Source organism: Agelaius tricolor, unplaced genomic scaffold, assembly GCF_023055355.1.
Source record: "Agelaius tricolor isolate 1412-34295 unplaced genomic scaffold, bAgeTri1.0.p SCAF_8, whole genome shotgun sequence".
NCBI classification, from domain to species: Eukaryota; Metazoa; Chordata; class Aves; order Passeriformes; family Icteridae; genus Agelaius; species Agelaius tricolor.
Window position 1 is genome coordinate 37,737,327 of NW_027269268.1, and position 124,141 is coordinate 37,861,467.

At 39.9% G+C, this 124,141-nt stretch overlaps 4 protein-coding genes across 19 annotated transcripts; 2 read left to right on the forward strand and 2 right to left on the reverse strand.

Annotated features, from left to right (window-relative positions):
• Nucleotides 1-44,899: 44,899 nt before the first annotated feature.
• On the reverse strand, nt 44,900-58,252 carry SPATA18 (spermatogenesis associated 18). The gene is made up of 11 exons (XM_071432721.1): nt 57,837-58,252; nt 55,804-55,909; nt 55,613-55,692; nt 54,083-54,201; nt 52,127-52,249; nt 50,244-50,460; nt 49,202-49,363; nt 48,654-48,829; nt 46,885-47,008; nt 46,454-46,519; nt 44,900-45,622 (listed from the first exon to the last, which is right to left on the reverse strand). The coding sequence occupies exons 1-11, from the start codon at nt 57,921-57,923 to the stop codon at nt 45,521-45,523; spliced, it is 1,362 nt and encodes a 453-aa protein (XP_071288822.1). The 5' UTR covers nt 57,924-58,252; the 3' UTR covers nt 44,900-45,520.
• Nucleotides 58,160-65,569, forward strand: SGCB (sarcoglycan beta). The gene is made up of 6 exons (XM_071432393.1): nt 58,160-58,299; nt 59,814-60,023; nt 60,832-61,017; nt 61,130-61,321; nt 61,792-61,923; nt 62,741-65,569. Exons 1-6 carry the CDS (start codon nt 58,276-58,278, stop codon nt 62,942-62,944), a joined length of 948 nt encoding a protein of 315 aa, XP_071288494.1. The 5' UTR covers nt 58,160-58,275; the 3' UTR covers nt 62,945-65,569.
• Nucleotides 65,570-65,696: 127 nt separating this feature from the next.
• Nucleotides 65,697-74,069, forward strand: LRRC66 (leucine rich repeat containing 66). Its single transcript, XM_071432411.1, has 5 exons — nt 65,697-66,534; nt 68,929-69,098; nt 69,610-69,940; nt 71,326-73,064; nt 73,338-74,069. Exons 1-5 carry the CDS (start codon nt 66,039-66,041, stop codon nt 74,067-74,069), a joined length of 3,468 nt encoding a protein of 1,155 aa, XP_071288512.1. The 5' UTR covers nt 65,697-66,038.
• A 3,476-nt stretch (nt 74,070-77,545) lies between these two features.
• On the reverse strand, nt 77,546-118,351 carry DCUN1D4 (defective in cullin neddylation 1 domain containing 4). 16 transcript variants are annotated; one of them, XM_071432394.1, is made up of 12 exons: nt 118,200-118,351; nt 108,772-108,842; nt 107,789-107,828; nt 101,939-101,968; nt 100,536-100,650; nt 91,126-91,220; nt 88,767-88,837; nt 87,957-88,048; nt 86,976-87,084; nt 82,530-82,634; nt 81,977-82,079; nt 77,546-81,866 (listed from the first exon to the last, which is right to left on the reverse strand). In XM_071432394.1, exons 1-12 carry the CDS (start codon nt 118,222-118,224, stop codon nt 81,811-81,813), a joined length of 912 nt encoding a protein of 303 aa, XP_071288495.1. In that variant the 5' UTR covers nt 118,225-118,351; the 3' UTR covers nt 77,546-81,810. The 16 variants fall into 16 exon arrangements, with proteins under 16 accessions (XP_071288495.1, XP_071288502.1, XP_071288504.1 ...); XM_071432401.1 differs by having other exon boundaries at nt 108,776-108,842; nt 118,200-118,269; XM_071432403.1 differs by lacking the exon at nt 118,200-118,351 and adding an exon at nt 118,035-118,179 and having other exon boundaries at nt 108,776-108,842.
• Nucleotides 118,352-124,141: the final 5,790 nt, after the last annotated feature.

The window sequence follows — 124,141 nt, forward strand, 5'->3', positions numbered from 1 at the left end:
AGGAAGCTGTTGTATTTATTCACACTCAGATATGCATTAGTGCTGTTGACTGTCTTTTGTCTGCCTGGAGAGTTCACTTTGGTAATTCCAATATAAAATATTGCAGCCCTTTAACTGTAAGCTCTCCTGCTGCCAGAGGTCAACTCTCATCAAGCTGGTAAGTATTGGGAGAGTCAGAGCAAGCTGCCCACCCTTTCCATCTCAGCAAATGGTGGGGGTGGCTCAAAGCAGAGAAAGGCAGGAGGGCAGGTGATTTCTTATGACAACAGAAATCCATATTTCCTTTGCCTTTCTCACACAAGAATAAGCTTTTTTTTTTTTTTACTTTTATCATTCAAAATTTAAGAGTTTAGGTCCAAAACTGTTCCTCAGCTTTTGTTAGAGAAGTTTCTGGAGACAGATACAGATGTTGCGGATCAATCTTTCCCTGTGCCAAAATAAAGTTGTAATGATGAAAACCAACTTAATGTCAGGTTTTTGAGGGCTAAAAGGGATTAAAGAGGGTAAGAAAGACCTCAGGATTAATTTACAGAAAAATGTGGTACCTGCAAGCAGCAGCTAAGACAGGTGTAAGGAACTAAAACAGTCAAACAACTGTAACAATTGCATAGTGACAACTTCTTACAGCTTATGAAAACCTAGAGGGAGAAAGTCTGGAAGGGAAGGCTGCAGATGGCTGCTGATATGCCTGCTAAGTCTTTTACTGGCAGTGGTCTAAAGCCAAGGAAAAGGGTAACAAGAGACCATGTCCATTGTTACCATGTGTACGGAAAGCTGAGCTGTAGCTAGACAGCTCTGGTCAGCTGAGACAAAGTGTTCCTCATAGACCTTCTGATATTTTTCAGCCATATATTCTCAGAGAGCTTGTCTTTAGTGCTTCAGGCTCCTTTACCCCTGGAGAGTTTCAACCATCTGTAACTAAGTTTGTCAATGGAGAATTTGCTGTAGGTAAAATAAAGGAGGAAAATGCTTGGAGAAAAGTAGAAATGCCCTCACTGGAGAGCTTACTTTCACTGGAAAAGTCATCCATTTCCTCTAATGCTCACGAGTCATTTACTGGACCAGATTATTTTTAGTTTGGGTGGTTGTTAAAGACAGGATTATAAATAAATGTATGCCTGGGTGCTCTTCCAACCACTTTTCCTTGACACTGTGAATTGATGTTGCAGGCATCATTACATGGTTTGTACTCTAAGGGCTGGGAGGGCTCTGTTAATAAAAGTATGCTTTATACACAGCCTTTATGTTAGTCTTTTTAGACTCAGTTATGATTGACCTTAAGCTAGGCAAATCTCTGGAAAACATCCAAAAATATCCATTGCCTTCTCAGCTGAAACAGGAATCTTCTGTAAATTAGGTCTCTAAGAAGGAAGGAAAATACCAGGGGAATAGGGTATGTCATTCTATAGTTACCCAGGCATATCAAGCCTGTCTCAGTAAATAATAGTAGACATCAGCTGATAGTCTAGTATGAAGGGGGCATTAAAATATTAAAGCTAGTAATCCACCCATTTAGAAAGGAAAGGTAAGCAGCACTTAACAGCACTAAAGATTGTGCTACAATTTATGATTCAGGATTTTTAACCATTTCAAAACAGGCTTACTGAAGGTTTTCAGTGTGTTATTTTAGACTGGTGCTCAGAAAAATAAGGGTATGAATGCTCTACTGAGAGCAAAAATAATAGCAATGATGGTTATCATCAGGTTAGCACAAATATTCATAAATTTATAGTTAACTTTAATTTCTAATCTCTTGGCTTTTCACTAATTCTTGTTGTTGATGTTTTAGTTCATACTTTTTTACTAATAAATAGTGTCATTGTGGCAAATAAAATAAAGATGAAAGAAGATTCTAGAGGTCATCTAAGACATTGATATATTTTTTAAGAGAATTGACTGATATTTTAGATTGGGGAGAGCACAATCAATCAAATAGTTGACTGATTTAATCAAATTGATTGACATACCTTATTGTTTAACATTTTTCAGGAAAGATCATTGCAAAGTTTAGACTAATAAGCTATTTTACAGTCATGTTTTCATTCCTATAAATAAGATTACAACTGCAATTAATGGAAATATTTTAAGAGTGCTCTCAAATCTGCATCTCTGTAATGGTTGATTATGCCCGAAGCACTCAATTCATGGTAATGCTTTCATGTACCACCTTCGATACTTCATGGACCACAAGCCCATGAACGACACACCATAGTTCTAGTCTAATCCATGCTCCTGAAAGAAGGCAAAACCAACAGTATGTGCACCCTTTACCAACTTGGTGCAAACATCCTGTTTGTAAATTGATGATTTCAAGTAATATTAGTGTTTACGCATAAATATTCTTGCTAAACCATTCAGGAGGCCAAAATCTCTCTTCCTGTAGGGCAAGATCAGCACTTACATCTACAACTCATCTGGGTATCTCTTGCTAGGTTTCCCAATAACTTACAAACAGCACCCAGAGGCACCATTCTTTCTTCCTGTGACAATCATTAGCCTGCTCTTAAGACCGATACCCATAGCATTGGTAGAGCTGCAAGTATCTGAACAATTATTACTTTTATTGGTTATATTAGCTCTCTGGATAGAACAGTAACACAAAAAACATGCATTTAATGAAATTATCCAAGTTATACATCTCAGGTTTTAGAAATGCAGCATTAAGATTCTAAACTTGAGAAACGTTTTACATGGGACACATGCTGATTGCCATGGAATTCTAGCCTTCAGAACCTGAGTTTTTATACAGCAGAAAAAGGGTTTTTTTCCAGATCTGCAGCACTTAAAGGCAATCAGTTTTGTTCAAGCTGACTCTTAAAATATTCTTAGGTTGATAATTCTTTTAAAATAAACCAAGGTGTGATCGAAGGGGACTGCAGTGGAAATTTTAATGGAATCTTAACTAAGATGTCTGTTACAAAATTATTGACAGCATAGTGAGGAATACAAGGCAGCACAACAGCCTCTCAGTGGCAACTAAGAGCAAAGTCACGGATTTAAAAAATCTGATGGAACACTGTTATCTCGTGGCAGTTTAAAAAGAGTGCAGATTCTGAGCTTGTTTTTGTTGCACAGCCTTCTTTCATTTGATGAGGTTCATTTTAATAATCAATTAATTTTCTTCAAATTACCTAGAACTAAGCCTAAGAAGGTCTGGATTGTTCACATCAAGAAAAAGGAAGATTGCCATCACATATCCTACTAGTTATCCCAGAAATGTTACCGCAACTTGTATTGGAAACAATGCCTTAATATTTTGGTTCTGCAGATTGTCACAGGCTCCTGCAGCAACCCAGACAAAAGCTCTTACTGGGCACAGATAAGAAGTCATAGGAAATTTAACAAAATTTTAATAAATCTCATGCTATGTGAAGACTGCATCTTCGCAAACTGCTGAGCAAACATTTCTCTTAATTAAACCAATAATCGTGACTAGTAAAATTCATATAAATGCTTTAATCATGAAAAACCAGCTCAGACATTCAGATTTTCTAACAATAGGTAGACATTATTGTTGGAAGTATTTCTAATTTCAGATAATTCTTAAAATTTCAGAGAATTCTTTGTCAGGAGAAAATCTGTAAGTCTCAGTTAAGATCTCAACAGAGAAGTTTGTGACCAAATATATACCTGAATACCTGTTGCTGAGAGAAACCTTAGGGCTGTATAGTGGCCCACACCACAGTCTGAAATACGTGTGTGTGAGCCTGAAAAATCAGCTTTAGGTCCATAATTGGGACAGAAGTGTATATGGATTCATACATGGATGTGCTCATGGGCAACAACTACCAGGAGCTCCTGATCCTTACTGAGTTCAGACACAGAAAAGGCTCAGCTTCTCTTAAATCCTTCTCTGTCCCCGGTGCACACCAGCCAAAGACCAATCAGCAGGCCACTTTGGAAAAAAAAATAGTTTCCTTCCCCCTGAAGAGCCTTAGCAAGCTGAGGGACTGACTGATACCTTTTACTACATTTATTGAAGGACTCGGCACCTGATAACAACTAATAAGACAGGACAAGAGTCAGCAGCTGCCACTGAAATATCCAGGGTGACGTGAGTGCTTTGAATGCATCACAAGAGCAAAGCATGCTTTGACACAATACAAATGCAGGTAAATTCAACTGTAAACAGAGAGAAAAAAAAAAACCAAGCAAACAAGTCCAAAACACCCCTGAAGAGCTCCTTTACATACTCAGAACAGCATGGAAAGAGGGAGAAGCAGAATAAACAGAGAATAAACAGGGTCAGACTCTCAGTTGTGCTGAGCAGAGAGATGGAAGACCATGAAGATGGAAAACTTCAAGCCAACCAATTCTGTAATGTAATGCCACTTGAAAACTTAAAGGATTAATACATTATTACAGATATACTATTCCTGCAGATTTAGGGTCTTCAGTTCTAAACATTTGTAGTCCTCCCTTGCCACAAAAGAACAGATAGGAAAAACAATTGTGACAGACTAGAAGAAGCATCTAAGTGTTAGTTAGATATTTATTGTGGTAAGAAGAAAGCCCCTGCTCTTACTTACTTTCTAGTCAGGCAAACTATTTGCCTGGAGTTAGAGGTGTGTTGGACAGACAGAAAGGAGATGAGATAAATAAGATTTACATTTCTTTTTTTAGGTTTTTGGCCCGACCAGGATTGTTTGCTGACAACCAAATCCCCTTTGGTAGAATGAGGTGGTTACCATTAAGGATTTAGTCACAGCAGGGAGATGGGAGGAGGGAGAGTTATGTAGTTTATCATTTGATGTAGCTGTCTGGCAGGATGACCTCACTTTTCACTGTCAAGAATAGCTTTAAGAATTTGTATTTAATGTTCTCTACTAATGATGAAGCCGGTTAAGTTCCAAATTAGGGTTAATTAGACAGACTGCAGCTCATCTTATACATGACATTTGATCAGGACTTCAAGACTGAAAGCAGTTGGTTAATATTTACTATTTCCTCTTCATTTAAACACAGGATTAATTTCTTGTCTGTGCAGTGAAGCTGTTGAGGCTGTCTGTAAATTAAATTCATCAATCTAAAAGAAGCAGCAGCAACTGAACAACTACATCAAACTCAAATATAGCTGACGAAATTAAATAATAGGTGGATTGCTGTTGAACATAACAGTAGTACCCACCAATTTAAGCTTGTGGGGAAGGATTCAGGACATCTAAATAACAATTATGACAGGATAGATTTTAGTTACTTTTGTCAGCATCCTAAATGACAGTCTGGTCTCTCTAAAAATCCCTGCACAATTGTGGAGGTGACTAAATCCATTAGCTGTCTTACTTGGAGATATTTGCCTCTTGCCTACTTGCCTTATCAGTCCAAGGCAGACAGACCCCTGAGCAGCACTTCATTGTGGCCTGGTGATCAGGGCAGCTAGGATGGGAGACAGATTTAATTCACTTTTGAGTTAGCTGAAGGGAGAAACCTGTGCTGTGACCAGTGGAACAGTACACTAGAGACAACAACAGCCTCACCACCACATGGACTGGCTCCCATCAGGACAGACAGGTGCCATATTTTACAGTTCCCTACACAGGGCTCTGACTCAGGAGGAGTCTCAAACCCAGGTGTTGCCAGGGGAGCAGAAGGCAGGAATCTCTGCAGATCCACACAGATGTGATATGTCTGTGTGATGGCTTCCCCACAGCCAAGAGGAGGGGGCTGTGTGGTGTCTGTCCCCTCTTCAGTCCTAACAGCTAAAGCTAATGAAGTAGTGCAAATGTTAAGGACTAAAGCCAGGAAGATCAGATTCCTTCTATTCCCTCTTCTAATTTTCTAAGGAAGATATAAAATAAACAGTATCCTTTTTATTGTTATTTTAGCCTCACTGGCACTGAGTGGTCTGCAGGCAGTGAGGAAGAAGAGCTGAGAGAGGGGTGAGATAAAGTCTATAGATAGAAAAAGCTGTTCCTTGCCTGCAATGTTCCCCTATCACTCATCTCTGTTTATTGGCCTGACACTTTTCTACATGTCTGACCAGCTAGAGAGCCAGGACTACATGTGAACATTTGAATGAAGCCCTTGAGAAAGTAGATAGAGAGGAAGGAACATAATCTGAATGTCTCATGTTGCCTTACTTTTAAACCTTGAATCTTGAGCAGGATGGCAGAATAGGCCAGCTTCCTTCAAGTAAGTGAAGTTAGGAAGTCAAGATATGAAAAAGAAATAAAAGATGCAGAAAGAAAATCAAAGATGCAGAAAGAGGAGTAGAAAAATCAGATTCCTGTCCCCAGATAGATGAAGAGGGAAAAAACCTATTCAACAATGATATGTCTTTCCCACAGTGATGTGACACCATTAAGTCACAACAGCATCAGGTGAAAAGAACACTGCCATGGACGATGGTAACCACAGCAGCCATCTGAAAGCATGGCACTGGAAACACTCAGAAATGTTCCAACAGTGACTTCAGCCCACTAAGAGCATCAGGAATTGTCAACAAGGACATGTTGTCAGATCCTGCTACTCGTCCAAAATGTGTAAGGTCACTACACGTGCAATTGCTATTTCTGAAGACAAACAGTAGAGCAGTCAATAGTAGAGTAGAGTTTGGTAGAGAATATGCAAGAGATTGAATAATAATTAGGAAAACCTACCCTGCCTAGAACAAGAGCAATGGGCTATTAAAACTCAAGAATTTGTTCACAGACATATCCTAAAGACAGATAAGGCATCAGGTAACTTAAAGCATTTGAAATAGGTAGCTAAACTGGCTGGAGCTTGGGAGCATGTGTGCGTGCATGCACTTTGCTTTCTTTTTAAACAAACTCTTCAAATGAAGGAAAAACAAGTTACAAAGACAAACAGAAGAAAATCACATGAAGGACACCTCATGTGAGACACAGGTGATTGTTCTGCAAGCAATTTTTTCTTGCCTATGGCAAGGAAAGGTAGTGAATAAGAATGAGATTTTGTATGTCCATATTAGTAATATTAGTACAATCAAGATAAAATAATTTATAAAACTTGGGTGTTGCAGTGTGATGCCATTTCCTGTTTCACCTATCCCAACCCCTCAGGTGTGCCAACCTTTCCTTTCCCCTTTGCCCTCCTGCTAAGAGCTGTCCATCAATCTTAACATTCCAGCAAGGGCGTGGTGTGGTTGGCAGAAGTTCAAAAGATGCCCCCCAGGTCCGGGCTCATTGGCCTGTCCAAGTGTCTGTATCCCTTGAGCCTTCCCCTCCTCACACCTGGTTGGCCCTCACCTGTCCCTTCCCCTCCCCGTCCCCGGGGCTTAAAAGGAGACGAGACCATGCGGTCTGGATTCTGCTGGGAGCTGATTCAGAGGTCTACCATCCTGCAATAAACTCTGGATTAAGACTCTATGATAGAATCCTCTCCTTCCTCTTCACCGTCACCTGAACCTTTTCCACCAGAGGTAAATTGAGTTCCTACTATGCCTAGATTTGTTCCAAGTGCCCAGCTGCAGCACCCAGCTGGCCAAGGATATCTCTGAGGTGAAACACCACAGCTGCTGCCTTTGGTCCAGCAGCAAGGGTCAGATGGGGCCAGGCACGTCCCACCTGGAAATATTGGGATTAATATTCCATACTTGGGAAAGCATCCATTGTACACCTGATGACAGCCCAAAAGAGAGTGTGAATGACAAGGAAGTGAGAGGCCTGGCAGATGTGCTAGACTACCAAGACTGCTTTTGTTTAAATTACAAGCAAGAACAAAAATATAGACACTAAAAGTAAAGTCACCACAGACAGTGCAGAAGTTCATACTTGAGGTTAATGACATTGAAGTGTGGTCAAAACAAGCCTCACAAGACATGTGAAAAAATAGTCACACTCTCAAAAGATGCTGAAGGTTTTCTACTCCATTATTATTCCTAAATTAATGAAGCCAGGTTAATTCAGAAGCTAAGTGAGTTGCCACCAGGACATCACGTGCTTTTATATGTCTTGTTTCCCAGCATTTTGCTACATGACCATTTGGACAGAGAGATTTCATGTAGTCTCCAAGAACCTAAGTCAGACTCGTAATATGCCTAGAGTCAGAATCATCAACACTTTATGATAGTTTTGGTTTTGTCTTTTTAAAATAGGGGTTCCTATGTGTACAATGCACTTACAGAGTCCAAAATACTAAATTAAATATTATAAAATACTATTAATTAAACATTAATACTGTATTCAATATTAAATACTAGTTACTCGTACAATACTAGTTGGATTCATCCATGAAGGCATCAGTATTTGTTGGGGCTGTAAACATTGCAACCTAAACAAGCCATCTGAATTCTTACTCCTTTCCATTTTTGCAACAAGCCTTGCAATGAGGTAGCTGAGTAAAAGTGGTGTGTCAGATATGAAAGCCAAGGTAAGCTGTTTTAATAAAGCTGACACTACATGGAGGTTATCTTCCTTCTTGACTGTATTATAACTCGTGACATGATTGCTGTCATTGCACTAATTTAACAGCAGCTTCTGCCTTTCAGAAAACTGAGGCTTCTTCTTCTCTAAGTCGAGGTCTTATCTGATTTTTCTTGCATGTTTAAGCCATTTAAGAAGTATGAATCTCTTTGGTCAATTAGAGCTTTTCACATCAAACGGAAAAAACACAATCCCTTCTGCCAAGAACCTACTCTAGCTGCTGCCACTCACTGTAGTCACTTGTCTCCAATTGAAGGGGATTTTATAGAGAGACATAATCTGTAAGAACATTCTCATGGCTCTTCAACTGTAGGAGCACTCATTTCCTCTTAGGGATTGCCTGGCTGGGCTTCATACTTGTCACCTGAAACAACACTACCATCATCTCAAGAAATATACCACACCTGAAGGACTTTATCATGCACAGATCTGGCAAAATATCCAGATGCCATTGACTTGGAGGTGTTACTGTTGTTAACATAAAACACAAGCTGACCATATGACCATGGAGTAACTCGAGTTGGAAGGACCCACAGGAGGTCTCTGGCCCAGCCTCCTACTCAGGCAGAGCCAGATGCGAGTTTAGAGCAGACAGCTCAGGGTCTGGTCCTGTTGGGCTTTCTAAACTCCAGTGATAGAGCCTAACCACTCCAATCCTTTACAGCTCCCATGTGATGTCCTGTATCCATCCAGCTAACCTCCCCACAGGCACTGTGGTCTGCAGATGGCTCCCTCTGAAACCCCTCTCCTCCAGGCTGAGCAGGCTCTTATCTGCCCGACTCTTCTCACAGGGCAAGTGCCCCCACATGACCAGGACAGTGGTTTTCCCCTGAACTTATCCCAGCTTACTAACACTTTTTGCTGTATTGGCTGAGGAGCTGAAAGGAGAAACAAACCCAGATGTAGTACCCAGATTTGGTCAATCAAGTGCTGAACAGGGGGAATGATCACCTTCCTGGATTAGGCTATGCTCCTGTTAATGCAGCCCAGGATGCTGATGCCCCTCTCTGCTGTGACAGCACACTACTGCTCACACCCCAGCTTGCTCCTCAGCCAGCCAACACTCAGCTTTTAAAATGTCAAAATTTTAGTCCTTCCCAGGGTTTTGGGGCTCTTTTTTGCCATTAAATTTATTATGTCTCAGCCTTTGCTTGACTTGAATATCTAAACATCTCAAAAAACAAATCAACAACAAAATTTAAGCAAACAAAAAACCTCAAACAGCAAAACCTCCTATTAATTATCCCATTAGGTCACTCAATGTTGTCATTATACTGCAAGAGTTCTAACATCATTATATTGCAAAGATTCTGTACTGCTAGAGCTTGGTACCTCCTTGATGTTTCTCATAGGCAGCTCCTCTAGGCACTGACTCTTCCTTCTCACAGTAGCCAACAGACTCCAGTTCCCCTCAACCAAACAATCCGCTCTTTTATAACCCTCTTGTTATTATTATTGGCTACAGCTGTGGCCTGTTAAAATCAGGCCTGCTCCTAATCTTTAATAATTAACCCAGCTGCAACTCTTTAGGGGGTAAGATAACTTTCTATACTACCTTTATTTTCTTAAATTGTATCCCCCTACAACTCAGTAGTGCTGTTTGCATAAGAATAAGTTTTATATGTAACCTTTTTTCTGAAAAAAATAACCATTTATGTAAAAATTCCAATGACTGTAGATTCAAACAGAGGATGGACTTCAGTGGAAATTCTCCTGCTTCAGGCAGACATCCAGCTGCCCCTAGTATGAAGTGTTCTAGTACAAAGTGCTTCTGCACCTTCAGCCAAGGGAAACCAAAGCTGATCCAATATTCATTGCCTTGAGAACTAATAAGCAAGAGCCCAGTATCTCCTTGATTTCATACCCCAAGAGGCTACACATTCAGAGTGGCACAGTACTTTTTATTTTGCCTTTTTTCCATGTTAAATGTACCATATTGTATACAGCCACCAGTACCTCTCAACATCTTGTCTTAGAGAGCTACCAGCTGGTTTGTAGCATTTCAGCTGTGGGGACAGTTTATCCATAACCCTAAGCTGAGGGGGAGCCTTGGTGATCCATCCCTTACACACTGAGATACCTTGCTTTTTGTATAGCCACAAATATGTCACTCCAGAGAAAAATCTTACATACAATTCCTTCTCTGTACTTTGTATTAAAAAGGGGTACTAAGGTCCCCTATTTGTCACCCTTCTAGTGGGAAGAAGCCTGTGACCTGGTTCAGGCATGACCCCTCAGTGCTGTTATGTATAAGTCACAGCTGAATAGCTTCTCCCCATACTATCCTTACTTAGGGGTGACAGGTATGTCATAGAAGACCCTAGATAACTGAAATAATTTTGTAGCGTGAAAACCTCTTGCTCCTGGAGTGTCTCACAGGATGCTGAGGTCTGTCATGAAAGTACACTTGAACCAGTGAAGTTTCCAGCAGGATCTGGGCCTCTGCATCTTAATGGCAGTGGGGACTGTGTTGGAAAACAGTCAGCCTGTGACCGTGTTCACAGGAGTCTTAGGTTGAGGGAAGAGACGAGGATTTGACTCCATGTTTCAGAAGGCTTGATTTATTATATTATGATATATATTACATTAAAACTATACTAAAAGAATAGAAGAAAGGATTTCATCAGAAGACTAGCTAAGAATAGAATAGCAAAGAATGATAACAAAGGTTTGTGGCTCAGACAGAGAGTCCGAGCCAGCTGGGCTGTGATTGGCCATTAATTAGAAACAACTAACATGGGCCAATCAAAGATCCACCTGTTGCATTCCACAGCAGCAGATAATCAATGTTTACATTTTGTTCCTGAGGCCTCTCAGCTTCTCAGGAGGAAAAATCCTAAGGAAAGGATTTTTCAGAAAAGATGTCTGCGACAGTCAGCTCACTCCAGGGAACTCTTCCTACTATGGAACAGAAGTGCATGGTCCTTGATCAATGGTGCTATTCCACAGATAAGAGTGTTATGATTCCTCATGCAGGGCAAACACATGGTAAGACTTAACCAGCTACATCTGAAACCCAGATACATTTGCAGGTTGGCTAGATATCATCAATACAAGCAGGCTTTCAAATAACCTTAATCAATTATTAAATATCATTAAATAAGTAATTCACAAGGCACTGGACAGAAGGAGCAGGCAGAAAGGAGTATCCTAATGCTCAGGAGGCCCTTTGTCATTTTTGGTCTCAAGATACTGATCCAGCAGTATGAGATTCTGGCTCACTATATTTAGATAGGGTTGGATTGGTTACATAGGGCCACGACTAGGGTTGGAAGCTTCCAGAAATAATTTTCAAGTACAAAGGATATGTGCATTTAATCAGTTCTTCCACATCTGTTTCATAACATTGCATCATTTTTCTGCGTGGCTCCACAGTTTTATTTCTCCTGTTTGTAGCAATTGATCAACCAAGACACTGTCAGGTAAATAACTTTGTTTTCTTCTTGCCATACACCATTTTAGTGCTTTGTTTTGACTCCTGTGACTAAGCAAATTAATATTATGATTCTGCTTTGCCCCAGGAAAGTAACCAAGACCTGTAATTCCAGCTTTTGATGAGATTTGTACAAGATGTTTGCAGGAGTCTCCTAGAGAACGCCTGCAGAACTCCTATCAGACTTAAGTCTGATACAGTTAGTTATGTTAGTTAAGTTAGTCATGTTTCAGTTTATCATTCCATATGCTCAAAATGAAAATGCCTCTCATTTGTTTACAAAGGCTGCATCCTTTGATGAGAACCAGCAGCTCTTCACAGATACCAGAGCCATGCTCTAGCAGAAGCCACAGACAGGCGGGAATGGAATGGGACTGAGCAGAAACTTCCCTTTTCCAAAGGAGGGAAAGCCAGGCAGACAGCCTGAAGAGAACCAGTCCCCAGGGAAGCAGAGCTCACTTACAGATGCTTGCAGCATAAGAAATATTACCTTGTCTTTTGCAAAGCCAAGAATAATCCCAGAATCTAACAAAGGAAGATATAACAAAAGCCACGCTGTCAGAAGATCAACTATTTTACAGAATATAATCACTTCAGTATTATCAAGCAGTAACAAGTAGCTGGGAAGTCTGTTTCAGATTAAATTTGCATGTCATGCTTATTAACTTCATTAGTCACAAAATCTCCCTTGGATCTGCATGCAGTTTGACAGCCCATCTGAATGTCATTGGCTGAACAGTCAGAGCCTTTCAAGACCCTGACAGATTATGACCACCCCTTCTTTCTGCCAGTGTCTGCTAACATTAAAGAGACAAAACACAAGATAAATTTTGGCTTGCCAGCAAAGCCCCATGAGACATTTCCTGTCATCTCAAAGTATGGCCCTCAGGGAGCAGAAGCAGCACAGTAGTTACAGAGAAGCATTAAAGCAGGTCCAGTACATAGTCCAGCTGGATATCTCCACTCCAATCTTTCATGCTAGGTATGCTTCAAACCCTCCTCTCCTCTTTCTTCCATCTTTATCACATTCTCTCTCCCCCACATCCCCAAAATTAACAGATCTAAGCATAATACCTCTGCAGGTCTGCAATGTGAAGTGCAACATACTGCTTGGGATAGAGCATCAAAAGTGTTCTTGTACACTTTTAGGTTACTTATCTGAGGGTTGCTAAAGAACACCTACGAATAAAACAACCCAATGGCATTTCAGTCAGATGGAAATTTAAAAAGCAACAAACAAGCCTGGCTCATATATTGCATAATTCAACTTCAGAATTTGTGGCCAAGCAATCAGCAAGATTCAAGAAGCTGGATATTTATATGAAAAGCCAGAACTTCCTTTAGTTACTTATTTACTTAGAGACATTAAATATTTTACACTATTACATTCTTCATTTCAAGATTTAAGCTAAATATAAAATCCAAAATGGGATTAAATAATGCACATCAGCACTTCAAACAGCTTTCAGTAAATCATTTGTATTGGCTTGATCCAGGGATGAAATATTGAATATTATGGACTTTTGGTATCATTAGTTCAAACTTCAGGAATTGCCCTGATTTTCTGTACATCAAAACATATTAACAATGTGGAAGGTAGAGGTATTCATTATTACAATTTTACATATATGAAAATAATCTACCAAAGAGAAAGAACTTACAGCTTCATGCAGGACATAGCATGAAAGATTTTGTTATCAAACCTCTACTCTAACCATTTCCTAAAAACAGTTCAGAACCACAGTGCTGTGATGCACTTTCATACAGAAATTGGCTGACACAATGAAGGGTCTGTTTTCAGTGTGGTTTATGCTCAGTGTGTGCTGAAGTCAGACTGCTGCAGCTGCCCCTAAACAGGACTACATTTCAATGTGCTTTGCTACCTACAGAATAAGCTATCTATCTTATTTCTTAAGCCCTCTCATTACTTTTTCTTCTTGTTACCTTCTAATATCAAATTAAAATACAGCTTCATTATTAACTGTTCCATGTTATGACAGCATTTCTGCCTACCTTGTCCTTTCAAAGGGGACAATATTCAGAAAATGCACTGTGAATGTGTTTCAAGCATCACTCCTCTTAAGGCTTTCCAAAGTTACCTGCAAGACATCATGTGAATCTTTCCTATCTTCACATTGGAAGAGCAGCAGCAAAACTTTGTGGCAGCCCAACAGAGTAGTGTTCAGATTTTTTCAGCTCAATAAAACACAGTTTACTTGGTCAACCCTGCCCTAAGCAACTCATCCAAAGTACTTGATTCTTGTCTCTCTGATGAGATGAATCTGGATCTCAGTTCAGCAGGTCACTCTACACCAGCACGGGGTTATAACTGTGGCACAATGTAACGGGCACATCTGCTATTCAGGATCAAATGGTGTCCAGGTGTAGTTAGAGGTGACTGTGGAACAGCTGCTAGCCAAAATAAATCTGTAGAGGTTTATTTCTCCAAAGAGTTATGCAGATTTCATCCACTAGAGTTGCAGTTCAAAGTTCAAAACCTCCGGTGTGTGAGAAATTACAAACCCTACTTAAAGAATAATGCTGAGTGCTACTAGATAAACCATAACTTCTTGCCTAGCAGCATCTAGAAATATTCCTGCTGCCAGTTGTCTGCAACACTAAGGCTGAGAACTTAAAGGAGCAATACATCCTAAAGAACATGATGATCACAGCATGCTATTGTCCTTGACAATAGTAAGGAAAAACACACAGCTCTTAAAAAGGAGTGAGGAGAGTGGTAGATGTACCAGTGCCTTGAAAACAGCTTTAAAAATGGATGACAGCTGGCAAACTCCAAGTTGGTTTGTGGTTCAGCGATCATAAATCTTTTTTTTTCTTCACCTTTTACAACTTCTAAAGAGCCACAGCTGGCTTCTGAAGCCTTCAAATTGATCCAGTCCCTGAGAATTAAAGCCATTCAAAGTTAAGGTGTATGGACTCAAAGCTTTGATTTCATCTGGCTCAGATCAGGTGTCTTAGTACAGGTTTAATTTGTATGTGCGTTCCTAAGGGAAATAAGGCCCTCTATAGTCTTATTTCACTGAAAACTGCATGCCAGATGCTATGGAAATCCAAATGATCTGTGCCAAAAAATAGGAAAGGAGAATGGAAGAGTAATAATAATAATTATTATTATAACAGGAGTTTCAATAGTATCCTGGAAATTTCTTCTCTTTGGTGATTTAAAAAAATTAGGTATGCACACTCAGTTTCATAATAATAATTAGTTACTTTTTGCTGATTTAAAATTTTCTTCAATGGCTAAAGTTTGGCAAGGGCCCAAGCCAGACAGCTATACATGACACATAAGCTTCCAGGACACCATCATGAGGATCAAAGAACCTTGGTCGGATTTTGTCAGCTGGCTCCATATTTCCATTTTGACTTGTAACTGACACTGTATATAGTGCAGAAGTACTCCCAGGTCCCTGAACAAGTCACACCATCCAGTTCATGGTCTAAGGGCTCACAAATCCTGAGCAAACAATCAGTCAAACTATCAGGCCACCTTGCCTTGTGTGAGAACACTGAGAGGCAGAGAAGTCTCCCCTTCCCCTGTTGGAGACATGAGGAGTGGGACTGAGTGCACCCCAGCAAGTTTGCTGATGACACCAAGCTGTGTGGTGTGGTGTGGTCACCATGCTGGGGGGAAAGGGGCCATGCAGAGGAACCTTGACAGGCTTAAGAGGTGAGCTGGTGCAAACCTCATGAACAACACCACGTACAAAGTCCTACAACCGGGTCAGGGCAAACACAAATACAGACTGTGAGTGGAATGGATTGAGATCACTCCAGAGGAGAAAGATTTGTGGATGTTCATGGACAAGAAGCTTGACATGACCCAGCAATGTGCACTTAAAGTCCACAAAGCCGGGGCTGCATCCAAAGCAGCATGGCCAGCAGGCCAAGAGAGGTTCTCCCTCTGCTATGGTGAGACCTCATCTTGAAGAGTGAACCCATCTTTGGGGCCCCCAGCATAAGAAGGACATAAACCTGCTGGAGTGTGTCCAGGGGAGGACCACAAAATTATCAGAGGACTGGAGCACTGCTCCCATGAAGACAGGATGAGAGAGCTGGGGCTGTTCAGCCTGAAGAAGAGACTACAAGGAGACCCTTCCAGTGCCTAAAGGGGACCTATAAGGAAGCCAGAGAGAGACACTTTACAAGTTGTGCTGATAAAACAACAGGGGATGGCTTTAAACCAAAAGCAAATATGTCTAGGTAGGATTTAAGAAGAATTTCTTTACTGTGGGAGTGGTGAGGCATGGGCACAGGTTTCCCAGAGAAGCTGTGGATGCCCCATTCCTGTAAATGTTTATGGCCAGCTTGAACAGGGCTCTTGAGCAACCTGGTCTAGTGGAAGGTGCCCCTGACCTTGGAAGGGGGGTTGGAACTAGATGACCTTTAAGGTCAAAAAGGGGGAAAAAAGTGAATGGTCACTGCAATAGTTAAGTGCAGTGATCCCTCTCTTGCAGCACAAGAGAGAAAGCCAGTATCAATTCTTCCACATCACTGATCTGATGTGGATGGATGGATGCAGGACAGGATGACCCCACCTCTTTGCCTTTTGATTCTACCACCTCTACAAGCACTGGAGAGATGAAGAGGTCAGAGCTTCACAGCATGTCATCCCTTGCACTTCTTAATTCTCTACTCACCAGCAACACCCTTAGTAATTAATCTGTTTAGCTTTTCTCCAAGCACTTCCTACAGCACAGGAAAATAATAGCTGAACTCTCATAACTCCTCAGATACTTAAATTCATGACCAAATCTGGGAGTGCCCTTCTGTCCCACAACAGGAAGCCATCAGGTCCTCACCTTTTAGGCCACTCAGCTGCTCTCCACTTCGGGCTAATCACTCATTTCGTCTCTTAAAAATTAGTTTAAGCACCATACTTAGTCATAATAAGGCAACCCTCTTCTCGCATATCCATGCTCACCTGCATACCTATCCCACAGTTTCTCAATCCAGAACTCTCTTTTCCTCCAGGAAGTGGAGGCCCCAGACAAACACACATAACAACCTTATCCTGCAAAGTATCCTTTCCCTTGTTCCCTTCCTAGCAGCTGCCTTCTGTAGCCCCATTTTTACGTTAATCAGATCATTCTGGTGCATGACTGTGGTGGACTAAGGGAGTCCCTAAGATGCTCAGCTGCTTGCTGAATCAAAATCCCCATCCTTGCAATGCTGCTAGCTGCTAGAAAAATTCAAGTGAAGGTGGCTAGTTGACAACAGACATTTGGATGTGGGATATGTCCTTCATTCATTGGTTCTCTCAAGCTGAAAACCAAGTGTAGGGACTTTGTCTCAGAACTGCCACAGCTGTCTCCCATCATTATATTTCTTTCCCATAATTTCAGAAAACAAATGTTTTCAAAAATTATCAGTGCAAGGGTGACTATGCCTGTTTAGGAGCAGTAGTTCACTAGTTTACCTCAGCAGTGACAGGTGAATGAGGGACAACTGTGATGCTCATGCTGAAGGTAAAGGACTGCCATAGTGACTATGGCACACCAAGTAAAACCATCCATGTCTGGAACGCCAAATAGGAAAAATCCCGGTAGTGTGGTGGCCATTACCTTTAAAAGAGAAAACAAGAGGTTGTTTTGTAGTTTATGAGGAGTCTTGTAGCATAAGGAATGAGATTTCTGGTTTTTTGGAAATTAAAAACATCTTTTAAGTTTTCCTCCATAACTGGAATGAAGACCCTGAATTTGTTAATTTCTTGCATAAAGGAAGTGCTGTTTCAGAAAGTATAAAAAAATTTTTCACCGACCTTTTTGAAATCACAGTGATCCAGGATTCACTTTGAGTCCCTAGGATCTTTCTCAGTCCCCTGGGAGATTCCCCCAGGCTGCCTCTTCTGGTGTGGTGAGCTCAAAAACCCATTTTTGTTCTGGAGATTTCTGCCTCTCTTTGGAGAGCTGAGGTCACCTCTGCAGACCCATACTCTCCTATGAGTCTCATTAATTGCTCAAAGAATCAACATCCTGCTACACATTTATTTGAGTTCTAGCACTATAGTTAAGAAAACCTGTTAAGGAGTTATGAGCTGTAACTATACGAATTCTTCTCTCTGCAGCACACGAGGTTATAAATAGAATAGGAAACATATAAGAGTTTCATGTCTTACCCAAGTCCTTTAGCTGGCTAAATTCCATGTCCACAGAACATGTTTCTTCTTTAGTCTTTGACTCTTTCAGTGTGCAGCTGACATTTTGGCTCTTGTACTCTTTGTTCACATTGCCTGACAAGCTCCAAATTGGCCAGAGCAAACTTGATCATATTTTGCTTAAAAAGCTTCCTGTCCATGGCAGCCAGGATGCTGATCACTTCATCAGTTCATCTTGGTGAGCCAGAGGTGTCACAACTGCACTTCTCATCTAGCCAACTGTTCCTTCACAAATAAATGGTTTTATTGTGCCTGGAAGTATTTTATCTGGTCTTTCTGGGGAACCTCCAAAACCCAAAGCTCCTTCAGTCCTGTGAAGGTTTATTCTTCAATACTAGCCTTAACTACTTTTGCAAAGTTTCAAATAATTCACACGCTATTTCCATCCCTTAGATCTTCATTGGTTGCTGCAAGCACTCCCAATTTTTGTCCCACCTCATCTGAACAGGAATATCCCAGAAATATCCAGGTTCAATTTCCTTCTCAAATGTCTCCTCTTCCTCCACCAGTTTATTTAGCTGCCCCTTTCTCCTGGTTCCCTTGCTCATGGTCCCATTGGGCAGGTGTTCTGGGCGGCTGCTTTAGCTCAGTTGGTCAGAGCATGGTGCTAATATCACCCAGGAATTGATCCCAAAATGGGCCATTCACTTAAGAGCTGGACTCGAGGATCCCTGTGGGTCCCCTTCCAACTCAGAATATTCTGTGATTTTGTGAAAACCATCTTCAGACACAGCAATCTCCTGTCAATCACAGCAAGCCTCCAGTGCTTCCCACCTCTTGGCCAAAAAGATGGGAGATGCTGCATCGCACTGGGGCCTGTCCATTCTTTTGCTACCATCCCCAGGACACCTGTGTTCATGCGCCCTTTCAGGGAGACAAAGACACCTCTTGGAGTGAGACTTCCCATCAACAGGGCTGTGCCAGGAAGGACATGCACACATCTGAACATTCTGCCTACCATACTTGCAGGTGTCACCAAGTGAGGGAAGAACAAAAGAGCTCTGCATCCAAAGGGTTAGGGGCCAGCTCTCAGCTATTCTGAATCCCAAACCTCCTGGTTCATTCCCCAGTCTCTCAGAGGCTGCCTGCTTCCCACACAAACTACCCATTTGCCCTTGGAGATGGGAATATGCTGCCCGTGCAGAGGCTGAACACAGGTGAGTTGAACACCTGCAGTCCATAGGCAATAAGTGCATAACACACCTAAACACACCTAGGGAACTCACCCAGAGAACAGATACATGTTTTAAACCACAAAACACCTAATGATGGCTGCTGCAAACACCTCTTTATGTTGCTAAATGAAAGCAGCCACAAGGGCTCTGCATAGAGGCTGCTGGCAAGGCATGAGTCCAGGCAGTCATTCCACACTTCCCAACACTATGGGGAGCACCTGCCTCAGAGACTGGGAAGCAAATCAGTATTGAGTGTCAGCCCTTGCACCAGCACCACTGGTAAAGTGTTTGTCCTGTACACTGGAGCCAGGGCTCAAGGCATGGAGTCCTTGGCTGGAGTCACACTTCTTCACCAAAGCTAGATTAGATGCAAATTTAAACACTGAGGTGATGTCTATACAGCTGGGCACATATGCTCACAGCAAGCTCACTTATCTCTGCTGGCCAAAAGAAATAAGGTACAGCCTGTCCCAGGGGTAGATCCTTTTAGACAGACCTCTCCCACACTGGTGGGGCCTCCTGGAACCCCTCTGAGTCTGTCAGCCTTCAAGGACATCCATATGAGACGTGTCTGAGGCAGATAAGCCCGAGAAGGACAGCCTATGTGGTGATCTGGCCTTTAAAGGCAATGGGGACCAAAAGGTGATGGCACAGTGAGCCAGCCCTGAGGTGTTCTGTGGAATTCACAGCATGACACAATTAGCACCAGTCCCCTGGAGCTCACCACAGGATTCATCAAGTCTCTGTCATCACAACATGTACATTTGTGGCTGTGACAGCCCACCGCACAAAGGCAAAAGCAAAGAAAAAAAAAATCACTGCCAGGATCCCCTCTCAGCTTCCACATCCAGCAGTTTCTTCATTACCCAGATCCATCATTGCCAAGGGATATCCTTGGGAGATAACATCCAGAAAGGCAGACAACATTGCAGATGTTTCCTCATCCATCTGCTAAAGGTAAACCCATCTGTTGGAACAGCTTAGGACCAGTGAACTCAGGGAGCAAGGTGCCCAGCTTGCCCAGATGGCTGCTTGGCAAAGACACGGGAATTGTCAGCTCAGTAACTGGCAATCCCACTGCGCCCACAAGCTGCTGAGTGTGCTGACCCCATGCCAGGCTTCTCTGCAGACACACCTGAGGCTCCCATTCCCATTTTCCTTCCAGGCAGCAGCCATCCTGACTCCCTTCTGCAGCAGGAGGGCTGTCCTGGGTATTGCAGATATTCCATCTGCTCCTCTGCCCCACTCCCCAGGCACGTGCAGGGGGAAATGGCCAGCTTGTTGCTCTCCTCCATCCATTCTGACCTGATAGCACCCAGATGGGCTTACAGGCAGACACAGGCAGTATCTGTGTGCAGCCTGAGACCCATGCACAGACTACAAGTGCTGTGTGTTCAAGCAAAAGGGTTCATTCTGGGAAAGGATGCTAGCACAAGCTTGAGAACAAAAGCTGGGCTGAGCACTGTGACCTGGGTTTGCCTCTATCCTGCTTGGATAACTGAAGGGCAGGACTCCAGTGGTCCCTCTAAAAATGTTGCGCCTCTTTCCTTCAGGTTTAGGATATCCCAGTATTGACTCAGATAAACCACTCATTGTGCCAGGTCTCCCTCTGACAACATCAGTCTCGAGGAGCACATCATCCACAAAACTCTTGCCATGTATCATGCTGCCACACCAGCAAGGGGCATGACAGGGCTGACAAGCTGGCCACACTGTCATGCCAACACACAGCAGTGGCAGCCTGGGACGTGCTCAGGAAGGTGAGCTAAACACCAAACACCAGACATGGCCTCTAAGATTCCTGCCCCGGTGCTCTCACCAGCACTGGGACACTGGCAAAACTGCACCTCATGGGAAAACAGGCACAACTGAGGGCTGAGCTAAAATAATACTTGATTTAAGCCCAAGTTTGTATAAAGTCTCCACATGCATTTTTTTAAATTATAAAATATACCTTTTTCTGCAACCTTTTCTGCAAGTTTTAATTTTTCCTTAAAAAAAAAAGCCTTGAAATAGTTTTTCCAATATTCATTTTGACCAGAAGATGAGCTGGCATAAGTTACTCAGAAGGAACATGTTTTAGGAAAGGGAAGATACGAAAATAAAAAGGCATAGATAAAAGCTTCATGATCTCATTTGGACCCTCTTATGTGAGTTACTGCCCTGGAAAGCAGAAAGTCTTTGCTACTGAATGTAGGTGGAAAACATAATTTGCCAAAAAATCCTATTGAAAGATGAAATAAAATTCCTTAAGCTAAAAGAACTCAGATGTTGGAGAATTTATATGTATTACTTATTTTGGCAAAAATTATATAGCTGACTAAAGCTTTCAAACAAATACTGAAGAAAACAGTGAACGTCTTTATAATACTCCCTTTCATGAACAAAAGGGGATTTGTTCCCATTTGGATCCCCAAATAAAGCATTTGCCATTGTTTAGCAAGCACTTTTTCAGCTGCTTTTGAACAGCTAGGCATATCCAAGGCATTTATCCCAGAATCACACAACCACAGGATAAACTGAGTTGGAAGGTACCCTCAAGATTCATTAAGTCCAACTCCTAGTCCTGCACAGGACACCCTCAAGAGTCACACCACGTGTCTGAGAGCAAAATCTCCTTGAACTCTGTCAGGCTTGGTGCTGTGACCTCTTCCCTGGGGACCCTGTCAAATTATGCTTGTCGAAGTTTGCCTCTGAAACATCTCCCCCCTCCAAAAGTCTCATCATGAGAGCTGCAATTTGCTCTACAAGTCCTCCTGGAACAAGCAGAGTTTACCTTGGTTGTAAGCTCCCATAATCTATTCCCTGCCATGAGATACTGGAGGTTGCCCCAGCACACACAGAGAAAAGCATTGTAGGCTCTAGTCCTTGGGAACAGGAGGTTAAATCCATTGCCAGAGCAGCCAAATCAGGGAGCAGCACAGGTCTTTGATGGACATCAGAGTCTAAGTGGGGCCTGTTCAGATGGCTAAGACCACTCATGAGATGAAACCAATATCCTATTTTTTCCAAAGTGATTTAACCATAACAGAATATAAATAGGAGTATCTGCTCCTCTCAATCTCAGACATTCTACAGACGATAAAACTTGTCAGACTTCAGTTGTTTTATTTCAGTCACATATGACTCTCAATTTATCTCACAGCCTGAATAATTTCTGATGACTATAACAGGCCTTATGGTAAAGACAAAAAAAAAAAAAAGGAAAAGGACAAAATTTTGAATTCCAGTTAGGAAAATACTATATTCTCATTTAATTTCAGATTTTAAGACTGGTGAAGGAATTTTTCTTTCCATACTGTGATGATCATTTAAAATAATCAATCCAACAAACAACGAGAAATCAAAATACTATTGAGGGGGAATCTCTCTTGCTTGGTGAGCCACTGTGACATTTCAGTGATATCATTAATTTACCTCATTCTCTATACTGCATGCAACATGAGCATGACAAATATCAGCCTCATCAAAATTTTAAACAGCAAAGAATCCCAGCATTGCCTACATCATACTGTACTGTCCATAATGAAACCTAAGCTACAGATTGCTGAATTTTTCTGGGTAAAGATTTTCCTATTTAATCTCTTCTTTCATCACAGAGGTCATTTATGTCTTCATGGTGTCTCCTCTGCAAGACTGGAAAATAATTAACTCCTATTCTGATCACTGCATTTTCTTCACACTCTGTGAATGGAGATTCCTGAGGGCTGCCCATAAGCTGATGTGTCTGCTCACAGTGCAGGCTCTCCTGAAGTGAGCAGGGAATTTCTGGCCATGCTCATCTTCTGCACAGAATACTTCCATAATGATGTCCTGTCTCCTTCAGCCAGAGTCTCACACCTCATTTTCAGATGTTCACCCTTCCAACCCAAGACCAAACCCTCTGTGGAGAGACCACACAGACAGAAACAGCAGAATTTCCTCCACTGACCATGCCAGGCACAGCTGGTAGACCCAACCTTGGCTTCTAACCTCCAGCTGGGGATGTGATTAAAGCCAGATGCCCTTCCAAGCACGTTGTCTACCTTGAACTGCACTAACCTGCTTCCTGTCCACTTTCCTCTGCCCTCTTTCCAGACAGCAGCAGCAGCCTCCCAGGGGCTTTCTCAGGAGGGATTTGCTGGTTAGGCACAGCTCACACAGATCTCTCAGCTACACAAGGCTGAAAACCCTATTGTTTCCTCCAGATCTTCATGATGGAGAACAGAGTACCGCCTGGGAGCCAATAAGGTATTTCTGGGTTTCATCTTTCCAGCAATTCACTTTCAGTCAGGGGTTGTGGTAGTGAAGAATACCGTATTTTGCTTTCTCTTCTTGATATTTATTTAAGAGAGTTTTGTATTATCCAAAAAATCAGTGATCTGATTCTTGAGAGGCAGTGACCTCTCATGGCACTTGTGTTGCCTGCCACCATAGAAAATGTAGCCACTGAAGTCTGCGGTGAGTTTTACTTTCAAACATGTTTCAGTCTAAAAGTATAGGTAATAACTGCTTCCGGAGTCCTCTGGCATCCATGTGGCCATCCATGAATTGCTTCTTGCACCTGGAACATGTGAAAATCTGATTTCAAAAGTTACTGCTCATGTATGGACTAGGTTGCTGGTAACAAACTAGCCAGTGGATTGCTTCCAGTCCACCCTTCAGCTAAAAATAAAAAATGTCTAGAAGAAAAATTTCCTCTACTTGCTGTAGATTGCTAAGTAGATGTGCTGAAGTATTATGACTTTCTCTCCAAGACTCACCTGAGATCAGGTGAAGTATATGTAGAGCCTTGAGAATGACACCAAAGCGTAAAATAGCTTATTATTCTTTAATTTGTTGTAGGACCTTTGAAGGCCACCTAACTACATCACTCCCTCTTATTCTGAGACAGCTCTCCCCAGGTGAGATAGTCTCACAGCCCTTAGGTGTTAAGCAGAGACATAAACAATGTAGAATTAGAAGAAGAGACAGGAAATTTCTGAGTGTGAAGTTTACTTATCTTTATAAAAAATGCCTTACATAAGCCAGATCTATGCCCAGAGCTGCATCTCAGTTCGTAGTAAGCCCTTAGGAAAGCATATCTGCAGCTAATGGGAAACAAATGTCTATTTTGGCAGGGCCTGCAGCTAATGTCAGTTTTTTTCTCCCTTTGCTAAATAAATAAAAAAATCATCACAATGAAACCGGCTGACTGAAATACTTTGGTTTTCTCTTAACCATTTGAGTGCTTCTCTGATACACAACATATGTGACAGACCATATCTCTGTGGTTCATGAAGAGGAAAAAAATCCTGAAGAAATCATGTTCATTTTCATGAAAACCTTTAATATCCTCAGGAAGGAAGTTCAGAGTTGAAAACATAGATATGCTTCGTGGCTTGATAGCTCTCAGTAAGGACTGTTTTAATTAGAATGTAATTTCTAGACTTTGTTTTGCTGGAGTCTGGCCAAAAACAGAACAAGAGCACCACATAATCTTTAAACTGTTTTCTAAAGAAAACAAAGACCTAGAGAGGGCAGAATTATTAGCTGTGGCTAATACCTCAAAGCAAATTAACATAAAGTACAGTTATTGTTCGTTTCTGGGGCAAGAGCAGTACTGTCAACACAAGCATAGAAACCACCAGAAAACAATTCATCATCAGGATTATGGTCACTAACTCATAGAAACCATACCAAACCACAACCCAGAACAAAAGTCAGAGTCTGACTTTAGCTCAGTAACAACGTGAATTGAGGGTCACCAAACAGCCTGTAGGATGCTGGCTCATACCATGGTTGAGAAATCAGTAATATGGAAATACCAGGGCTGGTAGGAAATTCTGTGAATTTTAGCTTTCTTGGGCCTGAAGGATATGATTTCCCAAAGCTTTATCTCTTCTGGAACAGCAGATCCCAAAGGCTGCAAGGGTTTTCAGAAGAATCACTCCTCTGCCATGCTCCTTTTCTTTAAGCAGCTGCTGGAAGCACGGTTACAGACTGGTCTTGGTTTCATCAAGCCATTGCAGTCTTCCACTCTTCGCCAGGCAGGCAGTTGAGGAGGCTCACATCCTCAGCCCAGGTGCAGCACGTTGCCCTTGGGCTTCCTAAATCTCATGAGATTTCCACGCACCCACTTCTTGAGCCTGTCCAAGATAACTCAGCCAGAACCACAAAATGACACTGGGAGAAAGCCACCAGAGTGTTTTCTGGGATAGGTATTACAAAATGTGCCTTGTGACTGTATGAAAATAAACAGTCATCTGTTTTTTGACTACTTTCATGTTAAAGCCAATAGGCCTCTTTGGCCCTTTAAAAATAAGGGGATTTCGCTAGAGAAAGCAGTAAGGCAAGTAGGCATTTCTCTCAGATTTGAGGAGAAATTCAAACCACTGGCATGACCTAACTTCTGAGGAACAGACTTTTCAAGAAACAAAAGAGGCCAAGAGCTTTTAAACTGATCTTGCTAACATGAGTCTTGCTGGAGTAACTGATAGGCAGCCATTTCTCTACCTTCAATACAAGGAGTAGTCTTCCACAAAATAACAGCCCACAGCCAGCAATGGCCAAATGAATCTTCTTGTAATAATCTCTCTGTCCGCCCAGAAATTGTCTTTGCTCCAATCTTCCATCTTTTTTCTTCAGCCCAAATGCTTTTGTGCATCAGAGTTTCCTGGCTCCACTGACTGAGGCTTTGTTTAGCCTTTACTGCAAGGTCTAAGACCCTGGTCTTCAGGCTCACTGGGTGACACTGAGCTGAAGCAACTCACTGCCCCTGAGTCTCTGCTGATCTCCCTGCTTTTCTCTTCACTCATTCACAAATTTCACCTCAGATTGCCAGTCTGCTGGGCTTCTCTGCACGTGTGCCAGGAAAGACCTGCCAATAAAATGATTGTTGTAAGAGGCATTAGATCCACAAAAAAACCTAATGTTAAGAGTTCAGTCAAAATTCACCACCTGGGTAGTGAATTGGACCCACCAGACAACTTTGATACAACAGGAATTTCACAACCTTTTTGTGGCCTGTACAGGTTCAGGAAGTACAGTTCAGATTGCTTCAGTACAAATAAGAAAAACAACTGTTTAGGAAGACCATTTGCTAAGAAGCTTATTTCTCTCAATTATCCAGCCACATGGATTGTTGGGAAGATGAACAAAAAGGTGTCTCTATCTTGAAGATGACAACTCTGAAAGACATAAAACAATGAAGAATATTCTAGTCTAGAAGCTCCCTGCATGTGTTTGGATTCAGTGTGGTTCAGTATAGCATGGGGTGGATCTTAAATTAATGCCTTCAACACAGCTTGAAGATACCTTTTGTTTAGGAATTGTCCTTATCTCAGAAATTATCAGTCATAGAGCATCAGTCCAAAATAGAGGGAAGAGGCTCTAGAAACAGCCACCTCATCATTTGGTAATTGCAAAGGACAAAGTCATCTTACAAGCCATTAAAGATTGTTCAGAGACTTTGGCCATCACTTAGCAAAAGAAAAAGGCATCAGAGACCATCTAGATCTGGCCACAGTGGAGTTACCAAAGCCACCATGAAGGAATATCATATTCCACACACACACCAATGTTACCCTTGGGTGCAAGAGTGGACCCAATTATTTTTCTGTGCTGGATATTAAGCAAGCAATGACAAATGGGCTCAGAAGATGGGGGAAAGTCTACAGCACAGGATCTGAGTCAACACAAAAGACTGTGGTTGCAACAGCTTGTAGAACACAGATGATCCTGGAATAGCTGGCAGACCTCTCTAACCATCTTGGCGAAATCTAAATTCCAACATGTTGCATGCTAAAAAAAAACCCAAACCAACAGAGAAGCAAAATCAGCAAGGATGGAATTTCCATCAGAAAAGCAAAATAAGACATAGAAAACCAGTCAAATTTCCAGCTTTACAGATGTGCAGAGTTCTGTAGGATTTTGCCATGACAGAAAGTACATTTGGAGCTTCCACAGGATCCTGGAAAAACTCCTCCTACCTAGTGGAAACAGAAGAATATCTCTCTGGTCACCTGAATGCAATGAAAATTTTCTGGAATTTCAAGAATCCCTCATGACCCCTTTTGTCTTGGTTTTCCTGTATCTCAAAATTCCTCCTACTGGACAGAGCTGTTACTGCACACGGTTTGGGGACAGCATTATGACACAAGCAGACAAAAAATATCCCATGAAATAATGCTGATCTGGTACATTATAACTTAAGACCTCACAGATAAAAAATTACTTTATCCATTAATATAAATTATCCTTTGCACAGCTCTCTGGTGTTTTCTAGCAATCACAGCTACTTCAGAAACAAAGTTTCAAACACACAAATTGGGTAATAGAGACCCTGTCAGCAGCCAAAATTCTCATTAAGAGATGCTGTGCCTATCCCAGGGTCTTCTGTGCGTTCTCCCTTGGACTGTGCATATGCTTTGCATTAAATATGACATAGTGATTTAGAAAATCTCACTATTTCTTTTTCCTCTAATAATTTTGCCTCAGAAACCTACTAATGTGCCCATAATCCAATGGGAAGTCACTGGAATTCAAATCAGAGTCTTAACTTCCCGTAATAGTGTTTCTCAGGGATTTAGTTCCAACCAACATCCCTGTACAGCTGGCTTGCAATGGATTTCCAAAGTGGTAACACCAGCACCTCTTCTGGCTCAGCAAGGACCAAGATCTGATCACCCCAAATGATTTCATTTCCTGGAACCTGATAGAGTATGATAGGAAATAACAGTCATTGTAGGAGCTCATGCTCTCCAGTCACCATCTTCCTGGGCTTCTATGAGTCTTCCTGAAGTACCTGGTGAGTGAGTGATTCCAGATGTTCTGCAGACTTCAAGGCAGCATAACCCCAGCATGGAGCGGGTACCAGTGGGAGCACAAGGCAAAATCGCACCCAGCCATGACTGACAGGATTGCTGAGTCACCCCCTGAGTAGCACTTCTGGCTACACCAGACCACATGTTCTGCTGACATTAGCCAAGTTTTTCAGTGTCAACCCAGATTTCTCTCAAACACTGCCCTTGGGCTGGTACCTCTCCTTCCATGTCCAAGTGCAAACAGGTAGAGAGGGGACAGAACTTTTGCTCAGAGAAGAATAATACTGGGAAGGAATAGGTGGTTAAATTTTCTGACTAAGCAAGCAACTCTATTCTTCTCAAAACAAGACATGGGAACTTTTTTATGGAGAAGAGCAGATGATTAAAAAACTGCATGCCTCGTCATTCTTTTAATCTGGAAAGTTTTATGGAAAAGGCAAAATCACTTTTTTCATGTTGTTAAAACCAAAAGGTCTTTGTTCTTTTATTCCCCTATCAAAGATAAGATAGAATATATCAAAAGATCTTTCCATCTTGTCTTCTGTCTCCCACCTCTTTCCCTGCCTCTGTGTCTGTGGCCTTGTGGAATCCTGCTAATCCAGCCTTTTGCATGGAGGTGAAGAGATCATTCATAACTGTGCACTTAGAGCAGCACTCAGAAATTTTCCAGCAACCCATCCACTACAGTCCTCTGAAAAAGATGTATTAAATAATCTCTCCATGTTAGTATTACAATATTTATGCCTCATTCCAGCTATCTCCTTATTTCCTGTGGACATCATGTTGATTTTTTCATGCTGTCAGCCAGCCTCCTCTGACTGTGTTTTCAGTAAAAAAACTGAAAGGGAGATTTAGCCAACTACTCCCCAGATGTGCAGTGGCTCCAGCTCTATGGCATCTGTGTAAACATCAGAAATAAACTTCTAATTTAGAGTTTAAATATGGAGAGATTTCCTTTTACCTCACATTCAGCCCCCTTGCATTGAAATATTTTAAAGGCATCTCTGGCATTTTTTGTTATGAAAGCATTTTTCATGCTATTCATCGAGGAAGTATGTCTCCTGAAAACCATCCACAATTGGGAGACATAAAGTCATAGGACAACCAGTCACAGTGTCAAGGCTGTGATGTTCCCACCAGGGAACACACAAAGGAAGAGCAGAGCTCTGAGCTGTGCAGGTGTTAGACAGGAATGCCAAGTTTTGGTTGAGCTGTGGAGGTGTCACTGCTGTCACATAAATGAGGATGCTATAAGAGTGTTTGTCCTAGGGTATTTAAATAAGATCAAGTTAAGCATGCTATTTAACTAATGGTACTAGTATACATACTTACGTATAGGAAGAAAAACAAATAGAAAAAAAATATCAGCAACTTGCTGCTTATCAACATAGTGATTAATTCCCTGGAATCAGTGATCTATTTGAAAATCCTATAGGAATCAAAGCAATATTCATATTTAGCAAAATACTACTGAAATAGCCTAGAGGAAGGGCACCAGTGGAGCATAGCTGCTGTGAGAAGTGCATCATCTGGAAAGCTCCTTTTCAAATGAGACAGGTTCTGTTCATTACCCTAATGACATTTTTTTCTTCTACTCAGCTTGTACAAAACACACCACTGTAGCTGGGTCCACAACTTGCTGGGGGATAGAAGAAAGGCTGGATGAGGGCAGAGTAGCCTGGTTCACACTGACACCATCATTTTCTTAATTGTAGCTTACTGCAGTGGTGGATTTTGACCTGCAGGACTCTGAAAGGGAAGGGCCCTCTGTTATCTTCCAAATCACTCACTTTTGACTAGTGAGTGCTGGCAAAGGGGGCTTTGGCTGGGGGCTGCACTGGTTTTCCTGCTGGTTCAGTGCTTGACTTCTCAAACATGGAAATATTTTAAATATATTTTAATATAAGAACTGGAGCAGTTTCTCATTAAAACCCACTTAAATTACCCTCTTCAATGATGAGTTTAATCCTTGAATTATTAATACCCACCAATGAAAGACAGGAGATTGATATTATATCCCTGAGTTAGTAATGGTGCTGGAAGAAGAAAACACTAACAGACAACAGACAGACAAAGGGCTGTAGAATTAGCTTGTGTGGCTGGTTTTTCAGTTCAGCAACAGCTGATTTCAATCACTTCTAAACAAACTTCTGAAGTGTTTTGTTCAACTGGCTAATGCCTCTATAAATATCTTCTGTTTAACTATGGACAAATTAACTCCCAGCTTGAAAAGCTAACTAAGATTTGTTGAGGGTTTCCTTCATCTGTCTATGACAAATACTTATCAATAAGAGACAAACCATTGCTTTGGAGCTCAAGAGAGCTCAGTTGAATCCTGCCATGTGTTCTGTGTAGCTACAGAATACAGAACCACTGTGTTCTATTTATCTTTGTAACTCTGGAAAACTCCTTCAGCCTTACAATTAAACTTCCTGCCTTGTTAGGGATTACTTTCTGAGTCAAATATCAAAACCCAAAAGCACCCCAAACATCAACGCCATGAGGGAAGTCTTTTGGACTTTACTCTGGAGTGGAGCCTAAGATCCCAGGCAATGCATGGTCTCCTTGGCCAGAACATGTCTTTGGCCAGCAGACTGTCCCATAGAAGGAGCCGCTGACCATCTGCATCCTATCAAAACCCATTGGAAATGGCACAAGGTAATGTCCTTCTGAGTTAACCTCAGCTTTGTGGAGCTGTCCAGAGAGCTGCTGGGCTAAAGCACAGGTTTCTGGGAGCATTGGACACTATTTGTCCCTTAGATGTTTTCTGTCTATCTGTGTGCCCATCCCACGTGTGACCCCAGCACCAGGTGAGCTGTGGACAGGAGTTTCCCCTCAAAGCACCCAACAGGCAAGCCAAAGAAGACAGGGAGCCAGGACTCAGCTGGCTAGTGCAGGGCAGGGCTCAGTGGTAAACAGCAATGGCCAGGGATCTCTCACTTTTCACAGCCTCAAACCTGCTGCTTGTATCATCCTCGGAAGAAGATTCCCACTGGGAAAGGGAAGATGGTATAACACAGGCAATATCCTCCTGCAACCCCTTTACATTCACCTTGGGCCCCTCTTTCCTCTCCTGTGCCAACAGGCATGAGAACTGGGTTTTCTGACTCAAACACACATTTCTTGCCATGTTTTGTTGTGGGCATTTAAAACTAAGAAGGGCATTTAAAACTATTTTCATAAAAACTGATCTGACTGTGAGAGTCATTACATGTTATATTTGAGTGAAAGCCATGTCTTCCTTTGGTAAACAAAAACCTCCTTAAATATCCTGATGGGAACTAGTCTCAGGAAGCTGGTGCATTGTACATACCAGCCAAGGCAGAGAGAGCCTGAACAAGCCCAGCTCTGCAAAAATTACTTCTTTCAAATTTTCCACTAGGAGCTGTGGGTGTGCCATAAAACATGGCTCCTGACAAAGGAATTCATCATTCAAAAAAAAAACCCCAAACACCACTGGGGCTTAGGTATGAGACAAAATGAAAGCATTTACATTTCTGTCTTTCATAAATTCAAAATACATAATATTTTGAAAGCGACATAGCAAAATTTAAAGGAATTGTTGAAATCTCGATTTATGCAACTCTTAAACCCAGCTTTGGAACATCTGCTTGTCAATGACTGTATCATTATGAGCAGATGCTGTCTTCAAAGACTCAGACAACACAAGGGGAGGAGATATTTATTTTTTTCTCTCTCCTGTGCATGTGTATGTACACCCATATACAACAATCCAGAGAAATTGCACTTGAAGAAAAATATGGAGCTACACCACAGCACCCTGGCATAATGAACATATATATGTCTACATTCATCCATTACACATTACTACTATGGCATAGATCTGCAATTTTATCACCATGCAATTCCCCTTGATTATACTGACAGCTTTAATTAGTTCCAAAGAATTTGGCTTCCATTATATCCTGCAGCTGAAAAAGCTTGGCAAGAAATAATTTAGCAGTAAACTTCAATTTTCCCCTACCTTAAAAAAATTTTAAAAGAAAAGAAAGATGGAAAAGGAAACTTTTGGTATAATATCCAGGTGTAAAAATAATGGCATAGCGGTAGTGAAACCATTTTGCTGTTATCTGCTGGCAATCAGACAGGTAGCAAAAATACAGTCTGTGTATGTATCACTGTTTTCTTCTTTTTAAAGACATTTAAGACAATCCTACTAGCAAGATAATAAAGAAAAAATATACCTGAACCTCCTTCTTTGCAAGCAGGAAATTGTTATATACTTGAAAGCCCCTGTGCACATCTATTACTAGAATTTGCTAATATTATCATTATCACAGAGTTATCTGGGGAATGCAGTGATTACCAAGCAGCAAGGAACACATCTGGAATATGTCTACACAAAGGGTCCAAAAAACACATACCTTGATGCTCTGTGTTCAGAAGAAAACCTTCTGTGTTACTGTTCATTCACCAACCTTTTATGAAGGGCACAGTCAGAGGGTTCACATATGAGGTCCTCACCAGGCTGTGATTTCTGGATGACATCTAGCACCCCAGTGGTATTGACATCACCACAAGTAATCAGGGGCCATGGAAAAGACTGCCAGCACCACCTGCAAGAAAACTGGGTTTGGAGTTTGATATTGTGACTCAGATTTGGTACAACGGGAATGTAGAAGACTATTTACACAAGCAGGAAAAAAACTACCCTGACAGGATCTCAAAATCACCTACAAATGAGACAAAGAAATGATTGCTGTTGCTGGCAAGGGGCAAACTGACTCACACTTCATTCATGTGGCTGCACTCTCTTCTGCAGGATCTGGGTTTCCCATGAGAAATAACTGAGTAAGGGAACAGCTAAATACAGTTCAGGAGGTTCTGGTTTTACCAATTTGTGTTGGAACACTGGATGCTGAGAATTTTAAACTTTCTGTTCTGAAAGGCACAGACCCACAAGAGAATACTATATTTGACCTAAGGCCATAGAGAAGGCTTCTAAAATTGAATGATACAACTAGGATTGTGAGTGTGTAGTTTGATTAGAAGTGTGTAATATCACATGGTGGAAAACTTAGAGTTTAAAGTTTTAGAACATAATATTATATGTGAAACAAGATAGAAGTTTTAAGGCAGTAGCTAGTCCTTCTTTTTCACCTTCTTCATGAGTTTGTGGTGTTTTGTAATTAAACAGAAAAGTCCACATTGCAAGATACAAGAGATTAGTTATTGAGTTAAAAGTGAAAATAATTTAGGTGTCATTTCTTAATTAGATAGTTTAGCCTTAAAAGACCTTGTAGAGAAAAATATTTAGCCATTTTGTAACTTCTTAGTAGAATACTGCAGAACTCACAACTTGTAAGACTGTGATATAGATAAGAAAAAATAAACATCTGAGTCTGAACACAAAATACCATCCCTACTGCTTTCAATCCCAACCTTAACAGAAGCAGAAAAAAGACCCAAAAACCAACAAATTTGATCTTGTGAATTACTATGCCTCTGTCCTTCATGAATGAACTTGCTCTCTCCAAATGACATAGGTCTGCTTTTTTCAATGTAACCTGATTTAATATCATTACTGTGGTTTCCACTATGTTGCCACAAAACAAGGCATTCAATTTTAGAAAAAAAGCCACTTCCTCAACTGTACACAGAACTTGAATACTCACCATTAATACAAGTGCACAGGCAAAATTTTTTTATCCTTGAAAGGCAATCTAAATATTGACTCAATTATTTTCTGTATGAAAGTACCTGGAACGCACCTTTTTGTTTCCCCTTTACAGAATGAAAGTCAGTGGGGTCTTCTCCGAAGCCAGGTGCATTCACATGTGAAATATTCCCCTCTGCACCCATTTTTATGGATAGCCTACCAAGTGTCACTTTTTCAGCATCCCTGGAGAATGGCTTTTCTCTTCAAATAAGTTTTTCATCTACAGGCTTTTTCCACTACATGAGTCTGCACGATAGAAAATTTGGTGTTCAGATGTAAAATTGTCTTCTGCTGTCCAAACTGCTCTGGCCTATAGAGCAACAGGAAGACACCACAAGTCAGGTTGCAAATCAGTCCCTAGTGACACACTTCAAATGTTGACCAAATTTATGCATAATCCAGGATTACAGTTTTAATAATCATTTCCTAGAAAAGTGTTCACATTTTATTCCAATCCAGTGCAACAGGCATTATTAAACCCCTTAAAAGCCTTTCTATTAATGGAGTAACACTATTGCTTCTGTCTGAGTCAACTTTTCTGTCCACAGTGAAAAGCAGTCTTGCTAAAAAGCCATCCAGAGGGTTCTAATGGTTTCATCTTCTATATAAAGAGGTTAAAAACACTCTACCAAATTCTGATACCAAAAATACTTTAAAGGTGGGTTTATAAAACGTCAACACATCGATATTTTTAGAAAATGAAAAGGTAAGTATCTAAAGGAATTTGATTTATACTGACTGCATGGGCTGCTCTCATGCCAAAACTGGATAGTACCCACAAAAAAGTAATAAAAAGATCCTACATAATTTTAAAGCAAGATAATGTTTTGTCTATAGTCATCCACCCTTTCAAAAGCAAGTTAAACTGCAATGCATTGTGCTGAGAGACATTAAACTTGGAAAACCTATCAAATGGCTACAACATATTTTAAAAAAATAATCAGCAATAGTGTCTGCAGAGAGCAGTGAAAAATAATTACATCAAACCAAATACATGGCCCATGCAGTTAATACATCTGTATGTGTGCTGGCTTTGTACAAAGTAAAGAGCACAAACAAAAAAAAAAAGAATAAAGCAAACAACAAAAACAAAACCCACCAAAAAATCTCAGTTAAACAGACCCTGAATCAAATTACAGATTTGAACACAGAGTGTCCATGAAAAATCCAAACAGTCTAATCAATGCAGATGAAGTAAAATTTCACTGTTTACTCAGTGAAAGTCACTAGAAGAAACAACAAACCAAAATTAATTTGGTATCAGTTTTGTATCCACCCAAATCACTCTATGGCTATCAAACGTGACCATGTAAGATTTGGTGTAACTCTATGTCTTGGTCCTGTTACAACTTTCTGTGGGAGATGCTTTCCTGCATCGTGTGGCAGACAGACCTCAAATAACACTGAATCCCAAGAGCTCAACTTGATGTGTTCTGCACTATGGTAAAGGACACAAGTATGTTTATTTGACTAGAAATAAAAATCTATTAGTCTGCTGGAGCTCGGGCTTGCTTTGAAAGAATCATTTCCTTCCAAATCACTGGGTGACAACAAAGAGGGGATGTCAAAAACCCCATGTCAATAGTCCCTTTGGACAGGAACTGTGCTTGAAGGAATCTCAGCCTATGGGCTGAAATCTCTCCTCTAGGCATATTGCAAAAGGTAATTTGGGACTTTTAGGCAAAAGCAATTGTCATCACCCTAAAATCATTAAGGCAATACAGCAAGAGTTAAACTGTGGCTTCAGCATAGAATAGTTGATCTATCTTGAAAAGCAAAAGGTTTAAGGAAACCAGGTGGACCATATTGTACACACTGTGGCCAGTGCAGGCTGTCTGCTACCAGATAAGATTTTCAGTCACGCAATAGTTCAACAGAGAAACTGGAAACACTGAAATCTAAATTAGACAGGAAAGCTCACAATCTAGAGCTGCCTGATGTCTCTTCAGCTTCAGACAAACTTAAGGTCTCTGTTAGGAGGGGAAGGTTAAACAGACTGACACCTCCTGAATGACGATTTTACCATTCCTCCATCTTGGCCCAGTCCTAGAGATTTCCTTCCCCTTCTTCCTTGTTTTGGGCAGAATGCTTTCTGCTTGCAGCACCTCACCATCTGGTCCAGCCCAAAGGTACATCCCTGCTTTATCAGTTCAGCACCTCTTTTCACAATTTCACTTGAAAATACACAAGATAAGGAAAAATTACTTCCAGATGTCAGGAACTGAACATGAACTTATACAGACAGAGGTGATATTATGTGATGAGAACACTGTGGGATGATTAGAAATAGGAAAAAGTCTTCTTTTAGAGGTCTGTCAAAACATTTTAAGTATTTATTGTCTCTGCAGAATTCCCCATTCTAACTATGCCGTCCAGAATTCATCTAAACAAAGACTTGGGAACATTTCAGAAATATGGTCTATGTATTGAAGAAAACACCTAAAAAGATGATAAAGACAAATCTCCCTTAAATCCAGCTTGGTCCTAGGATTTGTCCTATCCAGCTCCAAGGGAGTGCCTTCCACACCCACAGCTTCCCTAACAGAACTGGGTGCACCCCACCATGAGATATCAACTCAGCATTCCCCACTGTGGGGACAAAAGTGAAGAGATACCCTTTGAGTTGCAGCTACAAACTCCAAGTTACACAAGTGGGGCATTTTCTAGATGCAAGGCATGTTTTCTCGGCTCCTCACCACTACAAATTTCTGTACAATGGGAACAAACAAATACACCCCTTGTTCCAAAATCCAAGTGTGGTACATGCACATGATTGAATGCTTGCTGCCATAGTAATGGTTTATGACTTACTACATTTAGCCTGGTTCTTTGTAGCTGCATAATATATATTATTTTGCTTCACAAGAGACTAAGTCTGGTTTTGATTAGGCTTGTAGAGAGCTGTCAGAAAGTCAGACTCAAGCAAATAAGCCCCTGTAGGTTCTCTTGGAAAAGCCTATAAAATGTCTGCTGTTCATTTAAATTAGGCTCAGAAAGAAACACAAACCTGAAGGCTGCCAGTGTTTATACATTTGTTTAAGATTTTTTTTCCTTGTGAGGCAGAGGAGGCTGGGAGAGGAGTTATTCTGGGAATAAGCCTAGTCAGAGAGCAGCCATGGGCCCAGACCCTCATTCCTGTACACAAAGCAAAGGAAAAACAGGCTTATGCAGGCACCCTGAGCTGTAGCATAAATCCCTCCTATGAATTTAAGCCCAGCAGTGGAGGAGCAGCACAACTACTTTGCAGACATTTCTGAAACCACTAGGTTGTGGCAGTAGTTAAAGAGAGTTTTGAGAATACTTTCCTGTACACGGCTTGCTTAATCACATTTTTTCTACACATCTCTGAGATTTAGTTAACCAAATCTGCCTGGGCCACAACCCAGATGGCAAAGCAAGATTTCCCTCCACATCTAGCTCAGACTGCCATGGGGCTGCTGCTCCCAGAATGTGGTGCCTGTCCTACATTTAAATGCCCCTACACACAGTAACATTGCTTGGAATGGATATGTTAACCAGCTCCTTTACCTTGTAGTGTACTTTTATTTTCTTAAGTGCTCCCTGGTTTCTATTTCCATGCTTTAGCTGCCAGGGGTGAGGGCTGCAGTGCCAGCTGAGATGATGACATTGCTCTGTCGCCTTCAGCTCTCACTCTGAGCTGTCTGAAACTCTCCTTACAGTTGGGATTACTTTGGAGGCATCGCTTGAGAGCCTGTCTCTGCTGCTTCTGAGCCAAGCAGGCTGACTGCTCCCTGCCCTTCTCCCCTTCATGCATGCACATGTGGATCCTCAGCTCTCCCACACCCCTGACTCACACATTCTCCATATGAAGATAATAGGCTCAAAACTTCATTTCTTTGCTCTGTCTCATCTGGGTCCCACAGCCTCCAGCACGTCCCTTCCCCATGTGCAGATCCATGGCTGTCCTCCAGAGCCTTCCTCCAGGCGCCTGCCTGCCCAGCACCATCCCTCAGGTTTTGGGGTCACATCTCCTACTGCTGGGTTGCCATAAATCCAGCATTGCCTCCCACAGTCTCTGGTTGCATGTTTTTTCTGGGGGATTCACCTGACCACTGTACTCATGTGCACACACTGGTTTTGTCTGCAGCTCCTGCTTGGCACTTTCTCAACATGCTTTTGACTTCCCAAGCTGGGACAGAGGACAGGAACAACCTCTGAGGTCTCTGAGGGGGCAGAGCCTCCCCCAGGACCTCCACCAGCTGCTAGTCCTGACCTCTGCCACTCTAGGGGGCAGAGAGCACAGACTTCCTCAGGATTTTGATGACTATTAATTATATAACAGTTTGAGAAATAAGTAAATCTAAACAGAACTTGGAGGTCCTACACACCTGTCTTTGACCACTCTAGATCAGCAGTGAAGCCCCCAGCAGGGAAATTAGTATCCTGGACCCCAGCAGGAGATAATTCCTCTTTCTTTTTTCTGTCTGGCCATCCACTCAAATGCTTACAGAGGTGTTCTAGCTGCTGCATCTAAGCTACCAGAACAAGGTCCCTTGCCGCCCACTGCAGGGTCCTGGGGACAGTTTGGGAGTCTCTCAGTACTGAAACTTTCTACTAATTGTTCTTATAGTTGTTAGCAGGAAGGTGAGAAGGCACTGGTTGGCTCAGCAGGGCAAGTGAGAGGCGCTGCCCTCCATTCACTCCAAACCTCTCCTTCCCACCATATCAGGGTCAGGCTGCATTTGGCTGAACACACACATACTAATTGTAGAAAGCAATTAATAGGCACAAAGCATTATCTGTATCTTATCTAGTGTCAGCATGTGATTAATTGTTCCCAAAGACTGAGGCTTCTCCGACTTTCATTTTAATTAGGAGGAACAGTTGCCAAAAGCAATTTCTCTGAGGCAACTTTCACCATTTGTTGAAGTATTCATTTATCTGATATTATTCCAAGGCCATGTTAAAAAATAAAAAAAAAAAAAGCCAAACCCAAAACAACAACAGCAACAAAAACCACCCTATAAGAACAGCCCATCTATTCAAATTCTGAGAAGTCTCCTAGACAGCAGCTACGGGGGAAGAGCTGACCTTATGAAAAATCTCCTGTCCTTGACCCAGCCGAATCTCTCAAGCAGCTTTGCTCCCTGTGTGCACTGCATGCTTTAGGGAGATATGGAGGAAGCTACTTTTAAGCCTATTCAAAAATAAGGGAAACATGTACAATTACCTTCAAGAACACTTAAAGGTCCACATATTTTAGGGGTGACTTAGGAAGGCTCTTAATGTAAGAGACTTTTTGCTCATATTCCCTCTAATCCTTCCTCCCTGTCTTTATTACACATAGGAATTTCTGCATGTAAACATTCATCCAGATGCCTGGGTTGTTTTTATTTATATGAGATGATGGAGCTGTTCTAACTGCACAATACTTGGGCACAGAGAGTGATTCATGCTGTGCAACAGGAGCGTGGATGGGTCCACAGCTGACTCATGGGACTAGGGGAGCACATTGCACCAAGCACTGATATGGTCAGACTGCATCTGCTTTGCAGACACATCACCTGTGAAATCCAGCCCTGCTGCACAAAAGGTAAGAAACTGTTCCTGACCCAAAGATTTTAGTCTGAAAGCTGCATAGTAGATGAACTGTGAAGGAAGAGCCATGGGAACAATAACCACCTCCTGTGGGTGCACAGAGATTTAGATACATGAACAGGGTATTTCAATGACAGAGGCACCTGTATATGTTGACTGCTTGCCTGTTACTGGTTGCATGATTCAGACAAGAAGCAATGGCACGAAATAGCCTAGGGAAAGTACCACTCAACCAAGAGAACAGACTTCAAAACTCTGGATGACCCAGGACTTACAGATAAAGAGCACAAATCCAGAATCATGGCAGAAAATATTTTTAGAAGGGTCATTTTTTCTCTGACAAGTGTTATACATATATTTTGGAGATGCCTATGAAGGCCCTCATCAAATCTAAGGGGTAGGTAAATAAAACTAAGAAAAAAAAATCATGTCTCAAGAAATGAGAGCCATGTCATCAATAAATCAAAAGGCAAGTTTAGATGACTTATAAAATATTTCAATGTTATTTAAAGCTCTTGCTGCAAACCATCAGGTATATAGTTTCTATTCTTTTCATGAGGAATTTCTAGTATTTCATTCTGTTAATATTGACAGAGACCTGTCCATTGAATGGTCTCCAATATTTCAAGAAGTTTATAGTGATACTCTTCACATTTATTTCTTGTCTTGGCAAAGTGGACAGAAATAGAGTTAAGTAAGATATTTTCCTTTGCATCATCAAGCTCCAGGTAACTACTTTGAAACTTTGTAAGGCTGGTTACTAAAATCTGTTCAGGCTGCTTAATGCATAGAATCACCCTGCAGTAAGTTTTAGCAATAGAGGAACACACCATGATGCACTATGACATTCACATTGTCATGGTACGTGTGCAAATGGATGCCCAAAGTTCAGCATTTCTAAAACAACCGTGCCATTCATATGAAAAGCATTTAGACATCAAGAGTCCACCAAAAAATGTGTGGATGAATTAAGTTCTAGGGGGAAAAAGACTCATAAATTTGAAACAACTGAGGATAATAAAGCTTCTTAACTGATCACAGATAATGAGCCACTTCCCACAGACACACTACAATGGTACAATGACAATGATAAGTGTATGATACAAAGTTGTTGTCAGGCCTTATCCTGAATACTGGGCACCATTTCTAGTCATCTGTACTCAAGAAAGAGGAACTGAAACAGAAATAAACCCAGAACCACCCAAAAAGGATAATCAAGGCAATGAAAAACCTCTCTTCAGAGGAGATGGAAAGATTTGGTGGTTTTAGTTGAGAGGAGAAAAGATTATTGCTCTCAACAGTAGGGCAAATACCAAAGGCAGAGAACGAGGACTTCTGAAGATAATGACACTGGCAGAAAAGCAAAGAGGTATAGCCTTTTTGGCTATAGGAAATGAATACATTTGGGCTGGATACAGAAGAAAACTTGCAAGTATTAGAGAAATTACATTCTGGACCAACATTGCAATTAAAGATAGAGCATGGTGCTAAACAAACTTTCTTTTAAAATAGTGATTAATAAGTTGAAGAACATAATTACCCAAACCAATTACTGTGACAGCAGCCTTCCCTCCAGCTGTGTCCTGAGGGTTCAGCAGGTGCAATTGACTGTCTTTGATTAGAAAATGAACAGAGGTGCAGCTAAAAGCAGGGACTACCTTCCTGATTCAAAGGTTTGGCAGACTTTGTTCTTCAAAGATGTTCAAAAACATCTATTTCAGTCATAGACAAAGGAAATAGTGAAGCAACTTGCCAGTCAGCCATCTCAACAGAAAAATCACACACAAGATAACAATTTTGCAAGCTGCCATTTTCTTGAACTAGATAGAAATTTTAAAAGAACTAGAGTAATTTTCTTGAACTAGAAGTATTTTAAAAGAACAAATGTTGTGAGAAGTTAATTTTCAATCTGAATTTCAGTTTGGGATTTGTTTTTATATATGTTCTTTGAGAAGATTGGTCAGAATACAACCAGATAAATACCATTCAGTTTGGAAAGACTCATTAAGTAATTTTGAAAAATTGACCCCTCAACAGGAAAAAACCTAAACTCAAACAGTTTCTCCAATGATGTATTGATAGTGATGTTCATCTTACAACACATACGTCAAGATTTTCATATTCTTATCAGGCAGCAAACTTCAATAGTTCAATCAGCAAGCTAATTTGACATCATAATTCTCCATTTGACATCTGTTGATACTGCTTCAATCTGTGACTATTATGTATTTACTGGCAAACCGCATTATGGCAATAGCTTTTAAAACTGCAGCTGAAATTAAAACCTGATTTTTCTGTTCTTAAGGCAATAGTGCCATCTAGTGGGAAATATTCAGCTTTGCGTCTTATGCTGGGCAAAGGAGCCCAGAAAGCCTTTCTTAGACAAAAAATTCCTCAAGAAAAAGAGATGTATTTTTTTTTCCCTAAGTTGGTTCCCTCCGGTTAATACATAAACTTTCATCTAAAATGCTCACTAGCCCTTTCTAGTCATTCTGGCAAGGTTTCATAAGGTTTTTGCTCTGCTCCAAGGTGTTCTACAAACCACAGCCCCTGTCTGGGTAGGTGTCTAGGGAGCCTACCAGGAGGGTAGGAGGCAGAGCACCCAGCCCAACTGCAAGTAGTGCTACTCTGCATTGTGCAGCAAGACCAGCCTCGCCAACCAAGTCCATGCTGTGAGTCCTCAGCTCTGCTGCATGTGTTACACACCCACGCACAATGGCCAGCCACATCTTAACCCTGCTTCTTCTGGCAACCTTTTCAGACTCTTTTATCTGATTTTGTGCCTCCTCTCCTTTTAATGGCTTTTTCCCTCAGTTTCTGCAGAGTCAAACAAAAACATCTCACATTGCAGAGAGCACCTGACACCTTTTTACATTTAAAATGCTGTCTGTCCTGCAGAGTGTAAACAATGAGGATGCATCTGGTTTTTCCACAAGCAGTGGGTCTTCTTTATTTCCTTTTTAATAATGGAGGTTATGCTTGCCCTTTTCCAGTTTATGTGAACTTCATGGGACTGCCATGACTTCTCAAACACAATGGATAGTGGCTCAGTCATTTCCTTGGCTAGTTCCTGTGGATATTACTCACCAGATGTCAGGGACTTGTGCACCTTTGGGTTCCTGAGGTGTTCTCAAACTCATTCTCCTACAGAAGACAGTTCTCTGTGGAATCTCATCCTGCTAAGATCTTTAGCTCAGATGCTTTTACAGAGGGTTTTGACCTCAGACCATGGCAGACAGTATACTGAGGGGGGACACCTAATCAGGTCACAGTGGGAACCATAGGTTCTTGTGAGTAGTATGTAATAGAACCTCCTATATTTGGTCATTTCCAGTTTCCCTTCTCTGTTGCTTCAGGACATTTTTCTTATAAGGTCATATTCTGAGTTCACCTTCCTGATTGGACCTGTGCCCCTATACCTGGCTGCATTTGCCCCATCCAAAGGTTTTTTGGAATCTAGCCTCTGTACCCTGTGCCACCGTTGTTATTTTCATTATTAAAGTTTTTCTTTTCTGGGCTATTCCATCATTCCCGTTCCTCTTTATTAGCCAGCTCCTCCCACCTATGCCAAGTAGGGGGATCACAGTGGGCTTCTAAGCCCGTAGTTCTTCATTCTCCAAATCCTTGATTTCACCTTCTACAACTTTGGCAATGTGGCTGGAGCACTTGCTGGTGGAGACTGAGGCAAAAAAGTCATTGAATACCTCAGTCTTCCCCATGTCCTGGGTAACTAGGTCTCCTGTATTCTTCCTGAGAGGACCCACATTTTTTCCTAGTCTTTCTTTAATTGCTGATGCACCTGAAGGCATTTTTTTTAGCTATGATGCCCTTGGCAAATTTACTTTTGCTGGTGCTTTTGCTTTCCTAAACAGATCCTTGGCTTTTGGGACAATTTCTCTGTGTTTATACCAGGCTACCTTTTCCTGTTTCTACCCTCTGTAAGCTACCTGTTTAAGTTTGTCCAGGAGCTCTTGTTCATCCATGCAGGTAATCCTGGTGTTCTTCCCTGATTTCATCTATTTAGAAATACATTGCTTTTCACCCTGGAGTGACATGGAGCCCATGTCATTGTAGCCCAAAAGAGCTACAATATCATGTAGCTCCCTTGGGCTCCTCTACCTTCCAGGGCTCTATCCCACAGCACTCTATCAAGGAGATCTTGAAGAGACCAAAGTCTGCTTTCCTGAAGCACTGGGTAGCAAGCTTGCTTCTCACTCTTCTCATTGACTCAAGGATCTCAAACTACACCACTTCGTGGTCACTGCAGCTCAGGCTGCCCTTGAGCTTCACATTCCCCACCAGCTGCTCCTTGTTGGTGAGAATGAGGTCCAGCATACACCTCCCCTCATTGGTTCCTCCGTCATTTAGAGAAGGAAGTTACCATCAGTGCACTTCTGAAACCTCCTGAACTGCCTGAGCCCTGCTGTGTTGTCCCTTCAATAGGTATTAGGGTGGTTGAAGTCCCTCATGAGGATCAGGGCTTGCAAACATGAGGCTGCTCCTACCTGTCTGTAGTGGGCCTCATTGACTCAGTCTTTCTGGCCAAGTGGTCTGTAGCAGTTCCCTGCTAATAATGACACCTGTTCCTGCCCTCCCTTTAATCCTTACCCAGTCAGCTCCTCATCCCTGCCCAGGCCAAGCTCCATGCACTCCAGCTGGTTGACAGAGAGGGCAACACCATTCATCTCCCATGCCTTTCCTTCATAAAGTGCCTTTGCCCTTCCATTCCAGCCCTCCAGACACAGGAACCATCCCACCACTTCTCAGGATGCTAATATGGTCCATAGCCCTGCAGGCTTGCACACGTCTCTAGTTTCTCCTGTTTACTTCCCATCCTACCCGCTTTTTTTAGAATAGAGGATTTAAGCTGGGCCCCTGGTGAAGCTCTCTGCCTGCAGTGGCTGGAATTCCTTGGTGCTATTCCTTCAGGTGTTCTCCATTGATCTGCACACCCTCTCCAGGCTCTGGTCATCTCTTTCTGACTCAGAGAGCCAACTGGTATGAGTGGGATGGCATGTCATCCCACATCTTATCACCGTTAAATTTCTTCAGGTCTCTCTAATTTTTACACTTAAAGTGCAAAAAATGCCTACAGTAAGAGATAACTGGACTCACAACAATTACTGATCTATCAACACAGTATGAAAGCCCATTAAGTGTGACACTGAAGAGGCCTCAAATATTTCAAGCCTACAAATACTCAGTGGCACACTTTCAAAATACTTCTAGTATCGAACTACAAATTTTTATTATAATAATTTCTAAGTTAGAATGTATTCAAACAAGGACTATTACTGCCTTGCTAAAGAACACGTGAGCATTCATCCATAAATGTCAATAAAACCTGGGGGATTGCTGGAGTATCGGCAGTTTATGACTGCTCTGTGCAATTTCTGCATTGCAGTTAGAAAATTCAGTTTATCACAGGGATATATTAAAAGGCTGCTGTCTGAGACTGCCACATCCTATGATTATTGCTATTTTCTAAAATTATAAATAAGAACCAATTAATTACATTGTTTTCAAGTAACAGCTAGCCTCAACATTCTGCAACATTCACCATTATATTAAACATCCTATCAAGATAAACTGCATCATTTGGAATCTGGGGGAAGCAAACATTCTAGATGCAATAATTCTATCTCCACCTGCAAGATTACATCATGGGTTCCTGACCACTTTGCAAATTTTGCCAAATGATCCTGTACTGCATAGACTTTTTTTAAAATCAGAAGTGTTTCTAAAATTATAAATAAGCCTTCTATAATACTAAAAAACACACTGAACACAAACTCAATTTGGAGTGACAACCGCCATTCATTGAGAGATTTGAGGTATTTCCAAAGAGAAACGGCACCAGCAAAGTTGTTGAATCCAGTTGTGTTGCACTGCAGGAGGATGTCCAGTTAGCAGCGTCCTGTGGAAGAAAAAGGTACATTTCAGTGCAACTATATTTTCTAAATCTCTAAATTGGCTTGGCTTCAAGATAGGCACACACTTATACTGCCTGAAATCCCTCACTTCACTGTCACAACTTAGCCATCTCTTTGGAATTTGAAAGGCAGGAAGACAGCAGATGTACAGTAGCAAACTGTCTCTTGTGTAAGGAAGGAAGCAAGTTTTACTTACTACAGCACTGGCCACAGTGAAGGCAACCAGCAGAGAGAAACCATGACAATGGTCCAAGTAGAGTGAAAAAACAAGTTTTCCTCCAAGTAAAAAATCTCAGCCTTTTTCCCCCCATAAAAAAAAAAAAAAAGGCTATCCAATTTAAGACTTCAGCAAGTATTTTAGAATCAGAGACGTTCAACATGTAATTTTGTTCTTTTGTTCAATCGTTCAAGGGCTTAATGTGAAAACCATGAGTCACTAGGAACCAATATGCCCACTTACTTTTGACCCTCACTGTTGAAAGACTGCGGCTTCGAGGCACCTGCAAGACAAAGAGAAAAGGAAAATCAGGTGTGCTAAAGAACTGTAACAAAAAAAGCCACCTGAGCACCCATCAACATTCAGAAAATCTGCACATCCTGAACATCTGCACATCTATCAGTGCAGCTCTACTGTTACTAAGTCAAGTTCAACAACTTTCTACATTTTTTTTCGCAGCCTGCACACACACAAAAAAGGGAGCCCTACCCAAAGCCTCTCACATTTTCAATATTCACATTTTAAGTTGAGGGTGCCTATGTCCCTTTAATAAGATGGGCTAAAAACTAGAAAAATATACACATTTTTAACAGAAATAATTAAAAATGTTTTGTAACCATACAATATGCAGAATTCTGCTAAAGTTTCACATATCTTATTTGTACCACCTTCCCTTCCTGCTCACCCTACATTTATTTTTGGCCCCTTTGATGCATTTCATAAATTAGGAGTAAATTTAGGTTACTAAGTCCAGGAGGCAGGAACTACGTGTTGCATATGTACTCCAAAATGACTGAAACACTTCCAGATGTTGCTATTATTTATTCAGAAGGGCACTAAAGCAACAGGAGTAGGGGCAAAGCATTCCAAGATACACATTTGATACTTCTGAGAATTTAACTATGATCTACTTCTCATACAGTATCTCTACAGATCATTATACCAGGCAATAACTATCTATCAGTTCAGCTTCACCTCATTCAAGACTATCAAGCAAAGGCACTTATTCCCAGTGTTAAAATGTACATGTGGCACATCAGCATTTTTAACAGGTTGCCTACATTCCTAGTTAAAATACTTGATGCTGCACTACAAACATTTAGCTGAGGCTTACTTGACCACACAGCAGAGGACGGCCACAGCTGCAGCTTCTGCTTCTAATTCTGCATCTGCGAGGACACTACAAGAGAAAAGTAGTCTCTTGTAAGTAAACTTCTCCTGAGAGAGAAGGTTTAATAAAGACACACTTTGCAAGCCATGACAGACTTGCCATGCTGGAGACAAGGTTTGAGGACAGAGCAGAAACACAGTAAGCTTTCTCCTTAGAACAGGTTCTGACAACAACCATATATCTGCATAATTAATACATGAAGGAAAATGGAACTATTCATCCTATATACAGGATGAGGCACTAAAACCTAAATGATATTTGATATACTACTCCACCCATATAGGGGACAGTTAAAAACTTAACTTTTTACATTTTAAAAACAGTGTTGAAATCCACTGACTTCCCTTAACGTATTTCTTTAACAAAATACGTACCATAACCATTTTTTTAGTGACTACTTCTCCCTTCACAATAACAGTACCGTCTTCTATCAGAGGAGGCCAGACGTGATAGGCCACAAAGGGAGCTGCGAAATCTGAGTCAAAGCTACGATAGTACCTGTTGAAACAAACAGTACAAGAAATGTCTGCATATAAGTGCCAAAGGATAAATACGTTCCAAATCATCAATGTTGATAAAAAGTAGCTACAGCTCTAATATCTTTCCACATCACAAAAATATGTATTCTTTATGTGATCCTGTAAAAGAAATGGACTTGGAAGACAGACTTAGCAGAACATACTGTTTACTTATCCTGACAGACATTCTAATAAAGCCATCTCACACTTCAGAAGGCCACTAGACCTTAATTTTTGCTTAAGCCCAACACAAGCCAGGGCCCCTGTGTCCACTGACAGATTAAACCTTCTGAGCAGCAATTCAGCAGACACAGTCATCCCTTCTTCCTGGAATATCTTGCTAGAACAAGCCCCCTATAAGGACAAATAACACATCTGGCTTTATGGATTCAAACTCACAACAAATACCAAATAACAGAAATTGTATTAAAAGCAATGCATCTATACTTAAGTAATCTATTACAATAGTAAATTATTTAAAACAATGTCATAACCAGAGGCACAAAGCAAGGCATAGGGTACAACAATGTTTGGCTGGCTGTTTGTAGAATGCTACACATGTAATAAACAGATATATTTTAATTTCTACAACTTTAATTTGCTCCATCTCTGTGTACCACATACAAATGCTACACATGTAAGCATATACATATGCCACATTTATCTAACTAGATAGACAGATGTACGTGTCTCCCACAGCAGCACAGAAAAACATATTAAATGTGGTTTCTTAAGGCCATACACACCAAGTAGGTGGAGAAAGCATCTCAAGACTATATCACAGTGTTTTTGCTTCCTAATTTAGCCAATAGCTTTGAGTGTCAAAAGCTAACTCTCCTATATTTGTATAGGATCATTGAGTAGTCCTGTATGATTTTGCACTCCCCTGTTGAGAGTCTACTTTCATCTTCTCTGTTTCTCTCCTTGACTTCTCAAGCTCTTCATGACCTCCTTAGTGATGTAAGGTGCTTTGCTTTTTAGAGCAATTTTTATGACCTATCAATTCCAATTATTTTCTAGACAGCATGGAAGCACCCTACAGCTCTCTGCTAAAGAAGTAGCTTGACTCTATAGAAAAAAGAAAAATTATTAACAAAATTCTCAATTTTAAGAGGCAGTTTTGATTTTGCCCAGCTCTAAACCAGAAGAGATGGGAGCATATTAATACTCGTATGTTGTACAGCAACCACAACCTGGAGGTTGCAGCAAACATGTTGATGACCCTGGTAATGACACCAGCTGCAAGATCTCAGTAAATATGACTTTTACAGAACAGGCCAGTAAGGAGGAATGAAGATGCAAACATTTTTTAAAAGGCAGATAGAGACTAAGCAGGGAAAGCTGATGATCATATTCTTCTTAAATGATAAATTAAATTTGCTCTTGAGACTGGAGTTTATCCAGAAAATTGCTCTTCTGTTCACTAAAAAAAAATTGTTGGCGCTTATGTACATGCTAGTATTTACACACTATCCTAAACCTTAAAGACATACCAAATTCACTACAGGCCAGGGGGTTTTGCCCTAAATTAATGTTTAGCGATCTTGAACTGCTATATTAATTAGGAAACAAGTAGACTACAAAACCTTTAATGGTAAGTCTGACTGAATACAAAAATTTCTTACATGTTCCTATTGAAGCATTCTCCATCAACACCATAGGCAATATCAAGAGGAGGAATAAGTGTCTGCATTGAATAAGCCAAACAGCACAACTCTCGAATCAAAGCGCTGATCACAACGAAATCCAATTCTCCTGGACATGGAAGCTTTGGGTTCCTGTTCATGCAGCAAACTACTTCCTGAAAATAAACATACACGAGTAATTTGCACTCACTAACCATTTTTTTCACAAGCAACTACAGAAATCCCCCCTAAATATGCCTCTCAGCTTTCTACATTTAAAAATCAGTATAAGAAGCTCATAGTAATGTTGCCCTGGACTATTCCAGAAAACAACAATTTCAGAAAGAATGTGCTGCTATGAACAAACCAAGGAAGCTATTACTGAGTCATACACATACTAATCCTAGCAATATTGTTCCAGAAAATAAACTGCTACAAGACAAAGTCCATACAGTAACTCTCTTCTCCTTCAGGTTACAGTGCATTTCTAATTTACATATTCTGAATTTACTAGCTCCTGAAAGAGATCACCACTGCCTTCGACTTACATGGACACTGCAACAAACGTCATAGAGATCCTTGTGGCAAGCTATATAATCCAGGACAGCAACTTCAAGTGACGTAGGTCCCCCTCTGTAACATATACTCAAAGTGTCTTTTACATTTATTTTCACCTTCCAGAAGGCCATCTTTGCCGCACGGAAAGATTCCTGCAATAGTAAAGAACATCTAGTTAAACACAGGAGACTCAGTTTAATATTTTATCAGTTATCTGAGAAAATTAATTTAACCCACTATCATCAAAACAAGGAGGAATATAATACATTGCTGTAAAGGAGATTAACTCATGAGGAAGGAATTCTCTGATTGAGTGTAATTTATTTGCAGAAGATAAGATTGAAAAGCTTCATTTGCTGGGAAAAGAGGTTGAATTGGAGAGTGTAAACTGAACGATGGTTGAAAGAAAAAATCTTCAGTAAGTAAAATGTGCTTGGGATCACACACATTAAGAGATGCTGCATCTCTAATACAGGTATGTGTTACACCATTTTTATAGAAAAGAAGATTCAATACAGAAAAAATGAAGACTTTCTTCAAACTGAGTTCATGGTAAATGTGGGGTATCTAGATGGTTTCAAGGGACCCAATTAAACTAAAAAAGCACATAGCTACAAGCATAAGGAAAGCATGATACAGAAAGATTTTTAGCTTTTTAGTGTTGTAGTATTTAATGCACCATTCCCAAAAGAATTTTTCTAACTAAGGCAATGTTGATCACTGCAGATACTATGTACTTTTCAGACCAAATCACTTGACCAATTTCAGATTAAATTTCACTCTTTTAGTACCCATACAATAAATCATTGACCCTGTTCCAATCTTGGGACAGGTCAGGTAGGACACTACATTGAGAGTTCAATGTAGAAGTGTGAGGCGAAGAAAGAAAAATCAAAATAAAAAAGGGAAGAAAGCTTTTCTTCTCTGCACTTGACAGAAATGCTAATTTACCCACAATTTAAACCACTGCAGACATAGTATTTTACAACACACCTCCAGCCTGTAAAATAAGAAATAATATTTCTTTCTCACCACACATGCAATGTATATTATCCTCTGCACCGTCTCCAAGTTACAGACGTATCGCCTCAAAATGCACTCTGCCTCCAAGCGTTCTTTAGCGTAAATGAAGTTATAGCGAGCTATAAGGCAGGCGCGGTGTGAAGCGCTGCCCCGCCTGAGCCGGGGAGGTGAACAGGGCCTTGGGCAAAGGGCACGGCACTTGGGAGGACAGGGCGTCACGCAGGGTCTCGCGCAGGGTCTCACGCAGGGCCTCACACAGGGCCTCACGCAGGGCCTCAAACGGCACGGCAGAGGAGAGATACAGGGCCTCACACAGGGCCTGGCACAGGGCCTGATACAGGGCCTGACACAGGGCCTGACACCGCACAGCGGAGGAGAGCAGGCCCTCAGACGGCATGGTAGAGGAGAGCAGGCCCTTGGACGGCAGGGTAGGCACGGTGGAGAGCAGGCCCTCAGACGGCATGGTGGAGAGCAGGCCCTTGGACGGCAGGGTAGGCATGGTGGAGAGCAGACCCTCAGACGGCATGGTGGAGAGCAGGCCCTTGGACGGCAGGGTAGGCACGCTGGAGAGCAGGCCCTTGGACGGCAGGGTAGGCACGCTGGAGAGCAGGCCCTTGGACGGCAGGGTAGGCACGCTGGAGAGCAGGCCCTTGGACGGCAGGGTAGGCACGCTGGAGAGCAGGCCCTCACAGGACATGGAGAGCAGGCCCTCGGAAGACATGGAGAGCAGGCCCTCACAGGGCATGGAGAGCAGGCCCTTGGACGGCATGGAGAGCAGGCCCTCACAGGGCATGGAGAGCAGGCCCTCGGAAGACATGGAGAGCAGGCCCTTGGACGGCATGGAGAGCAGGCCCTCACAGGGCATGGAGAGCAGGCCCTTGGACGGCATGGAGAGCAGGCCCTCACAGGGCATGGAGAGCAGGCCCTTGGACGGCATGGAGAGCAGGCCCTCGGACGGCATGGAGAGCAGGCCCTCGGACGGCATGGAGAGCAGGCCCTCACAGGGCATGGAGAGCAGGCCCTCGGACCGCATGGAGAGCAGGCCCTTGGACCGCATGGAGAGCAGGCCCTCGGAAGGCATGGAGAGCAGGCCCTTGGACGGCATGGAGAGCAGGCCCTCACAGGGCACGGTGGAGGAGAAATACAGGATCTCGGAAGGCATGGTGGAGGAGAGATACAGGCCCTCAGACGGCACGGTGGAGAGACACACCTCCGGCGGCATGGTGGAGGAGTGCAGCGCCTAAGCCTACAACACACATGCAAAGAAGCTTCATGTCACTTTACCATCCTCAGATGCTTTTCCCTATGGCAGACTTCTTCATCAATTTAATTTTTACAAGGGTAAGGTGAGTTTTGAGCCAAAGTAATTAAAGAAGCTACAGCTGGTTAGTCTAATATGAAGGCATTTTCATAACATGTTTTATGGCCTAAAGCATAAATGGTAAAAGAAAAGTAACATGTAAAGCATATAAGGCAAAGCACTTTGTTCCTAGGAAACACACTTTTAACTAATAATATTTTGGAGATTTGTTCCTCTTTCAGTACCACTGAAGAGTACTGCTGAAGTCAAACAAGTAAAAATTGAATACTACAACTACAGAGCAGAACTCTATAAAAGAGGACTCATCAATAAAAGAACTATTTCATACAGCTGCTCTCCATGTATTTTGTAAAGGTGCATTATTTGCTGTTTTGTCTGAAACCTAACATAATTGCTTTAAAATAAAATATTTGGGCACTAGAACAAATAACCTAAAGAGTTTATGTTCCTTCATAACAAAGTAAAAAACCTTGGCTTTTGTTTATATTTCAATTTAAATGAGGAAGAAATTCATGCTACCTAACATGACTGATTTCTATGATTCAGTGACTTCTCTGAGTAAGGTCTCTACCTGCTCTGGATAACAGACTTTTTGCAATCCAGCATAGCAATCTCATCCCGCAAGTTCTCAATCTTCTGCTCGTACTCATCCAGTTGCTCTAGCCTCCTTAAGTTGCACCGGGAAGCTTTCAGACTTAATCACACAGAACAGTCAGTCACAAGATGTCCTTCTATCAATGTAAACTATCTATCAATTAATCCTCATCATCAAACAAAAGGAGAAAAAAAAATAGGAAAATAATTGACCAAGCTCCTTATGCTTGCTGAATAATTTCAGCATGCTTTCCTTATGCTGAAATACAGGAAAAATCCAGAGTTTAAAAACAAATGAAACAAAGCAGACCCTTGATCTTACTTTAAATTGTGTACATGTATTGTGGCAGGAAAGTGGATATAGCACTGTGTGCTATAGGAACAATCACTGGTTAACATTTGACGTCCTTATACTAGCTCAGATGATCAGGTCTAAAAGAAACTAATTTCTTTCTCACATTTAAGACGCTAACTAAACCATCTCAGTTTTCTGTCCTATAGATTAAGAACCTATGTATTGTCTTCTATCAGGTTCTTGGGCTCTTTTTCTTTGCAGAAATATATTAGTCAGTCAAAAGATATCACAGATGTTAGTCAAGTAATACCAAAAGCTAACAATTCCTCTCCTGCTGTCCCCAAAAGAGGGAGTGATTCTTAAAGATTGGCAGACAACCAGTGAAACAAGTTTATCTTCTGTCCTTTACTCTTAGTTAATATTAAAAACTATCCCAAAATCTCTGCTTTCTGTCCAAATACCAGTATTACTGTTGTTTTTCTCTTACCAAAAGTGGAAGGCAAAAAGAAAATATGTTTTCTATTTATTTTGAAGGTATTCACTCTGTCCTTCCTTTTCCTTACTGGAGGACCCTGGTGAGATTTTTTTGAGACTCTGAATCAACAAAAGCTCTAACACTTATCAATTGATAGGATTCTTGTTCCACCTTTTTAAGGAACAAGCTGACTGAGATGACCACAGGTAATAAGGCCAGCAACATCTGCTAAGAGGAAAGACTGCCCACTTCCATCCTAAGTCAGCTCCTTCAGGAAGGACTTCTAGCAGAACAGTAGTAAAAGAGGGCTAAAGAATTCTACTACAAAGGACAATTGGGAAAGAAAAGCAGATTTGGGAAGATGAGCTCTAGAAATAGGCATGGGGGAAATCCAAACTGATATTCTTCGAATCACTTAGTAAGGGCAGGAAATTATATCACTTAAGGTACTGACCCAAGACTTACGGAACATTCATTGTTCTCATGGTAATAGGATGCATGAGAATGGGTCTGCCACTTCGAGCTACCTCTTAAATGGCCGTGGAACTGGTAATTACTGCACAAACTTGTATCTGAAGCAATTTATTAACTTTTATATTATAATGCTCCATAAAATATGTTTTATGCAACTAGACAAAAACTTTTCAGGCCTAGTCACTCATCTGGAAATCCAACTCTCTTCCTCCATCTTATGACAATGGCTTTTATCTTCTTGGATATTTATGTATCAAAAACATTGTATAATTAATTGTGACATGTTGTAGGTCCTTCAATAAATGTTACACTGTAGCTACTCAATTGTTTTTTTTATTTAGGGTTTGCTTAGCATGCAACATTTCATAGACTATAACTCCCCAAGGGATTGTCATGGACTATACAAAACCTTTTTATGTAGAATACTGGCATGTTTTTCAACATCTCTGTCAAAAGCAAAACCTACCAAGTCAATTTATGAATGTGGGTGTGACTGTATCATTTGTACCCTACTTTGGATAGATACACACTTTGGATATATATGTGCACGATACAGAGCTCAGATGCATTTTGAAACTCTGGTTTTAGGCCAGAAATAAAACATTTTACAAATCTCCATCAATATTTAGACATCAAGGGAAAAAAAAAACCAAAAAGCAAACAGAGGGAACTGCAGTTAATCTCCCTACTCTCGTTCCATCTGGTTGATCTGCACACGAGTTTCACTTAGTTTGTCTTCCAGGTCTCGCAGTTCACACCTTGGTTTGCAGGACAAATCTCTCAGCTGTAGCTCTCCTTCAGCTGAATCCTACCAGGAAATGAAGTCACACTGCTTGAATGTTCTACCTTATAAATTCCCCCAGTAAAGTACTAGAGCATAATGGGCAGATGTATTTCTAAATATTTCAGCAATGACCATTCCTAAAGAAACTGAGAACAAAAGCTATTGCATTCTCTCTAAGACATAAGCAATACCTTTCAGGCACACCAAAGAAAGACTCAGTTATAGAAAGTAAAATATTCACTTATTTTATACCTCATGGTAGAAATTATGGAAGGTCAGCATATGCAGATTTACTGCCTGAATCATCAGAACAAAGCATTTTGCAGATGTGTTGCATAGTTGGTTTTTTTCAGTTAGTCAACTCCTGATTGACTAAATCACCAACTCAAGTAAACATTTTGGGAATTCATGTGTACAAAACAACAGAAAAAGTTATTAGAACACAGAAGCAAGTATCATTCCAGAAAGCACACTACTATACATGCAGCTGCCTTTAGCAACCCATAGAATGGCCAGCTAGTACTGGAATTAAATTAGTAACTGTGCAACAGGCTTTTCTTTAAATTTTGAATGTCACATGCAATTACAAATCTGCAACTGGTATTCCTGGAGTACTGTCATTTAATAACTTTGTTGTTTTATATTTTGGGAGGGTTTCGGCATACCACCACTCCTGCTTTATAATAGACTCTAACTCTTAAGGGATATCACTTTTTATTTGTCCTATTTTAATTGTGAAATATTTTGACAGAGCAGGTGTAAAACTGAGAAAGCAAAGAACATGGAGACATCACTGTCAAATCTCAGGATCTTGAAGATCTTCCCCTAGCCTGAATTAGCAAAGTCTCTTATTTTCATTCAAACCAGAAAGCCACAACAGATCTGTCTTTTCTGTTAATATCAAACTGTTAGTATTACAACCCCTTCAGTAAATACCAAATACATATGAACTCCAAATATCATGGCAGGAGCATAGTGGTATCATGACACACATGAACACTTTTTTTTTTAAACACTCTAGGAAATAATATAATGTTAAGATATCCTTAGAGTTTTTTCCTTAAAAAAAAAAAAGGAGCTCACAGATTAATGCATGGAGTTTATGCACACCTTCAGCTTACACATGTATTTTCACAGTGCTCTTTTTTCTAAAAGAGATATGGCATAAATACTGCTATTATGTCTCTGAAATGTAAATGTAAATGGCAAATCTGTACCTAGAAAAGGAAAGCACTATAATAACACAGACTTCTTATACAAAGCAAATTCATCCATAATAGCATAGTTGTCTCCATAGGTGTCTCCACAAGCAACTAAGGACATATTTCATTAAGTAAAATCTGAGGGAGGCTAATATTAACAGAAAGTCATTAAAGTGCTTCTGCAGGTATAAATTCACCTAGTTCTATTCCCTTAAAATAAGTTTCTTACACACCTGAGTGAGGTTGTCACTTCCTGAAGCAGTACAGCATATACTTGGCAGGAGACAGCCTTTTAGTTTTGCTGCACAATCATCTACGAAAACACATACATTAAGAAATAGTAAGAACACGTACAGAGAAAGCCAGAGTTGGAAAAAATGGCACATGTGAAATGTGTAAGTAATTAGACAAGGCATCAATTTACCTCCTTGAGATGTTTCATTGAGAATTGAGAAGAGCTGCTTTTGAATTGCATTGTTCAGTTCTAATATTTCACAGCATCGGCTCAGATTTTCATCAGCAGAATTCCCCTGTAAATTAATGTGCATTTTTACATCTGTGTGGGCTTTCTTACTTAAAGTTACTCCTGTTACAATCATGTCACAAACCCCCCCATAATTACATCTTCCCAACCTTTTCTTACTGGATCCATTAGAATACTCATTTTTGAATACTCATTTCTAATACGCAAATGAGCAAAACATCAAGACTTCTATGACCCAATTCATTCACTACTTGAGAAAGCATACTCCTTTTCCATCATAAAGAGGATGCAACCACAAGTTGAGTTAAAATCTTTCAACAGTTATTAAAATAATAATCTAGCAGATTGTTGGATTTTTAAAAATAGCCCAAAATCTGGTTTTCCATATTAGCTGAAATAATAGATATAAGGCTCTTATCTTGCTTTGTCAGCAGTCACATGAAGCCTCCATGCAATTTAACCTCATATTTAAGAGTTACAAACTGAAACATATACTACTGAAGGAGCAAAACCCAGCATTATGCCTAGGAAACAGCAAAACTACATCACTTTCATTAAGTGCAATTTTGAAAAGGAGTTGATTAGGTTAATCTGTTCAGGGTACTACTGCACCTTCCAGAAGAATACACACTTTGTACCCACTTTCCTTATCTTTACCTATAACTTGTGTATCACCTTCCACATAGATCACCCTCTAGGTCTTCAGGGAAGTTTTTACAAGCTTCCGAAACAGCTGAAATTCCCACCCATGCCCCCATCAGCTTGTGTTTTGATTGCTGCAACATGCTTTCCTCAGGCCTTGGGGAGTGCAGTAAACCTGCTCACCTCCACAAGACCACAGCTGCAAAGTGCATTTTTCCAGCTCATTACAGCAACATAACACAGTATTTCCATCTGGCAGCTCCTCTTTTTCTGCAACAGCAGCCCGAAACTGTTCATCTTCATTTCCCAAGACCATAAAGACTATTCCTAACCAACTTTTGATGGAGAGGTCAGCTCCCACTGCCGCTCAGCCCTCCTAAGTTCTACCTCCAACAACCATTTGCAAGATTTTGAAATACATGACACTGTTCCTCCTCTGGCCTCCTCTGTGGTAGCTTTACCAGCTACTCCCAAACTCCTTAAAACTGTCCTCTGCCATGAATCTTGCAGACAGTTACTCTGGCTATGTAACTGTAACTCCTATTCAACCATGAAGTAAAAGAAAAAAAAAATTATTTCCCCTGAAAACACTGCATTTCTTTTCTCATCAACCACAGCACACACAGTAGGTGGTTACAAGCTCGTGACCAACTATCTGCATCCCGGAGGTACAGAAACCTGGGGATGCCGGACGGAAAATTCTATCAAGATTTTTTTTTCCACTGAGCAAAGTCACAGCTGTGAAGTCTCATCTTTCCCTAATTTTACACTTTCTCTACTGCTTCCACTGTTTCACCTCCTCACCTCACTCCTGCATGGACTCCATCTCACCCACCGGCAGCCCTCTGCTCATAACGGCCGCTCCTCCCGCACCGCCCGCCGTTTCTGAAGCCGTTTGGCGGCCGTGCCGCGCGCTGCCTTCTAACAGCCTTTCTCCCGAACGTTTCCCCACCCAAAAGAGCTGGGATGCTGGATAACCCCTTCCTTCTCACTTCCAGCAGCCTTTTTCCTCACGTTTTCCTGACTGTTCCTGGGCCCCAACCCATTCCTTCTGAGCATGTCCCCAACCGTAGTCCTTTCACCGGCCGTTTTTCAACGCTCTCCTCTCTTCTAAGCACAGCCGGTACCGATCAAATCTCACTTTAAACCTCCAACCCTTCTTTTCAGGGAACCTTGTCACGGACAAAAAGCCAAATAACCGAAGCTGTGTGAACTTAACAGGGTGTTAAAACTGCGCTAACTGGAGGCGCGTTCCGGGCAGTGTCCCAGACCGCCCGTGGAACGCCGAGCGAGGGCGGCTGCCTCTGGCCCCGAGGAGTGGCAGGACTCACCTCGTAGTTCTGCTGCCAGCTCTCCAGCTTCTCTTGCAGCTCCCGGGCGCTTCCCGCGCCCACCAGGCTCTTTAAGTCTTTGGCCATGGCTAGATGTCAGCTCGCTCTGCTGTCCCTTCGGCAGTATTCTTCGGGCGGCGCAGGTGTAATGGAGATGGTAATGCCAGCCCGGGCCCCTTCCCTGGGCTTGGCCGCGTCCGAGGGCTTCCACAGCCGCGGTGGTGTCTCAACGGCTGGCGCGGCGATGGCGGTGCCACGGTACTGGGGGGCTGCGAGGCGCCTCGCGGGGCGCGTGGACGGTTCGCGGCCGCCAGGTGACGCTGCCGGGTAACGACGGTGCGCGCGAGCCGCGGGGACCCGGCGCGCGGAGCGGCACCAGGGGGCGCTCGCGGGCCCCGCGCAGCGGCGCCGGCGGCGGTGGCGGCGGCGGTGGGGAAAGATGGCGGCGGCCGCCCCCGAGCAGGTCCGTCCGCAGCGGGACGCGGGCACGGCGCGGCGCGGCGCCGTCCCCGCCGGGGCCAGGGGGGAGCGGGGCCGCGGGGAGCAGGCGGTCCGGCCGGGGGTGCTGCTCGCGGAGGGGAAGCGCGCGCGGGAGCGCCATTTTCGCCGCGGTGGGCGAGGCTGGTGTGGTGCCGGAGCGCTCCGGCTGGGGAGGGGAGAGACGGCGCTCGGGCGGCCCTTCCCGCCTTGTGCCCGGACAGTGTTCGGACGGGACGGACTCGGGGAGAGACGGCCCGAGCCTGCTGTCCGGGCGGGGCGGCCCGGAGCGGCGCCGTCCTGCCCGGAGGCGTGGGTGTGTGACTGACAAATACTTCGTGCTCTGTGTGAGGCGCCTGGCATTGGAGCGGTGCGGGGACGCCGCCGCCGCGCCTGTCGGGGCGTTTGGCGCTGCCGAGGGGGCGGGAGGCAGCCGTGGGTGCCTGCGGGGCTCCGCAGCTCGTGTGGGCTCTGCAGGGTCACAGGGGGTCCAGAACATCTCCGAGGCAGCGAAGCCTCCACAAACTCGTCCAGGTCAAGCACCTTTCTCAACACCATCTCTTAATAGTTCTTCAACAGCAGAAGAAAATACGGTGTTGTTACTCATTACATCAGTGTAGATATGTGCAAGTGTAGTTACTTAAGGTGTAGCTTTAGGATATGTGCAAGTGTAGTTACTTAAGGTGTAGCTTTAGGGTTCATTTCAAGTGAACAAACTTAATTCCATCCAAAAGATCAAACTCCTTCTTTGAAGATGTGAATCCCTAAGTAACAAACTGTTCCCTTCAAGGGAAGCGGAACAAAATTTTGGACAGCTACGAAAATACATCAAAGGTTTATTTTTACTATGAATACGTACAAGAGTTTCCTCTACTACTTTGTTATATTGACAGGATATCCCTTACAATCTCATAACTTAGATTATTACATGAAAGATACTCTCGCCAAGTTCCCCATGCCAGGTTTGAAGTCTCACAGTATCTTTCCAATGCTGCGTGCAAGCAACAGGAGTTGAACGCAAACCCTGTGCTGTCAAACTAATTTAAAAACTGTATCCACCACACTCTTTTTGAATAGTCACTGGGAGTCTATCTCATATGAGCATGGAGGGAACTAAAATCCTGTGTATTGGCAGATGACCTGCCAATTATGTCCCATATCATCCCTGAGAGGTAAAAACTTAATTAATTTCTTGGTAGCTGGTTTTAGTTTTTTAACTGTAACAATATAATTCATCATTCTATCTGCCATGATAAAAATGAGATATAAAGCCATATATTGTCTGAAAGTATCTGGATTTTAAATTTAGTCATTGTGCTAGCAGAGGTTGCTGTGGTTCTAAGTGTACATTCTGACAGCCAGCTGCCAGACTTAAATCTAATACTGAACATAATATCCAATATATCCCACTAGTCAATTTACATTTTTTGCATACATATGTGTGTGCCACTGTAGCTAATTTGCATGCCTTTTAAAGCTGACCCATGCCTTGTGTTACAGCAAAGCTCTAACGGCCCGGTGAAGAAGTCTATGCGAGAGAAGGCTGTGGAACGCAGGAATGTTAATAAGGAGCACAACAGTAACTTCAAAGCAGGATACATCCCAATTGATGAAGACCGTCTCCATAAGACAGGGTTACGTGGCAGGAAAGGCAACTTGGCCATATGTGTGATTGTTGTTCTTTTTATTTTGGCTATCATCAATCTGATTGTGAGTATAATAGCAATAGTGTAAGCAACATTAGGTCGTATTTCATTTTGACAGTTCAGTAAAAAAAAATGTTTCCAGTATGGCTGAGGATTTAAAACATACTGAAGGAGATTCTCATTTTTCTTCTTTCTTTTTAGTTCTTTTTTAGTCTGAGCAAGGTTAGATGGAAGAATGGTGTAAGTTCAGGCATGAGTATTTTTGTAATAATGGTCACCTCATGAGAAGTGTTATTAGTACATATGCATTCAGGATATATGGCATATAAAACATGGTTATATTTTATCTTACAGAGCTGTATGTGAGCATTCAGAATTAACAAGCCACTATAATTTAAAGCTTCATTGTTCTAATCATCACATTTTTATTGCTTGGTCAATGAGAAGTAACAAATTATTTTTCATAATTGCACATCCATCTGGGAGGATGCATTCTTGCAGTTCAATATATTATATACCAAGCTGAACTGTTCAGGAAATTTATTTAATTAATTATTACCCTTAAACAGAAAAAAGATATAAGTATGGATGTGTTTTAATATTTCATATATGTATAAATCATTTCAGTTAAGTTTTTTCAAGTAAGTCTACAGTTAAGTTGTTTCAAGTAAGTCTAAAAATAATTTAAAATGCTTTTCATAATTAAATGTATTATGATGTTTTCAGTAGGAACAAACTAAAGTCAACTCACACTTAAAGCTCACTTTAACACTGGCATTAATAATTGTTCAAATAAAACATCTAATTAATACAATTGTGGTAGGAAGATCTGAACAATCAGCATAATCCTTTAAAATGTGTTTCTCTTTCAGATTACCCTGGTTATCTGGGCAGTGATAAGAATTGGCCCCAATGGTTGTGACAGTATGGAATTCCATGAGAGTGGCTTGCTGCGGTTCAAGCAGGTGTCTGACATGGGCGTCATCCATCCCTTATATAAAAGCACTGTGGGAGGGAGACGGAACGAAGACTTGGTGATCACTGGGAATAATCAGCCTGTAAGTTATACCATGAATTGAAAGTGTGTGAGCAGCACTAGAGAATTACACTCACATTGCTAATAAATGTTACATTTGAAACATCATTAAGTTCATGCCTTTGTTTCTGAAGATTGTATTTCAGCAAGGAACAACCAAGCTTAGTGTGGAAAAAGACAAAACTTCTATCACCAGCGATATTGGCATGGAATTTGTTGACCCACGAACACAAAATACTTTGTTCAGCACTGACTATGAAACTCATGAGTTTCATCTACCAAATGGAGTTAAAATCTTGAATGTGCAAAAGGCCTCTACAGAGAGGGTATGTTTCTTATTTTTTGTAAGTAATGAGAATAAAGCCCATTGCTAGTTTCTGTAAGAGTAGAGTAGAGTTAGTGGTTTATAGGGGGTTGAGTGTGCCTTTGGAAGCACTGAGCAATCCTGTTGCAGAAAAAACACACACAACTATAAATACATAGGAGGAACAGATTCAGTGAAAACAGAGGGGTAAATTTACATAATCTGTCTTAACAGGAAGCCTATATTTGGTACAAGTGTTAGCTGTGTATCCCATAAAAGATTAATTTTACATACCTTCCAAAATTCAGTGATCCTGTTTTGAAATTGACTGTGGAAAATAACAAATATGCAGAAGCTAGTGGGCAGAAGGGAAATTCAAGTTTTTTATTAAATTGCACAGCACTGCTTTCAAGGTAATTAAAGTTACTCAGACAAACACAAGTGGCACGTTTTCACTAATCCATAATACAGGTTTTTTGGTTGTGTTCTTAGATTACCAGCAATGCAACCAGTGATCTAAACATAAAGGTTGATGGTCGTGCCATTGTCCGGGGAAATGAAGGTGTTTTCATCACAGGCAAGACAATTGAGTTTCGAATGGGTGGAAACATGGAACTTAAAGCAGTAAGTACTTCAAATCGAAGCAATTTTTTTTAACAGCTTAGTTTCAAATTTAGGCTGATAGTAAACTGATGTAGCTTTATATAGCTTCAAACTTTATATAAATTACTCATGCATAAAAGTCAGTATATTTAGTAGGATTTAAATAGATGATTTATTACTTTGCTGTTAAGTAGTGGTTGAGTAGGTTCAGGTAACATTGATTTACTACTATTAAGACACCTACTATGCAGTTAAAGCTAAGCTATTGACATGAATACCAAAGGGAGTTAATCTCCTCTGGAAGCTTAACCAGGGTTGACAACCTTTGCCAGACGAGCAGAGCATATAGTTTGGAGCATTACCTTCTGTGCTGCTGCTGTAAGACTCACTAGCATTCCTTTAAGATTTTTGGAGATTAAGATGGCAGTATATATGGAACAATAGAAAAGAAGGATAAAAATAGAGGTATATGCACTTTCAAGTGTGAAGGAATTTCATGTATGAATTCAATTGCCTGTTTCATGTCCATATTTTACATTTACTGCAATTGCTAATAAGAATGTAAGATGAAAAGTCACCCTAATGCTGTCCTTCTCTGTATCGATCCACCACTGGAGTAGCAAAGTACATTGCTCACTAGAAATCCATAGGCATCACTATAATTTTCATTAAAAAATTAAACATTTGTATACATACCTTTTTTATTATTGTTGATTCTACAGCCATCCTAGAGATGTTATTTATCCATTAAACCGGCTTGTCCTTCTCAAAAACAATCTGCCTTATTTACATGAGAAGTTGTAATTCTCCAATTTATTTTTTCCCCTCTCCTTAATAGGAAAACAGCATCATCCTGAACGGAAGTGTGATGGTCAGCCCAACACGGCTGCCGAGCTCTTCTTACGGGGATCAGTTCAACAACGGCAACTGGCTGCGCTTCAAGCTGTGCATGTGCGCTGACGGGACGCTCTTCAAGGTCCAGGTCACCGGGCACAACATGGGCTGCCAGACCTCTGCCAACCCCTGTGGAGCCACGCACTGAAACAGCTGCTCCTGGGACAGGCCTCCTTGGTGTTTACATAGAGCTGTAGGAAGTAATTGCATGCCTTCCAGGGTTTCTTTTTTTACAGCAGTTTATACTAACATTTCTTACACAGTATTTTTAAGGAAAGGCTGTTACGGTCAGCAACGTTAGGTCATCATGCTGTTAGCTGCAATAGTGGCATTCAATCTGTAAGCTTTCAGTGTACATGCACACTGAAGTACCTTCTTGAATTGGGATCAGTAGAATATATGTAAATATATCTTGGCAACAACTCTACTGCCTACAGTTGTCTCTAGAGGAGGTTTTTGTCCGACATCCCAAGACCTTGAAGACTGCTGAGAACACAACTGCAGTCTCAAGTACTTCAACAGGAATGTCAACTTCTTGTTGGAAATAGATTTTCCTAGGATGGCTGAAATGGCAGACTTTTCTTTCTTTTTGATATATTGATTTACCCCAAACCTAGGTGGCTTATCAGATGTGTAACAAGAGGGGTAGTGGCAGATTCACTTTAAAATATTGCATTATTTCTGCCATGTATTCGTTCTCACGTTGTTAAAAATTATGCTATCATAAATACTATTTGCAAAGTAATACTGAGTATGGAAATTTAACTTGAATTTTGAAGTAGTCTTGTGGTTATTGAAGTGTTGCTTGAACTTCCATTCTATCTGTGCAGTTAATGCATTCTGCAGTTGCTTAATTTATATGAAGTACTTATAAAACGTGTTTATAGTAAAAGTACATTTTAAAAAATGTACTTACAACTTGCTTACTACCCAAAAATAGTGTTTTCCTGGGTGTTCTAATGTGAATAGTGTCTGAGTCCATTAATCAATAGGTAATAATCTGAGTGTAACTGTTGCAGCAGTGTCTGAGATAGATCTCTCCTTCCTCATAAATGTCAGTACTGATGCATTACTGAGAAAATCAAAACATTAAATTCTGAAGTTAAACTGCAGGTCTGTAATAATAAATGTGGTGGTAGGACATCAGGGTAAATACATGTGTATCACAATTTGTCAGCAGTGAAACTATGGTGAACTGGGGCCTATTAGAGTCTTCCAACTGCTTTGGCAGCAGTGAGGTGTTTTGTGCTAAAAATAGACCAGCTATTTATAAGATTCTCTCTTTCCTCACCCCATGTATTCCTTCAGTTTAAAACAGCTTTGTTTTGCATTAGCGTCAAGTAACCTTAATATTGGAGGTCTCAAAATGACTTTGTAACAGCTTTTTGACAAGTTTTTTGATAAGCACACACTTCTTTACCTAAAAATTATGGGAGTTTTACACATTTACTTCAGAATTGATTATTTGTTACAGGAAGATAAACTATCTACCCGTGTTTTACAGTGCTCAAAGTACATAGGATTGCATAAATCACAAATTGGCTCCTGCTGTAACAAGAAATTAATATCCAAGGTCCCAGTTTCTGAATTTACTGGCAGGCAGTAAGCACTCATGCAGAATGTGTATGGTTGGAAGTGATTTTTGGAGGGGTATTCATCAGTCAGGCATTATGGCACATGGGGGAGGTCAGAGGAGTCATATTTCCCTCACTGCTCAAAGGCAAAGCCAGATTTTGATGCTCAGTAGTTGTTGCATTTTTGGGGCTGGACAGCAATAGAGCTGTTCTGACAAAATTGGAATAAGCAGAATATAATGCAGCAAAAACTACTGAGTTCTCACATTAAGATTGTGGGGAAGTACTAACATTTTGTGTACTTCCTTCATGGACCTCATAGTTTTATCAGTGTTAATAGTTACTAAACACTTTAACACACATTTTGCTGCTTTACACCCACCTGTGCTGCTAAGCAGTGCCTCAATTAGTATCTGTTAGAGTTAAGAGGAGGAAATGAACTAACGTTTTTAGAATTCTCACTCTCATGCTAATGGAAGTTGGTCACTTTATGTATACAAATGCAAACACATATTAAAAATATAAAGAGCGGTATCCTCAAAGCTGAAGTACATGTTGAAAATAACAGATACTACCTTGGTCAAGTAGGTTAAACACATATTAAAGCTCTTCTCTGATTAATATTGACATGCCTATATGCTAGTATTGGATTCTTGTAATTTTCAAGAGTTCTTTTTAAAATACTGTGTGCAATGTACTGTGTGCTGAAAGATTTGTCACAAAGGTACTCTTAAATCATGATCTGCAGAATTGTTTTTGAAGTGTGGATTTTTTTGGTCAAAATGTAGCAAAACCAATCATAAAAATACCAAATGAAATAAATTATCAAATTTGCTAGCCACTATGTATTGTTAATATATTTTATATTTATATTACACAGTTTGAGAAATGTTGGTACCACACATGCCTCTGTTGAGCATTTACTTGTTTATCTTCTAACTGCCTAAGGTACATTTTTCTATATGTATTTAAAACATTGAGTGGAACACTGTTTATTTCAGTCCCACGGATGCACTTAAGATTCTGCATGTATAAAGTGTATTCTACATGCCTCTGTAAAATGCCATACTGGGTATGCTGAAACAACTTGCATGTGAAGAGCTCTCACCATCTCTAAGTCTGGTGGTTGTTCCAATGGGTGAAAGGCAGTAGAATTTCAAATGCTTGTTTTGAAATAAAACAATAAATTCTGAGATGCAGCTGTAGTCCAGAAGTGTTATTTGTAAGAACATGGTTTTTCATTAAAATACATTGTTGTGTTCTTGATATGACAGCTGGAAGTATAAAAATTGTTCCACACCTGTTTGTCATAGGTTGTATGTGGTGGACTTTGCTCAGTGTAATTGTGTGCAATACCTGAAGCAGAGTTCAAAAGTCTCCACTGTTGTTAGATCTCAAGCTCCCAAGAAGTTGTGTTTCTCGATCAAAAGGCTGGAAAAGGAAAAAAAAGGTTCTAATTGTTTTTGGGATAGATGGGGGGAGGAGGGAGGTTACCAGTTTATGAATGCTCTTTTTGAAAATAAGACTCCAAAACTGAATATTCAAGGCCGAATGTTGGTAATGCTGTGCTTATTCAGTGTTGATTTCTTTTAAATGTCAAACTCTTTATGCTTTCTATCCGTGTTGTGCTGAATTTAACCATAATTGTACATTTTACATATAGATACTATGGATCACTATCACTTGCATGTCATAGCTGTGGTCCTTTACTTTAATCTTCCTGGATCAGTGGGAGCCAAGTCCCAGCGGATCCTTCCTGCTACACATCGCCATTCAGAGTGCCGGTGGGATGGGCAGTTCTTGCTCAATTGCTCTTTTACCAGAATATCTACTATTCCAGAAGATACATCACAAACAGCAGAAACAGCTGATTTGAGTTACAATTATATTAAAACTTTTGTGTGCTCTGATGGAAGAAATGAAGAGTGGATGCTAAAACACCTGAACCTCAGTAACAACCTGATTTCTGAACTCACCTTAACTACTTGTACAAATTTACCCAATTTAGAAACTCTAAACCTCAGTGGTAATGCCATCCACACCCTCACACTGGAAATGCCTGCACCTGCACACGGATCTAAAAAGTACAGCATTGTTGATCGTCTCCTGCCTGCTTTGAAAGTATTGTCAGTTGAAAGAAACAATCTTAATACAGTTCCAAGAGGTAAGCATTTCAAAAATCTTTAAGGACTTGATTCCCAAGGGGTAAGTTGGCTTTGGATATAATTCATACATCTTACTGAATCCAAATTGTGACTTTCTCATTGTATTATACTTAAGGTGGGGGAAAGTTCCACTGGCAAATACAGAGGTGGAAGTAAATCGGTTGTTTGTTTACTTTAAGTTTTTTATTGCAGTGTTAGCAACTGTACTGCATTAACAGCAGTCAAATATAACCAGTTTTGTTCTTAGGGAGCCCAAGCAGTATTCTTACTTGTTGTATAGAAAGGGGGAGTATGAATCTTTAGAAAACTACCAGCCTCCACATCCCAGTCCTGGACTTAAACGCCAAAAAAATTACAGATCATTAATTTCATACTACCCTTCAGAAGGAAATCAACACTCTTAAATAAAACTTACTGTAGTTTGGGTATTTCAGAGACAGGAAAATATATTTTGTTCATTGCTAACAATTTTGCTCAGTGCCATTTAATACTCAATCACAGCGACATCTTGGTGTAACAGGAGAGGGCTGCAAGTCTTCAAGAGACTTTGAGAAGGGCTTTGCTGGTCACTGAACTATGCTGGGCAGCTTAGCCTTATCCAGGGATGAGTCACAGTGACCAAACAGTTTAAATGAAGCAGAAGCTACCAGATGAGCAACCCTGTCCTATACAATATGTTGAATTTATTGATGTCTGATAACACCATCAGATTCATGAGTTTGAAAATACAGGAGGACAAGTGATGACAAACAAAAATGCCACTTATCCCACAAAGTCACACAAAGATAATATATTTGCCCCTACACATGGATCATGAAAGTTCCATTTTTCTCCTTTTATGCTATTAAATAATTCTCTGGCACACAGGAAACCCGTTTCATTTAATGATTTTGTAGTGTCTGTATAGACAAGGTATCTGAATAGACAGTATAGAAAAGCTTACATTTTAAAATATATCTATTAAGATTTGATTTCTTTTGATACAGATAAAAATGATTTCATTGGATTTAGATAAATATGACTGGCCATTATAGGATGTCTCAGAAGGTCAGACAGATCAATCCTCTTCTATAAGAGACTCTCAGGTTTTTAAGTTCAAATTGCTGTGCATGATACCACCATACTTCAAGTTATACTTAAATCCTATATTCATTTAAATACATGTTCAGAACCTTATTCTTGTCCAGAAGACTACACTAAAATTCTGAGGTTTAAGCTCTGGAAAGAAAACACAATATGCAGTTCTATACCAGAAGTTTCCCACAGAAAAACCCTTCCCTCACCTTCCCCCACCCACCCCAGGAGTAAGGCTGCTGACCACTGCTGCCATACCAGTGCATATTTTTGGCACAAACGTAAATTCAGGGAAGTAGCACAGTACAATTCCTCATGTACACTGATGAATTTATGAAGTGTCAGAACTACTGTATGCCTTTCCTAGCACCCACCTCTAGTTTTATACCAGGAATGAGTCATTCTCTCTGCTTTTCACAATAAACCCAACGATCAATTACTCAGCAAACAGAACTGCTGTCTGAGAAAAGAGGTTACTGGTAAACAAGGTGACACCAAGGGCAAAATTGTTAAGAACTAGTAGCTTTTCAACAATGCTGTATGATCAAGAATCACTTCAGAGTGGTACTGTGGTGTTGAGCACTCAGCATCAGTGGGCATGCTGAGTGTTCAAGTGCCTGCCTTTCCACTGGACCCTGCACATTGGAGCTTCAGGGGCTGCCTTCACAGCACCTCAAAACAATTAGGTGTCTCCAGCAAACAAAAGTGTTCTTTATGCAAGGTGGATGTCATTGTAGCTAGGATACACTGAAGAATATACTGTCATGCTTCGTAATTCACAGGCAGATAGGCATAGGCAACAACATGGTTTTGTTTTCATTTGGTTTTACATCCTAGGAATACAGTTCAAGTAATTCCACATAAGAAAAACTCCCAAGAAACTGCACATCCAAATGGATAGGAGATACAGTATCACCTTTTGCATCTCTTTTACTTGCAATTAGCATATTTGGCTCTTGTCAACTCAATATATTCTATTCTATATCCTACCTCCAGTTCTCCAGAGAAGCTTGCTCAAAGTACAGAGATCAAAGTCAGAATAATTTTGATAGCACAAAGAAATGCTAGTGGCTTTTATGAAAGTGTCAGCTTTTAAGAATTTATTGACTGTGAATGTTTTAATGTGCCAGCTGTTGATGCTATGCAGCTTTTAGAATGGGACAACCCCTGATTAGGAAAGGCATAACAAAAAGGCTGCAGCCACTCATTGCAATAGTGAGGAATGGAAGGAATCTTGTGGCAAAGAATTTTATAAAGACACTTGATGCAATTGAGAAAGCAAAAATATGAAATATAAAATAGGGGTTTTTTCTTCCTAGGGCTAGGCCTCCTGCAGTCTTTACAAACTGTCCATATGTCATCCAATGCCATACAACAGATTGATCCAAAGGATTTTCAAAACTGCTCACAGCTGAAAGACATTGACCTGCGAAACAACAAGATAACTAAAATTCATCCAGATGCCTTCAGAGATCTCAACAAATTACAGGTTTTAAAGCAATACAGCTGTTTCAATATTTTATGGTAATCATTAAAGAGATTATTTACCAACTATTCAGCATGATTATATGGTTCTGATTATAATACTAGTGTAGAATTTAAAAACTAGAGAAAATGGTGAAAATAATATTTTATATATTTCCTTTTTATATGTAGGAAAACACACATGCTGAAATGTAATAGATATAACCATAAATTCACAATTTCTTTATGCCACAAACCAATCCATAACAATACATGTCCCTTTCTACCCCCACTCCTTCCATGGCAAGAGCTCTGCAGCTCCCTATTCACACAGGTAAGTCTACAATGGCAGAAATCTAAACACCACCATTTAAACTTTTCATCTACATTAAAAAAGCTTAAAACAACATTACTGAAATTCTAAGCAGGTTCACAGAAATCAGAATTGCTTGTACACTGAATCACTGTTGTAAGATGTTGCAATAAGAATTCCACTGTAAGCCTTATCAAATTAATTCTGTGTTGTTTCCATATAGGTCGTGGATCTCCGTGAAAATGCTCTGACAATCCCTCTACCACAGATACTAGTCAGTTTGAACTTTTTTCAATTTGAAGTGTATTTCTCAAAGAATGCCTGGATATTTAACTGCAGGCTAAATGCTTTTAAAGAGTTCTTTCATTTTGTCTTTGACTCCACAAGGCAGAAATGGAGCCTTTCCTACAATAAGTCTGCCAACAACCCCCAGAAACCTCTGCTGTATCTTTCAAGTTTCCATTTAAACTGCAGGCACAATGTTGTGCTCAGAAGGGCTACAATCCTAACAGGGAACACATCAGTGCTGACCTGTAACTTGGACAACATAAGGGGTATGTAAATCAGGCACTCCATTCAAATGTTACTAAAATCCAAATGAATGCAGAATGATCAAATAAATCTGGTTTTAAAAGTGTCTTTCTAAAGAGACTGTTTAAAAATAACTGAATAACAATTTAACATGCAAAAATATTTCATTAGAAAGTAGCATTCTGCTTAGAATATTTGAAAGTTAGGTTTCCTGAGTCTTCATCTCCTTCCTTACATTGAAGGAGGAAGTGATGCTAAATTCCATACAAGTTTCAGTAAGGCATGCATTGCAAATGTATTGGTTCATTTTGGACTGAAACAAAGGACTGAACAGCAAGGTGGCACTTCTGAGGCATGCAGAAAACCAAGAAGGATGCAATAGTTTTCAGTATTCAGTTACAGCAAAATGAATTGAAGGTTTATTTGCAGGGAAGAAGATCTCTAGTTCTTCTAAATAAGTACAGCCACTGTAGCACACCCTTCACTTACATTTAAAATTAATAAAGAACATTGAGGGTATAAGCAACAAAATCTAAAGAGCCAAGACTTACTATGCAGATGGAAAACTAAGACCAAACTCAGAGCAGAAGGTGTATTTGCCATGTGCCATAAGACAAAATGGTTTCACTCTAATGGACTAATAGCGTTTGGAGGTGATAAGGCTTTCCCCTGGGAATACTTCATCCCCAGTGAAAATATGCAGGACCTACCAGAAATGCCACCTGCTCTGTTTACAAGAAAAGTCACAGAAACCTGGATTAAATCAACACATTGGATTGCAGCAAAACTCAGCTGGGAACAAAAGCTGATCCAAAGACAAAGCCAAAAATGCAACTTTGAAACAAATTGCTAAAAGCCAACAGCAGCCATGGTCCACACTAGCTCAAGTTTGGAACAATTGCTCAGTCCGTACAAATACCCTTGATTTACAGACTTTTTTGCTGCAGTCAGATCAGGAACTACAGGAAAATCACAGTGGTTGAAACACTGGCAATTAAGAGGTGATGTTTTATCCCACAGCTGCACACAGTGACCATGGCCAGGCTGCAGAGCATCTGGCTGTAGATGTCTCTTCCACAAGGAAGATCAGGAGGTGTTTCTAGAACAACCCTGAACTTGCTTAGATTATTTCAGTGACCTACTTCCTCACATTACCATTTTTCCTGTAAAGTCTACGATTAAGACCCCACATGTACTGTGTTTTCAGATGGGAGACAGTGGGGACAGGCCTGTAATATGCTTTAACAGACTTCATACCATGTAAAATCACTTAGGATGGATAAAAGGAAAATGAGGCTTATAATAAACCGTTAAAATTATGAAAGATAGTCCAGAGTATATTCTTAACAACATACCCAAGTATACTATGCTTTTACAAAGACTGAGTTTGTATTTTCTTTCATTTCAGGCAATGGAGTCTCCTGGTGGACACCTAAGGGCAGAATTTCAAAAAATCACAGTCTTCCTCATATGACACTGGATAAAATGAATAATTTAGTGATATACAATGCTGAGAAAACTGCTGAAGGATTATATTTGTGTCTTTTTAATACAACGAAAGAGAAATATCTGATTTACAATATAGAGGTGAAAGAAGGAGTGTCAGCATTTTTGGTTCGAAAAACCAGGGACACTCTTTTTAGAGAGAAAGAAACTGAGCCAAACTTTGCACTGGCTGTCTCCCTCTCTGTGCTCATTACATTTGTTTGTGCTTTTTGTCTGGGTGCTTTTGCTAGACCCTACCTGGAGAGCCTGTGGAGACTCATGCGCAGGAACAAAAATTCAGCTTCAGAACACACGTATTCTAACCAAGCTTTTTCAGATGAAACCTTGAGCAGAGACTCTTCTGCAAGCAAGCCAACAAATATGCAGCGTAATACGTTCAATTGTCCTAAGAATTCTTTAAGGAACACACAAATTTTTCCTACAGAAGCTTCTACTGTGTATGAAAATGTCACTGGCAGTGGTGTACATTCACCAAATCCCAAAGCAGAGTACCAGAAACAAAGCAATACTGAGATCAACATGAAGAAAATACCAGTGTTTTCAAAAGCCCAAACTAGTAGTGACAATAATGAAAGCATAAATGTTTATGATACTGGACTATTTTTTGTAAGGACGGATTACCAGAACAGCAACAAAATAACACCAAACAGCAAAGTAAGAAACAACTCTGGTCTGCTGCAGTCTGAGGTCACAAAAGCTACACCAGATTCTCCAGAAGGAAAAGGTGCCCTTTCACATAATAAACCCAGGCACACTAGAAAATTTATGCAGGGAAGGCAAAGCTGTGAAGAACAACTTTGTCTAAATGGCAACAAAAATATACCTAGTGATGTTGGAGATTTTATTTCACCCAGTAGCTTCAGAAGAGATGCAGATATTGACAAGTTAGGCATCTATGAAACAATAGAAAAATTTCCCACAACAGAGCATGACTGTAAAAGGATACATTCAGATGAAAAAGATGCTACAGCTGATATATTTGGTGACAGTTCTTCAGCTGAAGGGACTCCATTCACAATGAGTGACTGTAGTTCTTTAGCAGACTTTGAAGTGGAACATCCTGGTGTTAGTGGCAACCTGCCAGTGTGTCAGTCACCTCTAGATGAAGCCAACACAGACAGTGGAACTGAGAAGTTTGTAACACCACCAGAGTCTCCAAACAATACTGCTGAACTTCAGCAGACTGGGAAAAATGAAGATGAGAACAGTGCCTATTTTGAAACCACTATTAATTATGGATCAGACACCACCATGCAGCGAACAGCATCCCCTTACACTGATAAAAGCAGTAGCCACATAAGCGTGTCAGATCCAGATACAGTTAGTTCTTCAAGTCAAGAAATTCCAGTTACATTTGATTATTTTACTAATGTAGAGTCAACAGTAGAAAACTCTATTTCTGATTCTTTCCACAGTCAAAGAACAGATTTTGGTAACATGGTACTTAAGTTAAAACCTTTCCCCACATATGACACAGAAAAAACTTCTGAAGGGGATGAACTACAGCTTTCTCTGCTTCCCAGAGAACCACAGCATTCCCTCACCTTCAGTCACATAGAACAAAAAGGAAATGCACCAGCAGGAAGCACAGATGAGCACATAGCCAGGAACTCCCCTGAAAAGAATCATGGTGAAGCAGACATTAATGCAGAGTCAACAGAAGAAAACTCTATTTCTGATTCTCCCCACAATCAAAGTACAGATTTTGGTAACATGGTACTTAAGTTAAAACCTTTCCCCACATATGACACAGAAAAAACTTCTGAAGAGGATGAACTGCAGCTTTCTCTGTTTCCCAGAGAACCACAGCATTTCCTTACCTTCAGTCACACAGAACAAAAAGAAAATGCACCAGCAGGAAGCACAGATGAACACATAGCCAGGAACTCCCCTGAACAGAATCATGAAGCAGACATTACATTACAAAGAAACACGAGTACATCTGAGGACAATGGCTTTATTTTTGCTCCCATTGATACTGATTTGAATGAAGTTGTAAAAAAACCATCACTGCTGCATTCCAGCCAAAAATCACCTCTTCAATTGCTGCCTGAACACACAGCTGAAAAACATTTCATGTTTGTTACACAGCAAGATGACTTGCTACCACAGGAGAAGCAGGCTTGTGTAGATGAAATGCAAGGAGGTTCTGATGAGAAAAATTCTGATGGACTCACAGAATTGCAGGATATCAGCAATCACAGCCTGCCTGAAGAAACACAGTCTTGTAGTCCTACAGCAGTTCTGCTGCATCTTCATAGTTCTGGGAAAACACAGTCAGAATACACGACAGATGATCCCTTCCAACTGGATCAGAGTGATGAGGATGAATATTCCTTCTCAATCCCACAAGGTTTCTTCAATGAAAGCACACCATACAGCTCATGTTCCTTCCCACAAAAGCCTACAGGAAATACTGAAATCTCTGAAAGCACTCATTCCAGCAAGATGAAGGATCACACTACTTTGTCAGAACTGGAGAACCACTCTGCAACAACTGGAGAACACCTCCAAAATTCCAGTGAAAATCTTAGCCAAAAAAGTCGGACAAATTCGGGACAGCATCAGTTTTTTGTTAAGAAGAAAAGAGCATTTGATGGATTTGCTAATATTTTGCAAAGCAGGAAAACAAACTTCAATAGCTGAAACACAAAATGGTAATACTAAGCTCCCACAGTTTATGTCACTACAGCAGGTGCAAACATTATTTTGTTTTAAAGTGAAGTTACTTCTGTTTAGAAGGGTACTCGTAAAAAAAACAAGAATAGACGTTATAAAAAGCTACTCCAGAATATTAACAAAGCTTTTGCCGAATTATGTTTACTTTCTCATTAGTGCTAGTTGATACTAATACATCATTTCCCTTGGAATTTGCTTCAGATACTCAGTTTTGTCTTTTTGTCTAAAATAAATGCAATATGGAAATTTATTACTATTACTGTGTTTTCTTATGAGACTCAACAGATATATATACAGTGAAATAGTACACACCATTGTCTTCTGCTTTTTGAGGCAGATTTGTGGATTATCTCTGAATTCCTAGTGTTGCAAAGATAAGTAAAGTCCAAGAAGTATTCAATTACATTTCAAAAATTACTTTTTAACTTGGCAAAAGAGAGAAAACCACCTTTCTCAAAGACACAGAATAGAGCTCAATTCTGCAGAAACATCAGTTATAGAAATGTAGCTATAATGGGACATCACCTGAAGTTTGCAGATGTGGTGACACAGGCAGGGTAATTTTAAAAGAGACAAAGGATCCTATATCCACTTGAGAATTTTATTTAAGAGGGGAAAATCAAGAGCAGTTGAAAACTGCTATTTTAAAACATCAGTAGCTAAAAGATAGCAATTGTAAGGTAAATTTACCTCTGAATATAGCCCAAAGCCCTTTCAACAGACTCAGTACCACTGATTAAGTCCTTGAAGGGAAATGTCATCATGAAAGGGAGCAGACCCAGTTCTGGGAAAATGTAGGATGTTGGCTACAACTCTAGGAAAACTCTTTCACAAAGACAATTAACTCCTAAAAACTCCAAACAGAAGGAACATATTTCAATTCCATCACAAGAGGAGCAAGTCCATTGGCACACTACATCACTGAAACTACCTTTAAAGAAAAAACTAAGAACAAAGTGTCACTGCCAGTTTCAGTAAAGCTCATTATCCACACAAGTTCTTTGTGACCAAAACAACTTTAAAAATGCAATGCCTGAAAAAAGCACTGACTCACTCTTTTTGGTATCTGTGGGTCTTCAAACATCATTAACACCTCTCCAAGGCCTGTCACCTTTTGGTTGTTGCAGCTACTAACATGTTAAGAAATCTAACTATACAAGCAAGGCAATTTTGTGAATCATGGGGGAAAAACACACTCGAGTGCTCTATTGGTATCTCATACATTGAAATGTTTTGCCATTTGCTTGTGCAACAGTCCAATAGGATTTCAAAATATAAAGTGAAAAATTATTTTCTCATCTTTTTTTCTGACCATGAGAATGCTGTGGTGGTGAGGCAGACAGTACACTACATGTGAGAAGCTGCAGGATTTCTAAGATTCTTTTTATGCCATAAAGTTGTGGAAAAGTTTCTGTTCTTGTCAGACAAAATAAATTCACTCCTTTATAGTGGGATTTTAACATGTGGCAAAGTATTCATTCTACTGCCAAAATATTATGTTTCATCTCAAACTTATCTTTGTGAAAGCTGCCAAATCTTGCCACTGTCCTTTGCTACTCACCTCTCCATTCTTAGTATCACATCTTCATTCAAATTCAAACTCAGCTGCTTCTCCTTAATATTAGTTCATTTCATTAGCAATTGCTCTTTAATAGGTCAAATGCAGTAATCAGGATGAAACAAAACTCCCATTTTCAAACACATAACAGTTTGATAATTGTCAAGTTTTTTGCTGTGGGTACAAAGCATTTCAATCTTTCCTGAATATGCTGGAAATTGGGCTGGAAAATAACCCTTAAATATAAGGAGAAGACATGCACATTTAACCTACACATAATCAATAAAAGAAACTTTTTTGGATAGTAAATTCTTCATGGTAGAGAAGACTGTGACTCACCCTCTCTGATAAATACAGGTAAGCAACAGCCTACATTCTGAGAATTGGCAAAGCCAATCCCAGCCTTCATCAGAAACATAAACAAAATGAAAAACTTCTTCAGGATGGGTTCTGCATTACAATTTTCTAATTACAACGTAAATACATCCACTTCAAGTAATATTTTAAGTCAAGGTAGGAAGCAATATCTGGAGGTCACCTAGTCCAATGATCCTGGCCAAGCAAGGCCACCTAGAGCCAGTTGCTCAGGACACTTTCAGATGGCTTCTGAGTATCTCTGAAGATAGACTCAGTAACAGTGCATGGCAACCCTCATAGAAAAAGAGAGCAGTTCCTGATGTGCAGATGGAGCCTCCTAGGTTTCAGTTAATGCCCACTGCCTCTGTCCTGTCACTGGGCACTGGCTGAAGAGCCTTTGTCTTCTTTACACCATCCCTTCAGATACTGAAACACTTTAGTAAGACTTCCCACAGCACCTTCTCTTCTCCAGGCCGAACAGCTGTAAGCCTTTCCTCATGGGAGAGAAGTTCCCATCCCTTCATTTCCTTCTTCATTATCTTCATAGCCCTTTACTGGACCCTCTCCAGAATGTCACAGTGTCTCTGGTACTGGGAAGCCCAGAACTGGACACAACACTCAGGTGTGGCCTCATCAGGGCTGTGTAGGAGGGAATAGTCATCCCTCAGCCTGCTGGCAATACTTTGTCAGAATCAGGCAGGAACCACTCACCTTCTCAACAGCAAGGATTTGTTGCTGGCTCATCTCTGACTCGGTGTCCACCAGGACCCCCAGGCCCTTTTCTGCCAAGCTGCTTTCCAGGGGTGGCCCCCAGCAGACACTGGGGCAGGGGGCTGCTCCTCCCCAGCTGCAGGACTTTGCACCTCTCCAGGATGAAGCTCAGGTAGTTCCTGTCAGGAATTTCTCAAGCACGCTGAGATCCCTCTGGAAGGCATATGGTCCTCTGGCTTATCATCCTTTACTTCCAGCTCTGTCATACCAGCAAACTTGCTGAGGAGACCCTGTGCCCCATCACCCAGGTCAGTAATGAAGCTGTTGAACAGGACTGGACCCAGCTCTGACCCTGGGGGTACAGCACTAGTCACTGGTCTCCAATTAGACTTTGCTCTGCAGACCACCATTCTCTGGGCCCTACAATTTTCAGTTTTCACCCATCTGTTCATCCATTCCATACATCGACAGCTTTTCTATGAGGACCTTGTGGGTCAAAAGGCTGGACCAAGATGAGTGGGTAACAATTACGCTTCTGTAAAATTTTGTCTTGAGACATTTCTACTCAAATTCACTTATTGTTGAAAATTTTTGTATTACAGTACTGTTTTACACCAACACACTCCATTTGAACCATAACCTTTTTGATACATGTACCCGTTCCCAACAGTTTTAAATATGGATTTGCTCCACTATTAGAAACCAGGGGGACAAGATCCTACAAATTCCCTACTAATATTTGATAAAGGCTGCCTGCTGATGTATGTTCAGATATGAGAATTTCTGAAGTATGAACCATAGAAAAATCTGAAGTCAGTTTCTGAAACCAACACAAATACTGTTTATTTGTGGGATGCCATTTTACAACAACACCAAGAAAAGACCTAAAAAAATCAACTGGATTAACTCATGTTAGGTGGCATAATAGTATTTTCATCATATTGTGAGTCATAGGAGTTTAGCACACCTTATTTATGTAATATCCAGGTAACTAAGACATAAAGCATTCACAGTTACAGGTTAACTGCTGTTCCTGCCACAGCAGTGTCAGTAGGAGCTATGTGGACACATGTACACATGCACACACACACACACAGTGGGGGAGTGGGTGAGGATTTAAAAAATAAAAGCAAACAAACAAAAAAAAATTAAGCTGAATTTTGGTCTCAATTAAAGAAAACAAATCATTCTGTTTGTGGATGGATTCTATATACTTTTACAACAATATGAAAAGACAAAATATAAGGCCTAGAAAGAGGTATGTTAGCAGCTATAAATAAAGCCAGGGCACAAGCTAACGTTTAAAGCTGCCTATATAAATTCCAAGAGTATCAAACAACTTCTGAGACTTGTGACTAAGGGTAAACAGAAATCTGGGAACCTTAACACAACTGAAGTCCATTTCTTGTGCTTCAAAATAGTAACTTGGAAACATTAATGAAGTAGCAATAAACTACGACTAATTTTAATTGTGTGAGAATATTTCTGATGAAATAAAACACACATTTGTGGAAAAATGGGAGAAGCATCTACAGAATTAGAAATGGCTACAGAAAGAGAACCCAAGTAGTTATTGTAGCTTAAAAACAACCTTAAAGAGGTTTTAACTGAAAACTCAAATACATAAATATTTTCAGTAATTTCAATGTTCTTCAGCTTGCTTTCCTTGGAAAAGATAAAAAAGTGAAGAAATAACAGCAATAGAGAATTATATTAATACTTTAAATACTTAGTTACTTTGCTTTAGAAGAAAATTTAATTCATGGACTCTTTTGGTTACTAGTATTAATAGAATCATTTAGGTTGAAAAGATTCTTAAGACTACTGAGTGGAAAGAGCTCCAAATGTTTGTCATCTATCAAAGAACATCAACTGCTATAGTCTCTGGACACTGTTTTCCTTTCACTAACTGTCTTTCGAATTTACATCTCCCAAACACCAAAAATGAACTGTAGATTGATCATCAAGTTTCTGCTAAAAGTTCAATAACAGTACACCAGTAACATTAGCACAAGACCCATAACACTTCTTCAGGAATGACCTCTCAAGTGTCTTGTCCCAGAAAACAGCATGTTTTGTACATTACTTTTCATAAGGGTTGGGATGGGAGCCCACAATCAAACAAAAAAAAATCTATATCAGCTATTTGATGGCATAATAAACAAAAAAAGCAAATGCCACACTTGTACTAAATACAAGATTAACTAAGCTATTTAAGTTTCCACACTATTAAAAGTTTCTCCAATATACAGGACTAGACAATGTTAGGATCTTCTGCTTATCAGCATATTTAGCAAAACCAACAGGATGGATAGCACAGGGAAGCTCATCAAACCATAGGTCCATTTTAGTCCATTGTTCACTATAAATGTCAGTAAAGCTATCTCTACTAGCTTTAATTGAATCTGTGGTTTATTTTATGAAGATGCATGTTTATAAACCTGCTGATGGTGACAGATTCATACTGTTTCAAATGGAAGAAAAAATTTGCAGCATCTGATTCATTTCCAAACGTATCCTTCCTTTCCATCACTCTCAATTACTTTTACCCAAATTAAAAAAACCAAGTTTGTTTGCTTACACAACTCAAGTACTTTCTGAGGTTTCTTTCCCCATTTCTATGCTTTTAAGTAAATTTTTTATTCTGATAAACATTTGCAAAACTGCCGACACTTGGCTGAACCAATTTCTGTCAATCCTGTTATATGAAAGCTATACCTGTAACAGTAATAGATTAAAAGTGTCTTTGGCTCTTGCTTCCACTATTGGAAGCTCAGTTATTTGTGACATACAAAACCTTTTATACAAACTTGTATTTGTTGCAGGATTCACACTAATTTGTGCTGAACAGTCTCCTAGAGTCAACAGCTAGCTTAATGTTTTAAGAACAATTACATCTATTTCCCTTAAAATCTTAGCAATCACAATTTGGCCTAATGTTAAAAGTTATATTGCTTCTAAGTTCATTCTTTGAAGAACTAAACCAGCAGCTCCACTGGTATTTCATTACAGTAATACTATTGTAATATACACATTTACATCAGAAGTCTTAATAAAAGATGTGTATTCTTAGAAGGCTTATTGTAAACATTAAATACCACACTCCACTGAATTTCTTGTGCAAACTGGCAACAAACATGGAATTAAGGTTATGTGCATTAGTACACGAGAAAGCACTGACTGTGTATGTTTTACCACTACTAACTTTAAAAAGCACTATTTAGTATTATGGAAATCCAAATGTAGCTATTTCACAGGAAAGGTAGTATTCTTAACATCATTAAATTCTAGGTTTTGTATATGCATGTATATAAATATTGTATATTTACGTATATACAAATATACACAAACAGACACACAGTTTTTGTCTTTGGCAGCTGAGCTTGAAAAACAAAAACTAAGAACAACAACAAACAGATCAGAACACAAATGACCACCTGTACCATGACAATTACAACCTCCTGGCCCAGGGCAGCAAACTAACCTGCTTTTGCTAAACTAGACTTAATCCTGAAAGGAGTCAAGTCAATGGCAGTTGTTCCTCACTTGATGGCAAGGATAGAACCTTCAACACAGAAGAGAATTTCACTTTCAACTTAAAATGCTTTCCTCCTGTTCCCCTGGATGGCATTCTAGGGAAATAACAAAACTGCCAACACCTTGAAAAATATTTCTACAGAAAAGTAATGCTATTTGTTGTTCCAAAACACCCACTGGCCCTTTGTTGTTAAATGCTCCATGAATTAATAACATTTTAATAAATCCTTAGGGATAAAAGTTTAATAGCACCTGATACTTTAAGGACCTATTTAGAAATATCAATAATAACATTAATAAAGAAGGGTAAGGCAAAGACAAGAACTTCAACATTATTTCATTCACTCATTTTTTCCCAAAATAATCACTAGAACCATCCCATACAGAGAGAGATGAGTGAAACAGGCAGTGGTCCCTACTAAAAAGTACTGTCACTTAATGCTGGTGTCTTACATGCCCATTGCCTGCAATGGACATTCTGCCAGGAAACTTTAATCCCCAACAGGAAAGAAAAAGTAATACTCTGACTATTCAACATTGTATTTTTTCCAATATCATATTTTTAAGTACTTAGAAACACGAAGCTGGAGGCCCTTGGAAAGACTAGTGTTACAAAGAAAATAATCCCCAAAACCTTTATCATGTCTGTGCTAGGGGTGAGCATACTTCATTCCCCAAACCACTTACTTCAGCTAGCACTTTCAATGTCATTGGGTCACTAGATCACAACAGAGACCAAACACTCGTGGTACACCAAAAATTAAAAGGAGTATGCCAAAGGCAATTTACAAAAGTCTAAAACCCATTTTTAAAAGGTACTTTAATTTGTTCTTTTGTACCTGTAACAACTACTGCAGTTTTAACATTAAAAAGTCAGTACTTTTTTCTTCAAATGGAAATCATCTGTGGCATGTACAACTATTACAGTGTTTAAATATTTATATGTATATATATTTTTTAAGACACCAATATTTCATTCCTATAAAGCATTAAGTCAGGTTTGGCAAATTCTGGTGAAGGAAATCACAGCATGTCTTCTCTTCTCAGAAATTGGCATCTCAAATAGTAACATTGAAACCGTAAATAGTTCTTCACATAACTATGTCCAGAAAGACTGAAATGCTACATTTGAGACCAAAAGAAAAACAAAATAACTAAAGTTTCAACAGACATGTAAGTGATGATTAGAAATATGCCACAAAATTATTTTTACAATACATTTCTGCAGAAATAATTCCTAGGTGAAGCCTTTTTTTATACACATATACAAAATTTAGACAGCAATATACACATAATCACAGTGAAGACTCTGGCAAGTTCACCAATTTGTAGTGTAAATACAAAATGCAAAGCAGCCTTCAAAGAGAACAATGCTAAACAGCAAGCATAGCTAGCTTGTTAAATAGCAAACATCAAAAGTTCCTTGCCAAAGGGATGCAGTGCAAGAAAAGCAGCATGCACTTTGATACAAATAGCAGTTTATGGCTAATGGTTGACATAACTGTGGTAACAGTGACTCTTGAGTGGCTGTGCATAGTTAAACTCCTATGTCATCTGTTTTCCTTTATACCACTCCACAAACTCATCCAACAACACTGGCCCTGTGGAGAGATCAAAGAACTGTATTTTACAAAAATTTGTAAAAGAACACTGATTGATTAAGCTCAGAGAAATAAATTATTTTAGAAAATTAACAAATGGTAGTACTTACAGGCTCCATCTTCATCATAGTTACTGAGGTCAAGGTTAATTGTTCTGCTGAATTCAAGAACGTTACACCATTGGTCCTTATTGATAACTTTGTATTTTGATTGCTGCTTGAGGCAAGAAACAGAAATAACTGAAATGTATTTTCAACTGTCTCAAACTCAGATTTTCTTACAGAAAATTTCAATTTTTTGGTGCCTTATTATTTTAATCTGTATGCCATCTAAAACTAGAAAGGATTAAACCAGCAAGTATTGAAACTAGTGTTGAATCATGCTTCTGATCAAGACATCTTTTAGAGGGCAAACATACCGCAATAAAAAAAAGTTCAAAAGCAAATAAATAACATTCTATAGTTTGTTCTGCATTACACAAATCTTAACAGCATAGGATTTTAGGGAAAAGGAAGAAAGGAAAGATAACCAGCTGTATGCGCTGCTTTGGTGGTTACAATTTCCTAAATCAGAACACAGCATTCTTAGCTGTTCATTCTACCTTGAGTTAAAAGTATCAAAGACAGATTAAAACCCCCCATAATTCTGTTTCCAATTCCATACCTCTAGAAACTGATGAAACACTGGAAAAAGGGACCATGCTTTTCCTAAAAGAAGGCCCAACATACATTTAGCAGTATTGATATCTAGGCTGCGCTGGTCCTTTTCCTGCATGAAAACGTCAAAAAGGAAAACAGAGCATGAATTCCAGATTTTTCACTTCCCTCACAGCTCACCCATGGACAAAATAAATTACCAAATAAATAATATACAACAGTATCTAGCAGTGTTTTTTAATAATACACAGCTTGCCAGTAAGATTTCCTTCCTTATAGGTAATGGTTTGTTAGATGGAGATGTTGCTTTTTATAGATGTTCCCAATAAAACCATCACCGTTATGGCAGATGAGGCATGAGGTTATTTCTGACTTCAGACTTTCCCAGCCAGCAATGGCCACCACATCTCCAGCCAGGCTGGCACTTATGCTCTGCACAGCCACACCTCTCAGAATAGCAGTGCTGTCCCCACTTCCCACCCTATCATTACAACTATGTGAGCTGTCAATAGACACTCAGTGCTAATTGACACCTCCTTCCCTACCCGAGAGTGAGCCAAGGGAGGATCTTTGTTCAGTTATTCTAACTGATTACATGGAATTCAGATTAAATTATCAAATGAGCAGACAGTACACTAGCACACTGAGACTCCCCTCTGGACTGTCCAGTTTTAGTTCAATGTAACAACAACATATTTAAGCTTAAGGGCTGTTTTTTTTGTTTCTGCTAAGTAAGAACATATGTACCCAGCAGGTTTGTTAATCAGTGGCAAATATTTAGTAACATAACTTCTGCACATCTCAAAGTAACATGTATGTGTATGATTCCATTTTGTTAAGTAGTTTATTCACCTATATTTGTTATCACAAAATTAAACCAATTTTGCTGAGAGATGAGACGCAAACCCCCACACTTTTATGCCTTGGTTTGATCTACAAATTCACAAGTTATATTCACAAAAAATAAATTTCCGTATTAGCTAACATAGACCTTGTTCTGTGTATCTATTCATGACAGCAGACTGCAAAGGCTAAATTAAGAGGTATCACAGAATCATGGAATGGGTAAGGGACCACAGTGGGTCATCAGGTCCAGCTCTCCTGCTCAAGCAGGGTCACCCTAGAGCACACAGCACAGAACTGCACCCAAGTGGTTCTTGACTATCTCCTGAGAGGGAGACTCCACAGCCTCTCTGGGCAGTCTGTTCCAGTGTGTGCTCTACTGCAGAGCAAAAAAATTCTCCTCCATATTCAGATGGAACTTCCTGTGCATCACTTTCTGCTCACAGCCTCTTGTCCTATTGTTTGGCAGCACTGAGAAAAGCCTGGATCCATTCTCTGACACCTTCCCTGCAGATACTGATAGACACTGGCAAGGCTCCTATCCTTTAACCAACCTCATTGCTCTCCACTGGACCTGCTCCAGGAGCTCCATGTCTCTCCTGCCCTGGGGAGCCCAGAGCTGGGCAACAGCACTCCTGATGTGGCCTCACCAGGGCTGAGTAGAGAGGAAGGACCACCTCCCTCAGCCTGCTGGCACTGTCCTTCCTAATGCTCCCCAGAAAACCACTGGCTTTCCAGAAACACACTGCTGACTCATGGACAGCTTGTTGTCCACCAGGACATATCCCACACAGGGATATTCTGGATGTAGGGACTGTCTAACAGATCATTGCAAGACAGCTAGCTGCCCACCACAAGGGGAATTGTGCCCTAGATTTCACCTGCAAAAATGCAGTTGTATGTATTACAGAACATGCATCTTTATTAAAAAAAAACAAGCTCAAATCGTAACTGAATTGTTCTATCACACATGAAGGAATTGACAGAGCAAGATCCCAGTTCTCAGTCAACAACTGAATGCCCTAGTTACAAGGTTGTGTTCATTTCATATTAAATGCTCCTCAGTTCTAAAATTGTATAGACAGAATTTAATTCAGATTTGTTTTGAAAGTAAAGTGGGGAGACCAGCAATTCTGAAAACATGAGAAACTGTTTTGCATTCTGGGCACTAAATCCAAGAGGGATTTAGGGAAAAAAAAGTAAATTCCATGATGAACAACGCTTTTCAATTAGCAATAAAGAAGAAAAAGAAACCTGCAAAGGCATTTTTGTACTAGTATGATATAAATCTTTCACTTATTTCCAACCTCAAAAAGTTCTAAAAACTAATCCTCTTTCCAAAGGCCTTCTATACTTCTGTCACAAACACCTTTAAAGCAGAAACAATACTGCTGTCAGAATACATTTTATTTTACCTACTTTTCATACTCTGAATTCTTCCCACACACTCAAGTATTAATGAAATCAGGCTCTATTGCCCTTACTTTGGCCACACTGGGTTTTCATGCCTTATATTGTTACATTTCTACATTCTCTCTCTCAGACAACTGATCAGAACAAATCGTTCAGATAAGCCCTTTCTACCCACCTCCAACTGCCTAATGGCACATCTGCCATGACAGATGATGCAATTGCATTCTTAGCTTACATTCTAAACACATTTCTTGGATACAGTTGAAGGAATTTATTTAAAAACTTTATTTTATCTTGGTATTTGTTTTACACTAATGATAGACACTCTTCCTGAGATTTTTTCCCCTAATATTTCACATTAAAGATCAATTTAAGCCATGCAATAGATGCATCTGTATGTTCTAAAACTTGGCAGCAACAAGGGCAAACATGGAGTGAGGAATGTTATCTGTGCTTAATATCAACATATGGTGTTATAAATTATTTCCCCAAATCTACACTGACTTAAATCATGCATGCCACATGAAACCTTGATGACACATCTTTATTCACAAACTAACTTCAAATGCCAAATCAACTGTCTCTTTAAAAACCTTTTCTCTTAAAACTTAGGAAGTTTAGACAAGTGGCTTTTTGCCATAGAGCACTCCCTTGAAAGAATTATCCTTAGGACAGAAATTATACAATCTCCTGAATGTGAAACCATCAGCTTTTTTCTATCAATCCCTTCAGTGATCCTGAAAAAAAGTTATTCCCAATTTAATCTTCCATCTATGAATATACCTGCCTTTGTTCTTTTCTATTTTTACTGGATGCCATTCTCCTATAGACTTTGCCCAAGTCTGTAGTATGGAAAGTTCAATAATCATAATAGCCAAATATGATTATTGAACCTCAGTTTATACGTCGTTGACTTCAAGTTCTATAATCTGCAGGGGCTTCTTGTCACAAATGAAGTCACAGCACCTGTGTCTCAATGTTTAAATTTTTTGAGACCACTGTTTATCACACCAGTTTGGTACCTCTTGAAAAGAACACACACACTATCCACCTTTTAAATATCTGCACTTACTTCTGACGGGCCATCAGCTGGCACAGGTTTGCTCTCTATCCCAAATATTTCATCAGCATCTTGAACTTCTTAGGCAATGCCTTTGCATTTTACATTCAGCAAAACTAGCAGAATAAAGCTTCATACAGCAAAGGAGGAATTAAGAGGTTGATGTAGTTTTTCTTTTCCTCACATACTAACTAATCCCAGGCATTTTTTTCTATTCAACTGCAAGTTTCCTTGTTTAAAAGTGAACTACCATAAATCTGAATGCTGAGATGCAGAAAGCACTGAGGTACCAAATATCTGAGTTGCTAATGAGATACTATCAGAACTGCTATCAGTTCAACTTCTCCTTATTTTTCTCATTTTCTCATGCTACTTTTTTTGGTGCAAGTTTTCTTAGTATTTTTAGTTTTCTTGCACTGAAATCTGAGGTTCAGTTTTACCTTTTTATGTTAAGTCTTCTGTACACTCCATCACATTAGCAAAAGGGATGTCCAAATTCTATTTCAAAATGTTATTTCAGAAAATAAAGTTCTCTTATTACTCCTTGCAAGTATGAACAGTCTTATGCATATTGGTTCCATTACAGGTAAAATTTCATCAAAGCATGTGTTATAGCAGGAAGACTAATATCAGGGTATTCTTTAATGAAAACTGAAAACATCATTAAAGCCATTCCAACAATCTTCTGAATCGGTATTTATATCATATCCAGCTCTTATCATGTTATCCATTTTTACCAGCTATTGAAATGTGTGAAGTGCCTTCCTGTTTTATATATGTTTATGCTCACAAAATTCAGAGTAAGAAAAACAACAGTAAATTATAAATTCGGGGGAACTCAGTATAAAGCTCCAATATATAACAGAATGGGGCCTAAATCATTTCCCTGAAGTCATAAAATAGCTTGAGGCAGAGACATAATTAATACAGGTCACTAAACCACTAAGCATTACACATTCTATATACTTTTCTTTTCCAGTTTTGACATCTTGCATATACTGTTTAAGAACACAAATTGTTCCATTTGTTCAAAGCAATCTTGAGTGGTACTTTCAGAGAAACAAACTTAGAAGTACACAGTCTTTCAGTTATTAATTATGACAGTAAAGTTTGTAATTTCAAATTGACAGTACTTACCCGTGCAAAGTCAAAGGCATATCTATAAATAAGTTTAAAATTGGTAGGCTCATTTAATAAAGATCTCAAGTAATCCAGAGAATTTCTCAATTTTTCTGTAGTATCACACCTACAAAACAAGCACCAAGTGAGTTTAGAGTCTGCATTCTTACTGAGATGCCTGATGTTCTAGGAAAGAATCTCTAACAAGTATGCCCATTACCCTGTTCAAAACACATCACTCTGTACAGACACAAGTTTTTGAGTATGTCTGCATAAAATGCCTTATTAAACCCAGTGTAAAACAAATTTAGATGAAGTAGCAAAGTCTTACACTGGGACTGACTGGCTTTGTAAAAATGCACCCTCTAACAGATAAAGCTAAGAGCTTGTCCATGCGTGGCAAACAAGCGTCAAATCAAAGCAGTGAAAAATACTTCTAAAGTCTTGCTGAAACTATAGAACTTCCTACAAAGTTTTAGTAATTCTCTTCTGGAAGGTAAGTCAAAACACTTCGTTCTTTCTCCAACTCTCTGTGAAACATGATTATTCAACTTTATTTATGTTAATTTTGCCATAAAATTAAGCTCTTAACTGGAGAAAGCAACTTTTAGAGCAATACAGAGTTACAGAAAGGGTTGGTATTATTTAGTGTTTTACATCACTCTAACAACATAGCAATATCTAAAAGATACATGCAATCCAGCAACAAAGATTGTTGGTGTCCTTGGGGACAGAAAGAGTGTCAAACCTCATGACATTTCTCTTTTATTGGGACTGCAGATCTTTTAACCCAACTATATTTAAATGTGCAACATCAGGTTTCAAGTTGTCTCTAAGTGACCATATTATCATAAATCAGGCCAAAAGTTTGTAACTTCTACTCCATGGCAGAGTTCTTTGCTTTAGGTGTTGAGTGAAAACACTAAAGTGTGTTTTTTCTGAAAAGCTGTGTTTACTATAACAAATATAGTAACTATAGAGAATTTTCAAGGCACTTACTGTAGTGATGTCATTCCTTTTAACCATTCTTGTAATGTAAAGTAGCCCATATTTTGTGCATCCAACTTCCATGCTAGCACAAGCATAACTACCTGTTTTAATGAGAAAAAAATGGAGACTGAGAATTTAACAAAAAGATCCATGTGTTTTATAAATAACCACTGTTTAGTAGGATACCAATGCTTTTACTTGTATAAGTGGAAAGTTCAGAACTTTGCTACACTATTTTAGAAGTTTAAAAACCCTGTAAGTGGCAAATCTGTACACAATCCAAATGAAGAGAAGGGAATAGTACCAATACATGGAGTGAACATCTACCCAAGTTATCAGTCATCTCAAAAGCAATACAATGGGGAGAAGATGAGTTGGTGTGAAAGCTGCAGAAAAGATTTCCCAAAGTAACTACAAAATTTCAGTATCAGTTTCACAAGCTATACCTGATATTTGTTAAACCTTCATCTCAATGAGCATCATCTGCAATCCATGGAATCAATTATTTGAAAGCTAATAATGATCCCACAATTCAAGCAGATAAGTAAATCTAGATGAACTAACAGTAATACACATCAAAACACAGGCTGATATATAATACCTCAGTTTTGCCCAAAAGAAAACAGTCTTTTTCACATCTCACACAGAAGACCAAAGCAAAAAAGAATTTAGATAAGGTAATACCATAAGATTATTATTATCTTATTTACCAACTTAAGAAACCACTTTTGACAAATATGTGAAAGAAAAACTTGCAGGATAACTGACCCTACCAACCTGGAGAAAAAAATAATCAAGTTATTTAAATTTGCAACTTACATTTTCTGGTTCAACTCCAATGTCTTCACAAAATTTCTCCATGCCTTCTGGCCCTACAATATCATCTGTGCCTGCAAACAAAATATATTTTACTTATCTCTAAATATTAAAATGGCCTGTCCTTTACAGCACAAAAGAAATGCAATCACATAGTGCAACCTAACTTTCATACAGTTTGTTTGCTTTGGCATTAAATAAATATTTCCACACTTACTATCAGCCTTGGATACACTTAAGTCTTTATCTCACCTTTGAAAACAGAGAAACCGTAAAACAACTTTTCATCCCTGCCAATCTTTCAACTCATTTACTGAGATAATCTTGGAAATTTAAATTAGTAAGATTTTTTCCATAATGCACTTAACAGAACACCCATACAATATTACCAAATTAAATGAGTGGACGTTGGCTAGTGAAACTCATGCCCTGGCTGGAATGTCTAATTTATCACAAGATCAAACCACATAAAAACATGATGTACAGCTATACAGGATACAAGGCATTATCATTCCCAGAACCTCATTCCTCATTGTCTCATATATTATCTTTATATAATGTTATCCTGCTTATTCATATTGTTACACCATGGTCACACATCATCTGTCTAACAGTAAATGCAACAGGAAGGAAATAATGAATTACAGTTATTTCTTTGCCTACTTAAAAGGAAAAAAAAGATTCAAAACACAAATGCTATTAAATGCACCACTAATAAAGCATGGTCTTAAATCAAGATATTTACAATTTCTATAATACTCTGAAAAAATTATACAGACATTATGAATTGTACTGTGCAATTCTATACTTTAAGTATTTGAACTATTTTGTTAGAATTATTTGACTCATATTTAAAAGGGCTCATTTGAAAAAAAATACATGCTGAACTGCCTACTTTCCTCCAATAGAAAGATCACATGTGTAAGAAAAACAGGATTTATAAAGGGAAGATCAATCTGTATTTTATTATTAGGTGATCTATTCTAGAAATAACAAGGTTTAATTAGGTCTTTTCCCATCTTCTCATAACAGCCTCTCAGCTCTCAGAGTGTACACAACAGCCTTTAAAAAGACTCATTCTGTTATGCAAAAACACACCAAGGGAGGGAAAAAAAACCCAAATGCAGTGTCAACTGTCTGCATACATAAAGAAGACTTATGAAGCAAGAACACAAGAGATTATTCCTTGAAAATTCAATTTTTAGAATGTTACTCAATACTGTAAACAGAATCGTACTCTCCACTTTTCTGTGTTTTATCTTGGTGTGTGCATCCAGTGGAAACCCCACAGTTCTTTCACAAACAGCCTTCCTTTCATCCTTTCTTTCCATGAAAGTCTTGACAAAAATGAGTCATGCCTGTTGCTAGAGTAAAAAAATAAATCAAGCTGGTCAGAAAGGCAGACAATCTAACAGGTTAGATTTGGCTTGAATTTGTCTGAATCTCCTCTCACAGACTGCCACAGACAAGTGAGATCTCAAAGTATTTAATTTCATTTATATAATTTTATTAGGAGAAAAAAATGTTTTATTACATCAATTTAAGTCACTCTTCATTATGTTTAAAAAGTAGACAAAACACAACAAGTTAGACATGTTATTCAAGACATCACCAGAAAACTGCAAGATGACACAAAATATCTATTTAATTTCTTTTTGGTCTTTACAGTCATGAGATCATTTTCCCCCATACGTCAAATTCTTCCTTTCAGAAAACATTTGCAGGAAAACAAATACAAGAACCAACTTCACTAATAAAGGATTATCTGTGACCACAGACGATAATTAACATTCCTAGAAGTAATGCCTGAAGAAAGTTCTCATACACAAGGGCAAGAATAAATAATACAGGCTACCTTCCCTATACCTTGTGATGCAAAACTATCTGATAAAACTAATACAGGATATTTGAATTCATTCACTTCTTTGCTTGAAACCCTCAGCACCAGATTCAGCAGGAACAAAACTAGCATTACTACTTCCCTCACCCTTTAGATTTTTTAATTAAAGACACACCACTTCTGAGGCTAATTCTGTCCTATACAGCACTAACATGGCAGATGATAGAGAGGTAACAACATTTTCAACAGAAGTACAGCTTTAACTGTAGATTTGAATAGTAATACATGTTCCAAAATATTTCAAATTACACACCTTCTGTATTCTTTTCATAGGATATAGACAAAGACAAAACTGAACCTTGAACTCTTCAACCTCACATCCCACAGGATAAAGGGAAGTTTCTCTAAGACTTCTACAAAACATCTTTTATATTCCGTCTTTTGAAAGCTCAGTTAATGCAATTTTCATATTCCAATATAAATTTAATTGTTACTGGTAGGAAATTTGCATTTCACACTTACCTGCATATTCATAGAACCATTCTAAGCATCTCTTACTTGAAAAGACTTCTTCTTCCTCTGCTTTTATTCTAGTTGAATCATATTTTCTATACATACTTAGAAAAAAGAAAGAGAAACAAGTAATTAATTAATCAACACTTTTTAAAAGCGATCTTTTAGTCAACAGCCACTCTTAGCAGAAACATTATGCCTTTCAGTTTACTCAACATTCTGTCCTCATATCCAGTCATTTGGAACACTGCTTAAGAATCAATGACACTAAATACTTGGTTTGCTCACTCTGTCATACTTCCACTGATTCATAATCATTACATTAATGTCACTACATTACACATGTAATGACCTTCTCCTAAAATGAATATAGGTCAGTTCAAATTCAACCCCAAACTGTTCTGTAAAAGTTCACAGTAAGGCCTTGCCCTACACCACCAGTTACCACAGACAGCTGATGGGCTGCAATCCAGCTGTGGGTCCATGGCCAGAGTAATTCCATGTCACAGTCAACACAGGTCCTACCTCTAGGTGCACTTTGAATTATTAACTAAAGAAAACTGCAAGCACTCTTTTTGCTGCCTGGAAAAGATTCTACAAAAGGCATAAAGGCCAAAAGAGACAAGACCTACACTTATATTATTCTAAAGCCAGTAAATTGGTAAGAATCACAGAAAAAAAAGGTTGAAAGTCCTCATAGACAATACCTCAAGGGATGTCATTCATCATGGAACACAGAACCATCTGAAAAGCTGGCCCCTTCCCCTAGAGACTACCAGCAGGGTAATGCTCTTCTCCTTCAACAAGAAGTGTAAGGAATTTTAACAACACTAAGGAAACAAATTTAGTATCTGAAACACCAAAAGCACAGAGAACATGACAGAATGTGAAGGGTCACTCCCTCAGTTAGACCTTCCGAAACAGGCACAATATCATTTGTGCCTGCTAGAGGAAAGAGACTCAGCAGTCCAAGTAGTTAACCACTGCTGCATATGCATTCTCTGATCCATTTCCACCACTCTTCAGAGCATGGGCTCAAAGGCTGAAAAGAGCAACAAATAAATGGTTTAGTCTAGAGGTGGTAGCCAAGAACAGCTCTGTAAGTGTTCCAAGCATGCAGAGTTTCCTCTCACAATGTCAAATCCTGATGGGGGAAGACAATGAAGCGGCTAACTGGATCAAGGAGAATTTTGAAACCATTTGAATAATGAAATTAATTTGGAGCTGACTTCATCAGTGTTTTATCCTTCTAGAAAGACATGTAAAAGACACCTAGATTTATGAGCTTAGAAGACACTGATCTCACTATCCTCCACCTAGCTCAGCTATCAGCTGTGAGGAAGTGTAGCTAGAAGTTAACAGCACACAGATCATTCTGACAGGAATTCAAAGAAATATTTCATGTTTACTGTCATAGTTCCCTTAAAGCAGCTAACCTTTAAAAAAGTAATACTAGTCAGAACAAAATGATAAATTTTGCTAATTAGAAGAAAAATACAAATGAGGCTCTTAAGAAAGTTCTTATGAAAAATTGACACTGTACTGAAACACACTGATCTACAACAAACTGGAACACTGCATAGAAATGTCAGCCATATGTGTTCCAAAAACATTCATATACTCACAATTTTAGGTTTGGGGTTTTTTCATTTTGAAAACACTCTTTTCCTATTTGAATTATCTATTTTGCATAAGCTTTACTGAAGCTGCAAAGGAAAAGGCTGACAGCATCGCTCAGTAAGAGGTAATCCAGAAGGTATAAGTCTGAGTTGGTATAATTTTTTTTAAATAGGTCTGATAACATTTTCACACTTGCAAAATGAACTGTGATTATGAAAGACCTAGCCAATAATTTTTAGGGTACTCTGAATTCAGAGCAATCAAGACAAAGAAAGGAGGCATTCTGCCACTTTGGCAAAAATTTTAATTATTCAGTATCCCCTTTTTTGTCACAAACAAACGTGACAAACACCAAGTAGAATACCAAGTTGGAAACTGTAGTAGGAGCTAGTCAACATCTTTATTCTATTCTCTTTATTCAAGAGGTCTGTAAGAGTACTGCTGGGATTGAGGACATGGCAAAGCTAACAAGGTTCACAAAGAAAGTTATTTATCACAAGACTCAATGCTTTTTCTTACAAACGGATGATAATCAATTGTCTTGCCCTGCTTGTTCATGTAAATCATCAACACATTAAGCTGCCAGTATGCAAACAGTGCATTTAAGAAGGAACTCAAGAAATAGACTTATTGACAGAGCTGTAAGTCATTCAGGTATTTTAGGAAAAAAGGTATCCTGCATCTACAAATGGCAGAGCTAAATACTGCAGCCTGAAACAAGACATCGGTGCCAGCAGTATGGATAACAGGAATGGTGAGCAAGAACAGAAAAAAACAGCCCTTTTTATACATTCTCTGCATCTGCACATAGCAGAAGAATTTCAGACAACTGATATGAGATTGAAAGTCACTTGTCTTAAGGGCTAAGGTCACAGTTCAGGAACTGCAGGAAATAGCAATAATAAATTAAGTCCATGTGCCCAACATACGGCCAAGTAACTCCAATGAAAATGCTCTTGCCTCAAACTTATGATTGTTCAAAAAGCACAATACCTGACCACTGGAGCTTGATTTTTGAGAAACCAGAACTGACTACAGATATTCCAGCTTGTGCCAGTTGACAAGTTCAGAAAATAAAGTCAAAAGGGATATTATCTTGAAATATTACCCACTCTCTGCTATGAGCTAATTAGCCAGACATGCATTAACAGTGCATATGACCCTGTATCACGTTTATAATGAAAACAGACTATGCATGGTCAGAATTAGTGATCTCATGTATAAAGACAAACCCTTTGCTTTCCCTGCTTACTCCACACATTAAATGAGTGTCTCACCCCAGCCTAGCCAAGCCAGCTATTTCTACTAGCAAGAGACTCCTAATCTCTGAAGTGCCTAGGGAAGCAAGATGAGTGGGGAGATGCAAACAAGTAAGTAGACAAGTACCTGAGATTACTCAGCCTAGGACAACTTGGTTCAATCTAGTGGCACAGAGTAAAGGTGTTTTTAAGGACTACATCCCCTGAATTATGATTAATATAGATTTTATTATCTCAAGAACCATATTTACAGAGGAGAAAAACACAAACTTCCAGACACATCTGGCATCCATTTTATATCTTGCAGTATTCCTCATCTCTGTGGAATTTCTCAGTATATACTGCAAGATGATGCACCTTGTCTTTGTTCTAATGACAGTATCTCTTGCTATGCAGAAAAATACACTGCCAGAGTGCACAGGGTAGATACCTGAATACTTTGGGAGTACCAAACATCTAATGAACAGATCTCACAAACAGCAAGTCATCAATGGCTCACAGTTTCATCAAGATGACCAGCACCAGTACTTGCAAACAGATGCACAACCATTATGCCAACCACATTCTACTTAGTAATTTGCTTCCATATTGATGGTCTGTAAAAGGAAACTGCCAGTCACAGGGAACTGCCAGCAAAGTGTCAGTCACACACCAGATGTGAAACAACACAATGCTCACAAAAAAAAGAAAAAGAAAAAAAAAAAGGGGGAGGGGGAAAGCAGGCAAGGCACAGGGGAAAAGTAAAAAACTCAAAAAGATGCCTTCCATAAATACACCTGGCACTTTTGGTACTAGAATTTGCACACTGTCAAAGAATGCTGGCACTGAAACAGGATTGCTAAGGGCATTTTCTCCATCATCAGTTAGAAAGGTGCAAGCACAGTTTTATCCCAGAGTGTCTGCTATACCCATCACTACCACACAATACCAAACTCAAAACCTTTGCCTTTAGAATTACCCTTCCATTTCTAACTCATGACATGAATATCCATCAGGAACAGGAAAAAGAAGAACAGTATTACTTACAGGCTAAGTATGTATTTACCTCTCAGATAAAACACACATGTAAGTACAATAACTCAGAAAAATCTTCACTTGAAAAATAGGGTTTTTTTTTAGTTTAGCATGATACTGTGTCAGTGACAGCAATATACAAGTTATTTGTAACAAATATCCCTGTAAGGAGCATTTAGGTTTTTTTTTTTTATTATTATCTCTTTCTAACAGCCATTTCATCAGCTAGAGAGAGGAAAGAATGTGGGACAGGGCAGGGCAAAAGCAACATGAGATAACCGGTCTAAATTTTGTAAGAGTGATTTCAGTTACTTAACCGCATCAAAATGTAGTAATTTTCTCAGAGATGCTTGCACCTCCATCATGACCTAATGGCTGACTCATAACATCCATGTTCAAACATATATATGAAATACTCATGTGAGCTAGGGAACTGTAATATACCAGCAAAAAAGGTAAGACAGTGTAGTTCATAACTGCAAGAGCTATAGGCAAGCATCAACAACCACCAAAAAAAATTAAAACTGTGTCTAGGCACTTCACACTTTGTGGGAACTTTAAATACATGGTCCACATCTTTTCCAGATTATTTTCTTCTCTTCCTACCTAATTTGGTGGGAAAACAAAAGCATGAAAATTCCATCCAACCATAATGGGGTGACTAGGCAAGTGACTGTAAAAGTTGATGATTGCTGCCAGCAAAAAGAACAAGGTAAGGGCAATTCTCTTCAACCCACTGCAGTCTTCAAAGCTGGGTTATCTGCTGCTCTGAGCATGTTTCACCTGTACTGGAGTTGGTTAAAGCTCCAGCTGCAGTCCCTCCCACTGCACCAACTCTGGGCTGTGTTCTAGCTCCAGAATATTCCAACCAAGATCAGTGAAAACATGGAGCTTAGGTCACAGAAAACATTCTCTTCATGGTGGAAGCTGGGAATAATCCATTGAGGAGGAAAAAGAAAATCAAAAGGGAAGGGGAAAAAAGCTATATTTTATTATGGTAAGTCAAAAGCCTCTCATGAAGATCTACCGCCTGGTTATTTCAGATGGTCAGTGCTTACTGAATGAAGACATCAAGAAATTCACCAACAGAAGCTTTGTTTCTAAGCAACCAGAACTTAGTCAAAATCTTTTCTGAATTTTGTTTGAGTTTTGAACTAAGTAACTAATTGCTTCCAGATTACTTTTTTTTCAAAACATGCCAATTTTTGATTGAAGAAGATGCCCCACACTACTTCCATTAATACTTATTAATTTTAAATTTTGGCTGAGAATTTTCATCAATGCAGCACAATGAACATACTTTAATAAAGCCTTATCTATTCACCCACAATTATAATTCTAGCAATAGTTTCATAAAATCTGCAGTAGAAACAGAAGGGTGGGAGAAGAGATGTTTTGCAATTTACAAGACATGACAAAAACAGTTTAAAGCAACCCTCAGGACTAACCTGACTATTAAGTTTTATGAAGGAATATACCTTATGTCTCCTTGTTTAAAGACTTACAATCATTCCTAAACTGTTAAATGTTTGGAACTTTATCAGGTTTACTTAATGAGCAGTATGTGTAACAACACACATGCTGATAGTCACATGTCCAGTTTAAGTGAAGTGTGCTGAAAAGCTATAGAAAATGGAAAAATTATGCTTGTGTGTACCTGAAAACCCCTACTTCAAGCAAAAAGATCTACACATCTATGACAGCTGGGAACACAGGTGGTCTGCATGGGGCAGGACCTAACCAGATAGTAAACAACAGCAGAACAAAAACCAAACCAACTCTCAACACTAAAGGTTTGGAAAACTTTGGAAGTTAGTACATCTTATGTTAATGACACTCTGTTTTCAAAAACTGCATTTTTCCACACAGAGTATGGAGTTTACAATTCAATACAGAAAACCTATTTTTCATGTTAGTAGGCCCTTTTGTGGTTCCTACACACATAAGGGTAAATTCATTGAAAACATTTATCTAATTGTTTGAAAACCTAAATTTCAGAGAAGTAGGTAAATATTCCTAGTTTTCATCCTCCTGAAGTGACAATACCCATTACTGCAAGGCTTTTGCCCTCAGTGTGATTCCAGAATAAGGAGTAGAATTACTTTTTAAATGAGACTGTCAAAACATAAGACATTATATTGAACAGCTCATTTTTCCCTATTTGGCTAGATATGATGTAACAGATAAGCAGCATAAAACAATTACCCAGTGAGGACTATCGTTTTACCTAGCAAGTATCTTTAGATGAATCTTGCTTTACCTTTCTGAAGATGCTTAACATAGTGATGGAAGAACAATGTACAGAAAATGTAATTTTAACTCCAATTTGAGAATACTCTATACTGTGACAGCTTTAAGTACAATAAAGTCAAGACTGTGATACTGAGATGAAAATACAAACGAAGTCTTCAAGTGATTATGTTCAAGTTAGCACATGCTCAACTGTTTACTTCCAACAGCTATTCTTTAAGGCAAGATAACTCTTACTGTTATCTATGGAGCACTGAGTTCTTTTTATTATTCGTCATCTGGTATAAAAATTCCCTCCCGCTGAAACACTGCATTCATTCATGGTTCATGGTGATGCTATAATTAAGAGAATTCAAGTTCTTATTATGTAAGGGTGCAATACTAATGAACATGCTTGGAGACTTCTATAATCAGTTTATGCACTAGATCAGCATTTCCAAATAATTTCATAACTAGATTTCTTCCTATAAATGTTTTTCCTCGATTGCCTGTGCATTGCACCAGTGCTTCTGAGATGAGGCTGTACTCCTAGCAGCTTGAAATTAAGGGTGTAAGACATGTTTAAGTTTATAACTTGAAGAGTCTTTAGAAACTATCTTCTCTTTCAGCATAAAGACCTGCTGAAAGAAACTTTATGGAAGAAGGCATATCTAAAAATATTCCTATCAGATCTGAAGAGATTATAGGAATGAATAAAAAATAGTGAAGACTGAAAATATCACCCAACAAAACACTCCATTACAGATTAAAAAACCCCACATTTTTATAATGGACAAACCAGAAAAAATCATCAACCTTCAGTCTCAGTTGCAGTAACACCATTAATGATGACATCCCTTGAAAATCTTTGGACTACTACCCAATATTTTTCCACTGAGAACAAACAGGAGACTTTGAATTACTGAATTTGTTAATGTTGACTCTATAAGTATGCCACTGTAGCTGAGAAACACACAAAAATGTATGTCATTCCATTAAGTATTTGAAGTGACAAATCACTTCTGTTAGGAAAGAGAGGCTCCTCTGGAGAGGACTGTGTAGCTCTTCAGACAGTGACTGCCTTTCTTCACTTAATACAGAATCCGCACAGACTAATGTCCTGTGAAGGCTTATCCTGAGTTACTAGAATGCAGTTTCTAATAATTCTGTCTCTAAAACAGAAGCTGAGAACTGGGCCTAGGAGACCCTTATTCTATAAACTGGTATTCCACTATACTCTTTTTACTGTATATAGCATTCTCTGCACACAATGTAAGCAGAACTGGCTTTGTAAACTAGGTATGCTGCAGCACACTGCTGTAGAGTTTCCTGATTTCAGACTGATTTCTGCTCAACTAACTGAGATGTCTAATCCAAAAACTAAACTTGACAGCTATGAACTCCACCTGACCAAAACAAGCATGGAAGTAGGAGACTGCATTTTTACTAACCCATTCAAGAAGATTACAGGGGTAAAAATCCTTCCTTGAAAGAAAATAAAACTTCAAGACCAGGCTGAATGTCCAGCAAATAATTTCATATTGCCAGTCATGCTGAAATAAAAAACTGTTTTCTTGAAGACTAAAACAAAATAAACACTCTGGAAAACAGAGAAAGCTCAAAAACCTTTATAGGAAGTCAGTCAGATAAAAACTGGAACCACATCAGAGGATATTACCCCATGGCTCATGACTAGCAGATCTGGTTTCTCCTCCAATTCTAAAAGCAGGCTGAGATCTTCCCTTTAATAAAGACTTACATGGCAGTAAAATGAAAACTAGATCCATTAGTTATAAACTGAGAGGCAGATATTAACAAATCCTTCAAATTACATTTGCAACAAGCTCTTAAAAATGATGAAATATCCAGTATTCAGAGAGCAAAAAATCAGGTTTTTATAATTTTCTTTTGTAATTACACAAATCAGTATTTCTTACTTACATGCAAGCTTACTTTTTAGGGGGTTGCTTTTTTCTATCATCAGTGTCTTGGCTAAGGTAGGTAGAGCTCAGTTTTATGAACCCCTCTATATTCTACAAAGGGTCTGTCCTTGTATTGCTTCCACATTGTATGCCTATCTGTGAATAACCTGTAATGCCCTCCATCAACTATTTACCTTTTATATTTCATTATTTCTGAAAAGGAACAAAAAATATTAAGGACATGAACAGCTTTTTTGTTCTAGTTAGTGTTACAATGCAATGAAAGAGAGAGTTGAAATCTCTTTCTTCTGCATCAAGAGATCATTTAATAAATTCCAGTGCAGTTACACTTGTGCAACCCTATTAAACACAATGGAGTTATAGGGGCATGACCAGAGGCTTAATTTGGCTACCAGTATTTTTCTTACTCATGCTAGACTATAAAAAGGAGAGAACCTAGCCTGATTTCAGGCTGACAGTTTGGAGAAAAATGCCTCTTTTAACCTCCCTGAAGGTACTTGCCATGGAAGCGTGTGTTTTCTGGAACGTCAGTAACACATGAGTATAACAGAGCTCAAATTCTACTGATTGATGCAGTGCCAAGCAAACTTTCTAGTTGTATAAGCCACTTTTCAACATCAGAGCAGTCCTGTATCTATCATGCAGGAGTGTGCAGTCCTATACAGCCTCAAGTTCTGAATTTAGTCCACATAAATAGTGATTTTTGCACACCCTGAGCACATTCAATGCTTTCTGAATGACTCACTACACATACTGGAAATCCAGCACTTGCAGAGGTCTCAGCTATCCAATACTTCATGCCAAAAGAATACACTGTTCATGCACTCTCTTTAACCTGTTTGGCTTCTGCTGTCCAGTGAGAAGCCCCTCAATAACTGCTGAACTAGTGGCTGTCACCTTACCTGGGCAATTTCCCTTCTATGTTCAGTATCAATCACAACATCACAGGGAGAGACTAGCAAGATTTTAAGAGCTGAGTGGACTATAACTACATTCACTTTTTTGACAGGCTAGAGATTGATAACAGCCAATCCAGACCTTATGCATGTATATGAGAAAATAGTACTGTATCTCTTAGAAGTTGGTTTTGAACAAACAAGTACATATCTTCATAGCTGGCAACTAGAGCAAGGAAAAGTTCCCTACATGCTTCTTGTATGTCTAGAGAAAGGTGAGATGCAAACTGAATCTACATATACTTATCAATATCCCACAGTTCAATCACCAGCTATGGTTCCACATTGAGAAACCAAGTAAATTTCAATATTATTTCCATTAGTATTTAAACACATGAGATATCAGCTCTTCAACTTTAGATATTCCATCAGTCTTAGCTCATGGTAAGATGACATACCCATCATGTCTACTTTTCTTAGCAGATAAATCATCTCCTGCTGCAGGTCTCCTCTTTTTCCTTGGAGGCATCACTTTACTAAAGCAGTCTGATGAACTGCAAGACCGAAGACTTCCTACAGAGGGAATTAAAAACACCAGCACAAAGAAATGAAACTGTTGCAGACCAGTTAAACTGTGTCCACTAATAGGCATATTACAAAGGAAAGGGAAGGCAGTTAGGGGATTTAAAAATTAAAAAGAAACAGTCTCCTTTCAACAGCAAAATCCATCTCAGCTTTACATGGTTTCCTATGACCAGATTTCCATTAAGGTCAAAAGTACTATAGCAAAATGCACAGTAGCACTGGCATTACTCCAGTCTAACAGCAATCAAGAACTGACACTATCCTAAAGACGTATTTCGTTCCTCAAAAAGTCATCCTTATTTTTAGTCTTTTATTCAAATCACAAGTTCTAAGAGTTGATCATTGCTTTTTGAAATACAGATGTGAGTGAACACCTACCTCTAGAAAACAGAACTTTATTTTCAAGCCTCAAGTTTTTTGTGATACAGAGAGCAAGAGGTAGGAAAGGTTTTGTTTGTTCTTTGGTGAGAGGGTTTTTTTCAGGTTTTTTGGAAAGTTTTTTGTTTTGTTTTGCAGGGACAGGTAGAGACAGTCAGCAAACACCAGGGAAAGAAATAAGTGGCTGGCTGTATTATTTGCACTGAACAGTTCTCAAAAAATGAAGGTCCCCAAATAGGAAATAGCCAATTCAAGACACTGATGCCAATCAGGTGGCAGTCTTTCCATCCCCTTCTCTCAGCTACATACTCCTGTCTCTGGTAACTCTTCCGTGTGCCAATCCAGCTCACCAAACCTGTACATAATTAACCAAGGAAAAAACAATAACAACTTTCTGTACATTAGCACAAGAAAGAGCACAGGACCAGCCCTTTTGACCACAGAAAGTCATTAAATTGCTTTTGCTGCCTCATGAAAACAGTAGGCTAACATCCAGGCACAATTTTGTCCTACTTTTGTGTGCTGAAGACCACAGTGACACCTGAGAAAGGTGTGTGTAAGAGCAGCTCCAAGAGCTATCACACCTCTAAGTGTTACACAGAGAATTTGAAAAGAAAAGGAAGAGAGAAGTGAGGTATAAAAATCCAGACATAAAGCGATGCCAAAGAAATTTGCAAGAAAACATTAAGAACTCCAGCATTCCTAAGCTATCTTCTCTCTGCTACAGCAGCATCCAAGTTTAGCTACGCTCAATCAAGATGCCCACAAAATCTTTTATCATACAACATCACAGCACAGAAGCAAGCAATAGAACTTTGACTGCTTTTTGACACCAAGGGAACAGACTGAAATCAGAGGCCCAATTCCCAACAAACACTGACAGCAATCTTTTGCTTACCTATTCTTCGAATCTTTGAAAGGCTCTCTCCTGTTATAGGAGAAACACATGTAAGGAACCTTCGAGCCTCACAGGCTTTGCTACATGTACATTATTTAAACATGCATGGAAATTCTAACCCATAAGAAAGTACATATTTCTCTAGTATTATGTTCATATTTCTCTAGTATTACATAAGAAGTTCAACCCAATTTTTACACCAAGATGAACTTATCTGGTTTCAACTAATAAAGTTTTTGCACTAAGTATGCCTTCTTTGGTCTTATCTTTATATTAATTTCTATCTATTAAGAAGAAAATTCATCTCTCTAGTTCAAGAAATAATCTCCAATTAAAAAAATTCTTCCTATATATTCTTTTTTTTAACCCTAAAACTCCCTCCCCATTATTGTCCTAGGAGAGTATGGCCATACACTGTCTTTTTGAAAGAGAATTAACAGAATTGTAAATTCAAATTACAGTTTAACTAATCATCAAAAAACTTGCAAGTATTATGGTCCATAAACTATTACCACAAAAAAAATCGTAATGGCTGTGTCAGAAGAACATACTTCTAGAAGCACTGTCCAGAACACATTACAAAAGGAAATTAGTGACAATAGTATTTATTTTCTCCTCAACAATATGAGATATACTTGAAACAGGTAAGCCAGAGACCATAAAAAACTCAAGAGTACACCCAAGGCATTTTACAAATTAAACAAACTAAGGAACCTGACCTGCTGAATGTCATTTGCTCCATCTAGTTATGCCTACACATTAATGATACTGAAAAACTCTACTCTCAAAAGTTATTGAATCTGCAATACTTTATCTTTCAGATCAAATTTCTGAAGACTCTGCCAGTAAGAATTTTTTGAAAGCCTACACAGACTAAAAACACCTAAGATGACAGCAGAACTCAACAGATGGCTAGAAAGAGCCAACAGACTTAAGACACACACTGAACTTAATAAATGAAAATGTGATAGTCAACACTTCTTTTTGGTAAATATGCATTTACTTAAGTATAACCTGTAGCTATCTCATTCCTTTGAGAGCAAATAGATTGCTTTTAAGTGCCTTTCTTTTAAAAAAGTAAAAATCCATTAATGATGGACACAGGCATTGGATGCTGGTAAAATGCAAGAAAAAAATACACATCCCCCTCACCCCCCACAAATTTGTGCAGTTTACTGGTCAGTTGATTGTGAAAAGAAATATGCAAGGCCTCTGTGACAAAAGAAGCAGAGCAAAAGAGAAAAAATAAATAAATAAAAGTAAAATAAAGCAGTTATAGAACAGAGAAATCATTTTGTCAGACCTGCAACCCCATACAAACCAAAGAACTTAACTCAAGAATTCCTGCTTGGACTTTTTGCCTCCTTAAATGATAGGATGTTTTTAAGAAGATTGGTGAACTTGTTTTAAAGGCTTAAACTGATCACAATTCACTACACAACCCAATTTCTCTAATGACTCCTATGAAAAACTTGTATCCTTTTTGGTTTGAATGTATCTAGTTGCAGCTCTCAAAGGCACAGAAAAGGGAAGAAAAGAGACAGCTCAGAAATTGGTAGGTTTAAATGCACACATACACTGCCCTCACACACTGACAGCTGACAGCACACAGACACCAGGTGGACATATTGTAAATGCTTTCCAAGACTTAACATCTTAATAACTGGGGTTTGGAGCAAGTCTACACTAGACTTTAGCTTTTGAATAATCTCTAAACTATTAAAAAACAGTGTAAGGATTTTACTTTCACAGCATTTCTTTTGTTACTAAAATTGGTGTATTAAATTTGAAGGGCAGTTATAATTTCTTTGAAGGGCAGAATATTTCTTTCATTTTCATATAAAGCTAAAAAGTATCAAATTAGTTTTTTTTACTTTGAACTCCTGCAATTTCTTAATTTACAATACAGCTCACTAAATAGCAATATTAACCTTTCCTACACAGAGCTTTCTAATTCTAATGTAATTTTAGATCTAGCAGTGTACAAGTAATTTCTCTTCCCAAAGGTCTGACCATCTGCAAACAAACATGCAGCTACCTCTGACTACATGTAAATTTGACAGAATTTTACTTACCAAGTGCAGCTTTGCTGATGTGATTATCTTCAAAGTTTCTCACTCCTAGGCCTCAACTCAAGATTGGCAGAACCCTCCTAGTTCTCCTTGGTTTTTTGACACTTGAAACTAGCATTTGCAAGGTAGAGCCTCTAAATGGCTGCTGAATAGACCACCACCAGCCAAAAGCCTGTCAAGTTTAAATGCTGTTTGCCAAACATCCTATTGAATACTTCCAAATTTGCAGGAGACAAAGCTTCCATATGGAAGTATCAATTCAAGAGCTAAAATTCACCCTAGGAAATTTAAAACAATATATAAAATAAAATCCACAAGAGAGGGACAGCCCTAGAATAGCAACAAAACCAGAATAAGAAAAAAGAAAAAAAAGTCAATAAAGAAGAACTCCACAAGCTGTGTCCCTACGGAAATTATTTACAGGCATGGCACTTTCACCTTCTCTAGCTAAAGCCTGTGAGGAATCCTGCTCTTCTGATGCTTCAGTAGAAGGATGCTTCAAAGGAAAAATAATTAGAAACTGTGAATGCTGAAGCAATTGGGAAGATACAGCTGATCACTTAAAAATGCAACAAAATGACCACAAGCATAGCTAACAATCATCAGACACAAGATGAGAAGCTAAGATACTCATCAAAACATTAAACAACTTGCAATGCTGTTGCAAAAGGAAAAATCATCTTCTCTGTCTTGAATTCCACACTACAGAACTGCTCTGGACTCAAGGGGGGTTTCTTCTCTAATCTAACAAAAGAAATAACCAGCAGAGGCAAAAGCAATTTCTCCCCCTGCAAAGATACATGAGCTGCAATGAAGCCTTCTTTTTGTTGAAGAGGTTACCTCACTGTTTTAAACAAGTCAGGTGACAACAAGAAGCATACTTTTAAAGACTTTTTAGTCTGGACAAGTAAGTCACAATTTAATTACCAAATCATAACCTTAAGCTATTAACAAGCTCCTAGATTTGTAGTTATGACATAAAAACAACTATTATTTCCAATGTAAGTTTTCCAAGTTAATGCATATACATACTAAAAGAAAAAGAAATTGTTTACAGAATCTGAATGCCTGCTGTTTTTACACCTACAAACAGGTTGAAAAGGCAAAGCCCATGACACACTTCAAGTCTATCTTATTTTTCAGACAGATATGCATACTGAATTATAGCACATGAGACTGCAATCATTGTAGGGGACCAGAATTTTGAAAGAAGATTCATCTTAGCTCTCAAACCACTGAAGGAATTTTGAAACTGCCACTTCCCTGTAGTCCATTGGTGTTTTAGGGCCTGGTTTCAGACAGGCAATCTGGCTAATACTTAGAAAAGATACAATTTGCTTCTAAGTAATTTAGATGTCCAAGACATTTTTCTTAGCTTACAAAGAACTGCTTTGAAGTAAATGTGATATGCATTTAAAACTTAACACTATTATTAATAAATATTAACCTAAAACTAAGATTTTTTAAAATAGCTTTTAGAAATCCCAATCCAATTTAGATAAGCATACATTAAGTCATCCCAAAAACAAAGTCCACAACCTAATGACAATAACCCAGATAATTATGTCAGAAAATTAACAGCAATCTTTAAGAATAAGGCCTGGGTCAGAAGATTTAGGGTTAAAATAATCTCAGAACTATAAAAAACCTTGACATGGGTTTGGCAGCATTAAAACCTTTTGCAACAGTTCTTAATCTGACTTTCAAATGAGTTCTAGACACAGAATCTTAAATTTACAGCACCTGAACAGTTTTATAAATTGTGCAACAAAATTAATAGGTCTTGACAACTTCTTACTGGAAAACAGAAGTTCCACAAGTTTAGGCACATTGAAATCAAACATTTTTCAAAGGTAACTTTATAGATTTATGCCAGTCTCTCCAAGTAAAATGTTTCAGAAGTGTCAAGTCCCATACAGAACAGAAACAGAAGACCTCACTGTACTACATTCATGAGGGCCAAAATAGCTCCTTGCATGTGTATTTGTCCTCATTTGAGTCAAATCGAACACACATTTCAATTGAACATGCCTGGAACTTATGCAAACATTTGGGCTTCATCTCTTCCTACAAGGAGACATAAAACAGGGCAGAAGCATAATAGTGGAAATAATATCTGAAGATGAGGAGGCAACCTGGCATTATCAACCTTTACTTGTGGTTCTCATTTCATATTTGTTTCTGGTTTGAAAGGTTTTACAGCTATTGCAAAAAAACTGCACCCTTTACGGGGATTTTGTGTCCCAACTCATTCAACAGGCACATTTACACTTTTGAAACAGCTTAATTCAAACAACAGTGTGCAGGCAATAGGATACTGGCTTTGATGAATAGTTTTGTACTGACACTGATGGTAATGTGCTCAAGCACCTTCCAATACAGGTAATGAGAGCACCAAGGCTAATTTCTTATACTTTATAACAGAAGTGCTAGGCAAGAGGTAAGACAAATCCCAAATACCTCAAGTACATCAACACATCCTGATTAGTGACAGAAGGAGACTACCTCAATGCTTCACAACAGGTCTTGGTGATCAAGAGTAAACAAAGATTATAGAACACATTTTCATACAGGAAATCAGTATGTAGCTGTTCAGTTTAGAGCACCTGGGATACATAGGAGAAAATTCCAAGTCTCCATCACAAGATGGGAGGACATCAGATCTAAATTATGGACATTAAAATCTCTGTCTTCAACTATTGGTCACAACCTCTTCTTCAGAGGCTTTTCATATACATAATGAGCTAATTTCAAGTATCAAATCACTAACCACACTGAAGGAAAGTATTTCAGAGAAGCCTTTTGTGGCTAGGGCAAGAGTTCAAGCATGAAACAAAGTGACCTGCTGCTGTACAGACGAGGGTGCATAATCCCTAAGTGAGCTCTGTCCAATCCCAAGCAATGCAGTCCTGTGCATCTCTTCTCATTGCTCTAGGCTAAGAGTGTGCTAGATTTGTAAGTGTGTGCCACAAATCTCCAGGAGCTGACAGCTCTCTCCACTTTGCTAAATGCTCAAGGTAACATCAGCAAATATAGCCATCACCTCAGGACAGTGAAAAAGCTTTGAGTCAGATGGTAGGACTGACATGGTCAGTTTTAAAGAATAGTCTGCTGAGTGAGTGATCAGGGCTTGAAGGCAGTGCAAGAGGTAAGAACCCTTGCAAAACATCAAGTCACAAAGCTCAAATGCTGACAAATCAAGAATGACAGGAAGCTGGTACCAGGCACCTGAGAAGAAGGTCTCAAAAAACAGTGACACTTCATGGAACAAAACACAGATATGAACTCAAAAATAGATAGTACTCAGACACTGACTGAAAAGCTGCACAAGAAACAGAAATAACCTGCATCAGAACGAGTCAAGAAAAAAGCTGGTTGTTTGGAGCACAGCATTTAAACTCAGTCACAGGTATCACAACAGCCAGATGAGGTTTTGCTTCTGCTCTGTTCTCACTAATGCTCTTTCAAGACTCAAAACACTGTAGAACATGGATATTCTGTGGCCCATCAGGCTGAGTCCCAGGAGTGAGAGAAATTTTTTATTAAGTCTTCTAAACTAAGAGACAGTAAAATTACAGATACCTGTTCAACTCCTTCATAATTCGGTAAATTAAAAGCACAAACACCTATTTTGAAAAAAACTAAGAAACCCAGGCACTTGTTTCCTAAAACTCCTTTAGCCTTCTAAAACATCATTTTCAGTTATGCTAGAGAGACTTGCTTAATAAAGCGTGTTTAAACTGTTTCCATCTATTTTTACTCCATCCCTATTAAATACCTGTCTGGTGATCGTCTTGACCAACGTCCTCTGTCAGATTCTGCAAGAAACAGGAATGACACAGTTAAACAAGACTGTGATCTTCATTCTTCTGTACTATTTTAAACTTTTACTTGATAGTAATATTCATCCTAATTACTTCAGGATCATCTGCCTAAGATTGTAGACTTTGTGTTTTCAGCTCACATTTACCTAAAAAGTTACCTTTGCACATTTATCTAAAAAGTTCAAGTAAATTGAATTTGATAAATATTTTTGAGGATTTTTCAATCAAAAACATATCAAATTATTTCAAGAGTGGAAATAATTACCCATCAGGTGGGGAATTGGCATTATTTTACTGAATAATTCCTCCAATAAATGCAGCATTAGAAAGACTGAATTTACCACTTAGCACAGAATTGACTTTGCTTAAGGATAAACATACATATCTGTTCTAAAGCAAACTGATTAAAAACCATCTGAAACCTTGGAAAAGAATTTACCCCCTTCTTCAGGCAGGGTCTTTTCCACTAAATTTACAGTGTACGCATAGAAGCCGTATCACCATTTCCAGCTATGGTTGCAATAAAACAAATGTAAATACACAGCACATAAGCAGGAAGAGTCTTCACAAAAACCTTGTTTCATTTTTTGCATGGGTGTAAAAGGACAGCTTGCTCATTCAATATGTTTTCAAGAAGAACTGCAAGAAACTGGGTAACTATGATGATTACCATCAATTAATGTATCCAAGAAAGCTTCTTGTATGAGGCAACATCTAAATCCAATGTTCAAAGTTCAAACTCCACTCTGACCTCTGGAGTATAATCTTTCACCTTTTACTAATACTACTTATCTCTTCACCAATTCAAACCCAACAGCCTTTCATACAACAAGGCAGTTATAATTTTTACAAGTGTAATCACTTAATGATTTCAATCATGAAATATTCTGGACCAAAGCCCTAGCTATTCTGCTAAGAGAAAATGGCAAGTCATTACCAGCCTATTGAGGGTGTGGTAAATCTTGTGAATATTTGCCAGTGTTGATAGATGAGAATTCAGTTGAAAATCTAGAGGGGAGAAAAAAAAAGGGTTTTAAATTTCTGATTTCCAAATGCAGCAGTCATGATCTTCCCACATTCTGGCTATTTAATAAAATCATCACAGAACTATAAACTAAAAGTAATCGCAACTTCTTCAGCACTGACATTTTCAACCCTTGAGTAGAACAACTGAAATCTGCAAAAATATATTCTATGCATGTATATTTCTTAAGACATGGATGACCCTCAGCAGAACACAAGTATAGCTAACTATAGCTGAAAAAAAAAAAATAAATTACAACTTTTTTTTCCCCTGATGTTGGGAATCATTATAACTTCCATGTTACCCAGTCCTTCTGTTTCGTCTATTCCAAAACCAAGTTAAGTACCATGTAGCATTCTAAAATCATCAATAAAAATCCTAGTTCTTAAAAAAATCTGATTTTATTAATATACATGTACTTGCCTTTATGCTAATTTCCTTGCAAAAAATAAGTGACTAGAATACACTTGCACAGTTGAAACATGGCTTTTTAATAACAAACCAAAGGTTACAATACAGCAGTTGTTAAGACAAGAGACAAAAAAACTGATAATGAAATATTCTGACACTTCTTGGAAGAAGCCATAGCATAGATGTTAATTTTGCTTCCACACTCCAAATATAAAACACTTGAGTTTGCTTCAGTTGCTAAAGAGTGAGAAACTAATTTTTCTCTATTCTTTTGAATTCCCTATTTTTGCTAGGAATGTGGCTAGAACAAAACTGGAATGTAAGTAATTCACAAAAAAACAGCTGAGATCCAGCTAGACAGCAGGCAAACCAAAAAGAATCTCAGAAGCTGAACACAAACCAGCCGAGAGGGCTTAAAGACAGCCAACTACTACAGAGTATCTCCATTTAAACTAAAAATAAATTAGCTACCCCACTAGAACTCATGTGCCAAAACACTCTAGAGAAATGTACTGTATGATAAGCAAAGTATTCCAAGCAAACTTCTTCTATATGTGAAAAGCTTCTGTATGTGCCTAACGTCACTACTCAGCTAATGCACTAAAGCATTTCTAATATGAGACATTTAATTTGGCTTTGCCCAGCAGCTGATGCAAGATGCAAGTAAGGTCAAAAAAATAATTCCCTTATTTCCATCCAGAGCATTTCAAAGGAAGGCTCTCAAGATACACTTAAGATGACCCAGATAAACAAGAGACATCACTAAACATCCAACTGCCAAGTCAGTGAAGCGCACAGCTATGAAGTTAACAAGTGGAACTGAAAAACTGCCTGCTCTAAGTGTACTTGTTACACACATCCCTGTGGAATTCTCTTATCACAGTGAATTTAAAAAAAATAAAAAGATACTTTTAGAAATGATTCATTTCATTTATTATGTTAGCCAGAGTATCATTTAATTAACTGCTACCTATTTCTTAACGTGTTGTCCCCAGTTCACCACAGCAATACAATTGCTCTAAGTCAGAAGCATCAGAGATGGAATTTCCAACTTCAGCTAACCGTATATATACAAAGTCAAAGACAATCTAGATCTCCTTACCAAGCTACAATAGGAAGCTCTTGAACCCTGAACAGAGTGCTAGAGTTCTTCCTGCATTAAGAGTTCAATAAAGTTCCATTTTTGCTAGTCAAACAATACTAAGCAGAACCATTCTGCAAGAAAAAAATAATCCTCAGTTTCTTGGTCAATCCTCAATTCAATATAAAGCAATGAGAAAAAAAACAGAAGGAGAGGGGGGCAAACAGGGACGAGGACTACAGGGAACATGAAAGCCATTCTGAGGAGGGCAGGATGAAAAGATAAGATTTGATTTGTTAACAGGCAGATCAGATTAAACTTTCTGGAATATGAATTTTACAGTTTCCCTTGCTGCTTAGCCTAAAATCTACAAAGAACATGAGTGGTTAGAGAAACCAGTTATATCTGGAGGAAGAAGCTGAGAACACTAAGGAAATATTTATTTATTCTTATCTAATATTAACTTCAGATAGCACTCTTAAAATGGTTGAAAAAGTGCTCTAGGATTATATATATAGGTATTGCCTTTGAAACAAAACATTCCTAGGCACTTTAAAACACACAGTTCATGCCAGTATGTTTTACATGTCCGCTGGAAATATCTGTACAATTTTAAGCTGCTGCTTCAGAAATAAGATCCATAACTATGATGGACTTAGCAGGGTTATACCAACATGTTTTCCAGTTCTAATACAAGAGATATCACACCATCCACCATTTGAATATGGAGGACCGGAGTCCAAAGTTTTTTTTCTCTCATGGGGGAAGCTTGCACAGTGTAGGGATATTACCTAAAACTGAAAACAGGTTTCTTTTACAGTTATAAAAGCAAATCCAAGGAGCACCCGTTAAGTTAGGGAAGGTAAATTACGGTCTGAGAAATTAGCAAAAACAGCACCGATCAACAGTGGTCAAGATGGCAAGCAACTGGACAGCAGGTTGCAAATGTATTCTTTAGGGACACACTCTCTCCCCTCCACTTCCCAAACTTTCCACATATGCTTATGCAACCTCCAAAGCTGTGCCTGCTGATCCCCTTCTTGGTCAGCCCACTACACTTGGAATCTAATCCACAGAATAAATAAACAAACCCTGCCATCCCAGTGCTCTGAATCAGATCACCAAGGAGCTGCAACACAAGCTGAGTTAGAGGAAGAAACAGGAAAGGTCTTCTGAAGTGGGAGCACAACAGCAGCAATGTGTTTCATTAATCCACCTGTCCCTCCCAGTGCCAGCACTAGAGGAGCAACACATCACAGGAAGCTGCACGCTCCACAGCTGGTTGGATGAGCCTGACACAAATAATGCCACCATGTGTGAAGCTATTTTTCACCTAATGACAAGAGTTTCAAAGCACATGAATTGGTCTGAATTCTTTTTTTTTCCTACAGAAACTGCATCCAGCTCTGGGGTCCTCAGCACAGGAAAGACATGGACCTGCTGCAGAAAGGTCACAAAGGACAACTGGAGGAACACCTAACCCATGAAGAAAGGCTGAGAGCTAGGCTTGTTCAGTGGGGAGAACAGAAGACTCCAGGGAGATCTCATAGCACTTTAAATGCACTTACAGTACTTTAAGGGGACTTTCAAGAAAGTGGAGAGGGACTTTCCAGAAGAGCACGTAGTGACAGGACAAGGAGGAATGCCTGCAAAATGACAGTGGGTTTAGATTAGATATTAGTAAGAAATTCTTTACTGTGAGGGTGGTGAGACAGTAGCACAGGCTGTCCAAAGAAGCTGTGGATGCCCCAAGCCTGAAGTGTGAGGCTGGGTGAGGCTCTGAGCAACCTGGTCCTGGTAGAAGGTACAGGTGCCCATGGCAGGGGGATTGGAACTAGGTTATCTTTCAGGTCCCCTCCAATTCCAGCCATTCTGACAGAACACACAGTTCATTGACCTCAAATCAGAAAAAGGAAATCTGCTTGCTTTGGAAATAGTGAAAGATGATATGTGGAAAGTTTGCTATGACTTTAAGGGGTATATGTCAAACAAGCATATGTATTCTGTTGATTAAATTAGTTTTCATGCAAAAGGTAGCTGATCTTCAGTGAAGTCTGAAGCAATGAAAATTCCAGATGGCATTAAATACTTTGCAGTAATTCAGAATGCAATGGCTAAAAAAAAAAAATCTGAATAAAATAATTGCAAATCCAGAACCCAGAAAGGAAAGAAATGACAGAGACAACCTAGTTTAATGGAATTTAAACATTGTCTACAGTCTGTGATTAACACAATGTTAAGAGTTAAAGGCTGGGTTAGTTAATTATATACGATTCAAAATTAAAAAGAAAATAGTTCAAAAATAATTTTTAAAATATTATAGGTTAAGGTTTAAACTACAGACCTGAGAATTACAGAGAGGTAAAAGAAACAAAAGCTATCTGGGCTTGCTTCCATAACAAACTAGAGAAAAAACATTCTACACCCTCTCATTAATGCACACATGAAATACAATACAGAAAACCAAAAAACTCAATGTATCTTAAGTATAAGCAAAGTATACAGGTAAACAAGACTCAAATACTCTACTATCCTATCTGAAATGAAAAAAATTTAGAGATCAAATCCCAATTTTTTTTTTTTTTTATCAGAAGGAGCAATGTGTTGCCAAACTAACTAAATGAACATCTGAAAACCAAGGGGAAAAAAAAAAAAGTACCTGCTGTGGAAATTTAAAGCTTGGACAAAACACAGCTACAAGGTGCAGTAAAATCTATTAAAAACCTAGTAAGAAATTAACAATAGTAGTAAACTAGATCAGCTGACTCCAAGTTTCTTTTAAAAGCTGCTATTTTTTCTAAGCAAATAGAAAATCTATACAAAATCTCACTTTAACAGCAGGTCTAAAATAGTTATCCCAAATTAATATGCCATATATACAATATTAAAATTTAAATATAGAAGTAGCAGTAGTAATAACATAGTAGTAATTCTTATTACTGCTAAAATACAGCTGTAAACTTCTCAGAAAAAAAAATTAACAGAAAACATATCAGGCAAACTCATATCTAAAAATTAAAATAGCATGCTTAGGCTTTTATTCAATTGTTCTCCTTGCTTTCAAGTAACAGAGATTAAAAAAAAAAAACTTGTAACAGCACTGGCAATAATAGTTCAAAGTTCTGTTGTCTGAGTTAGCTTTAAATAAACTTTACTTACTCAAAAAAGAATCATTTAATCTTCTACAAAATATACTATTTTATAGTCTGTAATCTACTTATGGAATTATCCTAACAGCAATACAATTTATATTGATTAATGATGAATTGATTAATGATCAGATCTGAAACCTACATTTGCTGAAAGCCCTCAACGTTCATGTCCAGGAAGCAAAATTTTTGCATTCATTACTAATTACAGAAGGCAAAAGAAAAATGTACATCAGTCTTATTTACACAAAAACTTAACAACACACCTGAAGACTGAGAATCCCAAACTGCAGTACACAGCAGATAGGAGCTGACTCTGCATTCCTGTCAAAGACAGGATTAAAAATCTATTTCCAGTGTGTCTGTAGCTGTATCCCTGCAGGCAGTGACACCCTATACCAGGGCCACCCTGCAGAAGAATCCTTTCTCCCAGTCCATCATGGGACAACAAGCCTTGGGTCAAGGGAGGCAGAGAACAGGCATGAAAAGCAGGGTCTCCCTTGATTTGGTGTGGTCAAATAAAGAGCATGATTCAGAAAGTATGGAAAACAGAAGTGAATTCCAGCTTGGAAAGCAAGGACAGGCATTTAGATGGGATGATCCAAGCTATCTTGAGGAGCATAAGGACCTAGCCATTAAAGCTGAAGACAGGATACTGCAGAATGTTTCTCCTGCCTGCCTGCACCCAGAACTGCACCAAGCTCAGAGCTACTGCTGACACCAGCAGTATCCAAAACCCACAGTTGCAAATTTGTCTAAATTTTGCAAACACAACAGCCTAAAATGTTCTGAAGCAAAACACAGTCTGACTTAAGCCAGTAAATAAAAAACCCTACAGAAAACCCAAACCCAAGGAAAAAAATACAGTAGGAGTTACTAAACGTACTCTAAAATAATTTAAAAGTAAACATTCACATTCAACTCTTAACATTTGGTATTACCACTCAGAATGACTACCTCAACAAAATATTTTAAGATCACTGCATGCTACATGGATAGGAAAAAGCATAACTCTTTTTTGCCCCCATAGGAACAAATCTTTATTCTACCTAGGTGTTTTTGGAGTATCCTAATCTGAAGGCTTGTTTACAAAAAGATCTACAGCAGTTTAAAGTTACTTGAGAATTTTAGAGCAATTTAAGCAGTGCAAAATTTGTATAACTGCTACTTTAGTTTGAATACATTTCCATTGACCTTAAATTGAACAAGTAAGAGCTAGGCTAATTCTCCTATACTAAAATACAGGATAAAATACTCTGCATAACTGGCTCATGGCAGGATTTGGGTTTGCTTGGGGGGAGGTGATTTTGGTTGGGTGTTTTGTGCTATATAGCAAAGACCTAACACTAAGTGGGTTTCTGGTGCAAAACATCTGCTTCCATTGATGGCAAGCGTTCATCCAGTCTAACACTTATTCTACCATCAGATTAATTCAAACAAGTGTCAGTGAGCTAGTTTTGCATCACTGGCTGCCATGACCTGAGAGCTGTTTGCAAGCATTACTCTTAACTTCATGCCAGGCGTCACCTGGCACTCTACAAAGGGCATAAAGCTAACACAAACTTTGTATCTTGTGCTCTAGCTAATTCAGAAATGCAACCCTGTCAAGCACCTGCTACAGGGTATCCAGCACCGTGCACATCTGAAATGTGGCTCAGGATGGAGCTACAACAGCCTGGAAACAGCTATGCCAGTCAAAGGCATCACTGTCCCAGCTGCTTGCTTCTTCCTCCCTGCCAAAATTTACTGACCCCACAGCCCTGCCAGCAGCACAGGCCATGGCCACATTCCCTAACCCACTTCAGGCAAGAAATCAACCTGTCAGTTGAGACAACTTAAGTAAGTGGCAAGAGCTAACCCAGGTACATTTGACTGAGTGGATTAGAGAGTGCTCCTACAAACCACTTTATTAACAGAGCAAGGGAAGCAGTCCTCTTTAGCTAATGAGCAGTAATGAGCAGCTGAGCAGACCCAGTCCCACAGTCTATGCAGCGACACATCTGCATCAAGTGTGCCACACCAGTCAGTTCCCCAGCACAAGCTAAAGCCTTGCAGCTCTAACTCTATATAAATATATATAACCATCTACATACACACTATTTTATATGTATATACACACACCCCCCACTGAATGAACTGGTAGCTGTTTCCATCTCTTTATGAGCCAAAAGTAAAAATTGTTTAACATCAGACCATGATTGTAAATAAAACAATTTAATTGGAGAGTACAACAAAAATGCTGGCACATATAAATTAAGGGTTCTGCTTCAAGCCCCTGTTAAGTAGTCTTACTTCTTGTAGAAGAAATAACCACACTATTAAATGCTCTAATATTTAGGCTGGATACAAGAGATGAACACTTTCACAGGATGTACTGTACTTCCTAATGCTATGCTTTTTGGCAAGCACAAGACAGACAAATTAAGCGAGTTATCTTCTTCTGCTTGAAGACACAAACAAAACTAGGAACTAATGCTTTGAAAAAGCCCAAAGTCTTTGCTTTCAGTACCTGCAAAGAAAGTGTGGGAGGAGGGGAATTAAAGAAAACACAGGATGAATAATTCACTAAGAGCACATAAAGTACTCAGACAAAAATAAATTTAAATGAAGTGCTGCAATTACACAAATAAGAGCTCACCCTGATACAACAGAATGAAGAGAATCAGTAAAACAAAACTTTACCTGCCTAATTCAACCTTTTACATGGTCTTATACAGAGAAGGCTTTTCCAATTATAGCTACAGGAGCTACAAGAAACTTTTAAGCAAGCATCTTCAATAGATAAAAGCAAAGTTGATTTCCTCATATAAAGGTGTGTATTCAGAAACTAAAACTCAGACTGAGTAAAAACATATTAATGGAGTTTATAGCATAAGAACAGAAAAGGATCTAAGAAGGATCAAAAAGGTGGCTCAAAATAAACCTTCAGTCAAGAGACTACCATAAGCCAGGTTCTGTATGTGCAAAACTATGCTATGAACACTTCTTGCTTCAAGAAGGAGTGCTCATTTAGATCATCAAAAAAACCCCAACCACTATGAAGCTACAGATAATAAAATTAGTTAATTTAGGAAAAAATATCTATTTAAAATAACATATGCAATTAAAAACAAAAATTGAGGCACAAGATTCAATAACTCCAGAGCACATTGTTAATGAAAAGCCAGTAACAGCTGAAGGCTGAGGAAGACTACTCTTACTGTTTTTTTTAAGAGAAGTTAAAATTTAAAAAAATTAAAAATCACTGTGTCGCCAAATCATCCTACATGAGGGAGCCCTGGAATATTTGTAACTTCAACTTACATGTGTATATAATGAGGACCTGCATTTTTTTGACAGGACATATGACAAAAGACACTGAACAGAAGGCATTTTCTAGAATAATTATCCTTCTATTTCTGAGGCAATCATTCCTGCTTTAATGGCAGCCTTCACCACCAACACATAATGACCTCTAAATACAAAGGTAAAATAAACCAGAACCACTAAAAATGATATAACCTTACGATTTAGAGCCTTTACCAGGCTGCCCCTGTACGAGATCTCATTCTGAGCGACACAGGAGGATTCAAGAAAACCCAGGCATTATGCAGCATTTCTTTCCCGCACTGCTTTCCGGACTTTGTCCAGAAGTCGGACTATCATTCACTAACGCACGATCAAAGCTTCAATTTTCATTATCTTTCCCACAAGCAAGTTCTACAGTAATAAAGCATCTCAGAGCTGCAAATCCTTTCGCAGTGAGAACACGTTCCTGGGAGGTTTCAGAGGGACGCCGCTGAGCAGGAAAGCTTTGTGCTTGGGACGACCGCCAGGTCTCTGCAGCGGACGGTGCCTATCCCTGAACCCCGGCCACCCCACGGCCACGCCGATGCGTGACCCCCTGCACCGTGCAACCCGCCTACAGCAGGCGGTCCCTGCTGCTCGGAACGGGCAGCCAGAAACTCGATTGCGGAGACAAAGCCCTCGCTCCGCTCCTCCAGAACAGGCGGCGCGATGCCCCCGCGCTGCCCAGGGCGGGCGGGGACGGCCCGGCCGGCCGGGGGTCCGCGGGGCGGGGGCAGCGCGCCGCCGCAGGGCCCGCTGGGAGTTGTAGTCCGCCAGGCCGCTTCCCGCCACCCTCGTTGCGTCGGGCCGCCGCCGCAGGGACTTCACCTCCCACCATGCGCCGCGGCTCCAGTCCCCCGCACAAGCAGCCCGGTTCTCCCGCACCGGCCCGGCGGAACCCGCTGAATTCACCCCCGTCCGTCTTCCCTTACACATGCAGCTCCGCGGCCCGCGCTCCCCTCGGCAATCCTGGCTCTCTCACAGCCGGCCACGAGGGCCGGCCGCAGCCTCACCCGCTCACCAGCTGGGATGGGCAAACTGCGTCACACCCTCTGAGCGCCCCCGGCCCTCTCCGGTGCTGTTGTCCCCGCCCGCTCCCGCCCCCGCCCCCCGGGGGAGCGCGCTGAGGGCCGCGGGGCTCCCTCTGACCCGTGGAGGCCCCACCGCCAGGCACGCACACACCGCCCCGCTCCGCGGCGGTCCCGCACCCGCGGGCCTGAACCCTTCCCCGGCATCGGGAGTCCCGGTGGCGCGCTCGGCCAAGCCTCACGGCTCAGGGGCAAGAGAAGCCGCCTCCAGCCGGGCGGTACTTTCGGTCGGACAGCAGGGCGAGCGGCGGGCCCGGGCCCAGGCCCGGCCGCGGCGCTACTCACTGACAGCGGCGGCATCCGAGTGCATTTTCGTGCAGCGCTGCACACGCTGCCGGCCCGGCCCGGCTCCTGCCCTGCTCCCAATCCAGAGCCTGGGCACGGACACCCCCGCCCCGCCCACCGCCCGCGCCCATTGGCCCGCGCTGCCGGGGGACGCGGCGAGTCTCGCCCTATTACTGGGTGAGGTTGCTGCCACTCTTCTCCCGCCTGCCCCGCACCTCCGCCCCGGCCTCCCATTGGGCAGAAGGCCGAGCCGGCCACGCCTCTCTCTACTCTGACTGGGCTCTGGCGCTGCCAGTTTTTCCCGGCCTTTAAAGCGCGTGCAAAGAGCACCACTTTGTGTCACCCGCGGCGCTGATTGGCTATGGGGACCAAGGGCCGCGCCCATGCACTGATGCTATTGGCTGAGCTAGAGAAGAGGGCGTGGCCTGTGAGGCTGCCCCGTCCTCCAGGGCCGCGGGCGAGGAGGGCCCGGGTCGGGGGGGCCGGACTGCGGCACTTCCCCTCTGCTCAGTGATCCCCGCGCGGTGCGGCCAAATCACCGGCTAGCCTGGAACGATTTCCTTATTTCTTCCATCCCCCTCTTCCAAGGGAGAAAAATGGCAAGCTGCCAACGCCAGTCGAACGCACACAAGTGTCAGGTCAACGTTACAGCAGCGGCAGGATGGGCTGTGGGCATACCTGGGGCCACCAGGGGTGCTCCGTGCGGGACGATGGTATTGTTCTCCATCCTGGAAATGTACTGCATGGAGCCTCCCTCCCTCCTTTCCGTGCCCTTGCAGGACGAGGGCGCCATCCCCGAGCCCGGGTGGAAGGCTCCCTCTCGGTCATTGCTGCCCGGCCTGCGAGCGCAGCATCCCGGGGCGGTCCGGGGTAAATCCGGCCCCAGCACCTCCCGCCGCTGAAACACTGATGCTAGAGACTGCTAGAGCAGCGTCTGTGCTCTGTGCAGGATTAGAAAGAACTGAGTAATGAAAAACCCCTTCCGCTAAAAGGTTAAGTTAAAAGAAAGTCAAGGACTACGAAACTGAAGTAGTGCCAGATTTAAGGTAATTGTCCCTCTGGAGTAATGCACTAACATACAGTCCTGAATTAACTGATCACAAGCCTGTTTGTGTTTCTTTGGGGTTTTTTGTAAGCTTTGCCTTACTCAGTGAGTCAAAATGTGCAAGTGCAGTTGATTTTATTTTTCTTGTTTTCCACTGCCTGTTTTACAGAGAAGAGGGTGGAGTCCACCCAATAAAATTAATCCACTTTTCAAAAGTCATGTACTAAAACCCATGTCAGACCAATGAAAGCTCACATTATTTGAAATTCTCAGTTACTCACTAACTTGTTGAAATTATTTCTATAGAACTTCCTGCCTGTGTCTCAGGATATTTTCCTATTTTCACCATCTTTTCTTGAGCTCAGTTGGTTCATGTTAATAACACTAAGGTTGGAGTTCAGTCCCCGTATGAAACATTTACTTGAGACCTGGACTCTGTGATCCTTGTAAGTCCCTTCCAATTCACAATATTCTGTGAAACCTCTGCAAAAAAATATAATTATAAAGCAATGCAAGCTATGTTTCACTTCTTTGGTAGCTCTATAACATGCCACATGCCAGACATTCATATTAGTATGTGTCAGCCCAAGTTCTTATACCCAATAGGGGCACCACGGAGTAGCAGTTCATCTGATCTAATTCTGGTTTAAGAGGAACAATTCCTTTAGGGGTGTCTCTTTGTTCACTTGACCATAAAAAGCATGCAGCCTGCTAGTTCAGAATAAAAACATATTCAAAAAGAAAACTTCTTCCATCCCTAACAAAGCTATAAATTGATACAGATGTAAAGAAAGGTGGCACAGAAAAACCCTTTTTGGTTGTATCTGAAGACAGAAGTTTGCACTTTTCCCCCATTTATATTAGTCTGAAATAAAAGATACTACTTGGCCTTAAAAATACTTCCTTAGACTATAGCTTCTGTAACTACTTTCATTCTAGATTGTAAAGCAAATAGGTTTGACAAGTAAAACTTCCATATATTTTTGAATGCACAAGTATAATCTCTGACCCTTAAAAATGAGATCGGCAAAGAAATCCAGAGGGAAACATAAACTGTTTTCTTAGCTTCTGCCTGCTAAACAGTGGATTCATGCATCAGGCAGAAGAAGCCTGCCCCATGAGAACAAGGCCGATTAAAACATGCACCTTCATTCCAACCTCAAGAAGTTATAAATAATCCCCTTTGTTACCACTAGCTGTAAACCACTATGGAGGTCTCCAAACCAACAGATGCTACAAAATCAGGCCTGTATTTCCTTTATAAAGCCGAGTTTATAAAATGCAGAAATGCTTCACTTTACATAGAGCAGATAAACAGGTCATGGCTAATCAATCGTTGTGTTGGGTCGCTTGCCAAGGTTCTGATAGCAGAAGGATTACAGGAGTGCTTCTGTGAGAAGCTGCTAGAAACTTCCCCTATGTCTGACAGAGCCAAGGGCAGACAGCTCCAAGACAGACAAATCAGTGATGGGGTAATGCTGCTGTGGTAACATATTTAAGAAGGGAAAAAAACGTTAATATGCAGATGTAATCATGGCCAGAGAAGGGGGGAGTGAGAACATGTGAGAGAAACAGCTCTGTAGCCAGCAGGGTCAGTAAGGGAGTGGGAGGAGATGCTCCAGGTGGCAGAGCTGATATTTCCCTGCAGGCTGTGGTGGAGTCCATGGAGCTCCACAGGGTTCAGCAATCCACCTACACAGCCCCTGGAGACCCCACACTGCAGCAGAAGATGCCCAAAAGAAAGGTGTGGGAAGCCCACACTGGAGCAGGGTCCTGACAGGACTTGTGAGCCTGTGGGAGATCCATGCTGGAGCAGCCTGAAGGACTGCACTCCATGGGAGAGTGGCCCACACTGGAGCAGTTCATGAGGAACTGCAGCTCATGGGAAGAGCTCAGCTTGGAGTAGTTTGTGTAGGACTGTCCCTCTCCTGTCAGAGGGACACACACTGGAGCAGCTGAAGGACTCCTCTCCCTGAGCAGGAAGCAGCAGCAGAAGCAGCACATGATGAACTGACCATAACCCCCATTCCCCATCTCCCTGAGCCACTGTGTGGGAGGAGTAGAAAACTGGGAATAAAATTAAGCCTGGAAAGAAGGGAGGGGTGGGGGAAAGGTGCTTCTAAGATTTGTTTTACTTCTCATTGTCCTGCTCTGATTTTGATTGGCAATAAATTCAATTAATTTCCCTGAGTCAAATCTGTTTTGCCCATGACACTAACTGGCACTTCTCCTCTGCTTATCTCAGCCTCCAAGTCTTTCCTTACATTTTCTCTCCCTGTCCAGTTGCACAGGGGAGTGACAGAGTGGCTTTGGTGGGCATCTGGTATCTAGTCAGGGTGGAACCACCACATGGACTGAGACAGCTTAAGCAGTTCCAGCACTAGTGTCCTAATACTAACCCTCCTGGTATCCTTTATTTTGTGCCAGTGCAATCATCTGGACAGCTAAATAGCAAGGAGGTCAAATAGCAAGACTGTCCTCAATGCTCCCAAAAAGTAAAAAATCCCAAAACAAAACAAACCTTTCAACACTTGCTTAAGATTTCTTTATTTGTTTGTTTTCCCAGCCAGCTGAATATCCAGATCTGGCTTACTACACATACGTGATGTGCAAGTGCTCCCATCAATGCACAGGAGAGGAATAACAAACCATGGAAGTGAAGAGTGGCAGTAAATGCATCTGCCAGTTTGCACACTCTTAGATCAACCTTGGAACTGCAGACTTCTTTTCTTTTTTCCTGAAAAGGTCTGCCATTGTTTGCTTTTTTTTTTTTTTTTTATGTTTGCACTGCTTTTTTTAACTGATAGCTAATAGCAACCACATTAAAAAAAAAGCAATTGTAGACTGTGAAAAATACTGGATAACAAGAGAAAGAGGAGCCATTTACTTGGTTATATCTTCTTCACTATCAGAAACAGTGCAGATGTGTCTGAGAAAGAATTTCCAAAAGGAAACTCTGTATCCAAAGGATATCAGACTCCAGATTGCTAAAGCCATTTTATCTCTTGAATACTTTAATTCATCTTGCTTTGCTTAGAAACAAGCTTGAAAGTTAACTTTAGGCACCAGAATCACATGCCATGATGTGTGTTACAAGTCAGAGGGGAAAGAGAATTGTATTGAAAAGAAAAACATTACAAAGAAGAATTTGCTGAACATTAAGAAAGCAGATAAAGCAGTAACAAAACACAGTGCAGGGTATTGTAAGAAAATAAACACAGTGCCTCCCAAGCAGTAACAAAACACAGTGCAGGGTATTGTAAGAAAATAAACACAGTGCCTCCAAGAAGCCCAGCAATCACAGTTCTAAATAATTTGCAGATATGAAGAGGTAACTGATACCCAATTCAACACATATTTGTGTAATGCTTCTGAAAAGATTTTTCACCCTCAGAGTTACAATGAAAAAACCTAACACCTGTGAGTTATTCCTGCTTGGTGTCAGCAAACTGTACCAATTAGGGACAAAAGAGGACCTCAAGTGGCAGAAAGTAGAGCTGCAGATTATATGAACTGCTTCATAGCACTACTCATAAAACAGTTCAGCTCATTTTAATCTCCTTGTCCATGGATCCACACTGTGTTCCCTGTTGAAGTGAAAAGGTCTGTTCTCTAACACTTGCTCCACAAGTACATGGCTTTGACCCAAAGGTCCTTCTGTAACATCCTGCAAACCAATGTCATTTTACATACATGAGAAAAACCATGTTGCAGGGCTGTTGATACCTAAATTCTTACATTCCAGTTATAGGGTTTTTTTCAGCTTCAGTTTTCAATTTTACATTCTCTTCATTCATCAGGAGGCAACTCTAAGCAGCCAAGCTTGAGAGCAGCTAAGAATGTCTTCCTAAACCCTGGGGGTGCATCAAAACAGCCAGCACCCCTTTCTGGGGCCAGAAAGCTCCCTCACTATCAGCAGAGGACCATGAACATTCTCAGAGTTCTGTTCCAGTGAGACAAGTGGGAACTGATTACCTGCACACTTAAGCTGCAACAACTTGTTTTAATAACATCAAGTCTGGTTCAAAACCAAAGGGTGTGTCCAACTTTTGCCCAGCTTGTAGTTGCAATACTGTTTTTGAAAATGGGAAATAACAGTTTCGGGTTTTTCTTAGCCCAAGAGGTTTGAACTGCAGCTCCCAGGTTTTGGAGTGCTCTGTAGCAACACCAGAGTCACTGCTCCTGAGTCAAGGCAGGAAAATATATGTAAGGGGAGACTGGAGTCTCCACCCTGCTGAAGAATCCATACTCTCAGAAGTTGCTCTGATATATGTTACCTGGAGTTCTTTTTTATTCCAAGGTACACACTGATAGGCCCCTGATGTACTGCTGCCTCTTCCTGTACATTCCTACCAACTTCAACAGACCTGCACAGAATTTCAGAGGATGGGATTTGGAGTACCACAGAATACATATTATTTAGAAGTCAGATATATGTAATCTAGACCTTTTAGCACGAGCAAAAGTTCAAACATATAGTAAATAATGCTTATTTTACACATTATTTTCTTTACATGCCATCTCTGAATGCATAAAGATATCCACAAACTTCTTCTTTCATAACATACTTTCTTATGAAAGCTGAGATGAAGACAGTATGATTAGAAAACTAAAAGATTAGTCACACACCCCTGCAGCAGGACCTGTTCTAGCACATTTCTGTCATAGTTTGAAACAATGATTGTGACTTAGATATATAATGCACATTTTCCTAAACCACTTAAATATCAAGGGATTAGATCAGTGTGTGGATGTAAGGACAAATAAATTTTAGTTTTAGCTTCCCGATTCTAACCACAGGTGTAGAAGAAGTATACAAACTGTTTGTGGTCATGTTTTTTCTTAATCATTTTGATAAAATAATGCAAATGCCAATGAATATTAGCTACTAATTACA

Excerpts from the sequence above, each read along its gene's own strand:
- SPATA18 (XM_071432721.1), bottom strand. The coding sequence starts at position 57,923 with ATGGCCAAAGACTTAAAGAGCCTGGTGGGCGCGGGAAGCGCCCGGGAG. Across the intron at positions 49,364-50,243 it reads TAATATACATTGCATGTGTG|GAATCTTTCCGTGCGGCAAA; the intron begins GTGAGAAAGAAA and ends TTACTATTGCAG. Across the intron at positions 48,830-49,201 it reads ACGTTTGTTGCAGTGTCCAT|GAAGTAGTTTGCTGCATGAA; the intron begins GTAAGTCGAAGG and ends GTTTATTTTCAG.
- SGCB (XM_071432393.1), top strand. The coding sequence starts at position 58,276 with ATGGCGGCGGCCGCCCCCGAGCAG. Across the intron at positions 61,018-61,129 it reads TCACTGGGAATAATCAGCCT|ATTGTATTTCAGCAAGGAAC; the intron begins GTAAGTTATACC and ends TTGTTTCTGAAG. Across the intron at positions 61,322-61,791 it reads AAAAGGCCTCTACAGAGAGG|ATTACCAGCAATGCAACCAG; the intron begins GTATGTTTCTTA and ends TTGTGTTCTTAG.
- LRRC66 (XM_071432411.1), top strand. The coding sequence starts at position 66,039 with ATGGATCACTATCACTTGCATGTCATAGCTGTGGTCCTTTACTTTAAT. Across the intron at positions 69,941-71,325 it reads TAACTTGGACAACATAAGGG|GCAATGGAGTCTCCTGGTGG; the intron begins GTATGTAAATCA and ends CTTTCATTTCAG. Across the intron at positions 73,065-73,337 it reads AGAATCATGGTGAAGCAGAC|ATTACATTACAAAGAAACAC; the intron begins ATTAATGCAGAG and ends CATGAAGCAGAC.
- DCUN1D4 (XM_071432394.1), bottom strand. The coding sequence starts at position 118,224 with ATGCACTCGGATGCCGCCGCTGTCA. Across the intron at positions 91,221-100,535 it reads AAGAAAAGTAGACATGATGG|TATGTATAGAAAATATGATT; the intron begins GTATGTCATCTT and ends CTTTTTTCTAAG. Across the intron at positions 82,635-86,975 it reads ATGCCTTTGACTTTGCACGG|GAAAAGGACCAGCGCAGCCT; the intron begins GTAAGTACTGTC and ends GTTTTCATGCAG.